Source organism: Sus scrofa, chromosome 9, assembly GCF_054392235.1.
Source record: "Sus scrofa isolate SSC_HxYL_T2T_F1_AM1 chromosome 9, Sscrofa_HxYL_maternal_Yorkshire_Landrace_v2.0, whole genome shotgun sequence".
Lineage (NCBI taxonomy): Eukaryota > Metazoa > Chordata > Mammalia > Artiodactyla > Suidae > Sus > Sus scrofa.
In genome coordinates, this window is record NC_139391.1 from 96,770,196 (window position 1) to 96,914,374 (window position 144,179).

General features: G+C 44.5%; 2 protein-coding genes across 17 annotated transcripts; both read left to right on the top strand.

Annotated features, from left to right (window-relative positions):
• The first annotated feature begins 35,894 nt into the window (after positions 1-35,894).
• On the top strand, positions 35,895-108,330 carry KLHL7 (kelch like family member 7). Of its 16 annotated transcripts, none has more exons than XM_084977230.1 (13): positions 35,895-36,281; positions 40,545-40,709; positions 55,626-55,756; positions 61,714-61,816; positions 63,245-63,338; positions 63,883-64,007; positions 68,041-68,216; positions 71,773-71,947; positions 80,829-80,971; positions 97,558-97,798; positions 101,478-101,679; positions 105,297-105,394; positions 106,937-108,330. In XM_084977230.1, the coding sequence occupies exons 4-13, from the start codon at positions 61,807-61,809 to the stop codon at positions 107,218-107,220; spliced, it is 1,548 nt and encodes a 515-aa protein (XP_084833356.1). In that variant the 5' UTR covers positions 35,895-36,281; positions 40,545-40,709; positions 55,626-55,756; positions 61,714-61,806; the 3' UTR covers positions 107,221-108,330. The 16 variants fall into 16 exon arrangements, 10 of the variants coding, with proteins under 10 accessions (XP_084833356.1, XP_084833358.1, XP_084833354.1 ...); XM_084977231.1 differs by lacking the exon at positions 35,895-36,281 and adding an exon at positions 36,791-36,935; XM_084977232.1 differs by lacking the exon at positions 55,626-55,756.
• Positions 108,331-118,372: 10,042 nt separating this feature from the next.
• NUP42 (nucleoporin 42) lies at positions 118,373-138,424 on the top strand. The gene is made up of 7 exons (XM_021063448.2): positions 118,373-118,578; positions 119,994-120,228; positions 122,894-122,988; positions 128,127-128,203; positions 128,931-129,017; positions 136,052-136,136; positions 136,766-138,424. Exons 1-7 carry the CDS (start codon positions 118,464-118,466, stop codon positions 137,323-137,325), a joined length of 1,254 nt encoding a protein of 417 aa, XP_020919107.2. The 5' UTR covers positions 118,373-118,463; the 3' UTR covers positions 137,326-138,424.
• Positions 138,425-144,179: the final 5,755 nt, after the last annotated feature.

Consider the following 144,179-nt stretch of genomic DNA (forward strand, 5'->3'; position numbering starts at 1 on the left):
CATTGGGAGCTGGGCATTTTCCAGCCCCTGAGCGTCGAGGGTTTGGCTGCCCGGATAGAGGCTGGGGCTGTGGAAGGGCTGGGGGACTTCGGGGGCCTTTGGGTGGGCGGCCGTGCTCATCCCTGTGCTTTCTTCGCTCCAGAGCCCTAGGGAAACGTCCTGCCTGCCTTTCCACATGAGCCTCTCTTTCCCGTTCCCGCACCAGGGGATGGGGGCCTGACCGAACGAAAGCAGGTCGGACCCATCATCGAGCAGGGCCGATCGGTACCACGCACGCGCTCGGGGAGTTCCCGCGTGGCTGCCTCCCTTAAGGGCCCGTCTCTGTCCCTGCCGTGGCTGGCTGTGGGAAGGGCTGCGTTGGGCGCTCCAAACCTGGCCGGACCCCTGCCCACCGTCGCACATGAACGCATACAAATGCACACTGAAGAGGTCGAGCTCGATGGAGCAAGAAGTCCCTCGAGACATACCTGCATTCCTCCACGGTCCCTGAGGGAATCGAGAGCCAAAGCCGCCGGCAGGGAACTCCTGGCCTCATACACGTGTGCTGGCAGAGGGTCTCCTGTACGAGCCTGGGCTCGGAACGGCTGGAGCGTGGCCTCGGCTCCTGGCCAGACCGTATCTGCCTGCCACACGTGGGTCCAGACTACTCAGCGAGGAAAGAAAGCAACAGACGCACACCCCGGCGATACGGACGTCTGGTCGGGCGTCACGCTGCCATGCCACCTTGGCCGGTTCCACGCGGTCCGATGGCCGGTTGACTCTCATGAGCGGCAGGACTCTGCACCCAGAGATCTTCTCTGGAGGAATCGGGGCTGCTCTTTCTGCTGGGGTTTGATGACTTGGTCCCCACCAGACCTGATGTGTAGCGGCCCTGTCCTTGTCTCTGTTCCAGCCAAGAGATCCAGCCTCCCAGGCGTGTCCCCTAGCCCTTTGCTCCCGTTCGCCTCCCTCGTGTGCCGAGCCACATGGCTAGATGCAGAGCTCCCTGTGCTCTAGAGCAGGATCTGATTGCTCCCCCGCTCCAAGTGCCAGAGTGTGCCTCCGTTATCCCCAAACTCCCCGTCCTTCCCGCACCCTCCCCAACCCCTCTGGCCCCCAGCCATCGCTCTTCCAGACCATGCGTCTCTTGTCTGTGGGAAGGTCGGTGCGTTTGTGCCCTAGCTTCGATGCCAGCCAGAAGCGATGGCCGACGGCAGGTGTCTGTCTCGGGCGTTCTTAGTTCCCTCAGGGGGCGTGTTCCTTGTTCCCTCTAGGTGGCCAGGCAGGGCCTTGCTTCGTCCTTTGCTTCTGGAACGGCCCGGGAGGAGGTCCTTGTGCGTCCGTCCCCCATCGCCCCCACGCATTCACCCGTCGATGGGCATGTGGTTGGTTTGCACGTCTTGGCGGTTGTCAAGAGTGCTGCAAGGAACAGGGGAGGGTATGGGTCTCCTTCAAAGAACGTGTGTCCGGACATACGCCCCGGGACGGGATGGCCGTGTCGCAGGGTCGTGGTTCTCTACGGAGGTCTCGGAGCGCCCTCCGCACTGGTGTCCGGAGTGGTTGTGCCAACGTACACGCCCACCCACCCTGGAGGAGGGTGCTCTTTGCGCCACCCCCACTGCCGCATCGGTCCTTGGTCGTCTGGCGACGGATGGCCATTCGCCCAGGTGTGAGGTGGTCCCTCGGCAGCAGTTTGGCTTTGCGCTTCTCGACACACGCGGGGTGGGGAGCATGGCTTGGGTCACGTGCTCCTTGGCCATCTGCACATCTTGTGGGGAGAAAGGTCTTTTCGCGTCTTTGGCCCGTTTGTCGAGTGGGCCGTGGCTTTCGTTGGCCCTTGAGTGGCGTCAGGGCTTGAGCTGGCCATTTGGAAAGCCCAGCCAGGCCCCCGGGGGTTGGGATCCGGATCATGTGCCTGCGGGGGGTGGGGTGGGGTGGGGCAATGGAAGGTGCACACACGGCGATCGTTTGGGGAGCAGCTGCGCTCTTCCCTGTGCTTTTTCTCTCAAGAGGCCTCCCGCAGCTCCGTTCTTTTCTTCCCATGGGAGCCTCTTTGTGTCTGCCCATACACGTGGCCTGAGGACCTGATCCAAAGCCAGGTCTGGGGAATTCAGGCCGGTAGATGGATCCGAGGAGAGCTCTGGCGGAGATCCCTCCCGGCGCCCTGGCTCAAGGATGTGTCTCTGTCCCTGCGGTGGCTTCGGGAACCCCTGTGGCCTTGAACACCGTCGGCCCCTTTTGGGGTGGGCGGGTGGGCTGGGCACAGCACACACACACACGTCAGCTGGGGTGGATTCAGAACGAACGAAAGGCAGAAGGACAGAACGAAGGAACGAAGGGAAGACAAAAGACAGGCAGACAGGCAGGCAGACAGAGAAGAGAGACAGAAAGAGAGAAAGGACCATGACAGACATAAAAGCAGCAAGACCCACAGGAAGGAAGGATTCCCAGTTGGGACGTCCAGAATCGTCCAGAATCGAAGTCAGCAGTTTCCCGGACACCCACCTCTCTTCATCCACGCTTCGGTGCCTGCCTGTCTGAGCAGGGGCAGAAGGCTGTCCTGACAGGATGGGTCGGGAGCTGAGGGTCTGACCGGAGGGGCCTGGGGCAGGTTGGCCTCAGGGCGCTGAAAGGCTTGGGGAGAGGAACGGCCCAGCTTGTAGGGCCCTTCTTGGTGCTTCAAGCACGGGGAGGCAGGAAATCCCACCAGCATATCGCCCGAGGCCAATGAAGCCCCGGGGGCTGCTGAGCCAGAGAGAGGAGGAGAGCCTGAGAGGTGCTGTTCGAGCAGGTGTCCACAAGACGGCGCCAGTGTACCTTCTGGACCCAGGGGCGGCTGCAAGGCTGCAAGGCCAGGCTCAGCGTTGGCCTTGAGGGGCTGTTGGGCGGAACCCACAGGCAGCACCCAGAGGGTTGGGGCTGCTTTCCGGGCACCTGGGCCTCTCTGCTCCCAGAGGCCCCCTGCCAGGCAGAGGACGCCTGGTCGGGCGGGTCCGGGGGGTGGGGAGGCAGAGGGTTGCCAAGGCTTCGAGGGTCCGACTGGCTGTGGGAGGGCCTTGTGTTCCTGCCGAGGCAAGAGCTGGGACCCACGCGGCGGCGGCTTGGCATTGGGAGCTGGGCATTTTCCAGCCCCTGAGCGTCGAGGGTTTGGCTGCCCGGATAGAGGCTGGGGCTGTGGAAGGGCTGGGGGACTTCGGGGGCCTTTGGGTGGGCGGCCGTGCTCATCCCTGTGCTTTCTTCGCTCCAGAGCCCTAGGGAAACGTCCTGCCTGCCTTTCCACATGAGCCTCTCTTTCCCGTTCCCGCGCCAGGGGATGGGGGCCTGACCGAACGAAAGCAGGTCGGACCCATCATCGAGCAGGGCCGATCGGTACCACGCACGCGCTCGGGGAGTTCCCGCGTGGCTGCCTCCCTTAAGGGCCCGTCTCTGTCCCTGCCGTGGCTGGCTGTGGGAAGCGCTGCGTTGGGCGCTCCAAACCTGGCCGGACCCCTGCCCACCGTCGCACATGAACGCATACAAATGCACACTGAAGAGGTCGAGCTCGATGGAGCGAGAAGTCCCTCGAGACATACCTGCATTCCTCCACGGTCCCTGAGGGAATCGAGAGCCAAAGCCGCCGGCAGGGAACTCCTGGCCTCATACACGTGTGCTGGCAGAGGGTCTCCTGTACGAGCCTGGGCTCGGAACGGCTGGAGCGTGGCCTCGGCTCCTGGCCAGACCGTATCTGCCTGCCACACGTGGGTCCAGACTACTCAGCGAGGAAAGAAAGCAACAGACGCACACCCCGGCGATACGGACGTCTGGTCGGGCGTCACGCTGCCATGCCACCTTGGCCGGTTCCACGCGGTCCGATGGCCGGTTGACTCTCATGAGCGGCAGGACTCTGCACCCAGAGATCTTCTCTGGAGGAATCGGGGCTGCTCTTTCTGCTGGGGTTTGATGACTTGGTCCCCACCAGACCTGATGTGTAGCGGCCCTGTCCTTGTCTCTGTTCCAGCCAAGAGATCCAGCCTCCCAGGCGTGTCCCCTAGCCCTTTGCTCCCGTTCGCCTCCCTCGTGTGCCGAGCCACATGGCTAGATGCAGAGCTCCCTGTGCTCTAGAGCAGGATCTGATTGCTCCCCCGCTCCAAGTGCCAGAGTGTGCCTCCGTTATCCCCAAACTCCCCGTCCTTCCCGCACCCTCCCCAACCCCTCTGGCCCCCAGCCATCGCTCTTCCAGACCATGCGTCTCTTGTCTGTGGGAAGGTCGGTGCGTTTGTGCCCTAGCTTCGATGCCAGCCAGAAGCGATGGCCGACGGCAGGTGTCTGTCTCGGGCGTTCTTAGTTCCCTCAGGGGGCGTGTTCCTTGTTCCCTCTAGGTGGCCAGGCAGGGCCTTGCTTCGTCCTTTGCTTCTGGAACGGCCCGGGAGGAGGTCCTTGTGCGTCCGTCCCCCATCGCCCCCACGCATTCACCCGTCGATGGGCATGTGGTTGGTTTGCACGTCTTGGCGGTTGTCAAGAGTGCTGCAAGGAACAGGGGAGGGTATGGGTCTCCTTCAAAGAACGTGTGTCCGGACATACGCCCCGGGACGGGATGGCCGTGTCGCAGGGTCGTGGTTCTCTACGGAGGTCTCGGAGCACCCTCCGCACTGGTGTCCGGAGTGGTTGTGCCAACGTACACGCCCACCCACCCTGGAGGAAGGTGCTCTTTGCGCCACCCCCACTGCCGCATCGGTCCTTGGTCGTCTGGCGACGGATGGCCATTCGCCCAGGTGTGAGGTGGTCCCTCGGCAGCAGTTTGGCTTTGCGCTTCTCGACACACGCGGGGTGGGGAGCATGGCTTGGGTCACGTGCTCCTTGGCCATCTGCACATCTTGTGGGGAGAAAGGTCTTTTCGCGTCTTTGGCCCGTTTGTCGAGTGGGCCGTGGCTTTCGTTGGCCCTTGAGTGGCGTCAGGGCTTGAGCTGGCCATTTGGAAAGCCCAGCCAGGCCCCCGGGGGTTGGGATCCGGATCATGTGCCTGCGGGGGTGGGGTGGGGTGGGGCAATGGAAGGTGCACACACGGCGATCGTTTGGGGAGCAGCTGCGCTCTTCCCTGTGCTTTTTCTCTCAAGAGGCCTCCCGCAGCTCCGTTCTTTTCTTCCCATGGGAGCCTCTTTGTGTCTGCCCATACACGTGGCCTGAGGACCTGATCCAAAGCCAGGTCTGGGGAATTCAGGCCGGTAGATGGATCCGAGGAGAGCTCTGGCGGAGATCCCTCCCGGCGCCCTGGCTCAAGGATGTGTCTCTGTCCCTGCGGTGGCTTCGGGAACCCCTGTGGCCTTGAACACCGTCGGCCCCTTTTGGGGTGGGCGGGTGGGCTGGGCACAGCACACACACACACGTCAGCTGGGGTGGATTCAGAACGAACGAAAGGCAGAAGGACAGAACGAAGGAACGAAGGGAAGACAAAAGACAGGCAGACAGGCAGGCAGACAGAGAAGAGAGACAGAAAGAGAGAAAGGACCATGACAGACATAAAAGCAGCAAGACCCACAGGAAGGAAGGATTCCCAGTTGGGACGTCCAGAATCGTCCAGAATCGAAGTCAGCAGTTTCCCGGACACCCACCTCTCTTCATCCACGCTTCGGTGCCTGCCTGTCTGAGCAGGGGCAGAAGGCTGTCCTGACAGGATGGGTCGGGAGCTGAGGGTCTGACCGGAGGGGCCTGGGGCAGGTTGGCCTCAGGGCGCTGAAAGGCTTGGGGAGAGGAACGGCCCAGCTTGTAGGGCCCTTCTTGGTGCTTCAAGCACGGGGAGGCAGGAAATCCCACCAGCATATCGCCCGAGGCCAATGAAGCCCCGGGGGCTGCTGAGCCAGAGAGAGGAGGAGAGCCTGAGAGGTGCTGTTCGAGCAGGTGTCCACAAGACGGCGCCAGTGTACCTTCTGGACCCAGGGGCGGCTGCAAGGCTGCAAGGCCAGGCTCAGCGTTGGCCTTGAGGGGCTGTTGGGCGGAACCCACAGGCAGCACCCAGAGGGTTGGGGCTGCTTTCCGGGCACCTGGGCCTCTCTGCTCCCAGAGGCCCCCTGCCAGGCAGAGGACGCCTGGTCGGGCGGGTCCGGGGGGTGGGGAGGCAGAGGGTTGCCAAGGCTTCGAGGGTCCGACTGGCTGTGGGAGGGCCTTGTGTTCCTGCCGAGGCAAGAGCTGGGACCCACGCGGCGGCGGCTTGGCATTGGGAGCTGGGCATTTTCCAGCCCCTGAGCGTCGAGGGTTTGGCTGCCCGGATAGAGGCTGGGGCTGTGGAAGGGCTGGGGGACTTCGGGGGCCTTTGGGTGGGCGGCCGTGCTCATCCCTGTGCTTTCTTCGCTCCAGAGCCCTAGGGAAACGTCCTGCCTGCCTTTCCACATGAGCCTCTCTTTCCCGTTCCCGCACCAGGGGATGGGGGCCTGACCGAACGAAAGCAGGTCGGACCCATCATCGAGCAGGGCCGATCGGTACCACGCACGCGCTCGGGGAGTTCCCGCGTGGCTGCCTCCCTTAAGGGCCCGTCTCTGTCCCTGCCGTGGCTGGCTGTGGGAAGGGCTGCGTTGGGCGCTCCAAACCTGGCCGGACCCCTGCCCACCGTCGCACATGAACGCATACAAATGCACACTGAAGAGGTCGAGCTCGATGGAGCAAGAAGTCCCTCGAGACATACCTGCATTCCTCCACGGTCCCTGAGGGAATCGAGAGCCAAAGCCGCCGGCAGGGAACTCCTGGCCTCATACACGTGTGCTGGCAGAGGGTCTCCTGTACGAGCCTGGGCTCGGAACGGCTGGAGCGTGGCCTCGGCTCCTGGCCAGACCGTATCTGCCTGCCACACGTGGGTCCAGACTACTCAGCGAGGAAAGAAAGCAACAGACGCACACCCCGGCGATACGGACGTCTGGTCGGGCGTCACGCTGCCATGCCACCTTGGCCGGTTCCACGCGGTCCGATGGCCGGTTGACTCTCATGAGCGGCAGGACTCTGCACCCAGAGATCTTCTCTGGAGGAATCGGGGCTGCTCTTTCTGCTGGGGTTTGATGACTTGGTCCCCACCAGACCTGATGTGTAGCGGCCCTGTCCTTGTCTCTGTTCCAGCCAAGAGATCCAGCCTCCCAGGCGTGTCCCCTAGCCCTTTGCTCCCGTTCGCCTCCCTCGTGTGCCGAGCCACATGGCTAGATGCAGAGCTCCCTGTGCTCTAGAGCAGGATCTGATTGCTCCCCCGCTCCAAGTGCCAGAGTGTGCCTCCGTTATCCCCAAACTCCCCGTCCTTCCCGCACCCTCCCCAACCCCTCTGGCCCCCAGCCATCGCTCTTCCAGACCATGCGTCTCTTGTCTGTGGGAAGGTCGGTGCGTTTGTGCCCTAGCTTCGATGCCAGCCAGAAGCGATGGCCGACGGCAGGTGTCTGTCTCGGGCGTTCTTAGTTCCCTCAGGGGGCGTGTTCCTTGTTCCCTCTAGGTGGCCAGGCAGGGCCTTGCTTCGTCCTTTGCTTCTGGAACGGCCCGGGAGGAGGTCCTTGTGCGTCCGTCCCCCATCGCCCCCACGCATTCACCCGTCGATGGGCATGTGGTTGGTTTGCACGTCTTGGCGGTTGTCAAGAGTGCTGCAAGGAACAGGGGAGGGTATGGGTCTCCTTCAAAGAACGTGTGTCCGGACATACGCCCCGGGACGGGATGGCCGTGTCGCAGGGTCGTGGTTCTCTACGGAGGTCTCGGAGCGCCCTCCGCACTGGTGTCCGGAGTGGTTGTGCCAACGTACACGCCCACCCACCCTGGAGGAGGGTGCTCTTTGCGCCACCCCCACTGCCGCATCGGTCCTTGGTCGTCTGGCGACGGATGGCCATTCGCCCAGGTGTGAGGTGGTCCCTCGGCAGCAGTTTGGCTTTGCGCTTCTCGACACACGCGGGGTGGGGAGCATGGCTTGGGTCACGTGCTCCTTGGCCATCTGCACATCTTGTGGGGAGAAAGGTCTTTTCGCGTCTTTGGCCCGTTTGTCGAGTGGGCCGTGGCTTTCGTTGGCCCTTGAGTGGCGTCAGGGCTTGAGCTGGCCATTTGGAAAGCCCAGCCAGGCCCCCGGGGGTTGGGATCCGGATCATGTGCCTGCGGGGGGTGGGGTGGGGGGGGGCAACGGAAGGTGCACACACGGCGATCGTTTGGGGAGCAGCTGCGCTCTTCCCTGTGCTTTTTCTCTCAAGAGGCCTCCCGCAGCTCCGTTCTTTTCTTCCCATGGGAGCCTCTTTGTGTCTGCCCATACACGTGGCCTGAGGACCTGATCCAAAGCCAGGTCTGGGGAATTCAGGCCGGTAGATGGATCCGAGGAGAGCTCTGGCGGAGATCCCTCCCGGCGCCCTGGCTCAAGGATGTGTCTCTGTCCCTGCGGTGGCTTCGGGAACCCCTGTGGCCTTGAACACCGTCGGCCCCTTTTGGGGTGGGCGGGTGGGCTGGGCACAGCACACACACACACGTCAGCTGGGGTGGATTCAGAACGAACGAAAGGCAGAAGGACAGAACGAAGGAACGAAGGGAAGACAAAAGACAGGCAGACAGGCAGGCAGACAGAGAAGAGAGACAGAAAGAGAGAAAGGACCATGACAGACATAAAAGCAGCAAGACCCACAGGAAGGAAGGATTCCCAGTTGGGACGTCCAGAATCGTCCAGAATCGAAGTCAGCAGTTTCCCGGACACCCACCTCTCTTCATCCACGCTTCGGTGCCTGCCTGTCTGAGCAGGGGCAGAAGGCTGTCCTGACAGGATGGGTCGGGAGCTGAGGGTCTGACCGGAGGGGCCTGGGGCAGGTTGGCCTCAGGGCGCTGAAAGGCTTGGGGAGAGGAACGGCCCAGCTTGTAGGGCCCTTCTTGGTGCTTCAAGCACGGGGAGGCAGGAAATCCCACCAGCATATCGCCCGAGGCCAATGAAGCCCCGGGGGCTGCTGAGCCAGAGAGAGGAGGAGAGCCTGAGAGGTGCTGTTCGAGCAGGTGTCCACAAGACGGCGCCAGTGTACCTTCTGGACCCAGGGGCGGCTGCAAGGCTGCAAGGCCAGGCTCAGCGTTGGCCTTGAGGGGCTGTTGGGCGGAACCCACAGGCAGCACCCAGAGGGTTGGGGCTGCTTTCCGGGCACCTGGGCCTCTCTGCTCCCAGAGGCCCCCTGCCAGGCAGAGGACGCCTGGTCGGGCGGGTCCGGGGGGTGGGGAGGCAGAGGGTTGCCAAGGCTTCGAGGGTCCGACTGGCTGTGGGAGGGCCTTGTGTTCCTGCCGAGGCAAGAGCTGGGACCCACGCGGCGGCGGCTTGGCATTGGGAGCTGGGCATTTTCCAGCCCCTGAGCGTCGAGGGTTTGGCTGCCCGGATAGAGGCTGGGGCTGTGGAAGGGCTGGGGGACTTCGGGGGCCTTTGGGTGGGCGGCCGTGCTCATCCCTGTGCTTTCTTCGCTCCAGAGCCCTAGGGAAACGTCCTGCCTGCCTTTCCACATGAGCCTCTCTTTCCCGTTCCCGCGCCAGGGGATGGGGGCCTGACCGAACGAAAGCAGGTCGGACCCATCATCGAGCAGGGCCGATCGGTACCACGCACGCGCTCGGGGAGTTCCCGCGTGGCTGCCTCCCTTAAGGGCCCGTCTCTGTCCCTGCCGTGGCTGGCTGTGGGAAGCGCTGCGTTGGGCGCTCCAAACCTGGCCGGACCCCTGCCCACCGTCGCACATGAACGCATACAAATGCACACTGAAGAGGTCGAGCTCGATGGAGCGAGAAGTCCCTCGAGACATACCTGCATTCCTCCACGGTCCCTGAGGGAATCGAGAGCCAAAGCCGCCGGCAGGGAACTCCTGGCCTCATACACGTGTGCTGGCAGAGGGTCTCCTGTACGAGCCTGGGCTCGGAACGGCTGGAGCGTGGCCTCGGCTCCTGGCCAGACCGTATCTGCCTGCCACACGTGGGTCCAGACTACTCAGCGAGGAAAGAAAGCAACAGACGCACACCCCGGCGATACGGACGTCTGGTCGGGCGTCACGCTGCCATGCCACCTTGGCCGGTTCCACGCGGTCCGATGGCCGGTTGACTCTCATGAGCGGCAGGACTCTGCACCCAGAGATCTTCTCTGGAGGAATCGGGGCTGCTCTTTCTGCTGGGGTTTGATGACTTGGTCCCCACCAGACCTGATGTGTAGCGGCCCTGTCCTTGTCTCTGTTCCAGCCAAGAGATCCAGCCTCCCAGGCGTGTCCCCTAGCCCTTTGCTCCCGTTCGCCTCCCTCGTGTGCCGAGCCACATGGCTAGATGCAGAGCTCCCTGTGCTCTAGAGCAGGATCTGATTGCTCCCCCGCTCCAAGTGCCAGAGTGTGCCTCCGTTATCCCCAAACTCCCCGTCCTTCCCGCACCCTCCCCAACCCCTCTGGCCCCCAGCCATCGCTCTTCCAGACCATGCGTCTCTTGTCTGTGGGAAGGTCGGTGCGTTTGTGCCCTAGCTTCGATGCCAGCCAGAAGCGATGGCCGACGGCAGGTGTCTGTCTCGGGCGTTCTTAGTTCCCTCAGGGGGCGTGTTCCTTGTTCCCTCTAGGTGGCCAGGCAGGGCCTTGCTTCGTCCTTTGCTTCTGGAACGGCCCGGGAGGAGGTCCTTGTGCGTCCGTCCCCCATCGCCCCCACGCATTCACCCGTCGATGGGCATGTGGTTGGTTTGCACGTCTTGGCGGTTGTCAAGAGTGCTGCAAGGAACAGGGGAGGGTATGGGTCTCCTTCAAAGAACGTGTGTCCGGACATACGCCCCGGGACGGGATGGCCGTGTCGCAGGGTCGTGGTTCTCTACGGAGGTCTCGGAGCACCCTCCGCACTGGTGTCCGGAGTGGTTGTGCCAACGTACACGCCCACCCACCCTGGAGGAAGGTGCTCTTTGCGCCACCCCCACTGCCGCATCGGTCCTTGGTCGTCTGGCGACGGATGGCCATTCGCCCAGGTGTGAGGTGGTCCCTCGGCAGCAGTTTGGCTTTGCGCTTCTCGACACACGCGGGGTGGGGAGCATGGCTTGGGTCACGTGCTCCTTGGCCATCTGCACATCTTGTGGGGAGAAAGGTCTTTTCGCGTCTTTGGCCCGTTTGTCGAGTGGGCCGTGGCTTTCGTTGGCCCTTGAGTGGCGTCAGGGCTTGAGCTGGCCATTTGGAAAGCCCAGCCAGGCCCCCGGGGGTTGGGATCCGGATCATGTGCCTGCGGGGGTGGGGTGGGGTGGGGCAATGGAAGGTGCACACACGGCGATCGTTTGGGGAGCAGCTGAGCTCTTCCCTGTGCTTTTTCTCTCAAGAGGCCTCCCGCAGCTCCGTTCTTTTCTTCCCATGGGAGCCTCTTTGTGTCTGCCCATACACGTGGCCTGAGGACCTGATCCAAAGCCAGGTCTGGGGAATTCAGGCCGGTAGATGGATCCGAGGAGAGCTCTGGCGGAGATCCCTCCCGGCGCCCTGGCTCAAGGATGTGTCTCTGTCCCTGCGGTGGCTTCGGGAACCCCTGTGGCCTTGAACACCGTCGGCCCCTTTTGGGGTGGGCGGGTGGGCTGGGCACAGCACACACACACACGTCAGCTGGGGTGGATTCAGAACGAACGAAAGGCAGAAGGACAGAACGAAGGAACGAAGGGAAGACAAAAGACAGGCAGACAGGCAGGCAGACAGAGAAGAGAGACAGAAAGAGAGAAAGGACCATGACAGACATAAAAGCAGCAAGACCCACAGGAAGGAAGGATTCCCAGTTGGGACGTTCAGAATCGAAGTCAGCAGTTTCCCGGACACCCACCTCTCTTCATCCACGCTTCGGTGCCTGCCTGTCTGAGCAGGGGCAGAAGGCTGTCCTGACAGGATGGGTCGGGAGCTGAGGGTCTGACCGGAGGGGCCTGGGGCAGGTTGGCCTCAGGGCGCTGAAAGGCTTGGGGAGAGGAACGGCCCAGCTTGTAGGGCCCTTCTTGGTGCTTCAAGCACGGGGAGGCAGGAAATCCCACCAGCATATCGCCCGAGGCCAATGAAGCCCCGGGGGCTGCTGAGCCAGAGAGAGGAGGAGAGCCTGAGAGGTGCTGTTCGAGCAGGTGTCCACAAGACGGCGCCAGTGTACCTTCTGGACCCAGGGGCGGCTGCAAGGCTGCAAGGCCAGGCTCAGCGTTGGCCTTGAGGGGCTGTTGGGCGGAACCCACAGGCAGCACCCAGAGGGTTGGGGCTGCTTTCCGGGCACCTGGGCCTCTCTGCTCCCAGAGGCCCCCTGCCAGGCAGAGGACGCCTGGTCGGGCGGGTCCGGGGGGTGGGGAGGCAGAGGGTTGCCAAGGCTTCGAGGGTCCGACTGGCTGTGGGAGGGCCTTGTGTTCCTGCCGAGGCAAGAGCTGGGACCCACGCGGCGGCGGCTTGGCATTGGGAGCTGGGCATTTTCCAGCCCCTGAGCGTCGAGGGTTTGGCTGCCCGGATAGAGGCTGGGGCTGTGGAAGGGCTGGGGGACTTCGGGGGCCTTTGGGTGGGCGGCCGTGCTCATCCCTGTGCTTTCTTCGCTCCAGAGCCCTAGGGAAACGTCCTGCCTGCCTTTCCACATGAGCCTCTCTTTCCCGTTCCCGCGCCAGGGGATGGGGGCCTGACCGAACGAAAGCAGGTCGGACCCATCATCGAGCAGGGCCGATCGGTACCACGCACGCGCTCGGGGAGTTCCCGCGTGGCTGCCTCCCTTAAGGGCCCGTCTCTGTCCCTGCCGTGGCTGGCTGTGGGAAGCGCTGCGTTGGGCGCTCCAAACCTGGCCGGACCCCTGCCCACCGTCGCACATGAACGCATACAAATGCACACTGAAGAGGTCGAGCTCGATGGAGCGAGAAGTCCCTCGAGACATACCTGCATTCCTCCACGGTCCCTGAGGGAATCGAGAGCCAAAGCCGCCGGCAGGGAACTCCTGGCCTCATACACGTGTGCTGGCAGAGGGTCTCCTGTACGAGCCTGGGCTCGGAACGGCTGGAGCGTGGCCTCGGCTCCTGGCCAGACCGTATCTGCCTGCCACACGTGGGTCCAGACTACTCAGCGAGGAAAGAAAGCAACAGACGCACACCCCGGCGATACGGACGTCTGGTCGGGCGTCACGCTGCCATGCCACCTTGGCCGGTTCCACGCGGTCCGATGGCCGGTTGACTCTCATGAGCGGCAGGACTCTGCACCCAGAGATCTTCTCTGGAGGAATCGGGGCTGCTCTTTCTGCTGGGGTTTGATGACTTGGTCCCCACCAGACCTGATGTGTAGCGGCCCTGTCCTTGTCTCTGTTCCAGCCAAGAGATCCAGCCTCCCAGGCGTGTCCCCTAGCCCTTTGCTCCCGTTCGCCTCCCTCGTGTGCCGAGCCACATGGCTAGATGCAGAGCTCCCTGTGCTCTAGAGCAGGATCTGATTGCTCCCCCGCTCCAAGTGCCAGAGTGTGCCTCCGTTATCCCCAAACTCCCCGTCCTTCCCGCACCCTCCCCAACCCCTCTGGCCCCCAGCCATCGCTCTTCCAGACCATGCGTCTCTTGTCTGTGGGAAGGTCGGTGCGTTTGTGCCCTAGCTTCGATGCCAGCCAGAAGCGATGGCCGACGGCAGGTGTCTGTCTCGGGCGTTCTTAGTTCCCTCAGGGGGCGTGTTCCTTGTTCCCTCTAGGTGGCCAGGCAGGGCCTTGCTTCGTCCTTTGCTTCTGGAACGGCCCGGGAGGAGGTCCTTGTGCGTCCGTCCCCCATCGCCCCCACGCATTCACCCGTCGATGGGCATGTGGTTGGTTTGCACGTCTTGGCGGTTGTCAAGAGTGCTGCAAGGAACAGGGGAGGGTATGGGTCTCCTTCAAAGAACGTGTGTCCGGACATACGCCCCGGGACGGGATGGCCGTGTCGCAGGGTCGTGGTTCTCTACGGAGGTCTCGGAGCACCCTCCGCACTGGTGTCCGGAGTGGTTGTGCCAACGTACACGCCCACCCACCCTGGAGGAAGGTGCTCTTTGCGCCACCCCCACTGCCGCATCGGTCCTTGGTCGTCTGGCGACGGATGGCCATTCGCCCAGGTGTGAGGTGGTCCCTCGGCAGCAGTTTGGCTTTGCGCTTCTCGACACACGCGGGGTGGGGAGCATGGCTTGGGTCACGTGCTCCTTGGCCATCTGCACATCTTGTGGGGAGAAAGGTCTTTTCGCGTCTTTGGCCCGTTTGTCGAGTGGGCCGTGGCTTTCGTTGGCCCTTGAGTGGCGTCAGGGCTTGAGCTGGCCATTTGGAAAGCCCAGCCAGGCCCCCGGGGGTTGGGATCCGGATCATGTGCCTTCGGGGGTGGGGTGGGGTGGGGCAATGGAAGGTGCACACACGGCGATCGTTTGGGGAGCAGCTGCGCTCTTCCCTGTGCTTTTTCTCTCAAGAGGCCTCCCGCAGCTCCGTTCTTTTCTTCCCATGGGAGCCTCTTTGTGTCTGCCCATACACGTGGCCTGAGGACCTGATCCAAAGCCAGGTCTGGGGAATTCAGGCCGGTAGATGGATCCGAGGAGAGCTCTGGCGGAGATCCCTCCCGGCGCCCTGGCTCAAGGATGTGTCTCTGTCCCTGCGGTGGCTTCGGGAACCCCTGTGGCCTTGAACACCGTCGGCCCCTTTTGGGGTGGGCGGGTGGGCTGGGCACAGCACACACACACACGTCAGCTGGGGTGGATTCAGAACGAACGAAAGGCAGAAGGACAGAACGAAGGAACGAAGGGAAGACAAAAGACAGGCAGACAGGCAGGCAGACAGAGAAGAGAGACAGAAAGAGAGAAAGAACGACGACAGACATAAAAGCAGCAAGACCCACAGGAAGGAAGGATTCCCAGTTGGGACGTTCAGAATCGAAGTCAGCAGTTTCCCGGACACCCACCTCTCTTCATCCACGCTTCGGTGCCTGCCTGTCTGAGCAGGGGCAGAAGGCTGTCCTGACAGGATGGGTCGGGAGCTGAGGGTCTGACCGGAGGGGCCTGGGGCAGGTTGGCCTCAGGGCGCTGAAAGGCTTGGGGAGAGGAACGGCCCAGCTTGTAGGGCCCTTCTTGGTGCTTCAAGCACGGGGAGGCAGGAAATCCCACCAGCATATCGCCCAAGGCCAATGAAGCCCCGGGGGCTGCTGAGCCAGAGAGAGGAGGAGAGCCTGAGAGGTGCTGTTCGAGCAGGTGTCCACAAGACGGCGCCAGTGTACCTTCTGGACCCAGGGGCGGCTGCAAGGCTGCAAGGCCAGGCTCAGCGTTGGCCTTGAGGGGCTGTTGGGCGGAACCCACAGGCAGCACCCAGAGGGTTGGGGCTGCTTTCCGGGCACCTGGGCCTCTCTGCTCCCAGAGGCCCCCTGCCAGGCAGAGGACGCCTGGTCGGGCGGGTCCGGGGGGTGGGGAGGCAGAGGGTTGCCAAGGCTTCGAGGGTCCGACTGGCTGTGGGAGGGCCTTGTGTTCCTGCCGAGGCAAGAGCTGGGACCCACGCGGCGGCGGCTTGGCATTGGGAGCTGGCCATTTTCCAGCCCCTGAGCGTCGAGGGTTTGGCTGCCCGGATAGAGGCTGGGGCTGTGGAAGGGCTGGGGGACTTCGGGGGCCTTTGGGTGGGCGGCCGTGCTCATCCCTGTGCTTTCTTCGCTCCAGAGCCCTAGGGAAACGTCCTGCCTGCCTTTCCACATGAGCCTCTCTTTCCCGTTCCCGCGCCAGGGGATGGGGGCCTGACCGAACGAAAGCAGGTCCGACCCATCATCGAGCAGGGCCGATCGGTACCACGCACGCGCTCGGGGAGTTCCCGCGTGGCTGCCTCCCTTAAGGGCCCGTCTCTGTCCCTGCCGTGGCTGGCTGTGGGAAGGGCTGCGTTGGGCGCTCCAAACCTGGCCGGACCCCTGCCCACCGTCGCACATGAACGCATACAAATGCACACTGAAGAGGTCGAGCTCGATGGAGCGAGAAGTCCCTCGAGACATACCTGCATTCCTCCACGGTCCCTGAGGGAATCGAGAGCCAAAGCCGCCGGCAGGGAACTCCTGGCCTCATACACGTGTGCTGGCAGAGGGTCTCCTGTACGAGCCTGGGCTCGGAACGGCTGGAGCGTGGCCTCGGCTCCTGGCCAGACCGTATCTGCCTGCCACACGTGGGTCCAGACTACTCAGCGAGGAAAGAAAGCAACAGACGCACACCCCGGCCATACGGACGTCTGGTCGGGCGTCACGCTGCCATGCCACCTTGGCCGGTTCCACGCGGTCCGATGGCCGGTTGACTCTCATGAGCGGCAGGACTCTGCACCCAGAGATCTTCTCTGGAGGAATCGGGGCTGCTCTTTCTGCTGGGGTTTGATGACTTGGTCCCCACCAGACCTGATGTGTAGCGGCCCTGTCCTTGTCTCTGTTCCAGCCAAGAGATCCAGCCTCCCAGGCGTGTCCCCTAGCCCTTTGCTCCCGTTCGCCTCCCTCGTGTGCCGAGCCACATGGCTAGATGCAGAGCTCCCTGTGCTCTAGAGCAGGATCTGATTGCTCCCCCGCTCCAAGTGCCAGAGTGTGCCTCCGTTATCCCCAAACTCCCCGTCCTTCCCGCACCCTCCCCAACCCCTCTGGCCCCCAGCCATCGCTCTTCCAGACCATGCGTCTCTTGTCTGTGGGAAGGTCGGTGCGTTTGTGCCCTAGCTTCGATGCCAGCCAGAAGCGATGGCTGACGGCAGGTGTCTGTCTCGGGCGTTCTTAGTTCCCTCAGGGGGCGTGTTCCTTGTTCCCTCTAGGTGGCCAGGCAGGGCCTTGCTTCGTCCTTTGCTTCTGGAACGGCCCGGGAGGAGGTCCTTGTGCGTCCGTCCCCCATCGCCCCCACGCATTCACCCGTCGATGGGCATGTGGTTGGTTTGCACGTCTTGGCGGTTGTCAAGAGTGCTGCAAGGAACAGGGGAGGGTATGGGTCTCCTTCAAAGAACGTGTGTCCGGACATACGCCCCGGGACGGGATGGCCGTGTCGCAGGGTCGTGGTTCTCTACGGAGGTCTCGGAGCGCCCTCCGCACTGGTGTCCGGAGTGGTTGTGCCAACGTACACGCCCACCCACCCTGGAGGAAGGTGCTCTTTGCGCCACCCCCACTGCCGCATCGGTCCTTGGTCGTCTGGCGACGGATGGCCATTCGCCCAGGTGTGAGGTGGTCCCTCGGCAGCAGTTTGGCTTTGCGCTTCTCGACACACGCGGGGTGGGGAGCATGGCTTGGGTCACGTGCTCCTTGGCCATCTGCACATCTTGTGGGGAGAAAGGTCTTTTCGCGTCTTTGGCCCGTTTGTCGAGTGGGCCGTGGCTTTCGTTGGCCCTTGAGTGGCGTCAGGGCTTGAGCTGGCCATTTGGAAAGCCCAGCCAGGCCCCCGGGGGTTGGGATCCGGATCATGTGCCTGCGGGGGGTGGGGTGGGGGGGGGCAATGGAAGGTGCACACACGGCGATCGTTTGGGGAGCAGCTGCGCTCTTCCCTGTGCTTTTTCTCTCAAGAGGCCTCCCGCAGCTCCGTTCTTTTCTTCCCATGGGAGCCTCTTTGTGTCTGCCCATACACGTGGCCTGAGGACCTGATCCAAAGCCAGGTCTGGGGAATTCAGGCCGGTAGATGGATCCGAGGAGAGCTCTGGCGGAGATCCCTCCCGGCGCCCTGGCTCAAGGATGTGTCTCTGTCCCTGCGGTGGCTTCGGGAACCCCTGTGGCCTTGAACACCGTCGGCCCCTTTTGGGGTGGGCGGGTGGGCTGGGCACAGCACACACACACACGTCAGCTGGGGTGGATTCAGAACGAACGAAAGGCAGAAGGACAGAACGAAGGAACGAAGGGAAGACAAAAGACAGGCAGACAGGCAGGCAGACAGAGAAGAGAGACAGAAAGAGAGAAAGAACGACGACAGACATAAAAGCAGCAAGACCCACAGGAAGGAAGGATTCCCAGTTGGGACGTTCAGAATCGAAGTCAGCAGTTTCCCGGACACCCACCTCTCTTCATCCACGCTTCGGTGCCTGCCTGTCTGAGCAGGGGCAGAAGGCTGTCCTGACAGGATGGGTCGGGAGCTGAGGGTCTGACCGGAGGGGCCTGGGGCAGGTTGGCCTCAGGGCGCTGAAAGGCTTGGGGAGAGGAACGGCCCAGCTTGTAGGGCCCTTCTTGGTGCTTCAAGCACGGGGAGGCAGGAAATCCCACCAGCATATCGCCCAAGGCCAATGAAGCCCCGGGGGCTGCTGAGCCAGAGAGAGGAGGAGAGCCTGAGAGGTGCTGTTCGAGCAGGTGTCCACAAGACGGCGCCAGTGTACCTTCTGGACCCAGGGGCGGCTGCAAGGCTGCAAGGCCAGGCTCAGCGTTGGCCTTGAGGGGCTGTTGGGCGGAACCCACAGGCAGCACCCAGAGGGTTGGGGCTGCTTTCCGGGCACCTGGGCCTCTCTGCTCCCAGAGGCCCCCTGCCAGGCAGAGGACGCCTGGTCGGGCGGGTCCGGGGGGTGGGGAGGCAGAGGGTTGCCAAGGCTTCGAGGGTCCGACTGGCTGTGGGAGGGCCTTGTGTTCCTGCCGAGGCAAGAGCTGGGACCCACGCGGCGGCGGCTTGGCATTGGGAGCTGGCCATTTTCCAGCCCCTGAGCGTCGAGGGTTTGGCTGCCCGGATAGAGGCTGGGGCTGTGGAAGGGCTGGGGGACTTCGGGGGCCTTTGGGTGGGCGGCCGTGCTCATCCCTGTGCTTTCTTCGCTCCAGAGCCCTAGGGAAACGTCCTGCCTGCCTTTCCACATGAGCCTCTCTTTCCCGTTCCCGCGCCAGGGGATGGGGGCCTGACCGAACGAAAGCAGGTCCGACCCATCATCGAGCAGGGCCGATCGGTACCACGCACGCGCTCGGGGAGTTCCCGCGTGGCTGCCTCCCTTAAGGGCCCGTCTCTGTCCCTGCCGTGGCTGGCTGTGGGAAGGGCTGCGTTGGGCGCTCCAAACCTGGCCGGACCCCTGCCCACCGTCGCACATGAACGCATACAAATGCACACTGAAGAGGTCGAGCTCGATGGAGCGAGAAGTCCCTCGAGACATACCTGCATTCCTCCACGGTCCCTGAGGGAATCGAGAGCCAAAGCCGCCGGCAGGGAACTCCTGGCCTCATACACGTGTGCTGGCAGAGGGTCTCCTGTACGAGCCTGGGCTCGGAACGGCTGGAGCGTGGCCTCGGCTCCTGGCCAGACCGTATCTGCCTGCCACACGTGGGTCCAGACTACTCAGCGAGGAAAGAAAGCAACAGACGCACACCCCGGCCATACGGACGTCTGGTCGGGCGTCACGCTGCCATGCCACCTTGGCCGGTTCCACGCGGTCCGATGGCCGGTTGACTCTCATGAGCGGCAGGACTCTGCACCCAGAGATCTTCTCTGGAGGAATCGGGGCTGCTCTTTCTGCTGGGGTTTGATGACTTGGTCCCCACCAGACCTGATGTGTAGCGGCCCTGTCCTTGTCTCTGTTCCAGCCAAGAGATCCAGCCTCCCAGGCGTGTCCCCTAGCCCTTTGCTCCCGTTCGCCTCCCTCGTGTGCCGAGCCACATGGCTAGATGCAGAGCTCCCTGTGCTCTAGAGCAGGATCTGATTGCTCCCCCGCTCCAAGTGCCAGAGTGTGCCTCCGTTATCCCCAAACTCCCCGTCCTTCCCGCACCCTCCCCAGCCCCTCTGGCCCCCAGCCATCGCTCTTCCAGACCATGCGTCTCTTGTCTGTGGGAAGGTCGGTGCGTTTGTGCCCTAGCTTCGATGCCAGCCAGAAGCGATGGCTGACGGCAGGTGTCTGTCTCGGGCGTTCTTAGTTCCCTCAGGGGGCGTGTTCCTTGTTCCCTCTAGGTGGCCAGGCAGGGCCTTGCTTCGTCCTTTGCTTCTGGAACGGCCCGGGAGGAGGTCCTTGTGCGTCCGTCCCCCATCGCCCCCACGCATTCACCCGTCGATGGGCATGTGGTTGGTTTGCACGTCTTGGCGGTTGTCAAGAGTGCTGCAAGGAACAGGGGAGGGTATGGGTCTCCTTCAAAGAACGTGTGTCCGGACATACGCCCCGGGACGGGATGGCCGTGTCGCAGGGTCGTGGTTCTCTACGGAGGTCTCGGAGCGCCCTCCGCACTGGTGTCCGGAGTGGTTGTGCCAACGTACACGCCCACCCACCCTGGAGGAAGGTGCTCTTTGCGCCACCCCCACTGCCGCATCGGTCCTTGGTCGTCTGGCGACGGATGGCCATTCGCCCAGGTGTGAGGTGGTCCCTCGGCAGCAGTTTGGCTTTGCGCTTCTCGACACACGCGGGGTGGGGAGCATGGCTTGGGTCACGTGCTCCTTGGCCATCTGCACATCTTGTGGGGAGAAAGGTCTTTTCGCGTCTTTGGCCCGTTTGTCGAGTGGGCCGTGGCTTTCGTTGGCCCTTGAGTGGCGTCAGGGCTTGAGCTGGCCATTTGGAAAGCCCAGCCAGGCCCCCGGGGGTTGGGATCCGGATCATGTGCCTGCGGGGGGTGGGGTGGGGGGGGGCAATGGAAGGTGCACACACGGCGATCGTTTGGGGAGCAGCTGCGCTCTTCCCTGTGCTTTTTCTCTCAAGAGGCCTCCCGCAGCTCCGTTCTTTTCTTCCCATGGGAGCCTCTTTGTGTCTGCCCATACACGTGGCCTGAGGACCTGATCCAAAGCCAGGTCTGGGGAATTCAGGCCGGTAGATGGATCCGAGGAGAGCTCTGGCGGAGATCCCTCCCGGCGCCCTGGCTCAAGGATGTGTCTCTGTCCCTGCGGTGGCTTCGGGAACCCCTGTGGCCTTGAACACCGTCGGCCCCTTTTGGGGTGGGCGGGTGGGCTGGGCACAGCACACACACACACGTCAGCTGGGGTGGATTCAGAACGAACGAAAGGCAGAAGGACAGAACGAAGGAACGAAGGGAAGACAAAAGACAGGCAGACAGGCAGGCAGACAGAGAAGAGAGACAGAAAGAGAGAAAGAACGACGACAGACATAAAAGCAGCAAGACCCACAGGAAGGAAGGATTCCCAGTTGGGACGTTCAGAATCGAAGTCAGCAGTTTCCCGGACACCCACCTCTCTTCATCCACGCTTCGGTGCCTGCCTGTCTGAGCAGGGGCAGAAGGCTGTCCTGACAGGATGGGTCGGGAGCTGAGGGTCTGACCGGAGGGGCCTGGGGCAGGTTGGCCTCAGGGCGCTGAAAGGCTTGGGGAGAGGAACGGCCCAGCTTGTAGGGCCCTTCTTGGTGCTTCAAGCACGGGGAGGCAGGAAATCCCACCAGCATATCGCCCAAGGCCAATGAAGCCCCGGGGGCTGCTGAGCCAGAGAGAGGAGGAGAGCCTGAGAGGTGCTGTTCGAGCAGGTGTCCACAAGACGGCGCCAGTGTACCTTCTGGACCCAGGGGCGGCTGCAAGGCTGCAAGGCCAGGCTCAGCGTTGGCCTTGAGGGGCTGTTGGGCGGAACCCACAGGCAGCACCCAGAGGGTTGGGGCTGCTTTCCGGGCACCTGGGCCTCTCTGCTCCCAGAGGCCCCCTGCCAGGCAGAGGACGCCTGGTCGGGCGGGTCCGGGGGGTGGGGAGGCAGAGGGTTGCCAAGGCTTCGAGGGTCCGACTGGCTGTGGGAGGGCCTTGTGTTCCTGCCGAGGCAAGAGCTGGGACCCACGCGGCGGCGGCTTGGCATTGGGAGCTGGCCATTTTCCAGCCCCTGAGCGTCGAGGGTTTGGCTGCCCGGATAGAGGCTGGGGCTGTGGAAGGGCTGGGGGACTTCGGGGGCCTTTGGGTGGGCGGCCGTGCTCATCCCTGTGCTTTCTTCGCTCCAGAGCCCTAGGGAAACGTCCTGCCTGCCTTTCCACATGAGCCTCTCTTTCCCGTTCCCGCGCCAGGGGATGGGGGCCTGACCGAACGAAAGCAGGTCCGACCCATCATCGAGCAGGGCCGATCGGTACCACGCACGCGCTCGGGGAGTTCCCGCGTGGCTGCCTCCCTTAAGGGCCCGTCTCTGTCCCTGCCGTGGCTGGCTGTGGGAAGGGCTGCGTTGGGCGCTCCAAACCTGGCCGGACCCCTGCCCACCGTCGCACATGAACGCATACAAATGCACACTGAAGAGGTCGAGCTCGATGGAGCGAGAAGTCCCTCGAGACATACCTGCATTCCTCCACGGTCCCTGAGGGAATCGAGAGCCAAAGCCGCCGGCAGGGAACTCCTGGCCTCATACACGTGTGCTGGCAGAGGGTCTCCTGTACGAGCCTGGGCTCGGAACGGCTGGAGCGTGGCCTCGGCTCCTGGCCAGACCGTATCTGCCTGCCACACGTGGGTCCAGACTACTCAGCGAGGAAAGAAAGCAACAGACGCACACCCCGGCCATACGGACGTCTGGTCGGGCGTCACGCTGCCATGCCACCTTGGCCGGTTCCACGCGGTCCGATGGCCGGTTGACTCTCATGAGCGGCAGGACTCTGCACCCAGAGATCTTCTCTGGAGGAATCGGGGCTGCTCTTTCTGCTGGGGTTTGATGACTTGGTCCCCACCAGACCTGATGTGTAGCGGCCCTGTCCTTGTCTCTGTTCCAGCCAAGAGATCCAGCCTCCCAGGCGTGTCCCCTAGCCCTTTGCTCCCGTTCGCCTCCCTCGTGTGCCGAGCCACATGGCTAGATGCAGAGCTCCCTGTGCTCTAGAGCAGGATCTGATTGCTCCCCCGCTCCAAGTGCCAGAGTGTGCCTCCGTTATCCCCAAACTCCCCGTCCTTCCCGCACCCTCCCCAGCCCCTCTGGCCCCCAGCCATCGCTCTTCCAGACCATGCGTCTCTTGTCTGTGGGAAGGTCGGTGCGTTTGTGCCCTAGCTTCGATGCCAGCCAGAAGCGATGGCTGACGGCAGGTGTCTGTCTCGGGCGTTCTTAGTTCCCTCAGGGGGCGTGTTCCTTGTTCCCTCTAGGTGGCCAGGCAGGGCCTTGCTTCGTCCTTTGCTTCTGGAACGGCCCGGGAGGAGGTCCTTGTGCGTCCGTCCCCCATCGCCCCCACGCATTCACCCGTCGATGGGCATGTGGTTGGTTTGCACGTCTTGGCGGTTGTCAAGAGTGCTGCAAGGAACAGGGGAGGGTATGGGTCTCCTTCAAAGAACGTGTGTCCGGACATACGCCCCGGGACGGGATGGCCGTGTCGCAGGGTCGTGGTTCTCTACGGAGGTCTCGGAGCGCCCTCCGCACTGGTGTCCGGAGTGGTTGTGCCAACGTACACGCCCACCCACCCTGGAGGAAGGTGCTCTTTGCGCCACCCCCACTGCCGCATCGGTCCTTGGTCGTCTGGCGACGGATGGCCATTCGCCCAGGTGTGAGGTGGTCCCTCGGCAGCAGTTTGGCTTTGCGCTTCTCGACACACGCGGGGTGGGGAGCATGGCTTGGGTCACGTGCTCCTTGGCCATCTGCACATCTTGTGGGGAGAAAGGTCTTTTCGCGTCTTTGGCCCGTTTGTCGAGTGGGCCGTGGCTTTCGTTGGCCCTTGAGTGGCGTCAGGGCTTGAGCTGGCCATTTGGAAAGCCCAGCCAGGCCCCCGGGGGTTGGGATCCGGATCATGTGCCTGCGGGGGGTGGGGTGGGGGGGGGCAATGGAAGGTGCACACACGGCGATCGTTTGGGGAGCAGCTGCGCTCTTCCCTGTGCTTTTTCTCTCAAGAGGCCTCCCGCAGCTCCGTTCTTTTCTTCCCATGGGAGCCTCTTTGTGTCTGCCCATACACGTGGCCTGAGGACCTGATCCAAAGCCAGGTCTGGGGAATTCAGGCCGGTAGATGGATCCGAGGAGAGCTCTGGCGGAGATCCCTCCCAGCGCCCTGGCTCAAGGATGTGTCTCTGTCCCTGCGGTGGCTTCGGGAACCCCTGTGGCCTTGAACACCGTCGGCCCCTTTTGGGGTGGGCGGGTGGGCTGGGCACAGCACACACACACACGTCAGCTGGGGTGGATTCAGAACGAACGAAAGGCAGAAGGACAGAACGAAGGAACGAAGGGAAGACAAAAGACAGGCAGACAGGCAGGCAGACAGAGAAGAGAGACAGAAAGAGAGAAAGAACGACGACAGACATAAAAGCAGCAAGACCCACAGGAAGGAAGGATTCCCAGTTGGGACGTTCAGAATCGAAGTCAGCAGTTTCCCGGACACCCACCTCTCTTCATCCACGCTTCGGTGCCTGCCTGTCTGAGCAGGGGCAGAAGGCTGTCCTGACAGGATGGGTCGGGAGCTGAGGGTCTGACCGGAGGGGCCTGGGGCAGGTTGGCCTCAGGGCGCTGAAAGGCTTGGGGAGAGGAACGGCCCAGCTTGTAGGGCCCTTCTTGGTGCTTCAAGCACGGGGAGGCAGGAAATCCCACCAGCATATCGCCCAAGGCCAATGAAGCCCCGGGGGCTGCTGAGCCAGAGAGAGGAGGAGAGCCTGAGAGGTGCTGTTCGAGCAGGTGTCCACAAGACGGCGCCAGTGTACCTTCTGGACCCAGGGGCGGCTGCAAGGCTGCAAGGCCAGGCTCAGCGTTGGCCTTGAGGGGCTGTTGGGCGGAACCCACAGGCAGCACCCAGAGGGTTGGGGCTGCTTTCCGGGCACCTGGGCCTCTCTGCTCCCAGAGGCCCCCTGCCAGGCAGAGGACGCCTGGTCGGGCGGGTCCGGGGGGTGGGGAGGCAGAGGGTTGCCAAGGCTTCGAGGGTCCGACTGGCTGTGGGAGGGCCTTGTGTTCCTGCCGAGGCAAGAGCTGGGACCCACGCGGCGGCGGCTTGGCATTGGGAGCTGGCCATTTTCCAGCCCCTGAGCGTCGAGGGTTTGGCTGCCCGGATAGAGGCTGGGGCTGTGGAAGGGCTGGGGGACTTCGGGGGCCTTTGGGTGGGCGGCCGTGCTCATCCCTGTGCTTTCTTCGCTCCAGAGCCCTAGGGAAACGTCCTGCCTGCCTTTCCACATGAGCCTCTCTTTCCCGTTCCCGCGCCAGGGGATGGGGGCCTGACCGAACGAAAGCAGGTCGGACCCATCATCGAGCAGGGCCGATCGGTACCACGCACGCGCTCGGGGAGTTCCCGCGTGGCTGCCTCCCTTAAGGGCCCGTCTCTGTCCCTGCCGTGGCTGGCTGTGGGAAGGGCTGCGTTGGGCGCTCCAAACCTGGCCGGACCCCTGCCCACCGTCGCACATGAACGCATACAAATGCACACTGAAGAGGTCGAGCTCGATGGAGCGAGAAGTCCCTCGAGACATACCTGCATTCCTCCACGGTCCCTGAGGGAATCGAGAGCCAAAGCCGCCGGCAGGGAACTCCTGGCCTCATACACGTGTGCTGGCAGAGGGTCTCCTGTACGAGCCTGGGCTCGGAACGGCTGGAGCGTGGCCTCGGCTCCTGGCCAGACCGTATCTGCCTGCCACACGTGGGTCCAGACTACTCAGCGAGGAAAGAAAGCAACAGACGCACACCCCGGCGATACGGACGTCTGGTCGGGCGTCACGCTGCCATGCCACCTTGGCCGGTTCCACGCGGTCCGATGGCCGGTTGACTCTCATGAGCGGCAGGACTCTGCACCCAGAGATCTTCTCTGGAGGAATCGGGGCTGCTCTTTCTGCTGGGGTTTGATGACTTGGTCCCCACCAGACCTGATGTGTAGCGGCCCTGTCCTTGTCTCTGTTCCAGCCAAGAGATCCAGCCTCCCAGGCGTGTCCCCTAGCCCTTTGCTCCCGTTCGCCTCCCTCGTGTGCCGAGCCACATGGCTAGATGCAGAGCTCCCTGTGCTCTAGAGCAGGATCTGATTGCTCCCCCGCTCCAAGTGCCAGAGTGTGCCTCCGTTATCCCCAAACTCCCCGTCCTTCCCGCACCCTCCCCAGCCCCTCTGGCCCCCAGCCATCGCTCTTCCAGACCATGCGTCTCTTGTCTGTGGGAAGGTCGGTGCGTTTGTGCCCTAGCTTCGATGCCAGCCAGAAGCGATGGCCGACGGCAGGTGTCTGTCTCGGGCGTTCTTAGTTCCCTCAGGGAGCGTGTTCCTTGTTCCCTCTAGGTGGCCAGGCAGGGCCTTGCTTCGTCCTTTGCTTCTGGAACGGCCCGGGAGGAGGTCCTTGTGCGTCCGTCCCCCATCGCCCCCACGCATTCACCCGTCGATGGGCATGTGGTTGGTTTGCACGTCTTGGCGGTTGTCAAGAGTGCTGCAAGGAACAGGGGAGGGTATGGGTCTCCTTCAAAGAACGTGTGTCCGGACATACGCCCCGGGACGGGATGGCCGTGTCGCAGGGTCGTGGTTCTCTACGGAGGTCTCGGAGCGCCCTCCGCACTGGTGTCCGGAGTGGTTGTGCCAACATACACGCCCACCCACCCTGGAGGAAGGTGCTCTTTGCGCCACCCCCACTGCCGCATCGGTCCTTGGTCGTCTGGCGACGGATGGCCATTCACCGTAGCTCACAGCCACGCTGGATCCCCGGCGCACTGAGCAAGGCTATGGATTTAACCCACAACCTCCTGGTTCCTAGTCGGATTCATTAACCACTGCACCACGACAGGAATTCCAGGGCACAACTTTTAAAAGAATAAAATAGCTGTTGGAGAAAACAACAGTTTGAGAAATACATGCACTCCAATGTTCATTGCAACACAATTTTCCATATCTAAGACATGAAAACAACTTAAATGTCTATCAAAAGAAGATAAGGTACATATCAATGGAATGTACAATGGCATGCTATTCAAACATAAGAAAGAACAAAATAATGCCATTTGAAGCAACATGGATGGAACTTGAGATTATTATACTAAGTCAAGTAAGCAAAGACAAATATCACATGATATCACTTACATGTCAAATACAATAAAAAATGATACAAAAGAACTTGTTATCGTTCCCGTTGTGGTTCAGTGGATAACGAATCTGACTAGGAACCATGAGGTTGCACGTACAATAACTGGCCTTGCTCAGTGGGTTGAGGATCCAGCATTGCAGTGAGCTGCAGCCTAGGTCGCAGATGTGGCTTGGATCCCCAGTTGCTGTGGCTCTGGTGTAGGCCAGTGGCTACAGCTCCAATTTGACCCCTAGCCTGGGAACCTCCATATGCCGAGGGTGTGGCCCTAAAAAGACAAAAAGACAAAAAAGAAAAAGAGAGAGAGAGTGGAATGACATAGCTATTGAGGATTTGACAAAAACTGGTTAGAATCTACAAGGCCCATGCTGACGGAAGAGTTGACTTCCACTGAACATTGAGCTCACTGAAATACATTAGCTAAATGACACGTCCACAGGTGCCATGACAGTTCCCAGGCAACTGTAAAAGGTCAAAATTGAGCAGTGGCCCAATTCCTGGAAATCCCTGTCCCTTTGTCCAAATAGTTGGTATAATCCTTCCACTTCTTAGCCAATGAAATTACCCAACCAATAAACACTAACCATCATGCCCAGGTCTCGATTTCTGAGATGGCCCACACTCTGTCTTTGGAGTCTGTATCTCTCTCAATAAATCAACTTCTCACCTATCACTTTGTCCTTCACTGAATTCTTTTTTTCCTTCTTCTTCTTGCTTTTTAGGGCTGTACTCTTAGTATATGGAGGTTCCCAGGCTAGTGGTCTAATCGGAGCTATAGCTGCCAGCCTACACCACAGGCACAGCAATGCAGGATCTGAGCTATGTCTGCAACCTACACCAGAGCTCACGGCAACGCCGGATCCTTAACCCATTGAGCAAGGCCAGGGATCGAACCTACAACCTCGCAGTTCCTAGTCAGATTCATTTCCGCTGCACCACCACGGGAACTCCCTCTCACTGCATTCTTTATGTGCTGAAACGTAAAGAACCTGAAACTGAGCTTCAGAGTTCCTACTGCAGCACAGTGGTTAAGGATCTGGCATTGCTGCTGCCGAGGTGGCATAAGTTGCATCTTCGCCTTAGATTCAATCCCTGGCCTGGCAAATTGGGAAAATCCATATGCTGCGAGTGTGGAAAGGAAGGAAGGGAGGAAGCGTGGAAGGAAGGAAGGAAGGAAGGAAGGAAGGAAGGGAGGAAGGGTGGAAGGAAGGAAGGAAGGAAGAAAGGAAGGAAGGAAGGAAGGACGGAAGAAAAAAGGAACATGTGCTTCATTAAGTCCTGGGGCCAGGACCAGGTGCCTGGTTTCAGCTGGGAGATTGTGAGCTTGAGTCCCCTCCTAAGCCAGAGATTGTGGGTTTGAGTCCCATCTGAGGTGTGACTGTATCTGGGTCCCAATCTGTGTATGTAATTTCCAAAGGATGGTCTCGGGTGTGGGGAAATATGATTGGAGGCAGGGAAAAGCTGAGGTAATTGGTACTTTGCAGAGGCATATCCAGGTTAGTTTTCTTCTTGAGATACATGTTCAAAAACTGTGGAGTTTTTACTTCCGATGCCAAAAAGCCATTCACTGGACTCCTGGGTGGGCCCAGTTTTGGGGTCAGTGGTCCCAACCAGTCTTGGCTAGTTTGAACTGGGCAGGAGCCAACCCCACATAGAAAACAACTTTAGCCCCTCTGTTACTATAGTGACCCATACGTCAGAGGCACTACCTATAGGGGTAGTTAAGGAGTTTGTAGGATATTACCTACGCTACTTGAAGCGAGGATGGTAGGCAACTGAAGGAAAATAACTAAAGCATGTGAATTAGTAAAGGGAGGTCACAAGCAGAGGAGGTTTTAACAGGCTATTCCTTTATGTGCTGTTCTGTTAAGACCTACTTAAAAATTTCTGTTAAGGAGTTCCCGTTGTGGCTCAGCAGTTAATGACCCTGACTAGCATCCATGAAGATGCAGGTTCGATCCCTGGCCTTGCTCAGTGTGCTAAGGCTCTGGCATTGCCATGAGCTGTGGTGTAGGTCACAGACTTGTCTTGGATCTGTTGGAAATTACAGTAACTCTGGCTTGGGTCATCAGTGTCAGAAAGTGAGACACATGGACAAGGAGAAATCTCGACAAGGCTCTTTACTTCTGCAGATGGGCGGGGGCAGTCCAAAAAGTGTGTGCACCGAACAAAGGACCCTCCCCTATTTATCCCTAATGCAGGTGATTTATTTGTCCCCTTCCCATTGGCCAGGTCAGGGCGCACACTCTTCCCCGTTGGCTAATTTGAAACACATTGTTAATGGGAGAAGAGGGAAGGGGGTGGGTCACAGGAAGGCCAAACTGGAGCAAAATGGAGTAACCAAGATTTCCTTTGATAGAAAAGACATTACGTTACTTTCCACAGATCCCACGTTGCTGTGGCTGTGCTGTATGTAGGCCAGCGGCTTCAGCTTCCTGGGAACCTCCGTATGCCATGGGTGCAGCCTGAAAAAGACAAAAAAATAAAATAAAAATAAATTTCAAAAGCCAGCTTCTGGGAGTTCCTGTCATGGCTCAGTGGTTAATGCATCCGACTAGGAACCATGAGGTTGCGGGTTTGATCCCTGGCCTTACTCAGTGGGTTAAGGATCTGGCATTGCGGTGAGCTGTGGTGTAGGTTGCAGGCACAGCTCAGATGTCCGCGTTGCTGTGGCTCTGGCGTAGGCCAGTGGCTACAGCTCTGATTCAACCCCTAGCCTTGGAACCTCCATATGCCATGGGAGCAGCCCAGGAAATGGCAAAAAGACAAAAACAAACAAACAGAAACAAACAAACAAACAAAAAACAGCCAGCTTCTGTTAACCCTACAGGGTACAGTTTCAATCTCATGTGCTAACAAATTGTGCATTTCTCCTTCGTACAGTAAGGAACACCCATAGATTATGTGGGCTAGGACCTGCAATATCCCTGGTGGCATAATCAGAGCCACAACTTGAGCTGCAGTTGTTGGGCTGGCCTGGGTCAGCAGACAGTGATCCTGAGGTTCAGGGTCAGCAAGGGGTAAGGGACTGAGCAGCAGGAGCATGGCCTAATCAGGGTATGTCTTCAGACGGCTCATGTTTCAGAAGGCAGTGGCAGCCTAACAGGCATCTAGTCAGCACTGCCTAGGCAGCACATTCTGGAGTTTACAACATCAGGGCTGCTCTGTGGAATCTTCTGGCCTCAAGGGGGCACTCTGAGTTTTGGGTTTGCAGAGAAAAAATAATACATGGATAAACATTTGGATATGAATCAGCACCCCTGGAGCTTCTTGGGAAAGAAAACTCAAAAATGACTGGACTACCTGCAGTCATGAATGTTGCACTAAACTGTACAATAAAAAGTGGTGTGGGACTTCCCACCATGGCTCAATTCATTAAGAGTCCAACTGAAACAGCTTGGGTTGCTTTGGAGGTGTGGGTTTGATCCCTGGCCCCACACAGTAGGTTAAAGGATTTGACATTACTGCAGCTGTAGTGTAGGAGACAGCTGTAGCTCACATTCAGTCCCTGGCCCAGGAACTTCCATATACCTTGTGTGGGACCATAAAAAAAAAAAATAAAAGAAGTATGACTGATAAGAATCATGTGAGGATATTTTTTTCCAGATTATTCTGAATACTACCCTTTTTGCCTCTACTTGATCCTTTCCCTCCTTGAGCTCTGAATCAGTAATACACTTTCTTTCATTTTCATTCTTTTTTCTTCCTTTCTTTCTTTCTTTCTTTCTTTCTTTTTTTTCCCCACACCTGCAGCATGTAGACATTCCCAGGCCAGAGATAGAACCTACACCACATCAGGGACCTGAACCACTGCAGTGACAATGCTGGATCCTTAGTCCACTGTGCCACAAGGAAACTCCTCACGTGTGTTATTTTCTTGGTGACCTCATCCTGAGCCTTCAATAAGCCAAAAGAAAAATGAACAAAGAACATAGACAATATAGACAATGTATGAAAGAAAAAACATAAACGGTCAATAAACATGGGGAAATGTTCAACCACAATTGGAATTTTTAAAAATAACACCAAATAAGCATTTTTTGCCTGTTAAATTGAAAATGTTTCCACTGTCATAATCCAGATCTAAATTTTTTTTTTTTTTAAGGCTGCACCCCCAGCATGGGGAAGTTCCCAGGCTAGGGGCAGAATTGAGCTGTAGATGCCAGCCTACACCACAGCCACAGCAACGTTGTATCCTAGCCATGTCTTTGACATACACTGAAGCTCACAGGCAACTCCAGATCCTTAACCAGAGCAAGTTCAGCAAACGAGCCTGAGTAGTCACGGATACTAGTCAGGTTCGTTACCACTGAGCCACAGCAGGAATACCCAGAACTGTTTTTAGTGATCTTGGAGTTCCCCTTGTGGCTCAGTGGGTTAAGAATCTGACTGATATCCACGTGGACGCGGGTTTGATCTCTGGCTTCTCTCAGTGGGTTAAGGATCCAGCATTGCCATGAGCTGTGGTATAGGTCACAGACACGGCTCAAATCTGCATTGCTGTGGCTACTGTACCTGAGCTAATGCCCTGTGGGGTTCCTAGGCACAGAAGACTTTCTATGTCCTCCATGGCTTAGTTTTTAGGGAATAAGCCTCAGCCTGCATGACCACGCCTGAGTTCCAAAGGGCAGTTTCTAATGAGGGAAGGGAAAGGGAGGGGAATCAGAGACCAGGGAGGAGCAGTGCAGCCTTGGGGCAGGATCCTGGTTCCTGCTCAAGAAATATACATAACAACATCTTTGAGCCTTTCTGTAGAACTAAAACCCCCAACAAATGGAAGATCTACTTGATGAAGCATTTTTCATTCTTGTAAGGAAGACCTCCAAAATCAGTCCTGGGGCCACGAAACACCATCCCTGAAAGACAATACAAGGTTGCCTCTACCCTGATCCTTATCTACAGCCCTGATCTTTATTCCACTCCCCAAACTATAAAACCACCTCCTAACCCCTTCCAAGGGGTGCACAGTCTTGAAGGCATTAGCTGCTGTAGTCCCCTTTGTGTAGCCAAACAAGCTATCTTTTTATCTACCTAAAACTCTGTCTCTGCATTTCAGTTTGGCACTGGCAGACAGAGGCTGAATTTCGGCAACACTGTGGCCAGCAGCTGCAGCTCCAACTGGACCCCTAACCCAGGAACTTCCATGTGCCATTGAGTGTGGCCCTAAAAAGATGGAAACAACAACAAAACTCCCAAAAACCAAAAACCAAAACCAATCAAACAAAAAGCCCAGTGATCTCAATATCTCCAAGCTTATAGCCAGTTTCCTTGTCCACTTGGGACCCCCTCCTCTAGGGCAATGATCCCTTCATTCATTATTTATTTTTATAAAAGAAACAAAGAAGATCTTTTGACATTTAGAAAAGCTGACAAAACTCAAAATACAGTATACTACAACAAAGTATACTTAATCAAAGTTCAAGCAATGGGTATAGCCAGTCTTCTCCAAACACTTAATGTGAATATATATTTAGGATTTTGTCCAAAAAAAAAAAATGACATGTTACCTATTTGAATTTCCAGGGATCCTATTGCAGGGGAAGGGAGAGCAGTGGGGGATGGTTCACAGCACTAGTATTCTTTTGTTTGGTTTGGTTTGGTTTGGTTTTGTCTTTTCTGTGCTGCACCCATAGCATATGGAAGTTCCCAGGCTAGGGGTTGAGTCGGACCTGCAGCTGCCAGCCTACACTACAGCCACAGCATTGCCAGATCCGAGTCAGGTCCATGACCTACACCACAGCTCACAGTGACACCAGATCTTTAATCCACTGAGTAGGGCCAGGGATCAAACCCTCATCCTCATGGTTACTACAGTTTGTTACCACTGCCACAGCAGGATCTCCAATAGCCCTAGTATTCTTGAAGAGACAGCAGTGAGTGATGACTTGAAGTGTGATCTTAAGTCTCTGTTCAGGAATTGAACCTGGGCAGCCCGAGTGAAAACCAGGACTCCTAGCCACTAGACAAACTAAAAGCTAGAAGCAGAGTTGCCCTGATTCTTGTCCCCTGTTGAAAGCAAGAGTGTTTCAAGGAAGCAAAGAATGTAAAAACAGGTACAAAGTTTATTGTTACAGTCACAGCACAACATGTGGGAGAGCACACAGAGAAGTAGCTTAAGTCAGAAGCAAAGCAGTATTACACACCCTGCAGGTGTGCAGGTGTGGGGATCCCCTTGATTGAAGAGCACACAAGAGAGGTAATTTACATAACTTATATAGGACAGTTCTTCCAGGTCTTTGTTTTCCATTGGCCAAATATTTTATTTCTCACACCTGACCGGACACAGGACCCTCCCCAATATACGTGCACATCTTTTGGCAAAGGTGGATTCCAGAGCAAGGGGTTCTGGGACAGTATCAAGACTTATTATGGCTTGGCACCTCCTCCCTTTTGGACCCCTAGGAGTCTTACTGTGCATGTGTTATTGGGGAGATTTCCTTGACCCCAGGAGTGACTGAAGTGGTCATCTTATCTTTCTATGTCAGCAGAGCTCAGCTCTTGCAATTAGCTTTTTCTTTGAGGTGTCAAAGAGAAGCAAGGCCCAATTTACTCAGCCTAAGTCCCAGCTATTTGCAGCCCATGGGTCCATTTACCTGCTACCTCATTCTGAACACATTTTGGGAAATGCTGGATTAAATACTAATAATTAATATTATTAACTCAATAAGGTAATAGCATTTGTCTTGTGATGGCACCAATCTAAGCATTTTTGTAAACTTTATAACAGTTCTGTGGTAGGTTCTATTTTTACAGATAAGGAAATTGAAACACAGAAGTTAAGCAATTTGCCCAAAGTTGAACAACTAGAGAGTGGCCTGCTTGACCTTGCAATTCAGGTGAGGCCTCATGCATAACTTCTGTGCTATATAACCTCCATGGTCTCTTTCAGTTCTGAACCCTAAAGCTCTTCCAAAACATTTGGTGTTCTGGATTCTTCAATATGTGAAAGGACTGTTCCAACATCAAGGAGGAAGAATACTGTTTCTTGTTTCCTCTGCCTTGTTACAGATCAGCACTCATCTCATCACCTACATTTCTGCCTTTGAATCCTGGATACTTATTGTCTCCTGAGGTATTAGAGTAAGAAGACAGGTTTCCACTGGCTTTAAATTTATGAATGTTTAGGAATTCCCTTGCGACTCAGTAGGTTAAGGATCCAGTGTTGTCACTGCTGTGACTCTGGTTACAGCCGTGGCTTGGGTTTGATCCCTGGCCTGGGAACTTTTGCATGCCATGGGTGTTGCCAAAAAAGTGTTTAAATACACTCACTCACTCTTCAGTGTCCTAGGTCATTTAAGAAACACATTTTTCCTCATTTCTATGTCCATTAGGAATAAATGGTTCCTATTGCCAGGGTCCATTCTAAAACCTCAAATTACAATTGACTCTTGAACAGCATGGGGTTGAGTGGCCCAGGTCCACTTATACATGAAATTTTTTTTCAATAAACAGATGCAGTACTATATGACCCATGGTTGGTTGAATCACCTGATGTAGAGTCATGGATATAGAGGGCTCATTATGGGACTTTGAGCATCCGTGGGTTTTGGTATCCCTGGAAAGGCCTGGAACCAAGTCCCCGCAAATACCCAGGGACACAGTAAACTATTTACTGTTTAAAATAGAAGATCTGAGACCTTTTAGTGTTTTTGTTTTTGTTTTTGTCTTTTTAGGACCTCACCCTTGGCATATGGAAGTTCCCAGGCTAGGGATCTAATGGGAGCTGTTGCTACCAGCCTAGTTCAGAGCCACAGCAACGCAGGATCCGAGCCGTGTCTGCGACCTACACCACAGCTCATGGCAACGCGAGATCCTTAACCCACTGAGCGAGGCCAGGGATCGAACCCACAACCTCATGGTTCCTAGTGGGATTTGTTTCTGCTCCGACACGGTGGGAACTCCTGAGTCTGTTTAGAGTCAAAGAAAAAAGATAAAGCACATAGAGGCATAAATGTCTTATTCTTTTGTTAAAAATGGAGGCTTATAGGCCACTTGCTTTCTCATTTCAGTTATACAATATTGTTTTGCCCTTATCAAGAGAGAGCATGGAGTTACCACTTCCCTTGGCATATGGAGGTTCCTAGGCTAGGGGTCTAATCAGAGCAGTAGCCGCTGGCCTACGCCAGAGCCACAGCAACACAGGATCCAAGCCGCATCTGGGACCTACACCTCAGCTCACCGCAACACCAGATCCCCAACCCACTGAGCGAGGCCAGGGATTGAACCTGCAACCTCATGGTTCCTAGTTGGATTCGTTAACCACTGCACCATGGCGGGAACTCCAGGATGTGGGTTTGATCCCTGGCCCTGTTCAGTGGGTTCAGGATCTGGTGTTGCCATGAGCTGTGGTGTAGATCAGCAGCTACAGCTCTGATTTGACCCCTAGCCTGGGAACTTCCATATGCCATGGGTGCAGTCTTAAAAAAAGACAAAAAAAAAAAAAAAAAAAAAAAAGAGAGAGAGCGCATAATATTTTGGTAGTGTAAATTATTTTACTTAAAACATGTCTCTATATATTCCTATATAGATATAGGTAGAAAATTAAAGGGATATGTAGAAGTTTTCATAATGTAAAATACACAATTTCAAATAATTTTGTATACTATCATATGCTAGAAAGGATAAGTTATTTCAGTTACAAAAAGCACGATCATGTCTTCTATGACCAAGTTTCGTGTTCCTGTAGAACATTTGAGGAAGCTTAATTGAAGATTTCTGGAGCTGACACCTGAGCTTATTTTCAAACATTGAGGACCGAACTAGCCTACGCTGGGCATGCATTCCACATCGAGACACCAATGGGGACTGTGTGTTCTTGCTTTGTGAAGCTCAGGTAAACAAATCTTTATCTGGAAGCCTTTATCTTAGGGTATGTGATAGTCTTTCATCTTTCTACTGGGTGCCTACAATATGCCAGTTCTGATAGAGGAGTAAAAACACCAACTCTGTTTCTACAGAGCTTACCCTGATGGAAAACACTTTAATGTGTTCTATCACCCAATTTTCCAAAAAAGATAACCTCGCCATGTAATCTAAATTTTAAAATCTCTCTTGGGCAAAGCGCAGCGCAAACTCGGACCAGCTGGACGCCGAAACCCTCCCTTGCTAAGGAACTATGTGCAACGCCAAAGCCCAGCGCTGCGCCCTCGCCCTGCGTCTCTGTGCGGCGCGCAGCCGCGGCGTGGAGGCCCCGCCCCACTCCTGCCTTCATAGTGCCCCCGCCCCCTTGGGCGAAGTGCGCAGGCTCCACCTCCGGGCTCTGCTTCTGCGGGAGACGCAGCCGAGCCCGCGACGTCGCCTCCCCGGGAGCTTCTGAGGGGGCCGCTGGGCCTTGTCCTACCGCGGGGGCCGCACTGCCGCCGGCCGCCTGTCCTGGAGCACGGCGTGGCAGCCGCAGTCCCGGCCTCAGTGTGTGGTAAACAGAAGCCCTAGCGTGCCAGGAGCGTGCAACCTCTTGCCCGACCCGGTGAGCCCCGGGCGTGAACCGTGCTGACGGAGGATGGCAGCCTCCGGGGTGGAGAAAAGCAGCAAGAAGAAGACCGAGAAGAAACTTGCCGCTCGAGAGGAAGCTAAATTGTTGGCAGGCTTCATGGGCGTCATGAATAACATGCGAAAACAGGTACCGCCTCTGTGGGAGTGACCGGCGGCAGGCAGGGGAGGTAGTCCGGGACTCGGGTCCCTGGCTGTTGCGACCGAAACCCGCGCCCTGTGGATCGCGCCCCTCTTCTTCCTCTGTCCTCGTTCTCCCTTTCTTTCTTTGCACGCCGGCGAAGCCGCTGTTTGTGGAGGGTCGCGTTAAACAGTTCTGGAGCAGAAGTGCTTCGTCCGGCGATGCTGTGGCTCAAGTCAGACTCCTGGGGGACCCCTTGGGCTGGCATTCGGCGTCGGGTATCATCGGTTGTGTAACAGCTGTGCCCTAGTTATCTCTTTGTGAGGCGAGGATCCCTCCATTGGCCAGCCGTTTTAAGGTGTCGTGAGATCTTGGGCGAAGAAGCCCATTGGCACAGCACAGCCCCAGGCCCCCAAGGAAGGGAGAGGTATTGCTGGCTTGAAATCAGCTGCTCTTAAGTAGAATTCCCCGCCTCCCTTCTGTTCCCAGGGTGGAGCTAGTTGAAGACAAATCCTCCCGTACGTGTTAATTTAGAGCAGAAACAGTCATGGATAAATACCGTGCCGTCTTTTAAGGGCACCGTGCTCCTGCTATTAAGAGGAGTTCTTTGTTCTGGCTTTGATGTGTGGCGCATTAGTGGAAGTCTTCAGCGCGTCGCGAGAGGTGGGTTATGAAAAGAACGGATTTTAACGCCAGAGAATGTAGACTAGAGAATGGCTTTGTTTTCAAATTCCATAACATCTTATACCAGTAAACATGGAAAAGTCACTTGGTTCTTTTCTGATTCTGGAAACCTTATTTCTAGAAATATGCATCTAGGGAGATGTGTGGGAATGTTTCAGTTTGGGGACTGTGGTCCTGTTTTTCATGACAAAGCAGAACATGAGTATACAGTACTTGGCAAAACCTCGTTTGCACATCTGGTGGTCCTGGTGGGACTATGGACGACAGTAGAGGAATTTAAGGTTTTTATGAAGATACTAACCTCCTGTTTCTTTAAGCAGAGTCTGCTGGGATCTTTGTTCATCAGCTCTTATCTTTGTCAGTGAATGCAGTAGATATTCCTGGGAGTGCCTTTAAATCTTGACTGGCCTTTGGGCTGAAGTAGCTGTGAATGTCTGAATTCAGTATTTTACGTAACTTACATTCATACATCTATTTTCATGTATAAATTGATGCTCCTTTCATGTGAACCTTTTCTATACTTAGGACACCACTGACTTCACCTTACTGGTACATTTAGTTAGTGTCTGCCTCTAAAAGGTAATTGATCCACAGTTCGCCACAGTTGCCCAAATTTGTTTCCAGCAACTCCCCCCCTCCTTTAAATATGTGTTTTCATATGCAGACTATAGCATGGGAATGTTGTGTCACAGTCCTTACATAGATAGGATAGGGTGCAACTGTGTTGCAGCATCAAATGTTTACTTGAAGAGGAGGGGATAGTCTGAGACTGTTTTAGCTTTTGAAGTTTAAAAATTGATTTATATCCATTTCTTAGACTTAGCTTTAAACAATGTTAGCATCTGTTTTTTATTGTTAAAATAGAAATAGTTATGAGATACCAAGATTATATTATTGAGTAGGAAGGGGAAAATGGATTGGGTGAGCCATCAGGGATCTCTTCTGCAATGGTTAACCGACCTTAACCTGCCAGATTCTCCTTTTGTCAGTGGCTTTGCTTATTATTCAAACAATTCTCCAGCAGTTCTTTTACCAACTTCATGGAATCCTGCATCTTTTGTAAGATGTGCTTTTTCACTTTGCAGTTGATTTACCTTATACACATACTATGCTGTTTAACATTGTAACACAGAAGAGACTGAGAAGGGCAGTTAATGGGAAGTGGCAGAAGTTGAAGCTGATCTGAGCCAGGGAAGGAATATTTGAGTGAGGACCCATTTTAAAAGTGTTCTAATTCCATGGTGAATATTCTTGTGTTATTACTGTTTTTTCTTTGCCTTATGACGTTATTACCTTGGGGATCAGAATAATGAGTGCCTGGATGGCAAGGGCCACTCTCTACACACCCAGAAATAGCTGTACAAGAATTTAAGAACACTGTGAAATTAGAATTCCTGAATCCCAATTCTTGCTCTACCATTAATTAGTTTGTGATCTTTGTGATTTAGGTCATTTCATCTCTAACATTGTAGCCAATTTATGCATAGTTGCAAAAGGAGCTGGCTCCTGTGGATCCTTTTCCTCCATCATCCTTTTTTTTTTTTCCCAAAATAGTATTTTTAATAGGCTCAGAAAACATGAATATGAGAAGAAAAATTCAAGATATAAAGAATAACCTCATGTAACTTGCAGATATTGAAAAGCATGTTATATTCATGAGAAGTTCCACGTACTCAAAAAATAATCCCCCACTTTGAGTGTTGGGAAAATTTCACTGTAGATCCTCCATCATCCTTTAAGTCATTTCTAGCCTTTTTTTTTTTAAGTTTTATTGAACTTATTGAATAATTTCTGCTGTACAATGGAGTGATTCAGTTATATTTATATACATACCCATTTTTGGCCTTCTGTTTTTAAGTAAACTTTCCAATGAAATGTAGGATTCACATAAAAGACTACAAATCATAAATGCACAGCTCATTGAACTATTATAAAATGAACACACCACCACCAGGGAAAACATGAGTAATACACCAGAAGTCCCTACCTTATATACCCTTCTTAGTTGCTGCTCTCTCAAAGGTAAACCTAATTTCTATTCTAACTTCTATTACCATAGATTTGTTTTTCCTGTTTTTGAATACATACATGGAATCATTGAATATATACTCCTGCATCTTGGTTTGTTTTTTTGTATGTTTCCTTCCTTCCTTCTTTCAAATGGCCATGCCCAGGGCATATGGAGGTTCCTGAGCCAGGATTGAATCCAAGCCACAGCTGCAGTCTACACCAGATTCTTTAACCCACTGCGCCAGGCCAGTGATAGAACCCACACCTCTGCAGTGAACTGAGCCAATGCAGTCAGATTCTTAAACTACTGTGCCACAGCAGGAATTCTCATCTTGGTTTCTTAAAGCTGGCATCTTGTGGAGTACTTTTGTGGTGCAGTAGGTTAAGTATCTGGAGTTGTCGCTACATCAGCTCAGATTTGGTCCCTGGCCAGGGAATTTCCACATGCCAGGTTTATCTATATTGCTGTGTGTGCTCTAATCCATCTTCATTGTATAGTATCCCATTTTATAAATACACCACAGTTTATCCATTCTGTCATTTTAGGCATTTGGCGTTTGGTGACTATTAAAATGGGTATTACTTTGAACATTTTTGTACATATTGTACATACCTTTTTTTTGCTGCGCCCTTGGCATATGGAAGTTCTTGGGCTAGGGATCGAACCTACATCACAGCAGTGACATTGCTGGATCCTTAACCACTGGACCACTAGGGAACTGCTCATGTATGTCTTTTGATGTGCACATGTATGCATTTCTGTTGGGAAATACACAAGTATGGAGTATTCAGTTTTAATAGATAGTCTGGTATAATTTCCAAAGTTGTGCCAGTTTACATTTCGGCCAGCCCTGCTTGAGAGAGACTTTTTGCTCTACATCCTTGCCAACACCTGATATTGTCAGTCTTTACAGTGTTAGCTGTTCTGGTTTAATTAGGTTGAGCACTTTTTCATTCATTTTTCTAACTTTTCATTTAGATGTTATTACCTGTTAAACTAGAAAGGGACTCTGCAAAGCAGGGCAGGGTCATAGTCACTATTGTGCATATCCAGTGCTGTTGCTGTTGTGTTGAGGAAGTCTAGAAGACCCTTAGTAATTGAGAAGTATGTTTTGAGAACTTCCTGAGTACCACTGTAGTTCACAGCTTCCTCTGGTTAAATGAATTAATTTAATTCGTTCTAATTAAATGAGTAATTAGAATGTAAAAGCTTGTTAAAGCCCCATTGAGAGTAAGTTAAGTGAGAGAACCACAAAGCTGATTTGAGGATTGAGTGCTGGACTCACTAAATCACCTGACTCACTTACTAGCTCACCTGGGCTCACTTAGTAAAATGACTCAGCTTCTGTACACTCACCTCTCCAAGACTATAAATTACTATGTCATTAATCTTATGGTCTCTTGTGAGTAATCTAAACCTCGTGCATTAAATCTTGAGTAATACTTCTCTAGCACTTATTTTCTACCAGCCATCCTTCACAGTGTTTTACATGGATTGTCTCATTTTAGTTTCATAACTCCCATTATCCAGACCTTTCTATCCTAACTCTCTTCTGTGTTCTCTTTTTGTCTGTCCAGCTAAGGAGATAGCGTCTCTCTCTTCTCAATATCCCAAGCTTTCTTGGCCCTCTGTCCTTTATTCACATCCTTTGGGCAACAAGCATTGATGACTATTCACCTCCTTTGTGCAAGGCTACCAAGCACACCTGGAGAATATCCCATTACTGGGCAATCCTCTGTCAGGTGAGTCTTAACTTCAACTAGGCCAGCAGTACTACTGGTTGAGCAGCCCTGACTATTGTCTACTACTTTCCCCTAATCTAAGTTCTTTCTCTGTATCCTCATTTTCAGTAGAACATCCTTCTTCTTCTTCTTTTTTTTTTTTTTCTTTGCCGTATCCAAAGCATGTAGAAGTTCCCGGGCCAGGGATCGAATCCAAGATGCTGCAGTGACAACACAGATCCTTAACCCACTGTGCCACAAGAAAACTCCTTAGATAATGCCTCTTTTGACATCACAAACAAATAGAAGTCATTAATCTGGAAATGTCTAACTTTTAACTTCCCACCATCAGATCTATAAACCTTTTGACGCTTAGTCTTTTTATTCTGATACAATGGAGAAGCTGACTCTTTTCCATCTAAAGGCAGTACTTTCACCTGGGCTCTGACTCCCTCAGTACTAGTCAGAAAAGTTACACAGTTGGTTATTCCAGTTTTCTTTTCTTTTCTTTCTTTCTTTTTTTTTTTTTTCTTTTCTTTATTGACCATGTCTAGAGCATATGGAAGTTCCTGGGTCAAGGATGAAACCTGTACCATAGCAGTGATTTGAGTCCCAGAAGTGACAGTGCCAGACCCCTAACTGCAAGGCCACCAGGGAACTGCAATTATTCCATCTTTGTTGAGCATTTTTAACTTGTTCACAAGATTTTAACCAGCATCATTTAGTCATGTTTTAACCTTTCTAGCTTGTAAACCAACCAACAAACCAGTCAGCTCATTCTTAGTCTTAACATTTCCCTATAAGGAAAACATTTCCCCTCCTTGTGAAAACCAGAAGGTGGATAGAGTCACCGCCTTTTTTGGTTCACTGTTTATGTATTTCTGTGTATCAGTTTGGCTCTCTGACTCATCCATTCAGATGAGTACTTGTTAAGAACCCACTGTGTGTTAATAGGCATTTTGCTAGGTTCTAGAGTTTGGTGAGCAAAACCGAGTGGTCCTTGTTCTTACGAATGTTGTAGACTAGCAGGAGAGTGAGACATTAGTCAAGCAGTCTCTCTCTCTCTCTCTCTCTCACTCTCACACACACACACAATGCAAAATTGCCAACATTAAGAAGAACATGGTACAGTGAGGATATATGGATGGATGATTTGATCATCAGGAAGGTTTCCTTAAGGGATAATTGAATGGAGAGCTGAGAGAGTTTCTCTTGTGTCTCAGTGGGTTAAGAACCTGACTAATATCCATGAGGATGCAGGATCTATCCCTGACCTCATTCAGTGGGTTAAGGATCTGGCATTACCACAAGCTGCAGCATAGGCCACAGATGTAACCCAGATCTGGCATAGCTGTGGTTGTGGCTATGGCTGACAGCTGCAGTTCCTATTTGACCCCTAGCCTGGGAACCTACATGTGCCGCAGTTATGGCCCTAAAAAGGAAAACACAACCAAACAACAACAAACCCCCACCCCACCCCACCCCCACCCCCAAGAGCTGAAAGAAGAGTAGAGGTTAATGTTAACCAGACACCTTAAGGAAGAGCCTCTCAGGTAGAAGGAACAGCACTGACAGAGGCTCTGAGTTGGAGACCTACTTACTATAAAATGGCAATTACAGGAGTTCCCATTGTGGCGCAGTGGTTAACAAATCCGACTAGGAACTATGAGGTTGTGGGTTTGGTCCCTGGCCTTGCTCAGTGGGTTAAGGATCCGGCGTTGCCATGAGCTGTGGTGTAGGTTGCAGACGCGGCTCAGATCCCGTGTTGCTGTGGCTCTGGTGAAGGCTGGCAGCTACAGCTCCGATTGGACCCCTAGCCTGGGAATCTCCATATGCCGCGGGAGCGGCCCAAGAAATGGCAAAAAGACAAAAAAAAAAAAAAAGGCAATTAAAAGTGACTGCTAAAAGGCCAGTGTGACTGGAGCACAACTTGGAGAATAGCGAAGGATAAAACTAGAGAAGTAGCCAGAGATCTGCCCATGTATAGCCTCATAAGTCAAGTTAGGGAGTTTTGCCTTTATTTTAAAACCCTTTCAAATATATGTGCGTGAAAGATGAAGAATAGATGGTACCTGTTTTTCTTTTGAAAAAGATGATTGACAGCTCTGTGGTGAATGAATTAGCTCTCAGAATGGTTGCTGGCAGAGCAAACTGGAAGTTGTTACAGTAGCCCAGTGAGATGGTCCTTTGAACTAAGGTGATAGCAGAAATGACAATATCAGTGAAGAAAAGACAAGATATATTCAAAAGATTTAGGAGGTAAGATCAACAGGAATTAGTGATGATAATGATCTCATGTGGTTGTGGTGACTAAACTAGATCACCAAATTAAGATAACTTAAAAGCAGGACCTGATAATGAGTAGGTTCTCAATAAATATTGGCTATTTTTATTGCTGTTGTAGTGGTAGTAGTTGATTAGATGCTAAGGGGTTCTGCATAGGATGTCATTTGTGACCTCTAGAGTTCTAGAATGTGTAGCTCGATAGATGGATGATGACACTATTCACCAAGAGAGGAGATACTAGAAATGGATCAAGTCTTTGAGGAAAGAATTTTATTTTGTGTTTTAGATATGTTTAGTTCTTGGTGCCCCTGAGATATTGAGATATCTGATGAGTCGAGGTCTGGAAAATTGTGGGTTGGAAGTATAAATTCACAGAGTTCCCTGATGGCATAGCAGGTTAAGGATACGATGTTATCACTACTGTGGTGAGAGTTCAGTCCCTGACCCGGGAACTTCTGCATGCCTGGGCATGGCCAAAAAAAGAAAAAAAAATTTTAATTTATATTTTTTAGTGTTTTTAATTTTTTAGTGTTTGAATTTATGAGTTGTGTGCAGATAAAAGAAGAGTCTCGTAGTTCCCATTGTGGCTCAGCAGGTTAAGAGCCCAACATAGTGTCCATGAGGATGCAGATCCATCCTTGGCCGTGCTCAGTGAGTTAAGGGTGCCGTGTAGATCGAAGATTCAGCTCAGATCTGGTGAAGCTGTGGCGTAGGCCTCAGCTGCTGCTCCCATTCAACCCCTGGCCCTGAACTTGTATATGCCCAGGTGTGCCCCCCCCCAAAAAAAAGAATCTAGGGTAAAGATTAAGTAGGGAATGAGCCTGTGAAGAAAGGAGACAGAAAAGGAATGCCCAGAAGAGTGGATGGAAAAGGAGAGTTTTGAGATCAAAGAAATTATTTCAAAAGGAGGATGGCAAATTTTAAGCCAATGAGAAGACAGAGTAAGATTAGAACTAACAATGCTCATAGGATGTAGCTACAAAGAGGGTTTTGTTTTTGTTTTTGTCTTTTGTCTTTATAGGGCCGCGCCCGCAGCATATGGAGGTTCCCAGGCTAGGGGTCTAATTGAAGCTACAGCTGCTGGTCTACACCAGAGCCACAGCAACACCAGATCCAAGCTGCGTCTGCAACCTACAGTGCAGCTCACGGCAACGCCAGATCCTTAACCCACTGAACAGAGGCCAGGGATCGAACCCGTGACCTCATGATTCCTAGTCAGATTCATTTCTTCTGCGCCACAACAGGGAACTCCAAAAGAGGGGTTTTTGACTATAGTGAGAGTTGGTTTGATGGGGAGGAGACAGAGATGGAAGTCAGACAGAAATGGATGTGAGTCAGATATGAGAAAATTGGAGATAGTCATTTGGCCCTGAAGGAAGTGACGAAATCAAATGAAGGCTTTTGGTCTTATTTGTTTAAATAGGAGGTGTATCTGTGTTTAAAAATGAGTGGGCCTGCTGTATAGCACAGGGAACTATATCTGGTGACTTGTAACAAAACATGATGGAGGATAATGTGAGAAAAAGAATATATATATATATATATATGAATGACTGGGTCACTTTGCTATACAGCGGAAATTGACAGAACATCAAATCAACCAAAATGGAAAAAATAAAAACCATTAAAAAAATAAAAACTAGTGGGAAGAATTCATTTGAGACAAAGAGGTTGGCTATATTAGACAAAATGGTTGATTAATAGATGATTCCTGAGATGAGATCCAAAATAAAGGTGAATAAGCTCAAATGGGAGGACAGTTCCTCTTGCATAGGTGTGGGAAGGAGGAGAGGGTTGGTAGGTACATAGATGGGTGTGTTCGGAATCTAGAGAATAAAGGAGTTTCTGTCTAGGGTCTTTTGTTTTCTCTGAAAAGTAGATAAGATAATCTGCTAAAATGAAGGTTGGGGATGAAGCTGGAGGTTGAGGAAGGGTTTTGTTTGTTTTTGTGTCTTTTTAGGGCCAAACCCACAGCATGTGGAGGTTCCCAGGCTAGGAGTCAAATCTGAGTTGTAGTCACCAGCTTACATCACAGCCACAGCTATGAGGGATCCGAACTACATCACAGCTCATGGCAACACCGGATCCTTAACCCACTAAGTGAGGCCACGGATTGAACCTGTATCCTCATGGATCTTAGATTCATTTCCACTGAGCCATGACGGGAACTCTGAAGAAAGTTGTTTTTGTGAAGAATAGAAATGGTGATGGTTGGTAGTGCTTTTGAGATTAATTATCATGAACTTAAAATGAAGATTTATCCATAACGAGGCCTTCCCAGCCCTGTGTGATCTGATCCCAGCCTGCTTCTCTAGTCGGATCTCAAACTGCTTTTCTCTTAGCCATTTCACTCTATGCATTTGTCTTTCTTTCAGAGAGTAAAATGTTGTACCAGGGCTTATGCTACTCTTCTCTTCCTACTCATGCTTCAGTTTTACCTTAAAAGGCATTTCCTCCCTGAATGCCCTGGATTATGTCAAGGCCTTCTATAACATCTACTCTTAAAGCACTCTGTTCCTTTCCTTCATGCATTTAATCAACTCTATAAAAGCAATAAACACTTTTTAGTTTAATACATATCTTTGTTACCATAGGCTCTATATTCCATGAGGCCAGGAACTGTGTTTAGCTTACTCAACTATATTGCTAATATTTACCACGTAGATGCTCAGTTATTTGGGGACTTGGGGGTTTGTTTGTTTTTGTTTCTTTTTTTTTTTTTTTTTTTAGGGCTGCACGTGGCATATGGAGGTTCTCCGGCTAGGGGTCGATTCAGAGCTGTAGCTGCCAGTCTACTCCACAGCCACAGCACTGCAGAATCCGAGCTGTGTCTGCAACCTATACCACAGCTCACAGCAACGCAGGATCCTTAACCTACTGAGCAAGGCCAGGGATCAAACCTGTATCCTCATTACACTAGTTGGGTTCTTAACCTGCTGAGCCATGGCAGGAACTCCTCCTCAAATGGTTTTTTTCCTTTTGGGGGGTTGTACTTGTGGCATATAGAAGTTCCCAGGCTAGGGGTCCATTCAGAGCTAGAGCTGCTGACTTGCACCACAGCTATAGCAACACAGGCTCAGAGCCTCATCTGCAGCCTATACCACAACTCACGGCAACACTGGATCCATAACCCACTGAGCAAGGCCGGGAATTGAACCTGTATCCTCATGGATAGTAAAGTCAGGTTTGTTGCTACTGAGCCACGTTGGGAACTCCCTCCTCAAATACTTTTTAATAGTTGATGTCATAGATGTGGTTGATAACACCTAGAGGATATGTGGACAGAGGATGAAACTGGGTAGCATGAACATTTTAAAGGATAGGAAGAAAAGTGCATTGGGGATTAAAGAACAGGAGAAAAGAAAGACAAGGAATAATGTCATTGAAACCAAGATTAAGTTAAAAAGAAGAAGAGGCAGTAGGGAGTATTAAATGCTATATAGGGAGGTCAAAAAACATAGTGTCCAGTAGATTTGAAAATTGGTGGTTTTAGCAAGCAGAGTTTTGTTGTTGTTGTTGTTTATCTTTTTAGGGCCACACTTGCGGCCTATGGAGGTTCCCAGGCTAGGGGTCTAACGGACCCACAGCTGCCAGCCTACACCACAGCCAGAGCAACACCAGATCCTAGCTGCATCTGCAACCTATACCACAGCTCACAGCAGTGCCGGAACCTTAACCCACTGAATGAGGCCAGAGATCTAACACACAACCCCAAGGTTCCTAATCAGATTCATTTCTGCTGCACCACAATGGGAATGCCAGCAAGCGAAGTTTTAATACAGTGGTGGAGGGAACAGAGTGGTGAGTACATGGAGAGGAAACTGTCCATGTGTAAGCCGAGTTCCCCAGGTGGAATTAATGTTTTCCTGCTAAATTCCATGGTATCTAGTGCATACAGCCATCATGATACCACATGTGTCTTGAATGAATTAGTACAGAAGCACATCTCCCCCCTTTTTTTTTTAGGGCTGTACCCGCAGCATAGGGAGGTTCCCAGGCTAGGGGTCTAGTCATGGTTACAGCTGTCAGCCTACACCAGAGCTACAGCAATGCCAGATCGGAGCTGCGCCTGCTACCCACACCACAGCTCATGGCAACACCGGATCCTTAACCCACTGTACAAGGCCTGGAATCGAACCAGCAACCTCATGGTTCCTAGTCCAGTTTGTTTCTGCTGTGCTATGATGGGAACTCCAGAAGCACATCTTAAGGGAGAGAAGATTGCATTAAAATTCCCTTCTGAGAAGAATAAAGACAATCAAGATTTGGGAGATACAGGGACCAGGCTAGCCCCAAAGGTCTCTACCCTTTTTCTAGAACACTGCCTTCATTATACCTCAGCTCTGACTACTCGAAGTCTTTTTCAGAATTTCAAATGCTGGTGAGAGAGAATCTGATAGTCATAGTTTAGGTTAAATGTTAATCCTTTGAATAAATTATCTGTGCTAAGTGGGCTAGGGCCTTGTAGCACAAACATGATCTTTCTTAGACTTTCTCCTTGAATCATAATTAAATTGAGTCACAATTTAATTTGACCCTATGAACTTTCATTGTGAAAAATCATTTTAAAATGGTTTTGTGTCTTCTTTAGAACCTCTTTTAGTAATGTCTTTAGTGACTCATTGCTTTAGGAAGCAGTGTGCTATAGTGGAATAACATGGATGTTGGATTCAAACACATTTCTGTGTTTGAATTCTGTTGTCTTATTGTGTGACATTGGGCCAGTCACTTCTTCAGCCATTTATGTTCTTTTCTTTTTTTTTTTTTTTTTCCTTTTTTGGCTACCCTGTGGCATATGGATTTCCCTGGCTAGGGATCAGATCCAAGCCACAGTTATGACCTATGGTGCAGCTGCAGCAACGCTGGATCCTTAATCCACTGCCAGGCCAGGGATCAACCTACATCCCTGCCCAGAGACATCCACTACAGCCCAACCTACATCCAGAGACAATGCCACTGATCCCGATGCCACTGATTCCGTTGTGCTGTAGCAGGACTCTGCCTTTTATGTTCTTACCTGCTTAACAATTAGCATAATATCATACTAACCTACCTTATTGATGCTAGGACTAGTGAGAGAAGAATGTGAAAACTTTTGATAAATTATTCGTTGTTAATAAATACTGTTGGTATTGTGATAATCCCACAGTGGATCTGCTGGAATTCTTGGTTGCCAGCAATAGAAACTTATTGTCTTAAGTAAATATAATTTATAGCAAGGATGTTGGAAGCTTACAGCATTTACCACAGGCTGGCAGGCAAGCAAGCATGGCAGTCAAGCAGGAACCAGGGATTCTTGTGTAGCTGTCAAGGTTCCACTGCAGCTGATGCTTCCACAAAGACATCCTGTCATTTCCCTCACACTGCCCCTTCTATCATTCAGTCACAATTCAAAATCCTGGAAGTAGGTGTCTAATTGGCAGACCTTAGATTGTTTGCCAGCTTAGAGCCCTACTAAGAAGTGGGTAGAAGAATTATCTGGTTTAGGAGTTTCATAATGAGAGGCAGAAGCTGAGAACTGCCCTCTGACCAAGATCGTTCATGATGATTTTTTTCCCCTGGAGTTCCCATTTTGGCTCAGTGGTTAACAAAACTGACTAGGAACTGTGAGGTTGTGGGTTCGATCCCTGGCCTTGCTCAGTGGGTTAAGTATCCAGTGTTGCCATGAGCTGTGGTGGAAGTCACAGACATGGCTCGGATCTGGCATTGCTGTGGCTGTGGTGTAGGCCAGCGGCTAGTGATCCAATTAGACCCCTAGCCTGGGAACCTCCAAATGCCTCTGGTGTGGCCCTAAAAGAGACCAAAAAAAAAAAAAAGATTTTTTTTCCGGAGATGACAGTTTGGGGGTTCTAATAGGCAGAGGATTTTGGATGCTAAATTGCCAGATCCCACAAATATACCTTAGGCTGTCCAGTACAGACATGTATGCTCTTATTCCTATAATTTAAAAAGTATATCTTTATCACCAATTAAATTTATTTGCCATATCTAACTCTAAGATCACATGGTGATATCCATTGTTTCTATAGTCCTTTTAAGATCCTAAGTTTTATGTAATAATAGATTCTTTATATGATTGTGGAAGGGAAGGAAACTAGTTAAAACTTATGTAAATGTAAAAGTCAAAGAGTTCCTATTGGGGCTCAGCAGTTTAAGAATCTGACTAGTATACATGAGGATACGGGATAGTTTGATTCCTAGCCTCACTTAGTGCATTAAGGATCAACTTAAGGATCTGGTGTAGCTGCAAGCTGTGGTACAGGTCTCAGATGAGGCTTGGATCCTGCATTGCTATTGCTGTGGCATAGGCAGACAGCTGCATCTCTGATTTGACCCCTAGCTTGAGAACTTCCATATGACGCATGTGTGGCCTGAGAAAGAAAAAAGAAAAAAAGAAAAGCAAAGATGAAAATAAAGGTAGAAGCCACATTCATTTTTTATTATTTGTTAATTTTTGTATTTGTGATTTCTTTCTTCACTGCTTATTCCTATTCTTTGTCTTTAGCCAACACCTTAAAGTTCTTTATTTGATGGGATGATTTGATCTTTTTTCTTTTTTTGTATTTTTTATTTTTTTTTTTTTTGCTTTTTAGAGCTGCACCTGTGGCATATGGAAGTTCCCCATGGAGGGGTCAAATAGGAGCTGGCCTACACCACAGCCACAGCAGTGAGGAATTCAATCCAAATCTGCTACCTACACCACTGCTCACAACAATGCTGGATCCCTGACCCACTGAGCAAGGGCAGGGATCTAACCGGCATCCTCACGGATACTAGTTGGATTCATTTCCACTACACCACAACAGGGTGATCTGATCTTTTATTCCTAGGTATCCTGAGCCTTTGATCTTGCTTGTTTAGGGTTACTTTAGTGTTATATTGACATTTACCACTAGATTTGGCAGTACTAGTGTTGGGCCTTGGATTTATTTTATTCTACTTAAAAGCTGATTAGTTAGCCTGTAGATGTTTAGTAGATGCTGGCAGAAGACATGAGATTCCTAGGTCAGAGACAGTAGACTTCATTGCATCAGTTTCCCTTGCCCCACAAGTAACTATGAGGATGACATGGTGGGGCCCAATGGATGTTAGACACACAGTGGGTTTGTGTTGCAGCTGAGTAATGAACACTGAATGAAAGGAATCTGTTTTTGTTTTTGTTTTTGTTTTTTTTTTGAGCTGCGGTACGGCATATGGAAGTTCCCAGGCTAGGAGCTGAATTGGAGTTGCAGCCTCTGGCCTACATCACAGCCACAGCAACACCAGATCTGAGCTGCATCTGTGATTATACCGCAGTTAATGATGACGCTGGATCCTTAACCCACTGAGCGGGAGCCAGAAATTGAACCTGCATCTTCATGGGCACTAGTCAGGTTTGTTACTACTAAGCCACAATGGGAACTCTGTCATTTTTAAAGCAAGCAATAGGCAAATCCACTTATCCTGGAGTGGAGACATTATCTCACCCTTATGGTCAGTCGCTGCTAACAAAACTCTGAGAAATGGTGACTTCATGGGTAAAAAGTGGTAGGGCCTTGCATTTTTGGCATGTCTAGGAAGATAAGCAGGAACTCAAGAGTCCCATGGACGACTGTCTCTCCCAACAACCAGAAGGTACCCAATGGGGGTCCCATGACTTCCAGTCATCTCTCACTGCATGGAGAAGAGCAAGTTTTTTTCCTGATGGCCATGATCAGACACCTATCCAAATGTGAGAACTTTTTACCTAGTGGCATGAGGAGGCCAAAATGGCCAGGTTACAGTCTTAACTTTTAGTTCTTTGGAAATGTTTGTTGTTATGTCACATGGTTAAATCACTCTTCTTTTGGGTCCCCAAATCTCTAAACCACTAGCAGAACCCACCTCCAGAAAGACTAAATGCTGAGATCAGAAACAAAATTTTTGTAAATGAATTAATCATATTAGCGAGGGGAGCCTCTTCCATATCTTGGATGCCAAGCTAGTTCTGGCTATAGAGAAACCATTCTGTCTGTATAAATTACATGAAATCACATCATTTAGAAACAGATTAAGCTGCTTTTTTTCATTTTTTATTTTAAGTGAGAATTGCAATGATTTTATATATATATATATTTTTTTTTTTTTGTGGTTTTTTTTAGGGCCGCACCTGTGGCAATGGAGTTTCTCAGGCTAGGGGTCCAGTGGTAGCTACAGCTGCCAGCCTATGCCACAGCAATGCAGCATCCAAGCCTTGTCTGCAACCTGCACCGCAGCTCCAGGCATGGCCAGATTCTTAACCCATTGAGCGAGGCCAGAAATCCAACCCACAACCTCATGGTTCCCAGTCGGATTCGTTTCCACTGCACCACGATGGGAACTCCAGATTAAGGTGCTTTTTAAAAAAGGTTTGAAAACCACTGACCTAGGCTTTTCCCTGAAAAGAGAATAATTTGTGTCTGTCTGTCTGTCTCTGTGTATATGTGGTTTGGGGAACAGAGAGGAGAGGGATTGACAGAATTGGAAGAACATTTCTGACCTTCACATCTTACAAAGGGAAGGCCGGAGAGACCTTGAGTTCACACCTCTCTTCCTGATTTTGCCCAATGAGTGAGAAGTTGCTTATAAAATTACTTTAGAACTTAAGACATTGCTATTTTATTAATGATGAGATTATTCATGTACTTCTGCTTAAGGTCTCTATCTGCTAAGCAGGACAGGTAAGATGTGTCTTAGGGTGGACTCTGTATATTGTACTTGGGCCCAATTTTTAGTTTGCAGACATATGAATATGCAGATTACAAAATTTAGATTATTGAGATTTGCAGGGGTAGGCTTCTTAAGCAAAGCCTCATCTTCTAACTTTATTTTACTGGAGAAACACTGCAAATGAGGGACTACCAAGTACTTGCCCATCTGTCGGTAGGGTGTTTCATTACCTCTCATTTGACTATTGGTGTTTATGTAAACTCCCCAAGTTGAGAATTTTAGAGGATTAAATGGTGGAATTTAAACATCAAATTACCACCACAACTCCTCACAGAAATTAGCTGGACAAAGTACTGTGAGCTCATATTCCCAAGTTTGCTTTGTCTTTTAGATGCTTTGTTTTCTTATTGGCACAGGGAGTTCTTTGTTCTATCTTGAATGCTGACGAGGCATCTCTATCAATAACTGCTCCTTTGTGTATCCTCTGAAGACTTGTTTAGGTTATTTAAATTTTTACTCCAAAAAGATTTGAAATGGGTATCTCTTAAGTTAACCCTGAACTGGAAATTCACTTCCATTTCTCAAATTTTTCTCAGCGAAAATGTCATTCATTGCACTCCAGATTGTCTGCATTGAACAGAATGACAGCTTAAAGCCCTCCCATTCCATGTTAGCAACAGAAAATCCCCCAAATTTGTTTGTTATGAACTCCTCTTATTAAATTCCCACAGCTATGATCTCCCTATGAATTAAAATTAAAGCAAATGAAATATAAAAGTCTGCTCTCTGGTTTCTTATACTGCTCAGTCTCAGCCAGAAGCCATTCTCTTAAATGTTTGGGTCAAGTCAGGATAACTTTTTTTTTTTTTTTTTTTGTCTTTTTGCCATTTCTTGGACTGCTCTTGCGGCATATGGAGGCTCCCAGGCTAGGGGTCTAATTGGAGCTGTACCCACCCGCCTACACCAGGGCCACAGCAACACGGGATCCGGGCCACATCTGATCTGCAACCTACACCACAGCTCACGGTAACACTGGATCCTTATCCCACTGAGCAAGGCCAGGGATCGAACCTGCAACCTCATGGTTCCTAGTCGGATTCATTAACCACTGCCTCACAACGGGAACTCCAAGTCAGGATAACTTCTTCAGCAACTTTAGCATAGACTGTTTTCCTTTGGAATAGATTAAGTTAGTTTAGCACCTCCAAATCTGAATTTCTCCAATTTCAAATCTGAATTTCTCCAATTTCATTGGTGTCACATGTTTTCATTATGTCAAAGGTCTCTAGGGCTTTTTTTGGTTTTGTTTTTGTTTTACTTATTTATTTTTGGCTGTGCCTGTGACATGTGGAAGTTCCCAGGCTAGGTATCCATCCTGCGCCTCAGCAATGACCCAAGTCGCTGCAGTGACAACACTGGATCCTTAACCTGCTGTGCAAGAAGAGAACTTCATCACCCCATCCCCACAAACCTGAAAAGATACAAGTACATCTCTTATCTCTACAATAAATAGTGCAGAGGCTGACATATTATTATACAGCCCTAACCCACATTGTTTCCAGCCAAAAACAGAGAAATTTCCGTTTCTGGGGGAACAGAGTTTTCAAAGAAAACAAAATCTTGGCTTTTGATGTTGACAGGTTGCCAGTCTGTGTCAGCTGTTCGTAATTGATAGACTCTAAGACTAAAGTCAGTTGGGAAGAATCACCTATCCAGAGGCCAGTAGGGACACTGTGTTTACTGGATAGGGAAGGAATTTCACCTGTGCATGATAATGCTTTGTTGGCATGAGACATTGTTTTACTTGGGTAAAATGTTAGAAATTTGTCAGGGGGATTTCTCTCTCCTAGAGGTTTCTTTTTTCCTTGTTGTCACATTTAAAGATTAATTTTCATTTTGTTTTTGAACCCTGTGGTCCTGGCTACCCAGTGCTCAAATGATTGAGTTTTGTCTAGTGACAAAGTTGTCCCTCCCTCTTGGGATGATTGAGTTTTGTCTAGTGACAAAGTTGTCCCTCCCTCTTGGGAGGAGAGTGATCCACACTTGTAATGGGCACTTGTGCAAAGCAAGTTTGTGGCTTTGCATGCTGCGCTCCAGTTTTGATCCTCCTGGTCTATCTATACCTTTGTGTCCTCATCACAATCCTGTCCTGCTATGAAATTCCTTATATAAATTAATCTTACTTCTTTGAGGAGCCTTTCTTTTTTCCTTTCCATTTGTTTCAGCTGAAGCATGACATTTAAGGGGTTCCTATAAGGCCTGTGCTCCTCTAACCTTGCCTTTCTTCATTATTTGTTTTCTAGGCTTTGGTCAGAGCAGACACATTGCTTTCTGTTACTTATTTGTGTCAAAATTGGCTGTCTGTGAATCCATTTGTTCCTTTCAGACAGTCCCCAGTTGAGTTGTTAACACATTTAAGTTGAATATTTCCCTGTCCTATAGAGCTAACATCGTTGAGATCAAACGCCTCTTTTCCTTTTTGGCCCAGATACTTTGCTACCATACTTCTACTAGTGCCTTTGAAAGTCTGTAGACTTTGCCATCGTGGCAATTAAGAAGTCTTTGTGTAGTAATTGCTGCCAACCCTTACCACTCTCAGTAAGGTAATTGCAGTTATGGGGAAGCCCAACATCTAATATAGGCCTGGACTGTGTCTGAGTTATTGGCTTCCCATAATGTGACTTAGTGCTCTTCCTTAGTCTTATCTCCACAAACTTCCCAGGTATGTTTCAGTAGAGCATGTACTATTCCTGTCTTCCCATCAGATCATCTTGCAGATTATTTAATGTTGTATGAAATACACTATTACTGATCTTCCTTTTCCCTTTTCAAATCTATCTGAATTTACTGTAATCACTGGGACTGCTATAACTGTCCCTGTCTTTTGTGGGCAGTCCTTTAATTATGTGTTTGATTTTTTACTTTTAGCTTTAAAAGAATCTTATTTAAAAATTCTTAAAGGGAGTTTCCATTGTGGCTCAGTGGAAACAAACCTGACTAGTGTCCATGAGGATGCAGGATGCAGGTTCAGTCTGTGGCCTTGATCCATAGGTTAAGGATCCAGCATTGCCATGAGCAGTGGTATAGGTTGCAGATGTGGCTTGGATCCCTCATTGCTGTGGCTGTGGTGTAGCCTGGCTGCTGTAGCTCTACTTCGACCCCCTATACTGGGAACTTCTGTATGTCCCACCTGTAGCCCTAAAAAGCAAAAAAGAAAAGGAAAAAAAAAATCCTAGATCAAACTTCTTTCTGAGAGAAGTTATTTGGTCTGCTCTTGAATTCTTTTTTCCCTAGTTACATCTCTTTGGTACATATTACCTTCCTCTAATAAATAACAACAGGAGTTCCCTGGTGGCCTAGTGGTTAAGCATTCAGCATTATCACTGCTGTGGCTTGGGTTCCATCCCTGGCCTGGGAACTTCTGTTTGCCATGGACATAGCCAAAATAAATAAACAAAATAAATAACAAAAGTTATTTTTCCCCCAATTTCATCTTTTAAAGAGCAATTAGACCCAAGTTTATCTCCTTTCCCTTTCAAAGCTGTTTAGCCTAGATTGTCATGTTTCCCTTAAGAAAGAAAATCCCCTTTTCCTTTTTTTTTTTCTTTTTCCCCCTGCTGCTCACGGAAGTTTCTGGGCCAGATTGAACTTGCACCACAGCAGCACCTGGTGCTACAACAGTGACAATGCCAAGTCCTTGACCTTTCTGAGCCACCAGGGACCTTCCTTTAATAATCTAGGTGTGTTCCTTTGTTTTTCTTTCACTTTCCTGCTTGCCTTATTGCTATTATACCTGTTGTTTAAGACCATTGTTCTTTTTCTTGGTTTTCTGAACAAACATGATTTCTAAAGAGGCCTTTTTAAGAATTTTCTCTTAACCTTGGGTTTTTTTATGACTTTTTTGAGACTTTGCTAGTATCTCTCAATCCAAGATGATGATTTATCCCTATATAATAAGGGTTCCATTTACCTTTATCTTTTCAGTGATTTAAATCCACCACCCAACTATAGTTGAATCTGCAGTCTACCCAGGGATTTATACCCAGGGTCAACTTGAAATCACACTGGGAGGGACTGATTGCAGAACCTTGTTGACAAGCTACATAAATTCAAAGGTTAGTCATTCCTCAGTCCTCTCCTTGGATACAATAAAGAATACAGTTTGGAACAGCTGCTTGCATGCTTCCTACTAATAACCAGCACATATTGTTCAAAACTAGAACCTCATACAATGCTGTAGCTGTAAGCTTGCAGAAACCTAAGCTGCCTTTTTCAGTCGTGTCTGGCAAACATAGAGCAAGAGGTCATTCCACTAACACATGCCTAAAGTGATTGCCTGTTTTCAGGTGAGTCTTCCAAACCTAAGGACTCTTCTTACCAGAGCACCTAGTACTTGCAGGCAATACAGCAGCACCACAGTTTCTGTTTCCCTGTGTCTGAGTGTCTATGCATATGGATTTGAGAGGGCCCTCTTCATCTTCTGGTGCTAAATAATTGAGAAGTAGATGTAGGAGACAGATAAATTGATGGTCATGGCAGTATAAAGAACATGGCCTTGACTTGAGCATAAAATTGTCATTTTTTCCCCCCTTAACTAAAATCTTACCCACCCCAATCTGATGCAGAGCAGCTGAGGAATGGAAACAGGCCTCTCCTGCCACAGATAGGGGCAAGCCTGTCCTAATAAATGAGATTCCACTTTAGAGGCAGATTCGTGGAAGAGGAATGAGCTAGGAGGCCTGGCTCTATGTGGTAAGGGACCTACCTCCACCATGCTCCTGCCCATCTGTAGTCACTCTTCCACAGATGGCAGATAGAGAAAAGGATGGGAACTTCCTTCCCAGTACTACCTTCCTCAGAGAAAGAGAGAGTACATTATGAGAGAGAAAGCTATTATTTCTCATAAATTGGTAACAGTTATTCTAATACCATTTTTTCATTTATTAAATCTCTTACCACATTTTTCTTTTGGCTGCACCTGTGGCACATGTAAGTTCCTAGGTTGGGTTGAACATGTGCCACAGCAGCAACCCAAGCTGCTGCAGTGCCAACGATGGATCCTTAACCTGCTGAGCCACAAGGGAACTTCAGCTCACCACATTTTAAAAATTAAACTTTAATTTTTTAAATTTTATTTATTTATTTTTGCTTTTTAGGGCCACACCCGCAGCATATGGACGTTTCCAGGCCAGGGGTTGAATCGGAGCTACAGGTGCCAGCCTACACCATAGCCACAGCAACTCTGGATCCAAGCCACATCTGCAGGCTACACCACAGCTCACGGCGATGCTGGATCCTTAACCCACTGAGCTAGGCCAGGGATCGAACCAGCAACCTCATGGTTCCTAGTCAGATTCATTTCCACTGCACCATGACAGGAACTCCAAACTATAGAGCAGTTTTAGGTTTACAGAAAAACTGAGCAGGATGTGCAGTTTCCATTAATTCCCCTTGCTCCCCTACCCCCACCTGCCCATTTCCCCTATTATTAACATCTTGCCTAAATATGGTGCATTTATTACAGCGAATGAGCCAATATTGTTACATTATTAATCTTAGTGTATGTTAGAGTTCACTGTGTTGTACCTTCTATTGGGTTTTGACAGTTGAATACTGTCATGTATCCACTGTTAGAATATCATACAAAATAGTCTCTCAGCCTTAAACGTTACCTGTGCTCCACCTTCTCACCACATATTTGCAGTGGTATCTTTATCACATACTAAATTCCCATTAATGTAGAGCCCTCAAATTTCTTAGGTTTATTTCTTCACATTTAATTATCTTGTTGCTGCCACGACTGGGATTTTTTTTCCTCATTTGTGTGTTTTTTGATGGCTTATTACTCACATCTGATTGCTTTTTCATATTTTATTTGGCCACCTTACTGACTTTTCTTGTTAATTCTATAGGTGTTAAATTGATTTATCATTAATTTCTTACAGATATGGCTAAAATTTCCAAAACGTTGTGACAGGATATGTATGTATGTTTCAAACTTGAATGAGAATGCATCTTTTATTTCACCATTAAGTATGATGCTTGCTGTTGGTTTCTGATGAATGACCTTCACTATGCAGACACATCATTTGCTTTATTAAAGAATCTCAGAAAATGAGTTTTTAATTTTTTCTTTTGTCTTTTTGTCTATTCTAGGGCCACACCCGCAGCATATGGAGGTTCCCAGACTAGGCGTTTAATCAGAGCTGTAGCTGCCAGCCTACACCACAGCTTACTGCAATGCCAGATCCTTAACCCACTCAACGAGGTCAGGGATCGAACCCACAATCTCATGGTTCCTAGTTGGATTCGTTTCTGCTGTGCCACGAAGGGAACTCCAAATTTTTATTTTATCACACACCCTTTTGTCATATATTTAAGTTTCTCAATGTGAAATTTTTCTTTTAACCTGTCAATATGATAAATTACATTAATATAATTATTCTTGAACCCTCCTTGCATCCCTAAAACAAGAGCCTGCTGGATTCAGTTTGCAAATATTTGACATCTATATATAAGTTCCTAAAAGAAGAAAAAAGTTTAAAGAAAAAATAACCGAAATAGAAAAAGATAGTTTAAAAAAAAAAATGAAGACAGCAAGGAAGCATAATAAATAGCTTTTAAAAAGATGGCATATGTAAGATGAAACATAAATTATCGGTAATAAACAGGAAAGATTCAACTAAATCCTACTAAAAATAATCTTAGATGGTGAGACATTCAGACTAAGATAAATAAAAATCTGTGCTGTTTATGAGAGACTAAAGATTAAGAAGCTGAAAATAATAAATATAAAAAATATAATTCTCTAGCAAATATGGGAGAACATAAACAGAGAAATTGCAGAGTTTTTTGGTTTGTTTAATGCAGTGAAAAATACATTATTCAAAAGGTAGTTTTGTTTGCTTTAAGTTTCTCTTCATTTCACCTGGGACTTGTTACCTCTCATGTTCTTCAAATTACCTGAGTCTCTGTCTCTTCCATTTTCCTGTCGGTGAGGATACACCTTTTCCCCAGAGGATTGATAGTAGGAGGGACCTCTCTCTTTAGGTCAGTCCTATTACTTGTTGAATAGGACCTGCTTTTCTTTCTTTTTTTTTTTTTTTTTTTTTTTTTGGTCTTTTTAGGGCTGCACTCATGGCATAATGGAAGTTTCCAGGCTAGGGGTCAAATTAGAGCTGTAGCTGCCAGCATACATAAGGTACAGCTGCAGCAATGCCAGATCCAAGGTGTGTCTGCAACCTACATGACAGCTCACGGCAATGCCAGATCCCTAACCCACTGAGACCTGGGATCGAACCCTTGTCCTCATGGATAAGGGTTCATTACCACTGAGCCACAACAGGAACTCCAGACTGTTAGCCTATTGTAGTTCAGTCAAATAAATGTACCATGTGGATATAAACAATTGTTATCATTTTACCTCCTCCCACCTGCCTCATACAACATTATTATCCAGCTAGAGATTAACCTTAGACTAAGATTAAATTGTTGAACAAAGATCTCTCTGATTTCTCTAACTTCTTTCAGTGCTTGTAAATTGACTGCACTAACATTCCTACTGCTGAGTATGCCTTTATTATATCGCAGTTTATTATTATTATTATTTTATTTTATTTTTGCTTTTTAGGGCTGAACCTGCAGCATATGGAGGTTCCCTGGCTAGGGGTCAAATCAGAGCTGCAGCTGCCGGCCTGCACCACAGCCACAGCAATGCAGGATCCGAGCCAAGTCTGCGACCTTCACCATAGCTTACAGCATCACTGGATCCTTAACCCACTGAGCCAGGCCAGGGATTGAACCTGCATCTTCATGGATCCCACTCGGGTTCATTTACTGCTGAACCACGAAGAGAACTCCATTTTAGCTTTACATTTTCTGGAACTTCCTGTCAGCAGCCATAGGTGTCTATCTAATTTTGCTTACTATTCTGTCTGTGTTCTTTTTTCTTTGCCTCCCTCCTTTCTTCCTTCCTCCCTTCCCTTCCTTTTCTTTTCTTTTCTTTTTTTTTTCCTTCTCTTAAGCAACTTGATCCAGCTTGTCTGGGTAGTAACCCAATAGTTGGCATGATTTTGCTATCTGATTTTTTAAAATGTAGTTGGCTTACAATGTTGTGCCAGTTTCTGCTATACTACTTGATATTTTTTGATGTGGCAAAATCACCTGAGAGCTATGCCTATTCTATACCCCCCCAAATAAAAGGAAATAAAAATTTTAAAATTTAAGACACTACTGGAATAACAGTAGCTTTAAGTATAATATGTGTATAACTTCTAAGCAGTAATCTATAGGCTTCATAGACAATCTTCAAATAAGCTGTAATTTTTTTTTTTTTTTGTCTTTTTGCCTTTTTCTAGAGCTGCACCTGCAGCATATGGAGGTTCCCAGGCTAGGGGTCTAATCGGAGCTGTAGCCACCAGCCACAGCCATAGCAACATGGGATCCGAGCCGCGTCTGTGACCTACACCACAGCTCACGGCAATGCTGGATCCTTAACCCACTGAGCGAGGCCAGGGATCGAACCCGCAACCTCATGGTTCTTAGTCGGATTCATTAACCACTGAGTCACGACAGGAACTCCTCGAATAAGCTGTAATTTAAGTGAAATTTTGTTCATCTCTTACTCCACTTAATTGGGCACATTTCTCATTCTAATCATTACCATCATATTTGGATTTTTATTGTAAATAGCAATGATTTATTTATCCGAAACTCTGTTTCAGTAAGATACTTAAAATTTGCAAAATTCCACGTCCTCTGAACTATTATTCCATTATTTGGATTTGTAACCGTTTTTTTTTTTTTTTTCACTCTGAAAATATTGTTTGTCTCACATTGTCAGTGCCTGAAAGAGTGTCTTAACACAATTTTTCTCTGATTCAAATCTGTCCACTATATCTTTGACATCATTAAGAAATTGAAATTTTTTTTATAAAAAGGACATTTCTTTTGCCTTGAAATTCATCTTTAAGGGTTCCAGTAAACCTTAAATTTTTTCTTTAATATTCCGCTTTCCCAACATTTTAACTATTTAATCTAGATCTGCCTTCTTTCAGCAACCTAGAGTGAAACATTTAGGCCTTGGTGAGAAATCACAATTTAAAAGCGACTGCTGGAGTTCCCATTGTGGTGTGGTGGAAATGAATCCGGCTAGGAACCATGGGGTTTCGGGTTCCATCCCTGGCCTCACTCAGTGGGTTAAGGATCCTGTGTTGCTGTGAGCTGTGGTGTAGGTTGCAGATATGGCTTGGATCAGGCATATCTGTGGCTGTGGTGTAGGCCAGCAGCTGTAGCTCTGATTCAACTCCTAGCCTGGGAACCTCCATATGCCACGGGTTTGGCCCTAAAAAGCAAAAAAAAAAAAAAAAAAAAAAAAAAGTGACTGTTATCTAGGTCCTATCAGAAGTGCATTTTAAAGAAGTGTCTAAGGAAAGAGCGCTGAGTGGACATTTGGTTCCTCTACTCTGTATATGGAGTTGTTTGTCTTTACAGTTAGATCTGTGAAGGCAGCTTTCTTGGGAAATGAAGTATGCACTCTGCATTTTATCAAGGACAGTTTTTTTTTTTTTTTTTTCTTTTGGGTGCACCTGAGGCATGCAGAAGTTTCAGGGCCAGGGATCAAACTTGCACCACAGCAGCTACCTGAGCCACTGCAGTGACAGCCTGTTGTACCACCAGGGGAACTCCTGTCAAGGACAGTTTTTAAAAAGCAGATTGTTATGTTTGAAAAACCATCAAGGACTGTGAAATTGTCATTTAATGCCCCCATAAAATCTCATCATGAGAACTACATTAGAATTTTAAATTGGCTTCCCCCAAAGATCAGTAGACTTTCTTATCTGATTATAAAGATCTCTTTTTTTTTCCTGACTATTGGTAAGCTTACTGCCAAATTTTGATACAGCGAACTCATGACAGCAACTCTGAGTTCTTCCTAAATAAGTGTTACTTTATAGACAAATTCTGTGTTGGGAAAAGGCTGGATTTAAATAGCAAATACAGATAAAGCATTTGTTTGCTGAGCAAGGCCCATTGAGCCGCTTTTAATTTTATTTATTTCTCTCTTGATTAGAAAACATTGTGTGATGTGATCCTTAAGGTCCAGGAAAGAAAGATACCTGCTCATCGTGTTGTCCTTGCTGCAGCCAGTCATTTTTTTAACTTAATGTTCACCAGTAAGTATCTTAAAGTAAAACATAATATTTTTTCTATGAGAAGTAGGTGGGGTCTAGTTGAGAATATGCCATTTTTCCTAGTTTTAAAAGCACTTACATCTATAGAACAGTGAAGAGATTGAAGAGCAGTCATGGTGATGACTGAGAAAAAGAAAACTGTCCTTTTATTGGCTCTCAAGTCCTGAGGTCTTTTTTAATGGAGATTCAGTATCTGCTTGAATCCTAAGTTTTCTTCTTTTTGGCTGCACCTGTGGCATGTGAAAGTTCTGGGACCAGGAATCGAATCTGTGCCATAGCTGCAGTCTGGTTCACAGGATTCTTTACTTGCTGAGCCACAAGGGGACCTGCCCAGGTTTTTCTTCTTAACCTCAGGTGGAAAGGCAGAGGAGCAGTTAAATCTTGTGGCATTTATTTGCCAAGTTAAAGTAAATACAAATGAAATAAAAACATATCATACTAGAAAGAACCCTAGATTGGGAATTGAGACTTGGACTCAGATCCTGGTTCATCTACTTGGTGCTGTTCATGAGCTTGATAAAGTTATATAATGTGTCCACTTCAAGTTTTCTTTCTTTTTTTTTTTGTATTTTTGTTTGTTTTTGTTTGTTTTGCTTTTTAGGGCCACAATTGTGGTATATGGAGGTTGCCAGGCTAGGGGTCAGGTTGGAGCTACAGCTGCCAGGCTATGCCACAGCCACAGCAATGCCATATCTGAGCCATGCCTACAGCCTAACTCACAGCTCACAGCAATCCAGATCCTTAACGCACTGAGCGAGGTCAGCTATTGAACCCACAACCTCATGGTTCCTAGTAGGATTCATTTCTACTGTGCCATGACGGGAACTCCTTTTTTGTTTTTTTGGTTTTTTTTTTTTTTTTTTTTTTTTTGCTTCTTAGAGCTGCACTCATGGCAAAAGGATGTTCCCAGGCTGGGTGTCAAATTGGAGCTGCAGCTGCTGGCTTACACCACAGCCACAGCAATGCCACATCCTAGCCATGCCTACAATTTACACCACAGCTCAGAGCAAGGCCAAATCCTTAGCCCACTTAGCGACGCTTGAGATCCAACCCACATCCCTCATGGATACTCGTTGGATTCATTTCCACTGAGCCGTGACAAGAACTCCTAAGTTTTCTTTTTAGTGCTCTGGCTTCCTACAAGGTTTTGGGGAAGAATAAGAGCTTTGCTAGTGAAAGCTGAATATATAAACAATTGCCATTGTTCTTGTAGGTTTGTTCTAGCTACATCAGAAGCAATTTGCATTTATGGTAGGAATGTAGGCCTTTCTGGGGTCTTTTCTTTCAGGGAGGTTTCTGTCCTGTTATTTTTCTCATGAGCATTTAGCATGGACAGCCTAGAATGATCTGGTTTCTCAGTTAAACTCACGATAGTACTCGTGTCATTTATGTTTCTTCTCTTTGTATTAGCTAACATGCTTGAATCAAAGTCATTTGAAGTAGAACTCAAAGATGCTGAACCTGACATTATTGAACAACTTGTGGAATTTGCCTATACTGCTAGGTAAGTTAAGAAGGATCATTTGTGCTATAGGAGTAAGGTCGGGATCATCCATCTTTTTTTTTTTTTTTTTTTCTTTTTAGGACCACCCCTGTGGCATATGGAAGTTCTCAGGCTAGGAGTCGAACTGAAGCTATAGCTGCTGGCCTACACCACAGCCACAACAATGCAGAATCCAAGGCACGTCTGTGACCTGCACCACAGCTCACAGCAACACCAGATCCTTAACCGGTGAGGCCAGGAATTAAAACCCTCATCCTCATGGATCCTAGTTGGGTTCATTAACCATTGAGCCACGAAAGGGACTCCTGTTATCTTCCAACTTTAACACCTTGTTAAAGCATTGTAACAAATTGGTATGCTCCAGACTCTTCAGAATAAAAATCTACAAGGGTGGTGGGGAGGGGTTTGAAGATCCATGTTATAGTAATTCAGGGACTGAAAAAAAGTCTAATTTTTTATTTAATTTCAGGGGCTAATAGGATACATTTTATAGTAGCATTTAATAAAATATAGGAAATTAATATTCATTGTAACTTATTTACAGAATTTCAGTCAATAGCAACAATGTTCAGTCTCTGTTAGATGCAGCAAACCAGTACCAGATTGAACCTGTGAAGAAAATGTGTGTTGATTTTTTGAAAGAACAAGTCGATGCTTCAAATTGTCTTGGTAAGAAGTCAGCTTCCTATTTCTTTTAAAAACCAAAACCAAAAAAAACACCTTTAATGTGTATTTTAAAACAGAAAATAAAGCATTGTTATAACTATCCTAATTTAACCATAATGATGTCTACTGCAAATGTTCTTTTCTCTCTCTCTCTCTTTTTTTTCTTTTTTTTTTTTGGCTTTTTTTGGCCGAACCCACAGCATATGGAGATTCCCAGGCTAGGGGTTGAATCAGAGCTACAGCTGCCGGTCTACACCACAGCTGTAGCAACATCAGATCTGAGCTCCATCTGCAACCTACACCACAGCTCATGGCAATGCCAGATTCTTAACCCACTGATCAAGGCCAGGGATCAAACCCACAACCTCATGGTTCCTAGTCAGATTCGTTTCCTCTGTGTGACAGGAACTCCCCAAATTTTCTAGTAATATGCTTTGAGAGGAGGGTAGGGAGTTGCATATTAACCTAGGCAGAAACAAGCCATTAAATACTGTATCAACATTTTCCAAAATGAAAAACTCAATAATGAGTTTTTGTGTATCTAGGAATAGGAGTAAGGATTTACTTCAAGAATGCCAAAAAAGGAGTTCCCGTCGTGGCACAGTGGTTAACGAATCCGACTAGGAACCATGAGGTTGCGGGTTCGATCCTTGCCCTTGCTCAGTGGGTTAATGATCTGGCGTTGCCGTGAGCTGTGGTGTAGGTCGCAGACGCGGCTCGGATCCTGCGCTGCTGTGGCTCTGGTGTAGGCCAGCGGCTATAGCTATGATTAGACCCCTAGCCTGGGAACCTCCATATGCCACAGGAGTGCCCCAAGAAATGGCAAAAAGACCAAGAAAAAAAAAAGAAGAATGCTAAAATGATTCAGTGTTAAAAAAAACTAACATACTTCACTGTATGCTATAGGAAAAAATAAATACTTAAAATCGTAACAACAGTGTTAAAAAATCTAATATACTTCACTGTATATACTAATATGCTATAGGAAAAAATAAATACTTAAAATCGTAACAACAGTGTTAAAAAATCTAATATACTTCACTGTATATACTAATATGCTATAGGAAAAAATAAATACTTAAAATCGTAACAACAGATGCTGAACCCATTTTGTGTTTTCAATATTCATTCTTTTTTTAAAAAAACCTTAAACTGGAAATAAGATAATACCTAGTTAACCTCTATGTGTCTGAACCTATTCTTTTTTTTTTTTTTTTTTTTGTCTTTTGTCTTTTGTCTTTTTTTTTTGTTGTTGTTGTTGTTGTTATTGTTGCTATTTTTTGGGCCGCTCCCGCGGCATATGGAGGTTCCCAGGCTAGGGGTTGAATCGGAGCTGTAGCCACCGGCCTACGCCAGAGCAACAGCAACGCGGGATCCGAGCCGCGTCTGCAACCTACACCACAGCTCACGGCAACGCCAGATCATTAACCCACTGAGCAAGGGCAGGGATCGAACCCGCAACCTCATGGTTCCTAGTCGGATTCGTTAACCACTGCGCCACGACGGGAACTCCTGAACCTATTCTTTACCTGGAAACATGCTGCTATTCAACTTTGTGCTGAAGATTTCCATCAGTGTGGTCAATCAAGAAAAAATAAAGTAACAAAGTTTTCCTTATCGGGCATAATCAAAACAATAGTTGGCGAATTTAAAATTTCATTAAAACAGTGAGTATCCATCGTGGCTGGCCAGAAACGAATCTAATTAGCATCCATGAGGATGCAGGTTTGACCCCTGGCCTCACTCGGTGGGTTATAGATGCAGCATTGCCAGGAGCTGTGGTGTGGGTCTCAGACTTGGCTCGGATCCCGCATTGCTGTGGCTGTGGTGTAGGCCAGCAGCTACAGCTCCAATTTGACCCTTAGCCTGGGAACCTCCATATGCCACAGGCATGGCCCTAAAAAGATCCCCCAAAACCATCCAAAAAACAAAAACAGTGAGTACTTGAATAAGATGTTATCTGCTGAAAGGGTGTTATTTTAATTTTAATGTATAAATATACTACTAATCTGCCAATAGTCCATAGGCTATAGGACCAAGTCTATGATTTGAATACCGGTCCATTGTCTGTCTGTCTTAAATCATACCAATAATCTATGATTAAAAAAATCTGATTTTTTTTTAGGTCCACCAAGGGAACTCCAGATTTTTTTTTAAACTTGTAGTTTCCTTAAGAATTGAGGGAGTTCCGGTGTGGCTCAGCGGTTAACAAGTCTAACTAGCATCCATGAGGACACTGGTTCCATCCCTGGCCTTGCTCAGTGGGTTAAGGATTTGGCGTTGCTGCGAGCTGTGGTGTAGGTTGCAGACTCGGATTGGATCCTGCGATAATAGGGCTGTGGTGTAGGCCAGCGGCTACAGCTCAGATTGGACATCTAGCCTAGGAACCTTCATGTGCCAGCAACATTGCTCATTGCCGATGAGCAAACATTTTAGGCTTTGTGGGCTACCTGTCAAATGTGGTCCTTGTTTTTCTTCCTACTTCTCCCATTTCTGCTTCTCCTATCATTTGGCTTTTTTTTTTTTTTTTTTTTTTTTCCCCCACAACCCATTAAAAGTAAAAAAAAAAACATTTTTAGCTGCTGATTCTGCAGCCAGATGCAGGGTGGATTTGGCTCATGAACAGTATTTTCCTGATGCCTGATACAGAACATTAGTATTCAGTTAGAGGAGAACTTGCCTCCTAAATGGAAAATAAAATAGCTGAATGGAAAATGTGTAGGGTCTCTATGAAGAAAAAAAAATTTTTTTTTGCCTTTCTTTAGGGCCACACCTACAGCATATGGAAATTCCTAGGCTAGGGGTCACATCAGAGCTGCAGCTGCTAGCCTACTCCATAGGTATAGCAACACTGGATCCGAGCCACATCTGCAACCTATACTGCAGCTCACGGCAACACCAGATCCTTAACTCACTGAGCAGGGTCAGGGATCGAACTGGAATAGTCATGGATACTAGTCAGGTTTATTACCTCTGAGCCACAACAGAACTCCAGAAAATTGTTAATTACATTGAAGACCATTTAAAAATTTACATAGATGGATTGAGCTAGAGACTCTCATACTAAGTGAAATAAGTCAGAAAAGAAAGACAAATACCATATGGTATCGCTTATATCTATAATCTTATATACAGTACAATATATTTGCACAGAAAAGAGAATCATGGATGTGGAGAACAAACTTGTCATTGCCAAGGGGGAAGGGGAGGGAATGGGATGGACTGGGAATTTGGGGTTAATAGATGCAAACTGTTGCCTTTGGAATGGATGAGCAATGAGATCCTGCTGTGTAGCACAGGAAACTTTATCTAGTCACTTATGATGGAACATGATAATGTGAGAAAAGAGAATGTACGTATGTATGTGTGATTGGGTCACCTTGCTGTATAGTAGAAATTGACAGAATACTGTAAACCAGCCATAATGGAAAAAAATGAAAATCATAAAAAAATTAAAAATAAAAATATAAGTAGAGATCTATGTCATGTTTTTTTTTTTTCTTTTTACTGCTGCACCTCTGGCATATGCAAGTTTCCAGGCTAGGGGTCAAATCAGAGCTGCAGCAGCAAGTCAATGCCACAGCCACAGCAATGCCAGATCTGAGTTGGATTCTTAACCCACTGAGCCACAATGGGAATTCCCCATGTCATGTTCTTAAGTGGAACTCCTCCATGTTTCGAAACAGTCAGTTGTCCCTAAAGTAATCCAAAAATTAAATCCTAATTGAAATCAGATCAAAATTTTTAACAAGTAGAATATTACCAGCTTATTTTAAAATTTATTTGCAAGAGAAAACGTTTTAAAAGTAGCCAAGAAAAGTTTGAAAAAAACATTGAAGGGGGCCTGTCCTACAAAATGTCAAAATCAGCTACACATAAGGCAGTATAGTATGGTCATAAGAATAGACAAATCAGTAGAAAAGAAAAGGATTCAGATTTATGAAATCTATTACCTCATTTTCCTGGAGTCATACTGTATCTTCAGTGTATGTTTGGGGGAGTTTTAAGTGCTTATTTATTTTCTTTCTGTTTTTAGGTATAAGTGTGCTAGCAGAGTGTCTAGACTGTCCTGAATTGAAAGCAACAGCAGATGACTTTATTCATCAACATTTTACTGAAGTTTATAAAACTGATGAATTTCTACAGCTTGATGTCAAACGAGTTACACACCTCCTCAACCAGGACACTTTGACTGTGAGAGCAGAAGACCAGGTAGCTAAATTGCCTTCCCACATTTTCCTTAGTAAAAATGTCCCTATTGATTTCTTATACATATTTGAATATATAACAAGGGAAAGGATCATATTATGAATATCTTCTTTTTATTAAACAGAGTATTCCAAAGTCTGTTTCATGGGAAAAGTAAGTCTTGGGTGCTTGTAGGGACTATTTGAGAGATAGGCCACTTGGTAGAGATGCTGTTGGGTAGGTAAAGTAGTGCCTCCCCCCAGTTTGTCCACATCCCAATCCTTGGACCTGTGAATATGTTAACCTTACATGGCAGTTAGGACTTTGCACATATGGTTAAGGATCTTGAGAGGAGGTAATTGGATGGGTCCAACATCATTACAGGGGTTCTTAAACATGGAAGAGGCACGCAGAAGAGTCAGTGTCAGAGTGCTGTACAATGTAAAATAGACATGGTCGGCCTTTGCTGGCTTTGAAGATGGAAGAAGGGCCACAAGCCAAGGAGTACAGGTGGCTACTAGATGTTGAAAGAGGCAAGGAAATGGTTTCTCCTTTAGAGCCTTCAGGTAGCCCTTGATTTTCAGTGTGTGACTCAGACCTCCAAGACTGTCAGATCAACTGTCAGTAGTATAAACTGGGTGCAGGCATTTGGGTTGCTTCAATATGCAGACATTCACTTAATCCTTGTCTTTAGTCCTGAATCCTCTGTTTTTAAAGCCAGTAAGTTTGTGATAATGTGTTACAGCAGCACTAGGAAGCTAATAGGGGTACTGTAAGACCATATGCTTTGAGCTACTTTTGTTCTAAAGATGAAAGGCTTGCAGTGAGGGAGTTTATGTTGTGGCTCAGTGGTAGCGAACCCAACTAGTATCCATGAGGATACGGATTCTTTCCCTGGCCATGCTCAGTGGGTTAACGATCCAGCACTGCTGTGGGCTGTTGGTGTAGGTCACAGATGTGGCTCAGATCATGAGTTCTGTGGCTGTGGCATAGGCCAGCAGCCACAGCTCTGATTCAACCCCTAGCCTGGAAACTTACATATGCCACACATGCAGCCCCTCCCCCCCCAAAAAAAAGAGGCTTCGATGAGCCATATTCTTACATTCAGTCTTCTTGATGACCCAAAGTATCAGTTTGGAAGTTGACAGGTTGCACCTGGAGGACCTGACTAGGTATAAAGAAAACTCAAGCTGTTCCCACGGTGGCTCAACAGATCAAGGATACAGGTTGGATCCCTGGCTTCACTCAGTGGGTTAGAGATCCAGCATTGCCACACGCTGCAACATAGGTGTGGCTCAGATCTAGTGTTGGCTGTGGCTGTGGTGTAGGCCTCAGATGCAGCTCTAATTAAACCTCTACCCTGGAAACTTCCATATGCCACAGGTGCAGCCATTAAAAACAAAAACAAAAACAAAACACCCTCAGTTATATATCAAAATTGACTGCTTATAAGCAGTATAGAAAGGGAAGAGTAGGTGATTTTATTTAGTTAGTTAGTCTTTTTAGGGCTTAATCTGCAGCATATTGAGGTTCCTAGGCTAGGCATTCCAATTGGAGCTACAGCTGCCGGCCTATACCACAGCCACAGCAGCATGGGATCTGAGGCTTGTCTGTGACCTACACTACAGTTCACAGCAATGCTGGATCCTTAATCCACTGAACGGGGTCAGAGATCGAACCCGTGTCCTCATGGATACTAGTTGAGTTCGTTAACCACTGAGCCATGATGGGAACTCCAAGAGTAGGTAATTTTAGACTGAGGAAACCTGACACATTTGATTAACACTGCCTATAGGTTAATATCATCAGTGATAACATGTTGATAGCATGTACCCTTAATATAATGTAATGGGGATGGCATCTGACCTCTGTGGTCTTCCTCCTAAAAAAACTACAACCCAAGCCTAATCACAAAACAAACCTAAATTGAGGGATAGTCTCCAAAATAACTGATCAGAACTCAGAACTGTCAAAGTCATCAAAAACAAGGAAGAGAAACTGTCACAGTTCAGAAGAGCCTAATATGACATAGAGACTAAATGTAATGGAACTTCTGTGAGATAGTGGAATAGAAAAAAAATGACAAAAAGTAAAAAAAAGTTTAGTACATTTGTATCAGTATTGATTCATTAGTTGTGAGAAGAGTTTCACACTGAGGTAATGTTTTAACAGCTGCATGCAAAGTGTATGGGAACTCTGCACTATCTTTGCAACTTTTCCGTAAACCAGACACTCCCAAAATAAAAAGTTTATTTAAAAAAGGACCAATTCCTATTTAAAACAAACTCATAGGGAGACCAGACTTAGGCCTTATTAACACCAACCCAAAATAACTAACCTAACTGGCTCAAGCATGTTATGTGGTAGATGTGTATGTATATGAAATAATGTTTGTTTTCAGCACGTTTAGTGATTTGTAAATCTAATGATGTTAATGAGCTTGGACTTGGTTAGTACAGTTAAATGAATGCTACAGTATTATTTTGGAAAACGATTCTTGCATAAATATCCTATAATTAATTTTTTTTTTTTTTTTGTCTTTTTGCTATTTCTTTGGGCCGCTCCCGTGGCATATGGAGGTTCCCAGGCTAGGGGTCGAATCGGAGCTGTAGCCACCGGTCTATGCCAGAGCCACAGCAACTCAGGATCCGAGCCACGTCTGCAACCTACACCACAGCTCACGGCAATGCCGGATTGTTAACCCACTGAGCAGGGGCAGGGACCGAACCCGCAACCTCATGGTTCCCAGTCGGATTCGTTAACCACTGCGCCACAACGGGAACTCCTAATTTTTTATATATAGAATTTTTATACAATAAAGTTTCTATAAAGCAGGTAAATCTATCAATTCATAATCCAGGATTATTAGATTGAAATAAAATCATAAATGACCTCTATATCTCTTGGGATGGAAGTCCTGTGAGGAAATTAACCTGTTTTGCATGGATATGAATATATATAGAAATTATCATTGACCAATAGATTTTTTTCCAATAGAAATGTATATCTTATCTCCTTTCAAAAAGGAAGTTAAATTTTGTTTTAAAAAATTACAGATTCAACATCCTCCCTCTCGTTACATTATGTAGTAGTAATTAATCCTAAAAAACATATTACCGGGAGCTGTTGTGGCTCAGCGGTAATGAACCCAACTAGGATTCATGCAGACGTGGGTTTGATCCTTGGCCTTGCTCAGTGGGTTAAGGATCTGGCATTGCCATGAGCTATAGTGTAGGTCACAGATGTGGCACAGATCCTAAGTTGCTGTGGCTCTGACGTAGGCCAGCAGCTGTAGCTCCGATTTGACCCCTAGCCTGGGGACTTTCATATGCCGAGGGTGCAGCCCTAGAAAGAAAAAAATAAATAAATAAATTACCTAGAAGAATCACTAGAGCATTGCGTGAATTGCTCTAAAATACAGTGAGGTATTTGGGAATTAAAACAAATATTTGAATAAAATATGGGGAATAAGTGGTTGTGCCTTCATAAAATTCTGCCCCCTCAGTGTGAGAATAAAGATAGGTAATTTGAACTGTTGTTGCCATCTAAGAACTTTACTATGCTGTTTTTCTCCCCTTAGGTTTATGATGCTGCAGTCAGGTGGTTGAAATATGATGAACCTAATCGCCAGCCATTTATGGTTGATATCCTTGCTAAAGTCAGGTTTCCTCTTATATCAAAGAATTTCTTAAGCAAAACAGTACAAGCTGAACCACTTATTCAAGACAATCCTGAATGCCTTAAGATGGTGATAAGTAAGTTGCCTTAATATCCATTTATAAGCTGATGATGTAGCCAGTTTCTCATGGACTTAAAACCCTTGAGAGAAGTTCCCAATGTGGCTCAGTGGTAACAAACCTGAGTAGTATCCATGAGGACACAGGTTCGATCCCTGGCCCTGCTCAGTGGGTTAAGGATCCAGAGTTGCTATGAGCTGCAGTGTTGGTCTAAGACACAGCTCAGATTTGAGTTGTTGTGGCTGTGGTGTAGGCTGGCAGTTGCACTCCAACTTGGCCCCTTAGTCTGGGAACTTCCATATGTTGTGTGTGCAGCCCTAAAAAGACCCAGACAAACAAAACAAAACAAAACAAAAAACCCTTGAGAATGGATCAGACTCAGTAGCCAGGGCGAAACAGCTGAAACTTTGCTCTAGGTAATTAATCTGTTCATTTTCTTAACTGTCTATCTGAAGGGAACTTAGCCTCAATCCTTATTTTATAGGGACTTGTGTGATAGAAGGTAAAAATTACTTACACTTTGTCTCCTTTTGTGTACAGTAACTTCCATGCACATTGGTATTTGTGTTTCCTTTTTAAAATAATTTAGTCAAGTATTGTACTGTGATCACATTTTCTTTCTTAGCGAAAAAGTTTGGTTTGTTTGCACCCAGAACACAACATTTTTTGCCACATTTTTTCATTTACTTAATCTCAACTTGCAGGTTATGTTCCAATCCCTCTGTAAAATACCATTTTAATAAAATTGTCTGTACAATTAAACAATCTATTGCTTTTATTTTTTGAAACACGATTCATAGAACCTTCCTTCTACCTATTCCAGATGGAGTGTTTGCCCTTTAGGCCTAAAGCACAGTTCTTATCCTGGGGCTTCCCTTCTCTGCCATCCTAGGATGTGCTTTCACTCTGTTCCTAAATTATATTCATTTCATTGAGTTAAAAAAAAAAAAAAGTGGAATTCCCATTGTGGCGTAGCGGAAATGAATCCGACTAGGAACCATGAGATTTCGGGTTTGATCCCTGGCCTCACTCAGTGGGTTGAGGATCCGGCGTTGCCATGAGCTGTGATGTAGTGTCAGTTGCACACTTGGCTCGGATCTGGCCTGTGAGGTAGACTGGCAGCTGTAGCTCCGATTCGACCCCTAGTCTGGGAACCTCCATATGCCGAAGGTGCAGCCCTAAAAAGATAAAAAAAAAAAAGTTAGATTCACTATCTTCCTCAATCCCAGGTCTTCCTGTTTATTAATTGTTTGATTGAACATATCCTTAAAAGTTTCCTAAGAAAGAGTATATGATAGGTAAATATCTAGAGACTTGACAAATCTCCTATCTTTATCATAAAATGTTGAAGGAGAGTTAAACTGGGTGTAGAATTAAGTTGGAGGAGTTCTCTCTCTGGTGGTCCAGTGAGTTAAGGATCTGGCCCTGTCACTGCTGTGTCTTGAATACTATGCCATGCCCCTGGGTGTAGCTCCTCCCCCACACCCCCCAAAAAGAACTATGTTGAAAATCATTTTCAGTTAGAATTTTAAGGGCACTGCTCCATTATTTACTAATTTACAGTGTTGTTTTTGAGAAACCTCATGCCAGTTTATTGTTCTTCCTCATAAGCTTTTAAAATCATTAATCCTTGGTGTTTTGAAAGTTCACAGTGGTGTGCATTTTTTTTCTTTTTTTAAAGTTATTGTGTTAGGCATTCTATCTTTTCAGCCATATATTTCTTAACTCCCCTCCCCCTTTTTTGGCTGAATCCACAGCATATGGACGTCCCCAGGCCAGGGATTAATTTTGCATCTCCTAAGTAACCCGCTGTAGTTGGATTCTTAATCCACTGTGCCATATCATATTCACTACTAATGAATTGTAGTTCACTTAAATTTAATGTAAATACCATTATGTCTTTAATTATTTCTAACATCTTATTTTGTGATTATTGTTCATCTCAATTTTTCACTGCTTCTTTTCTCTCTAGTCTCTTCTTGGATTGAGGTTTTTTCCATTAATTTTTTTCCCTCTACTGTTTAAGAAGCTTTATACTCTATCAGTTCTTTTAATGGTTATCCTTTATATTTTAACATATGTACCGGAGTTGCTGTTGTGGCGCAGTTGAAATGAATCCGACTAGTAACCATGAGGTTGCGGGTTCAGTCTCTGGCCAAACTCAGTGGGTTGAGGATCCAGTGTTGCCATGAGCTGGGGTGTAGGTCGCAGACTCGGCTTGGATCCCACGTTGCTCGGATCCCACATTGCTGTGACTGTGGTGTAGGCCAACTTCTGAAGCTCCGATTCAACCCCTAGCGTGGGAACTTCCATATGCCCTGGATACAGCCTTAAAAAGAGAAAAATATATATATGTACCTTAGACATTAATATTTTTACTCTCCTGAAACAAACAAGGATTTTAAGACACTTTAGTTCAATTTACATCTAAATATGTTTGTCTTTTAGGTTTTTTTTTTCTTTTAGTTTTTTTTAAAAAAACTTTTCAAATGGGACATAAAATACATTGTTTAGATTTACCCACATTTGTCAGTTTCTCTGCCCACTATTTCGTCTTGATTCTTAGGCCTTCCAAGATCTTGATGTCTTTGTGGGAGAATGTGAGCGCCGTGTCTTCCTCCTCCAGTGTCTTGATCCTTCCCCTGCTTCTTCTGAGATCTTTTCCATATTCCCAAAGAGCATTCTTTACAAAGTTCATACATTTACAGTCCATTGGTTTTTTAAAAGGTGTTTTGGCTATCTGAAAATGTCTTCTTTTTTTTAAACCTACTCTTTTTTTGGGGGCTGCTCTGAGGCGTATGGAGTTCCCAAGCCAGGGATCACATCTGAGTCACATTTGCAGCCTAAGCTGCAGCTGCAGCAACATTGGATCCTTAACCCACTGTGCTGGGCAGCAGGTTGAAACCTGTATACCAGTGTTCCCAAGATGCCACTGATCCCATTGTGCCATAGCAGACACTCTGTTTTATCTACTCTTTATTTTATTTTATTTATTTATTTATTTATTTTTTGTCTTTTTGCCATTTCTTGGGCCGCTCCCGTGGCACATGGAGGTCCCCAGGCTAGGGGTCGAATCGGAGCTGTAGCTGCCAGCCTACGCCAGAGCCACAGCAACGCAGGATCTGAGCCGCGTCTGCAACCTACACCACAGCTCACGGCAACACCGGATCGTTAACCCACTGAGCAAGGTCAGGGACCGAACCCGCAACCTCATGGTTCCTAGTCGGATTCGTTAACCACTGCGCCACGACGAGAACTCCTGTTTTATCTACTCTTAAATGAAAGGTGAACTGGGCATATAACTCTATGTTGAATACATTTGCTCTCAATACTTTGAAGATATTTCACCCTGCTTCCATCATTATCATTGATGTCTGCTGTTGGCATAGTTGTCATTCTTTGTAGACAATGTGAAATTTTTTTTTTTTCTGTGAGCTTTTTAAAAGAGCTTGCCTTTGTTTTTGGTGTTTAGTATCAATATGTCTAGGCATTTGTTTCTTTGTGTTTATCCTGTTCAATATTTGTTTAGTTTCCTGAGTCTGAGTAATCTGTGTTTTTTATCAAATTTGGAAAATTCTCAGCTATTCTCTCTTCTAGACCCCTAGCGCAGGAACTTCCTATGCCTCAGGTGCAGCCCTAAAAAGACAAAAAATACTACTAATAATAATAGATGAAGATCTAATATAAAATTTTTTCATAAGTGGTAAAAGCATGAAGCAGTGTGTGACATTTTGGTTAGTTAGTTAAGGTGTCAAGAAAAGGATATAATCAAGGACATATCTTTGTGAATGTCTACACTTAATGATAGAAGGAAAAGAACTAGGAAAGGAGAATTCACTAAGCCGCTTGAACCAAAGGCTGATTTCTTGAAAATCAAGGTGTAGGGAATTTTAAGAAGTAGAGCATAGGAGCTTTCTTGTAGCACAGTGGGTTAAGGATCTAGCGTTGTCACCACGGCAGCTTGGGTCATTGCTCTGGTGCAGTTTGATCCCTGGCCTGGGAATTTATACATGCCATGGTTATGGCCAAACAAATAACCAGTGGCGTGTAGGTTGCTACTGGTTTAAGTACAGGAATGTGAAAGAAAATCAGGACCAAGAAGATGCCTTTAGATTAGGTATTTCATTTTTTGAATTTCATGCATGTTAATATCAGATTTTTTTGTTTTGCCTCTATTTGCAAACTGTGTGTTATATTTCTGGGTAGAGAGCTGCCCTTGTTTGTTCATACATGTTATAAGCTGTTGAAGATAACCACCTAGTCTTGGTGTAGTATTTAGTTGTATGGATTCTGAATTTATGTAGAAATAAGATAATAGGATTATTCCAGAAATGCAACCAAGTATGGGGATTAGGCTGTTAAGCAGGAATCTTTTTTTTTTTTCTGTTCAGTTTTTTATTTTACTTTTCCTTTTTTTGTTTTGTTATGAAGAACAGTGAGTTCTAAAATTCCTTGATTAGGCACCAGCAACTGAGACTCTCCCAGGCTTTGGAGCCCGGGCAGAGCTCAGGGGAGGAAAGAGGGCATCCCTTCTTCAGATCATCAGTTACGTTCCTACTCTCTGACTTAGGGGCTGCCTTTTGAGAGTAAAAGAAAAACAGACAAGATGATAAGTTTATAGAATAGAACTAAAAGAATTTACAAGTAAAAGAAAATGAGACGTAAAATCAAAATGAACATAAAGCCACCATGAGGGTCCACACCAAGTTCTTATTCAAAATTTGCAGGCAGCAGTACCTGATTCCCAAGGAAATAAGCAAGGAGCAAGGTGTACCTCAGAAAAAGGTGCCAGAGTGTCCTGCCTGGCACTTGGATAGAAAAAGACCATCAGTGAAGGAGTGAAGGAGCCACTGTTCCTCCAGGGATGAACACAGTTGGCCGTAGTCAGCCGCTTTGGCGCAGTGGCCTGTGGCCTGGAGCAGTTCACTTCTGTTTTTTTCCTTCCCTGCTCCCTATCTATTCTTTTTTTTTTTTTTTTTTTTTTTTTAGGGCCGCACCAGTGGAAGAGGACTAGAGGGTGAATCAGAGCGGTAGCTGCCAGCCTATGCCACAGCCACAGCAACTCGAGATCTGAGCTGCATCTGTGACGTACATCTCAGCTCACTGCAACACTGGATCCTTAACCCACTGAGCAAGGCCAGTGATTGAACCCACAACCTTATGGTTACTAGTCAGATTTGTTTCCGCTGCGCCACAATGGGAACACCAAATTCTTGTTGGGAGTATTATGTTCATAGATTCCACAGTACCCCTCTGCCAGTACCTTCCTACACCAGTGGCTCTCAAATTGCACAAGATCTCTTCTGGGGTAGTGTTCAATAATTTGGATTTCTAACAAGCTTCCAAGTGATGCTTCTGATTAGAAAACTACACATGAAGAACTGCAGTCTCAGATCTAGAATGGGAGGGAAGGGAATGAGATCAGCAAACCACATCCCACAGGCTGAAGCCAGCTTTGGACTAAAAGTGGTTTCTTCGATTGTAAAGGATTGTAAAAAACAAATGAAGATTATGTGGCAAAAACAATATGTGGCCTGCAGAGCCTAAAATATTTGCTGTCTGACCCTTTACAGAGAAAGTTTGCTGACAGCTGTTCTAACACAGAGTGGTTCTATTTATACTCTGAAATAGAAGGAAATACTAAAAATATTGATACTGACTTTCATTCATTGACAACCTGTTCTCCAAACCTGTCTTCTCTCTCTATCCCTCTTATAAAGACCCAACATAGCCTCATGAGCAAAAGTGTTTTCTGATGTATTGAAAATTTGCTTATGTAATTTATTTTATTTTATTTACTTATTTTTTTTACATTTAGAGAGTGGGGGACCAGGAGGCACTCTATTCAGCAGAACAAAGGCCCTAGGCTTTAGCCTACATGACTTTTATTAAAGAAGGTGAGGAGATTAGTGGGCAAGACAAAGCTATCTCTTAGTGATATCAAAGGCACATACCCTTAGGACATAGTGCAGCTGTTTATACAATAGCATGGTTAATGCATAAGTCCTTTATCTTGTCTTTTAAGCAGAACTCTGCATTGGCATGCATGCTTTTCTGGCTTCGCCACGACACCAAGTTTGCTTTCTGCAGAGTTCAGCAGCTCAGTAGTCTCCAACATCTCCCCCTTTTTTATTTATTTGTTGCATTAGAAGAGTCATAGTAAATTTTGATTGCAGGGTGTTCATTTGGTTTCTGTGGATCAGTCCTATTCTGCAGACCATGTCTGTAGCAGGTCTCTAAGGTGAACAGCCACATTCACAGAGTGGGGGTCTGTCTCCATCCTCTTGGGAACCTCTCATTTCAGCCTTTTTTTATTCACTGACAACCTGTTCTCCAAACCTATCCTCTCTCTATCCTTCTTATAAAGACCCAACACAGCCTCATGAGCAGAAGTGTTTTTTGATGTATTGAGAATTGCTTACGTTATTTTAATTTTAGATCAGTAATACTGCACATCATACACAATTCAAAAAAATATAAAAGGGTATAGAGTGAAAAGTAAGTTGCACTGGAGGTAACCATTATTATCTTGTTGCAGCCTTCCAAAGGTGGTTTTGAGTCTGCATACACAGTCATTTACTGCCATATAAATTATGTATAAATAGGTATGGTAAAGATATAAATATTTAGAAGTTCCCCTTGTGGCACAGCAGAAACGAATCCGACTAGTAACCATGAGGTTGCAGGTTTGATCCCTGGCCTCACTCAGTGGGTTAAGGATCCAGCGTTGCCGTGAGCTATGGTGTAGGTTGAAGACGCAGATCGGATCTGCGGCTGTGGCATAGTCCAGCAGCTACAGCTCCGATTCAACCCCTAGTCTGGGAACCTCCATATGCTCCGGGTGTGGCCCTAAAAAGACTAAAAATAAAAAAAAATTTTTTTAAGATATTTTTAAAACACAAATGATAGCACACACTCTATGTACTCCTCTACGTCTTGCTTTTTTTTATTCTACATCCTGGAGATCATTCCATGTGTACAAATTACCCTTCCAAATTCTTCTTAACTGCCACATAGAATATTCCATTGTGTGGATGTACCATAGTTCTTTAACCACATCCTTAACACTGAACTTTAGGTTGATAATACTCCTAAAGGGGAAGTTACTAACAGGTGTATGCATTTGTTTTTGTTGTTTTTTTTTTTTTTTACGGGTCTACTGTTGTTCATTTTAAACAGAGATACAAATAATTATTAATGATATTTTTAATAAAGCCAATAATCATTTTACTTAAAGGAGCTTTAAAAGTAAGATACAGGAGTTCCCGTCGTGGCGCAGTGGTTAACGAATCCGACTAGGAACCATGAGGTTGCGGGTTCGGTCCCTGCCCTTGCTCAGTGGGTTGAGGATCCGGCGTTGCCGTGAGCTGTGGTGTGGGTTGCAGACGCGGCTCGGATCCCGCGTTGCTGTGGCTCTGGCGTACGCTGGCAGCTACAGCTCCGATTAGACCCCTAGCCTGGGAACCTCCATATGCCGCGAGAGCGGCCCAAGAAATAGCAAAAAAAAAAAGACAAAAAAAAAAAAAAAGTAAGATACAGAATGTAGTGTTCCAGTTTGAGTATGTGCACTTATAATTTTCACATAGCAAGCTCTATTACCCTCCAGATAATTGGTGCCCATTCACATCCCCACCAGCAATCTAGTAGGGTGCTGCTTCCTTTATCATACCCTGTGTTCCAGATAGTTTGATCTTGAACAGTCTGATAAGTGAGAAAGTATGATTTTAATTTGTATTTCTCTAATTAGAGTACTTGGATATCTTTTCATATGTTTAAGAGTTGTTTGTGGTTATTCTTTTTCTGTGAACTTTATTCAGCTACTTAATCTAATTTTCTGTTAGTTGCTGGTTTTAATCTTACTGAGTATCTTTTATATGTCATTTATATTATTTATAGATGTTTTTTAGTTCGTTGTTGTCTTGATTTTGTTTTTTCTTCTTGCCATGCAGATTCTGAACTTTGTTTCTCATAGCCTCTGAGGTTTTTGTCTTAGGCTTCCTCGTTCTGGGCCTTTTTTTTTTTTTTTTTTTTTTTAAACTGTCTTTTTCTTTTGTACATTTTTGAGGTTTTTTTACATTGTTAAATATTCTATTGATTTGGAATTTGTTTCAGTAAAATATGATGTAGGGGTATAAATATTTTTTCCATATCGTTGTCTAACATCCTTTATTGAACAATCCACCTTTCCCACATTGATTTTAAATAACATCCTAAAAGTTTTTGGTTTTTTTTTTCTTCTCTCTTTTTTTTTTTTTTTCTTGGTTGCCCTTAGGCATATAGAGTTCCTGAGCAAGGGATCAGATAAGGCCCAGCTGCAGCAATGCTGGATCCTTAACCCACTGTACCAGGCCAGGGATTGAACTTGCATCCCAGCACTCCCAGGCACCACTGATTCCTTTGTGCCACAGTGGGAACTCTTGAAAAGTTTTTAAATTATTGGATGGGCCCTGAATTGACCAAATTAAGAAATTTCTGGAATTCCTGTTGTGGCGCAGTAGAAATGAACCCAGCTAGGAACCGTGAGGTTGTGGGTTTGATCCCCAGCCTTTCTCAGTGGGTTAAGGATCTGGCAATGCCATAAGCTGTAGTGTAGGTCGAAGATGCGGCTCCAATCTGGTGTTGCAGTGGCTGTGGTGTAGGCCGGCAACTGTAGCTCAGATTAGATCCTTAATCCACCGAGCGAAGCCAGGGTTCAAACCCGCAACCTCACGATTCCTAGTCGGATTCCTTTCCACTGCGCCACTATGGTAACTCCTCCCCTCGCTTTATCCTTAAATGCTATAGAGAGATGATAGAAAAAAAATTACAGAAATAAAAACACTATTTTATTTGGATATTTCCATTTCAAAGCATTAAAGTGCCTGAAGTTCTTGAAGAGTTGCCATGTATTTTTCTATAGGTGGAATGAGGTATCATCTCCTGTCTCCTGAGGATCGAGAAGAACTGGTGGAAGGCACAAGGCCCAGAAGAAAGAAACATGACTACCGCATAGCCCTGTTCGGAGGCTCCCAACCACAATCTTGTAGATATTTTAACCCAAAGGTAACTAATATTCAGTCTTGTTTTTGTTTTTAAAACCACCAACGAGTTCGCCTTGTGGCTTGGCAGTTTAAGAACCCCACATAGGTATCCATGAGGATTTGGATTCGATCCCTGGCCTCGATCAGTGAGTTAAGGATCTGGTATTGCCATGAGCTGTGGTGTAGGTCACAGATGCAGCTAGGATCTGATGTTGCTGTGGCTGTGGCATAGGCCAACTATAGCTCTGACTAGACCCCTAGCCTGGGAACTTCCACGTGCCACAGGTATAGCAGTAATTTAAAAAAAAAAAAAAAAAAAAAAAAAAGGCACTGAGCATGTAGACACACATCTAACACAAGTAGTAGTAATCCACATTAGAGATGTTACAGTTTATAGTGTTCTTTCATAGACCTCATAAGATACAAAAAACCTTCATTTTACAAATAAGGAAACGGAGGGTTAGTCAGATGTTTCCAAGATTGCTCTGGAATGCTGCATAGTAACCACTATCAAAGAAAATGGGAAACAGCTCTTCTCCATTTTGTTAGGAATTCCTTGCATTCGTTACAACTCCTTGCTTTCCTTATGTGCCATTTTCAGTGAAAATCTGCTTCTGGAGCTCTCTCTGTGTGTTTCCTTTAGTAATTATGTTTTAATAGAAAATGTTGCATAGCCATTCTAGAAAATTTGGGAAATCTAAACCATCACAAAGAAAGAAGAAATAGATAACTAGATTATGAGAAAAACCACTCATATTTCTGCTTCTTGTTTCTTAGACTTGTGTTTGGCTATGGGAGAAATAATACCATACTTTGCTGTTACTTCATGTATTTCAAAGCAGAGCACGTACCATAATCCTGAAAGATAAGCATCCCAAGCTTGTGAGGTGGTGCCCATAACTGGTGTTGAATCTCAGCCCATAATGGTCATAATGGTCTCTTTCATCATTTTGTAGGCCTTCTCCCCCCCTGTTTTTTTTTTTTTTTTTTTTGGATGATATATGCCTGATGAGTCCAGAGCATCCTGTTTACATCAGGATACTTCTTTGGTTTTCTCTGAGGAGTGGGTCCTTGGAGGCTTTCTGTTTCTCTTTGTAATACTGTAGTGTTAGGTACAAGACATTTGTAAAAACACATATGGTAGTATTGGCAAAAATGCAAAAGACAGAGTTTCTGTCATGGCACAGTGGAAACTAATCTGACTAGGAATCATGAAGTTGCTGGTTTGAACCCGGGCCTCGCTCAGTGGGTTAAGGATCTGGCATTGCTGTGAGCTGTGGTGTAGGTTGCAGACACAGCTTGGAACTGATGTTGCTGTGTCTGTGGCGTAGGCTGGCAGCCTGTACCTCTGATTAGACTCCTAGCCTGGGAACCTCCATATGCCACAGGTTGTGCCCCTAAAAAGCAAAGAAAAAAAAAAAAGGGCGCAAAAGACAGCAAAAGCCCATCCAAATCCAAAATAAGTATCAGTTCCAGTGAGGATAGAGCTTTGTTCCTTTAAAGGTGGAAGGGTTCCAGTGTAATTAGCTTGTTACTAGGCAACTAACTGATTCCCCCGAGGTATGACAACCAATCAAGGTCTTAGGATTGGTCAGCCTTGCCAATAAAGTGAGTGCTGGCCAGTGGTGGATAGCCACATTGGCCTCAGGGAGGGGGAATGTCTATTAGCATCTGTAGCCACTGGCTTATGCAGTAACTACATAGATATCTGTAGCTGCCACTGTAGTCGCTCACAACAAGCCCATTCAGCAAGCGTCAGACTGGGGAGTGAAGACAGAGATGCAATCCTGTCCACATGATTATTAAAAGAGACGTTGCTACAGTTGTGGGTACTTCAGTAAGGATTCATGTGGGGCAAAAATTTGTCTCCTTTCTGGAGGGCCACATATATTATCCTTCCTCAAATCTCTGTCTTTGTGTTTTTTTGTTTGTTTTTGTTTTGGTCTTTTTGCCTTTTCCAGGGCCACTCATGCGGCATATGGAGGTTCCCAGGCTAGGGGTCGAATCGGAGCTGTAGCCGCTGGCCTACGCCAGAGCCACAGTAATGCAGGATCTGAGCTGTGTCTGCGACCTACGCCACAGCTCACGGCAACGCCGGATCCTTAACCCACTGAGCAAGGCCAGAGATCGAACCTGCGTCCTCATGGATGCTAGTCAGATTCGTTTCTGCTGAGCCACTATGGGACCTCCTAAATCTCTGTATTAGCAGTCTACTATTTTTGCTCATTTCAAGTCTAGATCCATCTGATTAGTCATTATTCACCATCTAAGAATTGATAAAAATTGACCTGAAAGTTAAAATGAACAATAAAAGGAATTGCGTAAAATTCTGCCAAATCAGGTCATGTTTCTTCTGTGTATTATTCTTCATTCCTGAAGGGACTGTGATGCTTAGGCAGTCCAGTTTTGGCTAGTACTATCACAAAAGAACTAACTCAGGTCTCTTAAATGTGTCAGCTGCTCTGTAGGGACTGCCTTTATGGAGATATAATCCTGAGTGAGGAAGAAAGCCGACCAAGTAAGGGTTGTGATTATCCCATTTGGGTCTTCTGTGCTTTTGGGACATCCATAAGCACAGACTTATTTAAACACTAGATCCTGCATTGAAAGCATGCTATTTGTGATTTGGTAGGTAAGGTAAAACTGCTCAAAATGGGTTAATGATATCATCACTTGGTTTCCCTTGGGATCAGACATTGGCTGTCTGTCAGACCCTAGTGGCTAGCCAGGAACTATTTGCTGAAAAAATGGTATTTGTTTAAAGTAGGTTGGCCTTGCTCCAGAGTCCCAGGGTGTTCTCTGGTTGTACTGGGACATTCTTCAAATTTTATGCAGCATCTCGGTCAGTGTTCTGATGCCCGAGGATTACAGGATAGCCTGGGTAGCTGAAGCCATACTACTGCAGCCTGTCCCACTTAGAAAGCTTTTTACTTGCCGCTGGCAGCTTTTTTGTTTACCCAGTGAAAATATAAATGCAGGACACCCAAATAGAGGGTATGTGTCATCTGTAGAAAGTTAGAAGATACTTGGGGCAGGAGGCTATCCTTCATTTCCAAAGGGTTATACCAACATGCCATAGACCAGGGCTTGGTGAACTTTTTCTATAGAAGACCAAATAATAAATATTTTCAACTTTGTAGGCTATAGTCTCTGCCGTAACTTCTCAGCTAACGCTGTAACAGGAAAGCAGCCATAAATAGTATATAAACAGGAGTTCCCATTGTGGCTCAGTGTATTATGAACCCAGCTAATATCCATGAGGATGCAGGTTTGATCCCTGGCCTCACTCAGTGGGTTAAGGATCCAGTGTTGCTGTGGTTGTGACATAGGTCAGCAGCTGCAGCTCCAATTCAACCCCTAGACTGGAAATTTCCATATGCCACAGGTGCATCCCTGAAAAAAAAAAAATACATAAACAAATGGGGATGGCTGTATTCCAGTCTCATTTTATTTTCAGAAACAGTCAATGTGGTGGATTTAACCTGCAGAACATAGTTTGCCAACCCCTGCTGCAAACCTGTGGATGTCTAAGAACTCTGAAGTGACCAACTGATCTAGGATACTCTAGGATAACTTCTTCTCTGTCCTGTCAAGCACTCTCTTAGCAAGCAAGATGTGTGGGATCCTTTCCATTTCCTCTTCAATTCTGTTTCCAGAGGAGACTTTTGGGAAGGTGAGATAGACCAGGGCTCCTGAAGCTGAGATTATGGCATAGAATTAGCCAAGAGATCTTGAGGTTTAGGCTACGAGATTATTTTATTTTCTTTGCCACATCTGGCACTGCTCAGCAGTTAGAGTCACCAGTGTGAGTTATATAACTCACAGAGCACATATGCTGCCAGAGATCAATAAGACCTCCAAGGAAGGAGTATTAGATTAAACACCATTATATTTGGACTGCCCTTCTGGGCTGCTCTTAGGTCATACATCTATTTCTGGTCCATTCCTCTATCTCAAAAATATAGGCTGATTTTTCACTAATGACATCTGGCTTTCTTTCTCAGTAGAAGATTAGGTGATTGCTAGGTACCATGAGGTTTCATGGTCTGTGCAGTGCAATCCAATAAGCATGACGTCATTGTGCTTAAAAGGTTGATATGCCTGCATGACTGTTTCACATTAGGTAAGGTTAAGTTTATTGGCATTTCAGTGGCTATTTAACTTCAATGTTTTTAAATTTTTCAGGAGTCTTTTGAGTCAAGAGCAAGAAATTTATACATAAACTTTTTTCCCAAGAAAAATATGAAATTATGGAAGTTTAAATTATAATTCTATTAACCACAGCTTTCAGATGTTGATAATAGTTACATACCCCTCTTGTTTCCCAAAGCCTACTTTGGTGTTGATTTTGACAGTTAAAAAGCAATTAAACAATGTTTTTGTAGAAAATACTTTATCTTAAAGTAGATGTCTATTTTGATGTACAGAGGGGCAAAGAGAATCCTGATTTCATTTGGGAGACAGCATTGTTTTTAGAATAAGGCAAATGTGGAATGACCACTAGCACTTTGTTTTTTGTCTGTAGTTCTAACACTTGATTTTTTTTTTAATTGGACAGTTGAAAAAAGATGTACATTCTGCACGACCTTGGAAGTGAGACTGTAACTTCAGAATTCTTATTAGATGTCTGACTTTGCTCTTAAAAATGGCACATGCTTAATGTTCTTTTGTATACTCAACCACAAATTTTTAGACTTCCAGTGGAAAAATTTAAATAACTGAGGCAGTAACTACCAATAAAACATCCTCATTCCATCAATTATTACTCATTCCATAATGCTAACACCATTAGAATCCAGTTATAATATTTACTAAGGTTTCTATTAGAAGTATTAGCCTCTCCTTTCCTTTTGCTTAAAAACTTCATCTTGAAAAATTTTCACCATTTGCTGTTATTTGAATATAATATTTTAATGTACATTGTTTCTTTACTATTCCTAATATTAAAACAATTGGGAAGGCTGATTTCATTATAAATTATTATTTTTTACCTTGAGTATCCTAGGGTGAACATTATTTCCCTTATTCAATACAAGTAAACCACTTAATAATAATTATTTATTAAGGAATTATATTAAAATCCTTGAGCTTAGTATTTTCAGAGATGTTAAAATTGTTTTAACTGTCATTAAATGGGACCCATTTATGTGTATCCTATACCAGCTCCAAAGGATTATTTTCACTCAATTGATCTTTTTCAGAGAGGACAATTTAGGTAGTACTCCTTAGCTGAATTATATAGAATTAAGCCAGTATCCCTATAAACTATTATCTTTAGATATTCTTTGGGTATCTCTTGTGAGATGCAGCCAATATTTGTATTAATTGCTGGTAGGAAAATGGTAAAAAAGAAAATCTTTAACATTTTTCCTAGTAGATAAGCAGATAAAGAAATCTTGGGTTGCTGTATTGAATTGAAATGATATTGTTCTTGTCATGGTCCTTTCATGAAGCCTGCTAAGTCTCCACTTCCCAACCTGTATCTGTTTTTTAAAATTCTCAAGTGCTTAATGATTAATAAAAGTTATCTGAATCCAATGCAATTTTCTCTTAGTATTGGTATCCTCAAATTGTAGCATGGGAATATCTTTTGCTATTGATGCCAAAATAAAAATTAACTTAATTGACCACTTTGTTTGGATTCTTGGAGTCAGTGAAATGGTGAGCTTTGAAGGCTTAAAACTTTAGAGTTGTGGCTCACCACTATCTTATGGTAGAGAAATTGGAGACATTACCCAAGAGGAACTCGCATATTCCTTGCCAAAGCCAAACAAGGAGGAAGACTGGCAGGATGAGGACTAGACCCTGGAAATTGCAAAGGCAGAAAACCAAGGGAAAGATTTACCCTGAGTGCCTTTTCTTTTGCTTTTTAGGGACGCACCTGTGGCATATGGAAGTTCCCAGGCCATGGGTCTAGTCGAAGCTATAGCTGCCAGCCTATGGCAGAGCCACAGCAACGCCAGATCCGAGCCACATCTGTGACCTACACCACAGCTCACAGCAACACCGGATCCTTAACCCACTGAGCAAGGCCGGGGATTGAATCTGCAACCTCATGGTTTCTAGTCAGATTTGTTTCCACTGCGCAATGACGGGAAGTCCCCTGAGTACCTTTTCTTACTTTCTGAAGTAGTTTCATCATTGAGCTTAGTGCCTGGCCTAGAGAGAGTACTCAAGTTTGTGTGAGAGTGAATGAACCAGTATAACATTATACAATATTTCACAGGCAGTCACAGGACTGGATTTAAATATGGATGAGCCCTAAGTCAAAAGAAATGAAGTTATCTTCAACACAGAGCACATTTTCCTGTTGGAAATATTATTAAAGGTATCACAGCTACCTTCCTTCTTAAACAGGCCCGCACAAGGGGAGGCGCCTACTCTCTCATCAAGGTGGAAGTTGTTAGTTAAACATTGCATATGATTTTAAAAGACCTTGTGTGTAAAAGAAGAGTAATTGTTAATGAAAAATGCTGTTGGATTGAAAAATTAATGAAGCTTCTATGAGAATGCATAAGTAGTATTTGTCACCAGCAAAAGAGGGTTGTAGAAGCAGTGTATTGAAGTGGAAGAGTGAGTGATGCTAAAATGATCAGCAACTGTAAGAACACAATATCCAAAATGGACAGCAGTCATCTCAGGTGGATCTATAGCTGTGTTCCCCTGGGACTGACATTGCGGGAATGAAAGTGTGGGTGTCCCTTAAGGGTGTTCCTTAAGCCTGAGTTGTCAGTATACTAGTCACCAGGTTGTAAAAATCTGCATTCTTCGCAGCTTGTATACAGTACATATTTCTTAGGCCATACTGTTTTTAGGCAGTTTAGTCAGACAGGTGGTCCTCATGTTCAGATAGAGAGATGAGAACGCATTATGAGGTACATTCTAAATAGAGTACCTTCCTAGAATGTCTTCCAAAATAGTATTGGGAGCCCCCCCCCCTTTTTATTCTTACTCATCTCCATAACATACTTTGAAATTTTGTTCTAAAGTCAACCTCTCAGCTCTTGTACCCCATGTAGGTGCAGTGCCTGAAGCTCCCACCTTCAGGGATCTGTTTCCTTTGTTCTATACCTGCAAGAAATCCCAGTGAAAATACACTTCACTGTGGGAGGGATGACATCAGACTCTCTTGAAGCCACAGCAGCCATAATTATTATAAATTAACAGATGAGTCCCCTGAAAAGACAGATCAGAAACAAAGCTGTAGGTATTTGCTTGAGGGCTGTAGTTAGGAAGGGATAAGGAGACTAGGAAAGGTAAATCTGTGTGGTGGTGTTTTAAAGAATTGTAGTCATCCTGGAATTAGATGGAGGGCAGTGGGTGTATAAATGCAGGGCTTGAGGGGTTAGAGTCAGTCTGAGGGAAACCAATAGGGAATGGAATGATTATTATTTATTAAACCAATAGGGAATGGAATGATTATTATTTATTATACCATGTCACTTGAAAATTACTGTCAGCTACCTTTAGTAATTGTTCATATGATGACCCAGAGGTACAGTATGATGTGTTATCCTAAAAGTATTAAATCATGTTCACAAAGGTTTGTTGTGATGATTTCCTTTGAAAATTGATCAGTAGAAGAGATAATTAACCTCAGCTATTAAAAACAGTAGATTGTACAACAGCCCATTGTACAGTTACTTGGTTGTAAAGTGCAGTTGAAACAAATACTATTTTGTTATATTACCAGTATCACAGTTCATCTAGAATTTGAAATTTTTGGGTTGGGCAGCAGCAGGGATTATGAATGGGACATAGATCAAAGTCCTGTCCCTCAAACTCAAAGTGTATGAGATGTGCAGAAGCTGGAAGCAATTAGCACAGAGATAGAGGTCAGTGAAGCAGATACTGAATGTAGCCAGTTAAAAGTCCCGAGATAGGATATATAATGACAGCCTTGGTGGGCTGAAAAGAATCCAATCCCCTGGGTTGGATTTGTCCATGGACGCTTCACAGACATTTTCTTGAGGGACTTAAACTGATAGAGTTTAGAAGGAAAAAAAAGAAGGAATATATTGAATTCTAAGTATGAATATTACAATTTTTCCAAAAAGGCATATAAAATATTATTTAACTGAATGGAATCTAACTTTGTACTTTAAAAAAAGAAATTAGATATAGGTGGAAAAATTGGAGGAATCACCATTGGTCTTGTTTCATGTGTGAGGCCTTTTTCTGTCCTTGGTGTTGCCTTCCCTCCCTCCCTCCCTCCTTCCTCTCTAAAGGAATACAGCTGTATCATAGAGCATTTCAAGTCTAGGTATAGGAGCTTAGGCAAGTCAGCCTTGCTAAACTTCAGTTTTCCTGTCTAGTAACTAAAAGTTTAAATCTTCTTAGGATTAGTGTGAATATCAGTAATGTTCCTTTGACTCTTTCTTTGATCCTCATTCACTCAGTCACTTTCTCCCTGCCATCGTTAAGTTTTTCTTTTAAGGTCCACACCCACAGCATATGGAAGATCCCAGGCTAAGGCTCAAATTGGAGCAGCAGCTGCCAGCCTATGCCACAGCAGTGCAGGATCCAAGCCAAATCTGCAACCTACACCGCATCTCATGGAAATGCTGAATCCTTAAACCACTGAGTAAGGCCAGGGATTGAACTCACATCCTCATGGATACTAGTCAGATTGTTAACACGCTGAGCCATGATGGAAACTTCCCATCCTTAAGTTTTTCTAGTTTTCCCATGTTAAATGTAAAAGGAAAAGACTTAACCATCTTCATTTTGCTTTTTTCTTTACCTTCCCTAACTCTTCCATACCTCTTGGCCATCTGTATTATCTCCTGTACTCTGCGTATCTGAGACAAAAGTAGATGTTTGTCTCATTGGTGAAAACATTTTATTAAATGAGTATGATACTGCATTTTTTTTGTCTTTTTCTTTTTTTAGGGCTGCACCCATGGCATGTGGAGGTTCTCAGACTAGGGGTTGAATCAGAGCTGTAGCCTCTGACCTACACCGCAGCCACAACATGGGGTCCGAGACATGTCTGCGATCTACACCACAGCTCATGGCAACGCCAGATCCTTAACCCACTGATGGAGGCCAGGGACTGAACCCTCATCCTCATGGATGCTAGTCAGGTTTGTTAACTGCTGAGCCAGGACGGGAACTCCTCAAGTTTCACTTTTGAACTCAGTTTCCTCTCACTTAAATTTCTGAGTAAGTTTGAGTTGTGTGTTTTGGTGGTATGGTTTTAGTTTGGGAGTGGAAGGGAAAGAACATTTTGTGACTTTATGAAAACAGCAGTGATTCTTAATTAGTAATTCCCTTTGAGCTGGTCTTTGGCCTCACTTGAGACTCCTTGCTAATTTTAACTAATCAACAGCTGAGAAGTTCCAATTTGTATGTTCATTGTCCCTAATTTTACCTAGCATCTTACAGTAGTAGTACAGTCTGCCCAACCCACCCACCCTCCAACTGTAGAATCTTTTTTTTTCTAGTTATGATGTTGTATTTTATTTTTATTTTTTATTTATCTGCCTTTTAGGGCTGCACTCATGGCATATATCGAAGTTCAAGTCTAGGGGTCGAATCAGAACTACAGGTGATAGCCTACACCACAGCCGCAGCAATGCAGGATCGGAGTCTGCCACCTACACCACAGCTCAGGGCAAAGCCAGATCCCCAACCCATTGAGCAAGGCCAGGGATGGAACCAGACTCCTCATGGATACTAGTCAGATTTGTTTCTGCTAAGCCATGATGGGAACTGCCTGCAATGTTGTATTTTACGAAGAACTTTAAGTTAAAGAGTATTTTCTCCTGTTGGCTGATTAGTAAATCCCTTTCTGGACTTTGGGAGGTTAATATGTTTACAGAAATGTCTGTGTGACCCTGTTGAAAATAAGTACATTCAAAATGGGTACAGCCTGTGAAATTACTTGGCACATTAAGTGTTCGCTTGTGAAAAAGTAGAGCGCCCTAATAGTGTGCTATTTGGAAGGAAGGCAAAGACCGTCTCTGATCCATCTTATAGTTGAAATTCAGCCTCATAGTATAATAACTATTTAAGTTTTTAAATTCCTGAAGCCTTGTGGTATAGGCCAGCAGCTCAGCAGTTAATGAATCTGAGTAGGAACCATGAGGTTGCGGGTTCAATCCTTGGCCTTGCTCAGTGGGTTAAGGATCTGGCATTGCCGTGAGCTGTGATGTGGGTCACAGACGAAGCTTGGATCCCGAGTTGCTGTGGCTCTGGCATAGGCTGGTGGCTACAGCTCTGATTACACCCCTAGCCTGGGAACCTCCTTATGCCATGGGAGTGGCCCAAGAAACGGCAAAAAGACAAACAACAACAACAAAAAATTCCTGAAGCCTTGAGCCTTAATGTTATGTATTTCTTTTCTTTTCTTTCTTTTCTTTCTTTTTTTTTTTTTTTTTTTTTTTTTTTTTTTGGCTGCCCTGTGGCATATGGAGTTCCCAGGCCAGGGATCAGATCTGAGCCACAGTTGACTATGTTGCAATTGCAGCAAGGCCAGATCCTTAACCAGCTTTGTCAGGCCAGAGACCAAACTTACGTCCCAGTGCTCCAGAGATGTCACCAATCCCCTTGCACCACAGCAGGAACTCCATGTTTTACATTGTTGTTAAGACATTTAGCATTATTATAAACATCTGATGTGAGAAGTTGTTTTCTTTGTACTGTAATTTTTGGTACTACTTGTTGTATTTACTTTTTCTGTTTAAAAATATAATATATGCTCATTGTAGAAATTCAAATATAGCAAAAAAAAAAAAGGGAAAGCCAAAGTGCTCCCAACATAAAAGAGAGTCATCAATAGTTAGTGAACATCATTTCAGCCCTCTCATTTTATATATATGAGATCAGGCTATTTTGCAAAGATTTTTTTATTCTCTCAGAATTTGTATTATGGAGGTTATTTTCATATCAATTTAAGTACCATCTTTTGGAGGGCTGCAGAGTATTCCATCATAAGAATATACTATCATTTAATGCTTAAGAATATACTATAATTTGTTTAATTATCTGTCTTCATGCACATTTGGCCTATTTCCTGTTTTCTCTGTTAAAATACTGCTGCAGTGAAACATCCTTGTATATGCCAACTTTGTACTCTGTCCAGTTTTTTCTTTAGGGTAAATTCTTAGGAGAAGAATTATTCTAGCAAGGGATAAAATTGGAAACTGTGTAAATATACCAAAAAGGCAGATGAAAGCCTCATCCCTAACTGTGGAGACTGTTTGCTGGTTGGTCACAGGTCTCCCAATTCCTCCATGGTACAGCCACCACAAGACCAGGAGCCATAGTGACCAGAAGCACACCAGAGTCAGTGTAATTTAAGGATAGCACTGTAGTGAATAACTGATCCAAACTAGGAGCCAAATGCAGCACCTCAGTCTTTGGCCTTTGAAAGGTCAAAAATGAAGGTGGCTCAGCTGGATGGGATATACTTTTCTGTAAATGTGGTTCCTTTCAACATACTAAGCCCCAGGCCTAATACCACATGAAGACATGAAGGAAATGCTTGTTTTCAGAGAAGCTGTGGTTTTAGTGCTTGAGCATTGTGGTTATAAGTGGTAAAATGAAGAGGCTTTGCAGAGTGGCCATCTTGCCAACGTCCTGATTTTATAGATGAGGCTGTTGAAGTCCTTCAGTGTCAGGTCAGATGCTCAGAGTTACTTAGGTAGAAACACAGTAGGAATAAAATACTTCACTCCCAACCTAGTCTTCTTTCTAGGAGGCCGTGTATGAAAATTTTTAGAGAAGTGGGACAGTGTAGAACTTTAAGCTTTTGGAGTCTGACAGATTTTAAATTTAAATATTGGATTCACTGTAACCTTTGATGAGGTACTTAACATCTCTAAGGTTTAGTTTTCTTATTTGTTCAGTGAGAACATTACCTTATAGGGTTACTGAGGAAATTTAAATGTTTTAAGATATTTCAGCATAGTTCCCATAGAAAGGACATGCTCAACAATGAAAAAATAATAGCATAGTAGTTTTTTAGTGATATATTCCAAGTCATTTGGACTCTTAAGGTAATTGGACTTTAGGACTGAAGGGGAGAAGCCCTAAGATCATCTACTTCAGTCTTACTGTTTTACAGGAAGGAAACTCATATCCTTGGGAGGTTCAGTGACGTACATGAGACTCACAGCTCCTCCATAAAGAGCCTAGCTCAGTGCTCAAGTTTCCCAGCTCCTTAGGCTATTCTTTGTGACCTTGTGAAATGAATGAAGCCAAAAGTTTTGATGTATTTTTCATGAAACTGCTTCTAGGAATGTTGTAGCATCTGGCATAAACCTGCTTTCTAAATAGATTATTGCTATAGTTCTCTGATTTTTGTTTGTTTTGTCTTTTTAGGGCTGCCCCCGTGGTATATGGAGGTTCCCAGGCTAGGAGTCAAATCGGAGCTGTAGCCACTGGTCTACGCCACAGCCACAGCAGTGTGGGATTCAAGGGATTCAAGCCATGTCCGAGACCTACACCACAGCTCACAGCAATTCTGGATCCTTAACCCACTGAGCAAGGCCTGTGATTGAACCTGCGTCTTCATGGATGCTAGTCAGATTCGTTTCTGCTGAGCCATGACAGGAGCTCTTCTCTGATTTTTTTTTTTTTTTTTGACAGCCCCAAGAAGCAAAGATAAGTCAGATAATGGCTTAAGAGGAAGTGCCTGTAATGTGATCATCTTAAACTCAGATTAGATTGACTCCTTGAGTTAGGAAATCTCAAGATTTACCATTTTGTTAATGGTGCTTTTATTTTTTTTCTAAGACCTATCATATCTTACCTAGTTTTGCTTGATTTCCTCTCAAAATGATACAAAATAAAGTCCTCAAGTCTTAAAAATAAAAAGTCTTTCATTTTGCATTTTGGCTATCTTTATTACTAAAATCTGTATCTGTAGTGTTTCTACTATTTGAAAATTCATGTGTTTTCAAAACACATTATAGAAAATCCATCCTTACTCAAGGAAAATATCAGGCTAATGTTTTTGCCTTAAGGCATTTGGAGAAAATATTACAGCATTCAAATCAAGAAATCTTTCACTTCCTGTAGTAGTGCCCTACAAGTGGAAAATCACACAAGATAAGATGTAATAGAGTATACAGTCATCAGGTCCAACTTCAGTAAGGTGGGGAGTCAGAAAAAGAAAACCAGGGAAGTTTACAAAAAAAAAAAAAAAAAAGAGGAGTCTTGAGCTTGAAAAAAGTCTAGAATGTGGTATATCACACAAGAGGCAAGAAAGGCTGACAGGAAGGACAGGACTTTATACATGGGTGTGTCTACATATATATGTATATATGTGGATGCTTATGTGGGTGATGTGTCAGAGTTTAAGAAATCCTTCTACCTGTGTCTTTTCCAGGCCTTTCCAGTCTTCTCACTTTCCTATCTTCTCAGCAGCTAAGCATAGAACCTTGCCTGGAATAGATATTCAATAAAACTTAACTGAATTAAATTTTATTGTAGGGTAACAATTTCCTGCCCACACACATGTGCTTGACTCAAGTGCTCTTCATTTGTATGTTACTAACATGAAAGCTTCATTTCCCTCAAGCTTGCCCTGTAGCCTGGAGTTCAGGGAGCCTTAAGTAATTCTTCCTTTACTCATGGGCCCCAGGTTGGGAGTGGTCCCATCACTAGAATGAGACCTGGCACTCTACCCGCCAAGTTGACAAGCTTGACTTCGCATCTATTTTTTTACCCTCTCTGCCTGCTTCTTCAGTTACACATCTCCTAAGCAGTATAACAGGTTATTTAACCAGGCATTAAATCATTTTCTCAGTCTTCTATTTAGATTTCCAAGGGAGGCTGGCCCATATATATAGAGGGGAAAAAAAAAAATAGCAGCATAAGCTCCCCTACATACAACCAAAGCCAGATACGTTCAAACACATGTGCATTCAACACCTGATAGGTATATTTGATAAGCCCACATGTAAAACATTACATTTTATCTGAAATGAAGTCTGTTTTGCATTCTAGGTAGAAATTCTTCAATCATTTGGTCACTTCTCTACCTCGAAGATGAACTATTAGGCAGAATATTATATATAGCTAGTATTTATCAAGCATAGTGTTTAACATGTGGAGTGACCAATGACAGTTTTGAAAGAGTTGGAAAAGATTTTACAGCTTGAGACTTTGTAGAGAAATCAGAACACGAATTGCAAGTTGATAGAAGCATGAGCCTATTACTGTATCTCAAACACATGCACACACTTACTGCATACGCATAGGGTAATCAGTTTCTCCTTGGGTTTATAGTTCCAAGAGAGAAATTTATATTAATTCTTAAGTATGAAACTGTACATGACATGATCACCCATTACCTACTCAAACCCTTGAGCAGTATTGAAAAGTTGGAATTATTCTGTTAGCAAACTCTGAAATGATTTCATTCTTTGGAACCTCATATCCTAGTGTCTTAAGTGTTTAAGTTCATCTAGCTAAAAGAAATAGTATTGGTTTGTTTTTTAAATCCCAGTTTCTACATGGGCAGTTTGTTTTTTTTTTTTTTTCTTTCTTTCTTTGCTTTTTTAAAAATTTTTTTACAGCTGCTTCTGCAGCACATGGAAGTTCCCAGGCCAAGAGTTGAATTGGAGCTGCACCTGCAGGCCTATACCACAGCCACAGCAATAACAGATATAAGCTGCATCTGTGACCCACTCCACAGCTTGTGGCAATGCTAGATCCTTAACCCACCATATCAAGACCAGGGATCCAACTCACATCCTCACAGAGACTACATCAGGTCCTTAACCTGCTGAACTACAGTGGGAACTCCTACATGGGCAGTTCTTTTATAATTTGTAGAGTAGCAGGTCTTGGACATCATTTCAAAGAATATTTGACTAATTCTCTCATTCTGAAATTAAAGAGCTTGAAAAGAATGTTTTTAAAGATATCTAGATAGCATAGAAAAGTTTTCATATTACTTTATAGTAGAATCATATAAATCAGGTGTAAGAGTGGCAAGACTTTTGAGAGTCATTGAGTTAATGTATCGTATTAATGAAATTGTATTTCTTTGCTTATGAACCTGGTCAGTTAGGAATTGTGAGTAGATTTGCATAATATATGAGATTAGTTTACTTTTGAGAAATCATTACTTGTATTTTATTGGGTTTTTTTTTCATTCTGTGATACAGTTTCCCTAAGAAAACTTTTTTTTTCTTTTTTATTACTCAAATGAATTTATCACATCTGTAGTTGTATAATGATCATCACAATCCAATTTCACAGGATTTCCATCCCACAACCCAAGCACATCTCCCCACCCCCCAAACTGTCTCCTCTGGAGACCGTAAGTTTTTCAATGTCTGTGAGTCAGCCTCTGTTCTGCAAAGAAGTTGAGTCTGTCCTTTTTTCACATTCCACATGTCAGTGAAAGCATTTGATATTGGTGTCTCATTGTATGGCTGACTTCACTTAGCATGATAATTTCTAGGTCCATTCATGTTGCTAACCTAAGGAAAATTTTTTTCCCACAACATGCAACACTTGATGTGGGATCTCAGTTCCCAGACCAGGGATTGAATCTGGGCCACAGTGGTGAAAACAGATGTTAAAATATTCTCCCTCAGTTTTGCAGATCCACTGAGTAAAACTGAAGCTTTGGGAAAACTGTAGGTTATCCTACAGTTTTGTGTGCCTACCAGTAAAAATACCATTGAGTAACCTAGTGGTACTCATAGATCCTAATTTGAGAATAAAAAAGGTATTAAGGCTCTTTTTTCTGATAACTTAAAAAGCAGAATGTGGGGGTTTGGGATTTTTTTGTTTTGTTTTGTTTTGTTTTTGTTGTTGTTTTTACTGCGTCAGTGGCATGTGGAAGTTCCTGGGCCAGAGATCAAACCCACACTGCAGCTGTAACCAAAGCCACAGCAGTGATAACACTGGATCCTTAACCCCTTGAGCCACAAGGGAACTGCAAAAGCAGAATGTTTATCATCACTAGAAGTCAAGGTATTCTACATCAGGGCCTCTTATTTTTCCTGAGAGACCACTTCTTATGTTCTGTATACTTTGATCTAATTTAGTGAATGCCTAAAATGACGCTAGCATGGTAGATATCAGTCAGATTTTCCTAAAGGGAACTCAGCATTAATCACAGTGCTTTGCTTGGTGAGATTGGGAATTGTTTGGATTTCTGTCTGACACTAATTATTTTTCAGCCATTTTCAGAAAGCAGCAGAAACACTGTAGCTTCTTTGCCTTAAAAAGGTGAGGATGCAGGGAGTTCCCTGGTTGCCTAGTGGTTAGAGCTTGGTGCAGTGCTCTTACCTTTTTAGCACCCTACCCACCGCATATGGAGATTCCCAGGCTCGGGGTTGAATCAGAGCTACAACTGGTGGCCTGCGCCACAGCTATAGCAATGCCAGATATGAGCCGCATCTGCGGCCCACACCACAGCTCATGGCAACGCTGGATCCTTAATCCACTGAGGGAGGCCAGGGATCAAACCCACAACCTCATGGTTCCTAGTCGGATTCATTTCCATTGGAAACCAAACATTCTTTTATGTACTCTGATAAATTAACATACTCTTAGGTTTTGTTATGTTCTCAACTATATCTTTGCTTCATCCTTTTCAAGTTTTCCATTACTGAAAGCTTTCATCCTTTCCTATTACAGGATTATAGCTGGACAGACATCCGCTGCCCCTTTGAAAAACGAAGAGATGCAGCTTGCGTGTTTTGGGACAATGTAGTGTACATTTTGGGTGGCTCTCAGCTTTTCCCCATAAAACGAATGGACTGTTATAATGTCGTTAAGGATAGCTGGTATTCCAAACTGGGCCCTCCAACACCTCGAGACAGCCTTGCTGCCTGTGCTGCAGAAGGCAAAATTTATACCTCTGGAGGTTCCGAAGTTGGTAAGGACTTACTCTATATTTGTGTTTAGGGGAAGTGCCTTAAAGCTGAGTATGCTGGCTGTTTAAATAAACAGTTGGTGTTATTTCTCCAATTACTTTTGAACATATATGAATACATAACTCATATTTCAGAGCACATTTCTCTGATAAATTCATAAGGTAAACCTTTATAAATTTTATAAATCATTAACTTGCAAGGACTTCAACTTCCTTGGTTATGTTAATTGTCCATTTTGTTATGACAAAACTTTCATTGACATCATCTGGATTTTAGTTTCACTGATGACATCAGAATTAGTTTTATTGTATGTAATATTACTTGCTTTAAAGATTTCAGAGTTTGGCTTACTCATAGACCCTTTAAGATCTCTTTACTACATTTAAGCTTTTAAAATTTGTGTTTTCGGGAGTTCCAGTTGTAGCTCAGTGGTAACTTACCTGACTAGGATCCATGGGGACTCAGGTTCAATCCCTGGCCTTGCTCAGTGGGTTAAGGATCTGCTGTTGCCATGAGCTGCGGTATAGGTTGCAGACGTGGCTCAGATCTGACATTGCCGTGGCCTAGGCCAGCAGCTGTAGCTCCAATTCGACCCCTAGCCTAGGAACTTCCATATGCCATGGGTGTGGCCCTAAAAAAGCAAAAAAATACAAAATAAAAAATCTGTGGTTTTGCTTTCTTTGTACCAGAAAAAAAGTAAGTATTTTTCGTTTTCTTTATTCTTTAACTTTTTAATAAAATGACTGATAATGGTATCTCACACTTACTGATCAGAACAGGGTGTGGGTATAGAAGCAAAAAACTTTCTCACTGATAATTTGTTAGTGTCCACTAATGGTCTTTTTCTAAATGAATAATTTTTCTAAGAAAATATTCTAGGTGCAAACTAGACACATAATAGCTTTTATGTGCTTTCATGTTTTCAAGTGCTTTCTTTAGCAAAATAATGGGCTTATAAAGAAAACTAGGAAACAAGGGGGGGAAAAAAGAAAACTAGGAAGACCAAGTAAACCTAAGGTATGGAATTTAAATATTGTCTTTTTATTTGATGATTTTTATATTAAGCCAAAGAATGTTTTACTTTTGGTCAGCAGATTTATTAAAGTTTTTACCCCAGAATATGTAAAATGAATACAAGAAAGATTATGATTTTGTATGATTTTCTAGATGTGATTTAAGAAGTTTTCTTTTGGAGTTCCCGTCGTAGCGAAGTGAGTAACGAATCCGACTAGGAACCATGAGGTTGTGGGTTCAGTCCCTGGCCTTGCTCAGTGGGTTAAGGATCCGGTGTTGCCATGAGCTGTGGTGTAGGTTGCAGATTCGGCTTGGATCCCACGTTGCTGTGGCTTTGGCGTAGGCCGGTGGCTACAGCTACGATTCGATCCCTAGCCTGGGAACCTCCACATGCTGCGAGAACGGCCCTAGAAAAGGCAAAAAAGACCAAAAAAAAAAAAAAAAAAGTCTTTTCTCCTTTTTTTTTTTCTTTCTTTCTTTTTATGGCCACCCCACAGCATGTGGAGTTCCCAGGCCAGGGATCAGATCAAAGCAGCAGTGTTGACCTAAGCCACAGCTGTGGCAATGCCGGATCCTTACCCACTGTGACGGGCCCAGAATCAAACCAGTGTCCCAGTGCTCCCAAGATGCCACCAAGCCCGTTGCACCACAGTGGGGACTCCTTTTCCTCTGTTTAAAAGCATTCTTCATAGAATGCCTAATAGATCATATTTCAAATACAGTAAATCCTAAAGATAGGAAGGTTTTTATAGATACCATTTTATAGAAACAATAGTTGATAACTTCATTTCAGCAGCATTTACTTAAGTTAGTTTTTTTTTACTTAAATAGTTAACTTTTGAAATCTGCTATGTGTTTCCTATTAGTGTGAACTGACTGAATATACCAAGTTGAAAATGTTAAAAAGCTAAAAAGAGGAGTTCCCGTCATGGCTCAGTGGTTAACAAATCTGACTAAGAACCATGAGGTTGCAGGTTCGATTCCTGGCCTTACTCAGTGGGTTAAGGATCCGGTGTTGCCGTGAGCTGTGGTGTAGGTCCAGATACGGCTTGGATCCTGCTTTGCTGTGGTTGTGGCATAGGCCAGCGGCTACAGCTCCGATTAGACCCCTAGCCTAGGAACCTCCATATGCCTTGGGTGCAGCCCTAGAAAAAGAAAAAAAAAAAAAGATAAAAAATTAAAAAAAAAAAACCTATAAAGAAGTTATTCGAGCTCTCTTGTTTTAAAGTGGGTTAAGGATCCTGTGTTGTCACTACAAAAAAAAAAAAGTTATTGTTAGTCATGACTACTGCTTCTTTATTTTGTTACTGTTTGATCTTCATACACTTTGGTTTTGATAGAAAATTATGAAGATATTGTTGTTGTTAGCATTAGAAGAATCCAGAAATGTGGGAGATGAACAATAATTTGGTAAAGTCCTAACTTCTTTTTTCTTGGGAAAGGAAAAAAGCACTTGATCTTTAATACTATCACTTTCTAAAACTTTTTTTTTCAACTTTTTTTTTCCTTTAGGGCCATATATGAAAGTTGCCAGGCTAGGGGTCAAGTCAAAGCTGCAACTGCCAGCCAACACCACAGCCACACCAACGCCAGATCCAAACCATGTCTGCAACCTACACCATAGCTCACAGCAATGCCAGATTTTTTAACCCACTAAGCAAGGCCAGGGATCAAACTCACATCCTCATGGAAAACTAGTCAGATTCTTAACCCTTCGAGCCACAATGAAAACTCCTCTAAAACTCTTTATTGAGCTCCTATAATGTGCAAAAGTAGCAAAACAGGGAGAGTGTGTTTGCCATTAAACTGTATAATCAAAGTATACCAGAGTGTATACTCAAGAATGGACCAGCGTGACTTCAGGGCCTACCCACACAACCACTGAGAGTAGTCAGGAAGAATAGTTTTGTTAATGATGTTTTGGCTCTTATAGAAAATTAAATGACAAGACTATACTGTGAGCTAGTAGTTTTCATATTTCAGCATGTGGATTTACCCTCTGTAAATGGCTATGCTTTTCCCATCTATATAAACATTTGAAGTTCAGTTATTAATCCTCATCATGGATAACCGGGCCGGAAGTCATGCATAATGTCTTACTTGATTTTCCTTTTGAAATAAAAAGTTTATACAAAATTTTTAAGTTTAATTACCAATAAATAACTCTCTCCAGCCGATCCTTTTTTCAATATTTTCCAAAGTCTCTGCAAACAGGAGTATCTTTTTTTGTTTGTTTGTTTTGTTTTTTTTTTTTTTTTGCCTTTTCTTGGGCTGCTCCTGAGGCAGTGTGGAGAGTCCCAGGCTAGGGATCGAATCGGAGCTGTAGCCACCGGCCTATGCCAGAGCCACAGCAACACGGGATCCGAGCCATGTCTTCGACCTACACCATAGCTCACAGCAACGCCGGATCCTTGACCCACTGAGCGAGGCCTGCAACCTCATGGTTCCTAGTTGAATTCGTTAACCACTGCGCCCACAACAGGAACTCCAGGAGTATCTTTTTCTTAAACTATTTCTATGTTTTGCTGTTGTTGATTCAGTATAAAAAAGACTTTATAACCCTAAATTCTTTCCTCCAGTAATTAACAATGCAGTTCTACAGTCAGCTCACTCCAAGCTCACACACACACACGACGTTAAGCTTGATGGGGTCCTTTTCTTTTATAGGAAACTCAGCTCTGTATTTATTTGAGTGCTACGATACGAGAACTGAAAGTTGGCACACAAAGCCCAGCATGCTGACTCAGCGCTGCAGCCACGGGATGGTGGAAGCCAATGGCCTGATCTATGTTTGTGGTGGAAGTTTAGGAAACAATGTTTCTGGGCGAGTATTGAATTCCTGTGAAGTCTATGATCCTGCCACAGAAACGTATGTATCAATTTAAAACTCTTATTTCACAATTAATTGTATTCTGTAAGCTCAATGGAAGATGTCAAAAGCCAGAAGGAACCCAAAGGAAGGATTTTTATTCTCACATTAAGAATGTACATACAGGGGGAGTTCCCGTCGTGGCGCAGTGGTTAACGAATCCGACTAGGAACCATGAGGTTGCGGGTTCGATCCCTGCCCTTGCTCAGTGGGTTAACGATCCGGCATTGCCGTGAGCTGTGGTGTAGGTTGCAGACGCGGCTCGGATCCCGCGTTGCTGTGGCCCTGGTGTAGGCCAGCGGCTTCAGCTCCGATTAGACCCCTAGCCTGGGAACTTCCATATGCCGCAGGAGCGGCCCAAGAAATGGCAAAAAGACAAAAAAAAAAAAAAAGAATGTACATACAGGGATTTCCCGTCATGGCTCAGTGGTAATGAACCCAGCTAGTATCGATGAGGGTACAGGTTTGATCCCTGGCCCCACTCAGTGGGTTAAGGATATAGCGTCACCATGAGCTGTGGTGTAGGTTGCAGACACAGCTTGGATCCTGCATTGCTGTGGCGTATGGTGGCAGCTGCAGCTCTGATTCGACCCCCTAGGCTGGGAATCTCCATATGCTGTGGATGCAGCCCTAAAAAGACAAAAAAAAGGGGGGGGGGAATGTACATACAGTTTTGAATGTGCTGGGGGCGGGGGGCATGTTTACAGCCTGGACTCTTCTCTACACCTTAAGAGATGGTTTTACCTTATACCCTGTAGGATTCCCTCTCTTTCTGTTCCTGCTTGTGCAATAAATGCCTGTGAATGAGACAAATATGACTGATTCATCAAATTCATAAAGTATTTTTCTTTGAGAGATTGGCAGGTGTGTGTTGGGGGGGAGACAGTTTATGATCAATAGTAAATTTGCCTTTCATTAGACGTATTTACATATTGGTCCACTGCATTAATGAATCACACCCCTAGATATACTGCCCTTTTTTGAGTTTCTGCTTTGCTAAAGTATGTTTGGATTCATATTTATTAAATAAAATTATTCTTAAATCAACTGGGAAGCAAATAACTTGCTTTTAAAAAAGGTAGAATACTAACAAAAAATCGAATGGTTAGCCAGTTTTTCTGATCGTGGTGGAAGCCATTCAATATAGCTAAAGGAAATGTGCTAGCTATTGAATAGTGGGGTGGTGGTATAGTGTAATTAACTAACAAGGAATTGAACAATGCTCTTACATTTTCCTAAGTGAAAAGCTGGTGTGAATATAATTATCCATATCTCAAAATGAAAGATGTTATATACTACTATGATTTCCTTTCTAATATGTGATGTTCCCCCAGCTTATTTTTGGTAAGACTATTTCTTCCCAATTTGGACAGTTATTTTAGTGAGGGTTTTTTGTTTTTTTTGTTTTTTTGTTTTTTGTATTTTTGTCTTTTCAGGGCTGTACCTGCAGCATATGGAGGTTCCCAGGCGCTAGGGGTCAAATCGGAGCTGTAGCTGCTGGCGTACACCACAGCCACAGCAACACTGGATCTGAGCCGCGTCTGTGACCTACACCAGAGCTCAGGGCAACGCCGGATCCTTAACCCACTAAGCGAGGCCAGCAACCGAACCTTTGTCCTCATGGATGCTAGTCAGGTTCATTAACCACTGAGCCACGCAGGAATGCCAATAAATGCAATAAATGTTTTTTTAACTAGAATATGTTTAATTGGAAGCTAAGAAATGAAACATATGGAAACACCATGCAAACAGAATTTTAAGAAAAGCTGCTGAACACTAAACTCAGGTTGGGAAGAGTGATGACCTAGTACATACTCTGCATGTGAATTACAAGAGGAAGGAACTGTGTTTTGTGGGACTTCCTTAATTTGAAATTTCAGCAGACTCAGAGATACGTAAAAACATTCTTACTTTATATCAAAGACATATTTAGAGAAGAAAGGTATATGTATATGGAATTCTTTCTACAGCAGACACTGTTTAATGCACTTTGACAGCTCACTGTGGCAAGGCCTTGGGGGCAGGGAACAGGCTCTCCCATTTTGGAGCTGTCTGCTGGTCTTTTTACCTGGAGGATTATGTGCATTTATCCTGAAAAACAGGAGGGCCTGCCCAACTCACCTTAACTAAATGCTCAGAAAGTGGGAGTGGGGACTGTCAAACCATTTTAAAGACAGACCAAAAATATATAAACATAAGGCAACAAAAGTGTTGTTAGTTTTTCAGAATTCATCATTATGCTGTGTATTTTGAAAAGTTAAATTATTAAATTTTTTAAAAGAGAGTTATAAATAATCAGAGACTTATACTTGTGCCACATTTCCCTTTTGTTGTTGTTTGGAGTCTTTTGGCTTATATCAGTTGTTAAGAGCACAAGCCTGTGTGCCATCTTCACAGTCACAAATGTCAGTTGTACATATGGGGGTGTATGCAGAAGAGGTGGTTGGATCTCATAACCAAAAAAAACAAAATAACTGAATAAAGTTGACTGTGTTTAATGCTGCTACCTGTGAATTAGTCTCCTTCAATACTTGTATCCACATTTACACTCTCAGTCTCATTCTTCTTAGTAGTGCCTGAAACACAGCAACATACTAATGTTACTAAGTGTGACAGAATAATAGTGCTGTAGTTTCTAGAGCTGGCTAAAGTTCTGTGTGTATTTAAACATGAACAAGTAAATAGTAAAGAGATATGCTCATTTGCCATTTGCTAGAGGCCCGTGATAAATTTGTTTTACTTTTTTTACTTACTCTTACATTATTGCCTTATATTTTCTTACGTATCTTCCCCTTCTTTTTTTGTTACTATTGCCAACCAAAAATTAACACTTGGCATTTACCTCTACAAGGATTAAATCATGAGCCAGTGCAGCTGCTGACCTTCAGCACCTGCTAAAAGAAGTTCAGGGTGGAGATGAGGAATGAGACACTCTGTTCTCTGGGAGAACTGGCAGAAACAGGCCTTCAGATAGTTAGAAATTTTCAGAGGAAGATTTTTTGAGCCCAGTTTTTGCATCTCCTTATAACTAGAAAAGCACTAGAATTATTCATGGTGACATCCGCTCCTCGTGACTAGCAGTAACCTTCTGCAAAATGTGTGCTCACGTTTATGTATCCGCCTTTAGTGAAGTCATATATATACTGACCTTTCCCCTACCTCTTTGGAGCACTTTCTTAGAGCTATCTGAAATGCTGTCTGCTGGACTATAGTCCCCATTTTACTCCAAATAAAACTTAACTCATAGCTCTCACATTGTGGGTTGTTTTTTTTTTTTTTTTTTTTCCTGTTGACACTATTTTACCAGTTATTATGAACTACAGGAAATGGATTTTTTCCCAAAGACATGTTAATAGTCTCCACATATCATCTCTTTCTTCCTGTTGGAGTTGAAAAGGATAAAGTCCCCTTTTACCCCACCTATAAATAAATAGGTGTTAAACTTTTGTTTTCTATCTTTCCAAATGTGTGTGTGCATGCACGCATGTGTGTGTGTGTGTACGTACACATAAGTGAGTGGTAAATGCATGCTTGGTTGGGATAACAGACTTCTTATAAATTAGTCTGAGTCCTTTTACTTCTTGTGAACAAGTACACTGAAAACTTTATTTTTTCAGATGGACTGAACTGTGTCCAATGATTGAGGCCAGGAAGAATCATGGACTGGTATTTGTAAAGGACAAGATATTTGCTGTGGGTGGTCAGAATGGCTTAGGTATGTGATATAATTCACTGTTCAACTTTCCCAATGAACTTGCTGCTATCTCCTTATCTTAAATTTATAGGAATGTTTCTTAAGTCTACATACATGCATTGATTACATACATTGTCATACTTATTTTTAGTTTCTGGGAACTAACATTTTATGATACATTATATGTACATTTAACATTCCTGAAGTTCTTGGCTCAGCAGGTTAGGAACCCGACATAGTATCCATGAGGATGTGGGTTCATTCCCTGGCTTGCTCAGTGGGTTAGGGATCAGGTGTTGCTGAAGCTGCTGTGTAGTTCACAGATGTGGCTCAGATCCTGCATTGCTGTGGCTGTGGTGTAGGCTAGCAGCTTAAGCTCTCATTCAACCCCTAGCCCAGGAACTTCCACATGTTGTAGGTGTGGCCTTAAAAAAAAAAGTAATTCCTGTTCATGAAATGTGGGTAATGGCCACCACCAGTCATTGTGACAGTTGGAGACAGCTTTCACACATTTCCAAATACTCTTAGGTAATGGTATCACACTAGCTTAAGAGCTGTCGAGTTATAGAAACATTCGAACTTTAATACAACTTTTAAAACTGTTAAGTTTAACTTTTAGGGTTGTATCCAGGATTTGAATGGCAAAGTTTCTTAAACGTTTTTAAACCTTGCATGAAAACATCAATATTCTCCTTTTCAATGAGTAAATTTGATCTTTTTATTTTCTTTTTCTTTGAATATTATTATTATTATTTTTTGTCTTTTGTCCTTTTAGGGCCACACCCGTAGCATGTGGAGGTTCCCAGGCTAAGGGTTTAATCAGAGCTGTAGCCACCGGCCTATGCCAGAGCCACAGCAATGTGGGATCCAAGCCTCGTCTTTGACCTACACCACAGCTCACAGCAACGCAGGATCCTTAACCCACTGAGTGAGGCCAGGGATTGAACTCAAAGCCTCATGGTTCCTAGTCGGATTCGTTTCCATTGCACCACGACAGGAACTCCGATCTTTTTATTTTCTTAAGTAATACTGTACTAAATAATCTTAAATAACTGCTTTTAATAATGTATAGTGTGGACTGAATCTATAGATAATTCACAATGCTCATTTTAGTCAGTACCTTTAATTATCACTTAAGTATAACAAAGAAATAACTTCTTTTCTTCTGTTTTTCTCCATTGCTGTTTTTCCATAAACTTCTGAAAGATGGTAGAAGGAAAAAGGACATTTGAATGATTATAATCAAACTTAATCAGAAGAAAACTTCACTAACTGGTCTACTTTTTAATCTTTCCATAACAGGTTATTTTTAATTTTATAGAATAAATGTAAATATTCATGAGTCTAAAATGACAAAAATCAAGTTACATTTCTGTTATGTTAAAATGAGAACAAGAATTTAGATGGTAGATGTGTGGGCATTCACTGTAAAATTTTTACATCTTTTCTGCATGTTTGAAGTTTTTCATAATAAAATGTTTGGAAAAATGCAAAGAATTTTTTAATTCTTTAAGAGATCTTAGGATTTTCATTAGTTGTTCATGCTGTTTTATTCCTTTGAAGGTGGTCTGGACAATGTGGAATACTATGATATTAAATTAAATGAATGGAAGATGGTCTCACCAATGCCATGGAAGGGTGTCACAGTGAAGTGTGCAGCAGTTGGTTCTGTAGTTTATGTCTTGGCTGGTTTTCAAGGTGTGGGTCGGTTAGGACACATCCTTGAGTACAATACTGAAACAGATAAGTGGGTCGCCAACTCCAAAGTCCGTGCTTTTCCAGTAACAAGTTGTTTAATTTGTGTTGTCGATACTTGTGGAGCAAATGAAGAAACCCTTGAAACATGAAAAAGGAGTGAACATCAAGACTCACTGGGGACAGAAAAATATGGCCACCAGTGCTTTGTTCCAAGAGTTTGGCTACAAAGTTTTAGTTTGGTGTTTTGATTTTTTTTCAAGAAAGTTTCTGGTAAAATAACAGCTCTATAAAATAGATTTTCTTTTATATGGATTTCCTTACTTAATTCAAAGATCATATTTCTGTTGGCCACATAACCAAGAACATACCGAGCAAGAAAACTTGAAAAATTACAAGCACTTGGTGAAAATATGAATTCTCAAATGAATTTCACATTTGTAATTATAATTATGGCAGAATGGGATACTGACTCACCATTGAAGCAGTTTCATCTTAGCTCTAGATTCTATTTTCGTACATTATAGAAGTGCTATGTAGTTAGGTCTATTTGTTTCTCTTCAGTCAAGAATTAAGAAATGGTATGAATTGTAAGTCAAAGTTAGGCAATTCTGGTGGAACAGCTTAGTCTCACATAATTTTGCTTGTCTTCATTTGTTCCCTTGAGTGCCAAATGTATTCCATTTTAAGAGCAAGCCAGAGTGAGTCAAGGCATACACGTATCGCTCAAAAAACTTCATAAACACATTAAAGTGGGACTTAAAAAATGTACCCAACTCCTCAAGAAATACATTCAGTCCATTTAAATAATTCCATATTTTTAATGCAAAATGTCAAGCTTGGCACCCATCACTAATTCATTTCACTTGTTTTATCCAGGGGTTAAAAAAAGATTATGCCTCTTCAGTGCTCACTCTGTTCAATAAAATCCAATCATTACATGAATTATAACCTAGCAAAAGAAAGCTATCTATTGCAAGTTTCTAGATCACTCAAATAACCCTGATAGTTATACACTGTCATTGCTGACTTTGAATTTCTTATGGGTTAGAAAAGTACATGATTTTTCTTTAGCAGGACATAATCAATTTGTCATATTAATTGCTTATATGTGGTCAGTAAATTGTGTATAAATCCAACTACTTATTTCTTTCCTAGTAGTATTTTACCCTCTTACATTATGAAATGTATGGAATGAGCCATGTAAAGCTATCACCATCAATGTTTTTACTTGATAATATTAAATATTTTTAAACTTAAAATAGACTGCTAAGTTCATTCATTATTTTAAATGTTTTAGGTCATGGTTGGTTTTAAAACTTGTGAAGCAGTGTTTCTTTTAAAATTTTCATTGTTTTCTTTATATGGGGGTTGTAATTGTAAACCCTAAAAATGTTTAAATAAAAAAGGAACTATAAAAAGCAAAATGGGGAGTTCCCATTGTGGCGCAGTGGTTAACAAATCCGACTAGGAACCATGAGGTTGCGGGTTCAATCCCTGCCCTTGCTCTGTGGGTTAACGATCTGGCGTTGCTGTGCGCTATGGTGTAGGTCGAAGATGCGGCTTGGATCCCACGTTGCTGTGGCTCTGGCGTTCTTTTTTCTTTTTTTTTCCTGGCTGCAGCTACAGCTCCAATTAGACCCCTAGCCTGGGAACCTCCATTATGCCATGGGAGCGGCCCAAGAAATGACAAAAAAGACAAAAAAAAAAAAAAAAAAAAGCAAAATGGTAAAGGAGTTCCCTCATAGCACAGCAGGTGTTGTCACTGCAGAGACTCAGGTTGCTGCCTTGCCTGCTGTGGCTCAGGTTTGATCCCTGGCCTGGGAACTTGCACATGCTGCAGCTGCAGCCAGGAAAAAAAAAAGAAAAAAAAAAAAGAAAAATGACAGATATATTTCTGTTTATGTGAGGTTTTTATGAACATAAAGCTTTATTGAGATATAATTTATGTCATACAGTTCACCCATTTCAAGTGTACCATTCAGTAGTCTTTTAATATATTTCACAGAGTGAAACAACCATCACCATAAGTTTGGAACACTTTACCACAAAAATAAACCCTATATTCATTAGCACTCCTTCCTCATTTTCCCTGTATTACTTTCCTATGGCTCCTGTAACAAATTACCATAAACTTGGTGGCTTAAAACAACAAATTTTTTGGTGTTCAGGTCCTGGCTCAGCGGAAACAAATCTGACTAGAATCCATGAGGACGCAGGTTCCATCCCTGGCCCAGCTCAGTGGTTTAAGGATCCAGCGTTGCTGTGAGCTGTGGTTTAGGTTGAAGTCACAGCTTGGATCTGGCGTTGCTATGGTGGTGGTGTAGACCAGTGTCTACAGATCTGATTCGACCCCTGACAGCCCCCCTCCAAAAAAATTTGCAAATAATAAATGCTGGAGAGGGTGCAGTTTGTGCAGCCGTTAGGAAAAATAATATGGAGTTTCCTTAAAAAACTAAAAATAGAATTATCATATCCACTTTCTTTTTCTTTCTTTTTTTTTTTTTTTTTTTGGTCTTTTTGCCTTTTCTAGGGCCACTCTTGCAGCATATGGAGGTTCCCAGGCTAGGGGTTGAATCAGAGCTGTAGCCACCGGCCTACACCAGAGCCACAGCAACTCCGGATCCGAGCCATGTCTGCAACCTACAACACAGCTCATGGCAACATTGGATCCTTAACCCACTGAACAAGGCCAGGGATCGAACCCTGCAACCTCATGGTTCCTAGTTGGATTCATTAACCACTGCACCACGACGGGAATTCCCCGATCCACTTTCTTTTTATGATTGTCTTTTTATATAGCACATTGGTCTTGTTTCGTATTTTCCTGAGAATATTTTAGTTTCCCTAACATTAGTTATACTCTTGGTGTGTTTCTGTTTCCTCTGACTTCTTCTGATTGCTTTTCTTTCCTGTTGGAATCTTTCCTCAAATATCTTGTTCCTCACTGTGCAGTTATATTTAAAATGAAACATTAAAAAGTTGTGAACTTTTGTGTACAAATGTGGACTTGTCAGTGCACCTCATCATATGATGAAAGAATGGCTGCCTGCTTTTGTTGGAGATCCATAGATATTTTTCTGGGATGTCTGATTTTCCAGAAAATAAACTTTCAAACTCCTGACCCTTGGGAAGGGGGAGGGCAAGCTGGGGAAAGACTGGCTATAAACCTGGCTGCAGGATTTTGGAGCTCAAACAGTGTACCATTCAGCAAACATAGTTGGGTTCCTCTTTTGTCAGTACCATAACTTGCCTCTCCATATTTATGTCCTGAATTCTGAAGCCTCTCTTGTTCCCCTTTTTCCCAAGGGGAAAAACCTATCTCCCATCAGAATAGGGATGGTCACCTCACTGGATGGGTTTATGAATCTCAGTTCTAACAGAACCCTGTACAGATTTTCAAACAGTTCATCATTCTGTGATACCTGGTGGCTCTTCATTCCTGAGGCTCTTGAGCCCTCTCTGGGGACATCAGTTGTCTACCTTACAAGAATATGATTTTCTTCCTCTAAGTAATTTACTGTGTACTCTTTTATGCATTCAGCCTTCACTAATTGTGGTTTGAAATTATAGTTATCTCCTAGTATAAACAAAGATTATGTTTTTGCTTGTTTCCCCTCTTATTTTGAGATGATTTTCAGGAGAAAAGAAAAGCAGAGATATTTTTACTTTGCTGCCTTGAGAGTAGAAGTTTCTTTTCTGTGGCTCCACTCTCCTGATTTCCACCTGACCCTCCCCTATCGCTACTGAGTAGTGCATGCCTCAAGCCCTGCTATCATCATCTCACAACAGCATTCCATCCAAAAGATCTCAGTCAGGACTCTGGCCTTGCCTACCTCTCCACTTTCACTGAGCACCATACTCGCCTTCATTTAAGCTTCAGCCACCACTGATATTTTAGGGGTTTGATTCCAGCAAACCCCTTACACATGCTGGCATTTGCAACTGATGAAAAGTCACTGGTCGAGGAGACGGGATTAAGATGGCGGAATAGAAGGACTGGAGCTCAACTTCTCTCCTAAAAAAAACAAAATTCACAACTAAAGACTGAGCAATCTCCACCCAAATGGACTGGAAACCCATACCCTACTCCAGAAGAAAAAGAGGAGGCCACATCCACAGGTAGGAGGGGTGATTTCGTGATATAAACAACCCCATACCTCCCGGGTGGGAAGCTCCACAGACTGAAAACCAACTGGCTCACAGAGACTCACCTACAGGAGTGAGAGTTCTGAGCCCCACATCAAACCCTCACATGCTGGGATCTGTCACTGGGAGAAAGAGCCCCTGGAGCATCTGGCATTGAAGGCCAGCGGGGCTTGTGCACAGGAGCTCCACAGGACTGGGGGAAATGGAGACCCCATTCTTAAGAGGCGCACACAGACTTTCACGTGCACTAGGTCCCAGGGCAGAGCAAGGTCTCCACAGAAACCTAGGTCAAACCTGACTGCAGTTCTTGGAGGACATCATGGGAAAACAGGGTGAATGTGACTTGTTGTGATGGAAGGTCATTGAAGGCAAAGTTCTCGGGAATATTCAGCAGTTGCCTTTCTCTGGAAGTGGCCATTTTGGGAAAATCTGGCCCCACACGTCAGTCAGTGCTGAGAAGCCCCAGGACAAACAACAATCCAGGTGGGATCACAGCCCCACCCCTCAGTAAACAGGCTACCTAAAGAGCCTCAGCACACAGCAGCCCCTAATCCCATCCAGAGACTAAGCCCCACCCACCAGAGGGATTAGAATCGGCTCCACCTACCAGTGGGCAGGCATCAGCCCCTCCCATCAGGAAACCTACAGCAAGCCCCCATACCGACTTCAGCCACAAGGGGTGCAGACACCAGAAGTAAGAGAGGCTACGGCTCTATTATCTATAAAAAGGTCACCACACCAAAAACCTATAAAAATGGAAAGACAGAGAACTATAATTCAGATGAGGGAGAAAGGAAAAACCCCAGAAAATCAGCTAAGCAATGAGGAGATTCTCAGCCTCCAGGAAAAAGACTTTAGACTGTTGATGCTGAAGATGATGCAAGGCATTGGAAATAAACTGGAGGCAAAGATGGGTAACTTACAGGAAACACTGAGCAAAGAGATACAAGATATAAAACTTAAACAAGAAGAGATGCAAAATACAATAACTGAAATAAAAAACTCACTAGAAGCAGCTAACAGCAGAATACAGGAGGCAAGCCAGGACATGGAAACAACCCAAATGTCCATCGGACAGATGATTGGATTCGGAAGATGTGGTGTATATACACAATGGAATACTAGTCAGCCATAAAAAAGGATGACATAATGCCATTTGCAGCAACATGGATGGAACTAGAGACTCTCATACTGAGTGAAATGAATCAGAAAGACAAAGACAAATACCATATGATACCACTTATAACTGGAATCTAATATCCAGCATAAATGAACATCTCCACAGAAAAGCAAATCATGGACTTGGAAAATAGACTTGTGGCTGCCCGATGACGGGAGAAGGAGGGAGTGGGAGGGATCAGGAGCTTGGGGTTATCAGATACAACTTAGAATAGATTTACAATGAGATCCTGCTGAGTAGCATTGAGAACTATGTGTAGATACTCATGTTGCAACAGAACAAAGGGTGGGGGAAAAATGTATACATGTAAGAATAACTTGATCCCCATGCTGTACGGCGGGAAAAAAATAAAAAAAAATAAAATAAAATTGATAAAAAAAAAAAAAGAATACAGGAGGCAGAAGAACAAATAAGCGAGGTGGAGGATAGATTAGAAGAAATTACAGGAGTTCCCGTCGTGGCGCAGTGGTTACTGAATCCGACTAGGAACCATGAGGTTGCGGGTTCAGTCCCTGCCCTTGCTCAGTGGGTTAACAATCTGGCGTTGCCGTGAGCTGTGGTGTAGGTTGCAGACGCGGCTCGGATCCCCCGTTGCTTTGGCTCTGGCGTAGGCTGGTGGCTACAGCTCCAATTCGACCCCTAGCCTGGGAACCTCCATATGCTGCAGGAGCGGCCCAAGAAATAGCAACAACAACAACAACAAAAAAAGACAAAAGACAAAAGACAAAAAAAAAAAAAAAAAAAGAAGAAGAAATTACGGATGCAGAACAGAGAAAAAAGATTGAAAAAAAAAAATGAGAGTCTCAGGGAACTCTGGGACAATGTTAAACACACCAATATCCGTATTATAGGGGTGCCAGAAGGAGAAGAGAGAGAGAAGGGGACAGACAAAATATTCCAAGAGATAATAGCTGAAAACTTCCCTAACATGGGAAAGGAACCACTCACTCAAATCCAGGAGGCACAACGAGTACCATATAAAATAAACCCAAGGAGGAACACACTGAGACACATATTAATCAAAATGACCAAAATTAAAGACAAAGAGAAAATCTTGAAAGCAGCTAGGGAAAAGAAACAAGTAACATACAAGGGAACACCAATAAGGTTATCGGCAGATTTTTCAGCAGAAACTCTTCAGTCCAGAAGGGAGTGGCATGATATACTTAACGTGATGAAAGGGAAAAAACCTCCAACCAAGATTACTCTACCCAGCAAGACTCTCATTCAGACTTGAAGGAGAAATAAAAACCTCAGATAAGCAAAAGCTGAGAGAATTCAGCAACACTAAACCAGCCTTACAACAAATACTAAAGGAACTTCTCTAGGTAGGAAAGAAAAATTCCACAAATAACAAGGCTCACCAATAAAGGTATATATACAGTAAAGATACGAAATCATCCATGCACAATTATACCATCAAAATCAGAAATCATGAGAAGAGGTGGGTACAAATGCGGAACACCGGAGATGATCTTGCAATTAAGAGAACAACAACTTAAAAGAATCTCATATACATATAGACTCTTACATCAAAACTTCAGAATAACTGCAAACCAAAAATCTACAATTGATACACAAACAAGGAATCTCTGGAGAAGAAATATATCTCATAGTAAATAAGTGCATAATCCACCATGAAGGGGGTCATTTGACATCATTCTTGGAATGCTGAAGTCTTCTTAGATCTGATTCTGATTTCCTCTCCATTAAAGAACTTATAATTAAATAATGCCACTGTACAATTAAATAATACAGTTCTACAATTGTATTATTAATAACCATTTCTCTCCATGGTACAATGTAAAGTCTATAATGTCTTGTTTATCACATCACCTAGAATGGTGTAATGCCTTTATTGAAGAATCAATGAGATGGAACAAATTGTGAGGACATATTTATATAGTTACACTGTTTTTTAACCACCTTATGCATTTTATATTTTACTTATTTTCAGAGGGTGTATTATTTTTGTTATGCTTACCAGTTGTTATTCTTTTTACTATGCTATATAAAATATTTAATGGTATATAAGGCTTTCTTTATAAATTTTAGTTGCATAATATAACAATTTAATATAATGGTAATTTTTAAAGAAAAATTGAAATGTAATAGATAAAACTAAGTAGTAAAGATGAAAGCCATAAAATTGGGATAAAGTATAGAATAAATTTCCTATTTGTCTCAGCATATTTTTCCATTCCACTTCTCCAGTGGGAGTCACTTAATCTGTTTCTTAAGATCCATGTTATAATAATCTGTGTGAATGTAATTGTGTGTAAATGTATGTATTTTATCCTGTAAAAAAATTAAAAAAAAGAAAAGTCAGTAGTCATAGTGAGATTGGTTACTACAAGGGGTCTGGTTACTAGTGCTCAAAATAGATATGTTGAGAATAATAGGGAGTTCCCATCATGGTGCAGAACTGAATCTGACTAGGAACCATGAGGTTGTGGGTTCAATCCTTGGCCTCGCTCAGTGGGTTAAGGATCTGGCATTGCTGTTAGCTGTGGTGTAGGTCACAGATGGAGCTCGGGTCTGATGTGGCTGTGGCCAGCAGCTGTAGCTCTGATTGGACCCCTAGCCTCCACCATGTGCTGCAGGTGTGGCCCTAAAAAGCAAAAAAAAAAAAAAAAAAAAAAAAAAAAAAGGAATAATAGGAGTCAAGTTTCTCACTATGAAATAAAAACACTTAGAAATGCAGATGCAAAATAAAATGAATTCTGTGATCTTGGGTTGAAATTGCTGGTTATCAGTATGAACTCAATAGTTTTTAATATATAGATACAGAAATATGTATTGATGTAAACATTTCTGTCTGTAGTTTTATATTCTCTAGTAATACCCAGGGTTTTGGGATTGGGTTGGGAAATCAAGTCATTACAATGGCAATGAGCAAACTTAAGAGCTTAGGTCTTGGCTTCTAAGTACCAGCAGAAAGGTGGGCTCCATTGGAAAAAAGGCTGATTGCAGGACTGGAGTAAGGTAAGTGTCAGATGAGCCTGGAGCATCTTTGGGCCAGGAAATGAAGAAGTGCTCAAAGAATCATGGAATGTGTCAACTGGGAATGATTTGAGCATCAGAATCAATGAAAGATTATAATCCAATGAATAAAGTTGGAATCCATAAAGTCTGTAATGATAGGAATAAGTAAATGAGTGAACTAAAAGTCTGGTGAGGAATGAGGTTTTTATATACTTTCAAAATCCTTATAAAATTCCTATTAATAACAAAGACGAAAAGAGTACTTGTACAGTGGAGCAATTTGGCAGACAACACCTGAAATGATCAAAGTGAATATTATAATTAATGAGACAAATTGTGCACTACCTGATAGGTGCATTGTGAAGACCATGGCAAAGATCCGTAATCTAAATCTAATAACTAGAAAACATCAGATAAGTGTGCATTTAGGAAATTCTACAAAATAACTAGCTGTAATCTAATAGTGACAAGGAAAGACTGAGAAGATGTTCTATAATGAAGACTAAAGAAATATGAATAAGGCAATGATAATTTCAAACTGCATTTTTGTCCTTTAAAGGGTATTATTGGAACATTTAGCGAAATGTGAATAGAATCCAATGATTAGATAGTAGGATGCAGCAATATTAATGTCCTAATTCTGGTGATTATATTGTGGTTAAGTAGAAGAATGTCCTTGTTTGTAGGAAATACATTTTACTGTTGGGTGAAGAGGTATCAGGTCTGCAATATAGTTTCAAATGGTTCAGGAAAAAGTTCTTTGTACTATATGTAGTTGTAACTCTTCCATAAGTTTGTTTCAAAATAAACTGATTTTAAAAAAGTAAAAAGTTGCATCAGTTATTCCCAGTGCTCCTGGAGATTCCACAGTTCTCAAAATCCAAACTAAGTATATAAGCAAGAACAATGGCTGGCCATCCTAAACCACTAGGGATGAACCTGTAATCCAACAATGTCAGATTTATTGACTCATTGCAACCAAGGAGACTGCACACTAGAGGAACTGCAGGGTGTCTCACACACAAAAGAAAATGTAGTTGTAGGATTTGTGGGAAAGGTGGAGTTTAAGTAAAATCTAAATGAAACAGTTTTGATAGAGCAGTGTAAAAAGGCATCAACATCACATCTGGAGTGAGAAATGGAGGTACGGTCATGTTTCCTTGGTAACCACAGATTTAAGAGAACATGAAATGTTCTTTTCAGGAACCCCTTATCTGCAGCTCTGCACCTGGTTAGAAATCAAAGCTGCTTCTCCGTGTCAAAGTGCCTTGGGTCCTCCAGGCAAGAGTGGGTATTTCATTCCTACTGATAAAATTTCAAATAGCTACATTTATGTGGACTTTGTTTTATTTTATTGGCGTTGACTTACAATGCTGTATTAGTTTCAGGTGTACAGCAAAGTGAATCCGTTATACATATACCTATACCTATTCTTTTTCCCATATAGGTTGTTATAAACTATTGAGATTTCCCTGTACTATACAGTAGGTTCCTGTTAATCATGTTTTATTCAGTAGTGTGAATATGTTATTCACACCTTCCCAATTCCTCCCTCCCCTCAATGGTTTCACCTATGATAATTATAAGACTGATTTTGAAATCTGTGAGTTTGTTTCTGTTTCATAAATAATTGTTTTAAATGGCCACACCCACAGCATGTGGAAGTTTCCAGGCCAGGGATCAAACCCAAGCCATAGCAGAGACCTACACTACTGCAGTGACAACACCAGATCCTTAACCTGCTGTGCCACAAGGGAACTCATATAATTTCCTTTGTATCATTCTTATTAGATTCCACATGTAAGTGATATCATATTGGGAGTGCCTGTTGTGGCTCAGTGGTAACAAACCAACTAATATACATGAGAACCTGAGTTCGATCCCTGACCCCACTCAGTGGGCGAAGGATCCAGCATTGGTGTAAGCCATGGTGTGGGTCGCAGACATGGCTTGGATCCTGCGTTGCTGTGGCTGTGGCACAGGCCAGTGGCTATAGCTCCAATTCAACCCCTGGGAAGTTCCATATGCTGAGGTTGTGGCCCTAAAAATAATAATAATAATAATAATAATAAAATATCATTATATTTGCCTTTGATGCACTTCCCTGTGAATTTTAGCTCCATCCATGATGCTGCAAACGGCATTATTTCATTCTTTTTTATGGCTGAGTAGCATCCCATTGTGTAAATACGCCACATCTATACCCAATCATCTGTCCATGGACACTTGGGTTGCTTCCACGTCTTCGCTATTGTAAATAGTGCTGTGATGGACACTGGGGTGCATGTATGTTTTTGAATTATGGTTTTCTCCAGATATATGCCCAGGAGTAGAATTATGTGGATTTTTTTATTTATATGTGGACTTTAAAGAACAAGGTTTCTCTGTATGTAGTAAGATAAGAATGTAGTACTTATCTGAAGATGGGGGTTATTATGATACTTTTTATTTACAGTTTGTCCTTAAAATCTTCCCTGGGAATTCCCTGGTGGTCTAGTGTGGTTAGGGCTCAGCGCTTTCACCATTTTCACCCATGTGGTCCAGGTTCAAGCCCTGGCCTGGGAACTGGCTCTAAAAAACCCAAAACTATTTCCTGTTAACCCTCACAACTGGCTTTATCTAACACTGTTGTCCATCCTGATGAATGACTGGGCAGATCTTTGCTCTCACCGGTTACAAATGAAAATTACGACTAGGTCTCTCAAACCACAGCCACAGCTAATCCTTCTCTCAGGGCCGTGCTGGAGTTCTGGGTTTGCCTGACTAGCTTTCCTCTCATTTTGGACCTCAAGCTTCCCTTGAAGGCCGAGGTCCTTTGCCAGGGTCTCTTACCCGCTTTTCCTCCACAGCTGATTCAAACATCCCGCCCTCCCAGGCCATCCTTGTTGCATAGGGGCGGACCCTCTCTTCTCAAACCCTATTGGGTATAATCCGCTCCTCTCACCGCACAAGCGAGCCAGGGCCTTTCCCAGGCGCGAAAAAATTACGTCACAGTAGCGGTTCCGGGTCCTCCCGTAGCTTTAGGTTCTCTGCTGGCAGAGGGTAAGGAAGGAAGGCCTCTCCGTCTGAGACGCCCTTGCCATGACCATTTGTCAGTTTTTCCTTCAAGGCCGGTGCCGCTTTGGAGACCGGTGCTGGAACGAACACCCCCGCGCCGGGGGTGCGGGCGGAGGACGGCAGCAGCAGCAGCCCCCAGGTGACGTTCTCATCAAGCCTTCGCCGCTAGTTGATCTGGGCAGAGCTTGGCGTGAGTCCGGCTAGAGAGGTGCGAGCGGCCGCCGTGGGGCCCTCCGCCGGGCACAGCGCCACGGCGTACCAGTAGGGTGACGCGGACGTGCCTGCGTCGTCCCCTCGCCCGCCCCGCCCACCGACATTTTTAGCCATTTATGAGTATCTCGGTAGACTTGTTGGGCAGGTGAAGGCAGGTGCTTGCTTCGTCGTGGGTACTAATGCAAAACAATGAATTTTTTAAGTCGGAATTACGTGTCAAAACTACCTTGTCTTTTGGTGGCAGTGGTTCGGAGAATTGGCGTAGTTGGAGGCAGACTCTTCCTTGCTTTACTGTACTCCTGGGTACTTGTTTTTTTTCCCGTTGACGCCTTGAGCATAACTTTCTCTAAACTTTTTTTTTTTTTTAATAGGGAGGGGCTAGCAACTGGGGTCATAGTCAGGACTCTCAATTTGGGGAAAGTCGTAAACTCCTTTGAAAAATCTAATAAAAACTACAGAGCCATAAGCCTCAGATAAATGCAAATGATGATAAAATTGGGGGTAAAATTGGGAGAATGGGATGCCCAATTAAGAACTCCGGGCTAGGAGTTCCTGCTGTGGCTCAGCGGGTTAAGAATCTGACTAGTATCGGTGAGGATGCGGGTTGGATTTTTGACCCGGATCAGTGGGTTAGGGATCCCTCATTGATGCAGGTTGCGCCATAGGTGGCGGGATGTGGCTGGGATCTGGCGTTGCTGTCTTTGTGGAGTAGGCCCGCAGCTGCAGGTCTGATTCAGCCCCTACCCTGGGAACTTCTATATGCCAAAGGTGAAACTGTGGGGGAAAAGAAAGAAAGGAAAAAAAAAAAAAACTAAAAGGAAAAAAAAATTGTTTGTTTATGTCAGGAGTGCCCTTGTGGTGCAGCGGGTCAGAGATACGATATTGTTACTAGTGTGGTGCAGGGTCAATCCCTGGCCCTGGAACTCCCACATGCCTCGCTCTGCAGTCAAAAAAATAATAATAATAAACAAAATAAACAAACAAACAAAACCACAAAGCTGTTCATTTTCAATTTATATAATTAAGTGTAATATCAACAAATTACGTAATGGTCCAGTCAACAATATTGAGAAGACTAAATCCATAGAAAAATAATGATGTATTTCTAAATTCAGCTGAGATAAGTTTGTTTGTTCTTGACCATGCCTCAGCATGTGGAAGTTCTTGTGCTAGGAATTGAACCTGCTGCACCATAGGAAACTTTTTATAATTTAGAGTGGAAATGTAGTGCCTGTTAAATCTTTGCATAATGTCTGCACATAATAAGACAAAATATAATAGAGTTTTGAGATTTAAAAGAGGAGTTGCTAGTAAAATTTTTGATTTTGTTGTTTATTTCAGGTAGTAACAGACGTGGATGGAATACCACTAACCAGAGATACTCCAATGTTATCCAGCCATCCAGTTTCTCCAAATCCACACCATGGGGGGGCAGCAGAGATCAAGAAAAGCCATCTTTTGGTTCTTTTGATTCTGGAGCATCAACTAGCAGGAATAGGGGTTTTGGATTGTCTCAGAACCCATTTGCTTCATCTAGCTCTGATGGTGATGGGCAAAAAGATGAAAAGAAACTTCTGTAAGTGAAAGCCTCTAGAAAAATTATTGACCACTTGCTTTTTTTTTAGGGCTACACCGTCGACATATGGGGAGGTTCCTAGGCCAGGGCAGGGGTCCAGTCAGAGCTACACTGCCATCTTATGCCACAGCCACAGCAACAGCAACAGCAACATCAGATCCAAGTTGCATCTGTGACCTACACCACAGTTCACAGCAATCCCAGATCCTTAACCCACTGAGCAAGGTCAGGGATCAAACCTGCAACCTCTTGGTTCCTAGTCAGATTCGTTTCTGCTGTGCTATTATGGGAACTCCTACCACTTGCTTATTTTTTTCAAAAGTACCTACGATATTTTAAAAGAAGTAATTTTATTACTTTATTAAATTAGTATGGGGGCACAATCTTTAAGGCATTAGCCTGCTGTGACCCTCCTTTGCCTGGCGAAGCAATAAAGCTATTTTTTTCTCCACCCAAAAAATAAAATAAAAATAAATAAATTACTAACAAATCAGAATAAGCGAAAGGAAGAAGAAGCGTCCTTGATCAGGGATAACCACTCTCTTGCATGTATGAGGCTAGACTTTATTTCACTTAAAAATGTCATTCTTCTGTATCAGAAAAATGTCTTCTTGAGGCTAATTATGCTTTTTCCACTTTTCTTCTTCTTCTTCTTTTTTTTTTTTTTTTTTTTAAGTTTTTAGGCATATGGAAGTTCCCAGACTAGGGTCAAATCAGAGCCATAGCCACTGGCCTACACCACAGCCACAGCAATGTGGGATCCAAGCCGCATCTACCACCTATAGCGCAGCTCACGGCAACACCACATCCTTGACCACTGAGGAAGGCCACAGATGAACCCATGTCCTCATGGATGCTAGTCAGTTCACTAACTGCTGATCCACGACCAGAACTCTCCACTTTTCTATTGATAACATTGTATTGTGAATATCTTTCTAAAGTAGTCCTGCTTAAGTATGGTGTAAGTTATTGGTTCCTTACAAAGTTTGAAGTGATTTAAAGCAGTTTGTGATCTGGGAGGTCACTAATAGCATCTTGTATTTTTCTAAAATTTTTACTTCAGTTACCCCATGGAAACTGATTTAATTTAATTTCCTTCATTATTGTGGAGTGTATTTCTTATCATTTATTGAGAACATTTATAGTAGACTTTATGACTGGTGCCAAGACTGTGCCTGGCTGTAACTTTTTCTTCAGCTCCCAGCTCCTAGAACAGAACTTAAATATATTCATTAGCCTTTTACATCCCATAACTAAATTAGAACTAGTTGTAAACATTTTGAGCCATGTACGATATCCAACTGATTGAAATAAATAAAGTAAAAAAAAAGAAACCCTCTTTCCCATATTTGATGTTGTTGTAAAAATCCTAAATTTTATTATCATTTTATTTATTTAAATTACTTAGTTTTTGCTTTTTAGGGCCATACCTGTGACATATGGAGGTTCCCAGGCTAGGGGTCAAATCGGAGGTACAGCTGCTAGCCTACACCACAGCCACGGCAGTGCAGTATCTGAGTCATATCTGCGAACTGCACCACAGATCATGGCAACACCGGATGCTTAACTCAGCGAGGCCAGGGATCAAACCAGCAACCTCATGGTTACTAATCAGCTTCATTTCCACTGCACCACAACAGGAGTTCCATTATTATGTTATTATCAGTTATTATTCTTATCATTTTATTAATTGCACCATTCTGGATGGGGGAAAATGTTTAATTTAGAGCTGACTCTGTCCATAACTTTGTCAACAAATTAACTGTATGGACATGAGTCTATTCCCTTTTTACAAAATGTGAGAATTAGATGAAATGATCTCTGAAGTCCTACCCACTTTAAATATTTTATGGTTCTTTATTACTTACTGGTTCTTTCTTTCCCAGTTAAGTGATCATTGATGTTTATGATAATGAACAAAGATTAAAGTTAGTATTGTATATTTTATTATATTTTAGTTCTTAATGATATGTATGCTATGATAGTACTCACTTAGTAAATATATTGGTTAATGGTTCAGTGTACTAGAAAGCCAAAATTCTGAACTTCTTTGATGTAATATTTATGATCATGAAATGTAGCTCATATTTCTATAAGCTTCTGCTTGCTTTTTTTTTTTTTTTTTTTCTCTCTTTTTTAGGGCTACACCTGCAGCATTTGGAAGTTCCTGGGCTAGGGTCAAATTGGAGCTACAGCTGCCAGCCAGTGCCACAGCCATTGGGCATTCAAGCCGTGCCTGCAATCTATACCATAGCTCATGCCAGATCCTTAACCCACTGAGTGAGGCCAGGTATCAAACCTGCATCATCATGGATCCCAGTCAGGTTTGTTAACTGCTGAACCACGAAGGGAATTCCCCATAAGCTTCTGCTTTAAAGAAAACTCTTCAGGAGTTCCATGGTGGCCTAGCAGTTAAGGATTTGGCATTGTTACTGCTCTGGCTCTGTTTGATTCCTGGCCTAAGAACTTCTTCGTGCTATGGGTGCAGCCAGAAATAAATAAGTGAAAAGAACACTCTTCAGAAAATATAATGGAAAAAAATCTAAAATTAGATATATATACTACAACTTAAAATTTCAGTCATTAAAAAAGACTGAATGATTTATTATGAATGATAAATTTTAACAAGAAGAAAAAGATCTTTTGTTCTTTCTGTTTTTTTCAGGGAAGAAATTGTGAAAGACATGGAGGTTTGGGAATCATCAGGGCAGTGGATGTTTTCTGTATATTCACCAATGAAAAAGAAACTGAATATTTCAGGTAACTGTGAAATTTTGTGTTTTTAAAATGTTTTACAACTATTATTTTCTAAAACCAAGACCATGTCAAATAAAGAAATTAGCCATGAACTTAGCTACAGTTAGAAGAGTTTGGACATTGTTTAAAGTATCCGAGTATTCTAGCAGAACTTCATAACTCAGAGATTGAAGTTGGAAGATACAGTTCTTTCAAGATATATAGACTCCTTGAGAAAATAGTAAAGTCAGGACCCATCACATTTCCAACTCAGTAACCCCAAGAAGAGGCTCTGCTTTCTGGGTCCCTGTAGATAACACTTCAGAACCTTTAGCTGCTTGCAGCAAAGGCTAGTGTTCTATCTGCCTAAGTTAAGACCTTTGCTGCCTGATTCTGTTCTTTCTTTCCTGTGTTTTTTTTTTTTTCCCCCAAAGATGGTTATCTTTCATAAAGCATGTTGAGACCCACCCTGGAGATAATGTTTGAAGGTAAGAAGCCTTAGCTGAACTGTAGAAATAGCATTTCTTTAGACTACTCCTTTCCTTCCCATTTTCTTTTATCTATAGTCTTTTGGGGTCTGAAAACGAGACCGCCACCATTTTCTAAGCCCACTCTGGGTGGTCCTCTGCCCTATTTAGTGATCAGCAGGTACCTACAAGATGAGAGCCCTTTCAGTTCCTCAGAACTCTGGGATTTCTCTACCTCACCTCCTTCTACCTGCTCATTCTCTGTGGCCATTTGTGTCATATACTCCTTAGATTAAGTTTATTCACTTAATCTTTCAACAAATACTTACTGAATTTCTTTTGTGACAGGCCCTATCTAAGTGCTAGGGATATAGCAGTGGCTAAGTAGACAGGATCCCTCCCTTATGAAGTTTATATTCTTGAGGGATAGAGGCAATAAGTAATACAAATAAATAAGATATATTTTTTTCTTTTTTGGCTGCTACTGCGGCATACACAAGTTTCTGGGCCAGGAATCAAACCTGAGCCATAGCAACCTGGGCTGCTACAGTGACAACACCAGATTCTTAACTCACTACACCGCAAGAGAACTCCAATAAGATAATTTTTAGAAAATAATTTGTCTCTAAAGAAAATAAGTATTAAGCCTTTTTTAGTCAGTTCAGAATTGAACATAATGCCTAGTGCCCTAAAGCAATGGTTCTCAATGTGGAATGTGGATCCCTAAGCAGGGTTGCCAGATAAATATGGGACATTTAATTAAATTTAAATTTCAGATAAAGAATAATATTTTTCGTTTTGTTTTTGTCCTTTTAGGGCCACACCTGTGGCAATGGAAGTTCCCGGTCTAGGGGCTGAATCAGAGCTGCAGCTGCTGGCCTACACCACAGCCACAGCAATGCAGGATCCTTAACCCACTAACCAAGGCCAGGGATTGAACCTACATCCTAATGAGTATTAGTCAGGTTCATTTCTGCTGAACCACAGCAGGAACTCCAGAATAATATTTTTGGTATATGAATATCTCACATGGTATTTAGGACATACTTATACTAGAAAGGTATTTATTGTTTGTCAGAAATTCAGATTTAACTGGGCATCCATTATTATTTGCTAAATCTGGTAACTCTGTTCCTGAGATCATTATAGGGGCTGTGGAAGTTCAGAAATATTTTCTTAATTACAGTAAGATATTAACTGCCATTTTCACTGCATTGACATTTACACTGTTGGTGCAAAAGCATTGATGAAGCAGAAGCAATAAACTACTGGCAGACTCTAGTAGTCAACAAAAAAAATGTAACGCCATTTTCACTTAAGAATGTCCTTGATGAAGAGGTAAAAATTGTTAATTTTATTAAATATTAACCCTTAAGTGTACACCTTTTAAATATTTTCTGTGGCAAAATGGGAAGCACACATAAAGTGACACAAGAATCAATTTTTTGGTATTGTAAGATTACACATGCCAACATTTGGAGGCTCTGGATAACTCAGTAAACCAATATTTTGCAAATGACCATTGTATGATTTTACAAAATTATGCATGGTTCAACAATCCATTCTAAGTTCAAGGTAAATGATTGGATTTAATATAAGAGCACAGAGGTTCATTAGTATGATTTGAGTCCATGTTATAGCTAACCTTTAAGAAACTACCATCTGTCAAGTTTTGGTGTGTATCAAAGAAGAATATCCACAATTATCTGAAAAGACCGTTAAAGTCATCCTTTATTAGCTACACATCTATGTGAGAACAGGTTTCTTCATATACTTGAACCTGGAAGGTATTACAACAGATTGAAGCAGATTGAACAGCAGAAACATATATAATAACCCAGTAGTCTTCTATTAAGCCAAACATTTAAAAGATGAATCTAAAATAGCACCACATAAATCACTAAATTTTTATATTTTGTTTTGGAAATTCTTTTTCATTTATGTTGATATGCAATTGGTTTCTTATTTTTAAGTGAATTAATATTTTCTACATTTTTCATTTTTTGTTTCAAATGTGGTAAATGTTGATTTATGTAACCTATGTAAGTGAAAGCCTGGGAATCGTTAATTATTTTTAAGAATGTAAATGGGTCCTGAAATCAGAATGTTGGAGAATGGTTGTCCTTAGGTATCCATTATAGTGAATTGATTTCTCCTATGCAGCTAGAATGATACTTACTTTTGCACCACCCCTGAGAGAAGTGAGGAAGTAGTCACTGAAATGATTTTCTGTCTTCAGGGTTCAGATGAGTAACAGCTGAAAGGAGGAGAAAGTAACCAGAGGGACAGTATTTGTTTATATAGAGTGGTTATCTGTTCTTAGGAAGCAGTATTGTAGCCGGACCTTGAATGAAGAGACAATATCTCTTATGGGAAGATTTGGAGAACAGTGTTGTTGGCAATTCCATAGCTAGTGCAAAGGCTGTGGTAGACACAAGGTTGGCATGTTTGAGGACTAAGGAGGCCTAAATTGCTGTAGGAGAGTAAATGAGAGAAAGAGTAAAATGACATAGGGTCCAGGGAGGCAACCAGGGGTCAGATCAAGTTGGACCTAATTGCACTAGGAAGCCACAAAAAGCTTTGAGCAGGAGAGGTATGTGATCTGAAAAACCTCTCTCAGACTGTTGTGTGAAAAGAAATGGTCAATTGGAAGCAGGGATAAGGGGGCAAAGAAGAAGCATGAAGATGAGATGAGAGTTAACTTAGCTGATGACTGAATTAGAGTTACTGTCAGTGGAGACAGAATTAATCCAATTTGTGTTCTGCTTTGGAGCTAGACCTGTCACAATGCTTATTAATTAGGTGTGAGGACACAAAGAAATGCAAGGTGATTCTAGGTTTTGTGGCATGAGCAGTTAATAAATAAAGATAGTAAAGACAAGTTGTTAGAAAGAATCCAGGGTTCTGACTTGAATGTTTGATCATTTCTTTATTCTGAGGTATGGATTTTTGGAGTTAATGTTATCTGGGTTACAAGTAATTCTCTGTAGAAAATATCCTGAACCTCTTTTCCCCTTTCTTAAAAAGTTTTCCTGGGAGTTCCGTTGTGGTTTAGGGGTAACGAACCTGACTAGTGTCCATGAGGACTCAGGTTCGATCCTTGACCTTGTTCTGTGGGTTAAGGATCTGGCATTGCTGTGAGCTGTGGTCTATGTCATGGATGAGGCTCGAATCTGGCTTTGTGGTGGCTGTGGTGTAGACCGGCAGCTGCAGCTCCACTTCAACCCCTAGCCTGGGAACTTCCATATGCTGTGGGTGCAGCCCTAAATATATATGTTTATGCCCTAAATATATATATATATATATATTTATGTGTGTATATGTGTGTGTGTATGTGTGTATGTATATAAGTTGAACTTTTTTTTTTTTTTCTTTTTAGGGCCGCACCCGCGGCATATGGAGATTCCCAGGGTACGGGTTGAATCGGAGCTGTAGCTGCTGGCCTACACCATAGCCACAGCAATGCAGGATCCAAGCTGCGTCTGTGACGTACACTACAGCTCACAGCAACGCTGGATCCTTAACCCACTGAGCGAGGCCAGGGATTGAACCTGTTACCTCATGGTTCTTAGTCAGATTTGTTTCCACTGTACCACAATGGGAACTCCTAAGTGGAACTTTTAAATTTCTTTTATTTACTGGCTGCTTGAATTGTTTTGTGAATTGCCCATTCATTATCTTTTCTCATATTATTTTTCTTACTGATTTGTAAGAGCTATATGTTGACATTAGCTTTTCTTTTGTCATATATGTTGCAGTTATGGTATCTCCCAATTAACCTTTTTTTTCCCTTTCTATGGCCCAATCTGTGGCATGTGGAAGTTCCCAGGCTAGGAGTCAAATTGGAGCTGCAGCCGCCAGCCTACACCACAGCCCCAGCAATGCCAGATCTGAGTCACGTCTGTGACTACACACACCACAGCTTACTGTACCACCAGATCCTTGACCCACTAAGCGAGGCCAGGGATTGAATCTATGTCCTCACAGACACTATGTTGAGTTCTTTTTTTTTTTTTTTTTTTTTTTTTTTTGTCTTTTGTCTTTTGTCTTTTTGTTGTTGTTGTTGTTGCTATCTCTTGGGCCGCTTCCGCGGCATATGGAGGTTCCCAGGCTAGGGGTTGAATCAGAGCTGTAGCCCCCGGCCTACGCCAGAGCCACAGCAACTCGGGATCCGAGCCGCGTCTGCAACCTACACCACAGCTCACAGCAACGCCGGATCGTTAACCCACTGAGCAAGGGCAGGGACCGAACCCACGACTTCATGGTACCTAGTCGGATTCGTTAACCACTGCACCACGACGGGAACTCCTGTGTTGGGTTCTTAATCTGCTGAACCACTATGGGAACTTCCTAGTTAACCTTTCAGTTTTGTTTATTGTAGTTTCTGATGTGCAGAATACATTTTTTAGAAGTTTGAATTAATATGCAGTCAACGCTTTCTTTTTCTTTTCTTTATTATTCCTTCCACTCCATTTATCTTTGGAAAATTGTCCACGGTCAAAGATCAAATAACCAACTATATTTTTTTCTAATTTTATGCTTTATTAAGTAGAGTGCAGGCTTTGATTTTTTTCTCTGTGATTATGAAATTTTTCTAATGATTAGCATTAGCGTATTTTCCTGTCTAGCATCTCTCATTTTACTATACATCAAAAGTATTGGTATTTAAAGATTCCACTTGATTCCTCACTTCAGGTTTTACAGACATTTCACCAGAGGAGTTGAGACTTGAATACCATAACTTCTTAACCAGCAATAACTTACAGAGTTATGTAAGTTTGTTTCCTATTCATCTATTTAACAGATTAGCTATCTTCTCTGTAGTGGCTTGCTTGTGTATCGTCAAAGTGGATGAAGTTTAAAAATTTTTTCAGAACAAAGCTATTTTTATTTTATAAGTTATTTTCTTTGCAGTTGGTTGGCTATCTGAAATGGTGATAATATGCTTTGGCTGTAGCAACTAGGACTATCATTCTTTTTATTACCAGTTATCTAGCAATCAGTCCCAGAAATCAAACCCTTTCATCATTTGACAAACATTTGTGGAACATCTCTTCGGTACAGACACCAGGATGCAGTGTGTTATACAGATTAACATCCTCACATATTAAATATCCAAAAATTGAAAAGCTGGGCTTAAGTAACTTTGGTGCCTAAAGGAAATAACACAAACTCCGTATTTTTTCATCGTCTACAGTCAAATATCATGTATTTCATCTACTACACGTGTTCGTCTCCCTTCCACGTATAACTAAATCTGTGGTGCCAGGTACTTATAATCTAAACTAGGTGATACAAGGAGTTGGGGAACAGGGAAAGGGGACTACAGCTGGAATATCTTTGGCAAGTAGGATTAGATCAGTGCAAATTTTACAAGTTATGGGGTGTAAAAATGTTTTATAAACTTGCTGTGACTTTGGAAATAAAGACATGAAGTTATTGTTGAAAAGATCACCTTAAACACTCAATATTGACTCATTATTTTTCTTCTCTCTTCAGCTAAATTCCATACAACACTTAATAAATCAGTGGAGGAACAGGGTAAATGAACTGAAAAATCTAAATTTGTCAACTAAAATAGCTTTGGTGAGTACTGGAGAATTTTCTGCAGAGATTTGTCTTATCTGTTGCTTTTTTTTTGCAGAATGTTACTTTGGATTTGGAAAGCAAAGATAAAATTCTCTGTAAAGAATTATGATACACATTTTTTTTGTCTTTTTTTTTTTTTTTTTTTCCCTCAGGCCATACCCCCGGCATATGAAAGTTCCCAGGCTAGGGGTCAAATTGGAGTTGTAGCTGCTGGCCTACACCACACTACAGCAATGCAGGATCCAAGCTGCGTCTGTGCCCTACGCTACAGCTTGCGGCAATGTTGGATCCTTAACCCACTGAGCAAGGCCAGGGATGGAACCCACAACCTCATGGTTACTAGTCAGGTTCCTTAACCACTGAGTCCATGACAGGAACTCCTATGATACACATATTCTTAAAAACTACATTATGGGGAGTACCCGTCGTGGCGCAGTAGTTAACTAATCCGACTAGGAACCATGAGGTTGCGGGTTCGGTCCCTGCCCTTGCTCAGTGGGTTAACGATCCGGCGTTGCCGTGAGCTGTGGTGTAGGTTGCAGACGTGGCTCGGATCCCGCGTTGCTGTGGCTCTGGCGTAGGCTGGTGGCTACAGCTCCGATTCAGCCCCTAGCCTGGGAACCTCCATATGCCGCGGGAGTGGCCCAAGAAATAGCAACAACAACAAAAGACAAAAAAAAAAAAAAAAAACTACATTATCACTTGAAGTCAAGGTCCTTGAATTGAGTTCTCTCTGTTCATTAGTCAGGAAATCACAGATAATTATGCTTATCTAAAACTATTTTTAGGATAAGGTTTTTAATTTTGGTGGTACTAGTTTTGAAAATTAGAAACTATTATATAAATTTAAGTGTTCTAGGTTATCAGCATTAAAAAGAAATTGCTTTTGGAGTTCCCATCATGGCTCAGCAGTAAAAACCTGACTAGGATCCATAAGGATCCATGTTCCATCCTGGCCTCGCTCAGTAGGTAAGGATCTGGCATCACCGTGAGCAGTCACAGATGTGGCTCGGATCCAGCATTGCTGTGGCTGTGGTGTAGGCCAGCAGCTCCAGCTCCGATTCAACCCATAGCCTGGAAATTTTCATAGGCCACAAGCGTGGCCCTAGAAAGACAAAAAAAAAAAAAAAAAAAAAATTGTTTTGAATTGATATGAATGAATGATATGAATGCATATTTAGAATACTGTATGCTTTTGTGACTAAAGGACATTTACGCATATGTTCCTTATCTTATACAGAAATGCCTTTAGGAGATATATACTTATGTGCCTCCAAAGATAACATGATCCTGCTACAGCATATTCATTATTTTTGTCAATAAAGTTTATTTTTTTACCCCCATATAACGTTTTTAGGGGGAGCTCTTTTTCAGCCACACCCTTGGTATTTGGAAGTTCCTAGGCCAGGGATCGAATCTGAGCTGGAGCTGTACCTATGCCACAGCTGCAGCAACACCAAATCCTTAACCCACTGCATTGGGGCTGGGGATCAAACCTGTGCCTCTACAGAGACAAGCTGGATTATTAACCCACTGTGCCACAGTGGGAACTCCAGGAATACTATTTTTATTTGTTTTGGGGGTTTTTTTTGCAGTGTTTTGTTGTTGCTTTTTAGGGCCGCACCTGCAGCGTATGGAGGTTCTCAGGCTAGGGGTCTATTCGGAGCTACAGCTGCCAGCCTACACCACAGCCACAGCAACGCCAGATCTGAGCCACATCTGCGACCTACACCACAGCTCACGGCAACACCAGATCCTTAACCCACTGAGCAAGGCCAGGGATGGAACCCACAACCTCATGGTTCCTAGCCAGATTCCTTAACCACTGAGCCATGACGGGAACTCCCAGAAACATTATTTTTAAATAAGATATTGACATTCAGAATTTAATATTTCCAGTTCCCTGGTGGTTTTTCTTTCTGTGTGTGTGTGTGTGTGTGTGTGCTTGTTTTTTTTTTTTTCTTTTGGCTGCCCCTTAGCACGTGCAGTTCCCAGGCCAGGGATCAGATCCAAGCCATAGTTACAACCTATGCCACATCTGTGGCAATGCCGGATCCTTTAACACTGTGTTGGACCAGGAATCAAACCTGTATCCCAGTGTTCCAGGGACACCACCGATCCCATTGCACCACAGTAGGAACTCATCTTTCTACTTTCTGAAAAAGGCTATGAGAGTAGTAGCTTCCTAAACTTATTGAATGACTGCTTGAAAGTCCTAACACCCAACTCCTTTCTTAAATACGTGCTTCTAAATAACTAGCTTCTTGTGCAAGCTCATTTCTTTCATCTTTCAGTTGCTGTAATGCTGTTTGAATTCTATAGGACATCTTGGAAGTATTTGTCTCTAGATGAGAAATGACCCGTCATCACCATTGCTGAGCTGGTGTAGAAGGGATAACTGGAGCCAAAGAACTTCAGAACTTCCTTCAGGGTTGGAAGTTCCATGTTCTTTGCCAGCTTCCTAGGTTCCCTTCCATAGGTGAGGATCTTGGATGGCCTACCTACAACTGGTTTAGCATGTATCAGTTCTTTATGCTGATTGGTTTATTATTTATTCTTTTTATCCATTATATGGATAAAATGTAATTTGGTTATCCACATACCTGTTCATGAATACTAGACTGAGGGAGAGAAGATAGACTCCCCCAACCCCAAAAAAGTACTTACTATATGATTCCATTTATGTGGAAAGATAAACTTCATCTGTAGTGATAGAAAGTAGACGAATAGTTCCCCTGCGGGCAGCGGTTGGAGAGGGTTGACTAGAAAGGGATAAAAGGGAACTTTTATGGATGATAGAAATATTCTAAATCATGATTATAGTGGTAGTTAAAAGTTTTTCAAAACTCACTGAAATATAGATTTAAAAATTTTTTATTATAGTTGATTTACAGTGTTCTGTCAATTTCTGCTGTACAGCAAAGTGGCCCAGTCATAAATATATATATACACACATATATATATGTATACACATTCTTTTTCTCACACCATACACAAAAGTAAACTCGAAATGGCTTAAAGACTTAAATATAAGACGAGACACCATAAAACTTCTAGAAGAGAACATAGGCAAAACATTCTCTGACATCAACTGTACAAGAGTTTTCTTAGGTCAGTCTCCCAAGGCAACAGAAATAAAAACAAAAATAAACCAATGGGACCTAATCAAACTTACAAAGGAAACTATAAAAAAAACAAAAAGACAACCTACAGAATGGGAGAAAATAGTTTCAAATGATGAAACTGAAAGGGCTTAATCTCTAAAATATACAAACAACTTACACAACTCAACAGCAAAAAAGCCAACAACCCAACTGAAAAATGGGCAAAGGACCTGAATAGACATTTCACCAAAGAAGACATACAGATGGCCAATAAGCACATGAAAAAATGCTCAGCATCACTGATTATTAGAGAAATGCAAATCAAAATTACAATGAGCTACCACCTCACACCAGTCAGAATGGCCATGTTTAATAAGTCAACAAATAACAAATGCTGGAGAGAGTGTGGAGAAAAGGGTGCCCTCCTGCACTGTTGGTGGGAATGTAAATTGGTACAACCACTATGGAAAACAGCATGGGGGTGCCTCAGAAAACTAAACATAGAACTACCATATGACCCAGCAATCCCACACTTGGGCATATATGTGGACAAAACTTTCCCTGAAAAAGGCACATGCACCCGTATGTTCATTGCAGCACTATTCACAATAGCCAAGACATGGAAATAACCTAAATGTCCAACAACAGACAAATGGATTAAGAAGATGTAGTATATATACACAATGGAATACTACTCAGCCATAAAAAAGAACAAAATAATACCATTTGCAAGAACATGGATGGAACTAGAGACTCATATTAAGTGAAGTGAGAAAGAGAAAGACAAATACCATATGATATTACTTATATCTGGAATCTAATATATGGCACAAATGACCCTATCTACAGTAAAGAAACAAACTCATGGACATAGAGAACAGACTTGTGGTTGCCAAGGGGGAAGGAGTGGGATGGACTGGAGGTTTGGGGTTAGTAGATGCAAACTATTGCATTTGGAGTGGATAAGCAGATCCTGCTGTATAGCACAGAAAACTATATCTAGTCACTTGTGATGGAACATGATGGAAGATAATGTGAGAAAAAGAATGTGTATATATATGGTTGGGTCACTTTGTCACTTTGTTGTACAACAGAAATTAATAGATCATTGTAAATCAACTATTTAAAAAACAAAAAAAAAGGCTGGGTCTAAGTTCTTCGTATGTTGGGTAGGATTTGCCTGTGAAGCCATCTGGTCCTGGACTTTTCTTTATAGGGAGTGTTTTTATTGCATATTCAATTTCATTTCTAGTGATCAGTCTATTCAACTGATCTGTTCTTTCTTGATTCAGTTTTGGTGGGCTCTATGTCTCTAGAAAGTTGTGCATTTCTTCTAGGTTGTCAAATTTATTGGCACATAATTGTTCATAGTATTCTCTTACGGTTTTTTGTATTTCTGCAGTATCTGTTAAGATTTATCCTTTTTCATATTTTGTTTATTTGAGTTCTTTCCCTCCTCTTTTTGGTGAGTCTGGCCAGAGTTTTATCACTTCTGTTTACCCTTTCAAAGAACCAGTGCTTGGTTTTATTGATTTTTTTCTATTGTATTGTATTGTAAAAATCTCTATTTTATTGATTTCCTCACTGTTCTTTATGATTTCCTTCCTTCTGCTGACTTGCGGTTTGTTTGTTCTTCTTTTTCTGATTCTTTTAGGTGGTATGTTAAGTTGTTGATTTGAGATTTTTCTTCTTTTCTGAGGAAGTCCTGTATTGCTATGAATTTCCCTCTAAGCACTGCTTTTTTTGCATCCCGTAGGTTTTGAATGGTTGTGTTTTAGATTTTTTTTAATGGATGCATTTTATTATATGTTAACTACCTCAATAAAGTGATTTTTTTTTAAAATGCCAATAGCAGAGTTCCTGTTGTGGCTCAGCAGATAAGAATCTGACTGGTATCCATGAGGATGTGGGTTTATCCCTGGCTTCACTCAGTGGGTTAAAGGATCTGGCATTGCTGTGAGCTGTGGTGTAGGTCACAGATACAGCTCAGATCTGGTGTTGCTATGGCTGTGGCATAGCTCTGATTCATCCCCTAGCCTGGGAACTTTCATATGCCACAGGTGTGGCCCTAAAAAGACAAAAAAAAAAAAAAAAAGTGCCAATAGGACTTCCAAATGAGAGGAATATCTGCTTAGGTTGATTAGGAAAGGCCTGTTACAAGTGAGGATTAAGTGAAAATTTCCTTTAAAGGGAGATTAAGATTTCAGTAAGCAAAGATGAAAGACATTTCTAGAGAAAAAAAAAGCAAGAGCCTAAAATTTTTTCAGGGACTAGAAAATAGATTTTAGCAGAAAGGTTTTTTTGTTGTTGTTGTTGTTGTTGTTGTTTCTGTTTGCCTTTTCTAGGGCCGCTCCCGCAGCATATGGAGGTTCCCAGGCTAGGGGTCTAATCAGAGCTATAGCCGCCGGCCTACACCATAGCCACAGCAATGCCAGATCTGAGCGGCATCTGCAACCTACACCACAGCTCACGGCAATGCTGGATCCTTAACCCACTGAGCGAGGCCAGGGATCCAACCCGCAACCTCACGGTTCCCAGTTGGATTTGTTAACCACTGAGCCACGATGGAAACTCCCAGCAGAAAGTTTTTAATAATATAATTTCTTTTTTTTTTTTTTTTCTTTTCAGGGCCGCACCTGCAGCATGTGGTGGGTCCTGGGCTAGGGGCTGAATTGAAGCTGCAGCTGCTGGTCTACGCCACAGCCACAGCAACAGAGGGATCTGAGTCATGTCTGCAACCTACACAGCTCACAGCAGTGCCAGATCCTTAACCCACTGAGTGGGGCCAGAGGTGGAACTCGCATCCTCATGGATACTAGTCAGGTTTGTTACCACTGAGCCACAATGGGAACTCCTTAGTAATGTAAGTGTGCATTAACTTTAGGGAAGCATTTGAGTAAGTAGACTGGGTAGCCTCTAAGGTCCATTCCCTCGTATTTACTTTTCTTGATAAGTGCAGATCAACCCATAGACATCAAAGTCTATCATTGAAAAGTATTTTTCTGGAGTTCCCATCGTGGCTCAGTGGTTAACGAATCCAACTAGGAACCACGAGGTTGAGGGCTCGATCCCTGGCCTTGCTCAGTGGGTTAAGGATCCGGTGTTGTTGCCGTGAGCTGTGGTGTAGATCGCAGATGCGGCTCGGATCCCACGTTGCAGTGGTTGTGGTGTAGGCTGGCGGCTACAACTCCGATTCAACCCCTAGCCTGGGAACCTCCATATGCCATGGGAGCAGCCAAAAAAAATGGCAAAAAGACAAAAAATTATATATTTTTTTTTCCTGGGAGCTCCCTTGTGGTTCAGTGGGTTAAGGACCCGATGTTGTCTCTGTGAGGATGCGGGTTCAATGCCTGACCTCACTCAGTGGGTTAAGTTGCTGCCAGCTATAGTGTAGGTCACAGATGTGGCTCAGATCTGGTGTTGCTGTGGCCATGGCATAGGCCTGTAGCTGCAGCTACAATTCAACCCCTAGCCTGGGAATTTCCAGGGCATAAGTGTAGCTGTTTAAAAAAAAAAAAAAAGAATAATTATTTTTTTGGAGTTCTCTTGTGGTACAGCAAATTAAGGATCTAGTGTTGTTGCTGCAGTTACCTGGGTCACTGATATGGCGTGGATTCCATCCCTGACCCAGGAACTACCATATGCCACAGGTGCAGCCAAAAAATTAAATAAAATAAAAGGTATCTTTATGTTTTAATATGTATTCATCAAAGAAATTCAGAAAATGTTTTAAAAGCATAAATAAAAACCATCCATAATTTATCAGCTAGATAATCACTCTGAATTCATTGAAGCTGGTCCATATTTTATCTGAGTATTCATTTGTGGGCATTTTTCTATGTTAAGCATTTACCATCACATTTTTAAGTGCACATTGTAAAAATTTAATTTGGCTATATAAAGTGTATATTCTTTCTTTTTTAATAGCTCTCTGATGTAAAAGATGGAGTAAAGCAAGCAGCACCTGCATTTGGATTTGGCAGTAGTCAGGCAGTAACATTTGGGTCACCAGGTAAGTGATGGAGTAATGCAGGACTTCACTGATTTCTAAAAATAGGATTTTATAGGTTTCAAATCATAAAGCCTGAAGGTTGATTAAGTGCCATTTCAAGTCACTCTTGTAAATTCTACCACCTTCTATAAGAGAGCTTCAAAGAATTTGACTCATCAAGCATTTGTGAAATGGGGGCCGGAATGGGCATGTTCTCTGAAAGACCCTCTAGCTTAGAAGTATATTTTAGGAATGGTTTTTCAAGAGTTTTATAGTAATACGTTACTATGATAGTATCACCTTTGAGGACTTTCTTGTCCCTATACGTAACAGCAGAATTTTGACCTCAAGTGACAGACCCAGTGACATGAGGGACAAGCTGAAATGAAGAGTCACTCCCTCATCCCTGAGTTTTCTCAAGAGCAGTCTCTGTGAGTAAAGGTAAATTACAGTACAGATGAGATCAGTGTAGCAGAAAGACAGACCACAGGGTTTCGTGGGTTTGTCCTGGCTTCTCCTTTTCATGTTTTTCTTCTTCCTTCCAGGAAGTTTCTCATCATTTAAACATGGCAGAAATAAGAAAAAAAAAGGAGGCATGGGATAGACATATAGCTACCTTTTCTAATATTTTTTTTTCTTTTTTTTTGTAGGTTTTCCAGTGAATAGCAACAGCAGTTGTAGTGCTCAGAATTTTAGTTTTAAACCAAGGTCTTCATTTGCTGCTGCCCCCTCTGGAAGTCCTTCTGTGTTTGGGAGTACTCCGGCATTTGGAGCCACACCCTCTGCCAGTTCTGCCATCAGCGCTTCTGCCCCAACTTTTGGACTTGGGAAGCCCGAAATCACATCTGCTGCTTCATTTTCATTTAAAACCCCTGCAGCTTCTGGTTTTGGATCATCCGGATTTTCAGGATTTCCAGCTCCAATGGCAGCAGACCCTGTTGCCCCAGCCTTTGGAAGTGGCAGTTCTGTGGCTGGTTTTGGTAGTCCTGGCTCACATTCTCATGCTGCTTTTTCCAAGTCATCCAGTGACACCTTTGGAAATAGCAGCCTATCCACCTCTCTCCCAGTCTCACATGGCACAACAGATAATGTATTATTCACACCCAAGGATCAACTAACAGTGGAAGAACTAGAACAATTTCAATCTAAGAAATTCACTTTGGGAAAAATTCCCTTAAAGCCACCGCCTGTGGAACTCATAAATATTTAAAAGGGCAATTTTAAATATAGAAAAGAACAGTTTTTAAAATTGTTTTGAGTGGTTCATATGAAAGAGCAAATATATATACACATTTAAATTTATAAGAAATGTAAACTTTTAATAACATTAGTTTTTAAATTTAACATTTTTCCCTTGAACCTAACTATTTAAATGGAACATAAAAAATACTCAAGAACAGATTTTTTTTAACTATTATTATGAATGAAACTGAAAAAATGATCAATCCACACTGAATAAAGTACTTTTCTTATTCTACATCACTTTACTGTCTTACCATTTAAAATTTTAGCTTTAAACTTTTTTAAAGAAATGAGACAGTTTTTAGAACCAGTAGGGAAAAATGCTTGAATGTTTAACCTACTTACCAAATAAATATCAGAAGCCTGACTTTCATGTTCAAGAAGATTCTCTTAACGAAATAGCAATTTTTAAAGGGCGGAAACTTTTATTTTCAGGACCTAAGGGGCGTTTTCCCCTCACAGTTTTTTTTTAATGGGCCACTCCCAGAGCATGCGGAAGTTCCCAGACCAGGAAATGAACCCGAGTCACAGCAGTGACCCAAAGTGCCACAGTGACAATGCAGGATCCCTAACCTGCTGCACCCAAGGGAACTCCACCTCTCAGAATTGTTCCCACTCAATATTGACTGTCTCATGGACCATCTGAGTTTTCTTTGGCAATTTTAGGCTAATTTTATCTTGGCCTAATTTTTCTGTAATACTGTTTTTTCCTCACATTCTTCCATCAGGTGGCTGGATTCTAAGAGGAATGGAAATTATGATCTCATGTGAATAAATAGTGTATGTAGAGGAGTCGAATTCACCAGCTGTTTCTATTAGAATTTTCAGACACGTTTGTGTCTCTCTGTGTCCTCAGATTGGGGCAATATATTGTATATCTTATATGTAGTTGATCCAAGTAGCCAAAGACCTGTCATGAGCTGAAGCATATATGTCAGAATTCAATGTTTCTTTCTCAAGCCTCCAAAATGACATAGCTGGCACTTTGAGAATAGTTACCTAAACTAGGTCTGATATTGAACTGATTTTTTTAGGTGTAAATAAAATAAAAACTTATAAAAGATGTACTCCACATGACTTTAGTATATATGCAAAGGATTCAATCCTCAGAGGATCCAGATTTTCCGTTACACCTTTTGAAGAACTGTATGATTCAAACAGTTTTGGAACCCCAGCATATGGAATAGAATTTCCCTCCCTCCTTTCTCCTATAAGAACAATCACATTTCTGCAGTCTATTATTTGACTGCTTCATTTATTTTTTCTTTTTGTGGTAGCTTCTGCAGCATATGGAAGTTCCCAGGCCAGGGGCTGGATCAGAGCTGCAGCTACAGGCCTAACCACAGCCATGGCAACATCAGGTCCAAGCCACATCTGTGACCTATGCTGCAGCTTGTGGCAACACTGGATTCTTAAGCCACTGAGCCAGGCCAAGGATTGAACCCACATCCTTACAGGGACAACTTCAGGTCCTTAATCTGCTGAGCCACAACAGGAACTCCTGATTTGACTCCTTTAGATACCTCATGAGTAATTGTCCTTTTATGACTGGTTTATTTCATTTAGTGTAATGGCCTCAAGGCTTATCCATGTTGTAGAATATGATAGAATTTCCTGTCCTTAAGGTTGTGTAATAGTAGTGTATGAACCACATTTTTGTTATCCATTCATCTGTTACTGACATTTGGGTTGCTTCTATCTCTTCATTATTGTAAATAATGTTGTAATGAACATTTCTTTGAGATTCTGCTTTGAATTATTTTGGCTATATAGCCAGAAATAGGTTTGCGGGATCATGCGGCAACTCTTTGTTTAGTTTTTTGAGAAATCTTTACACTGTCCTTCATAGCAGCTACATCATCTTACAGTCCCACCAGCAGGATTTCAGTTTCTCCACATCTTCCTCAAACTTATTTTCTTATTTAAATAGTGGCCTTCCTGATAGATGTAAGGTGGTATCTCATTGTGATTTTGATTTGCATGTCTCTTACGATTAGTGATGTTGAGCATCTTTCTATATGCTTGTTGACAATTTATATATCTTCTTTGGAAGGCTATCTGTTCAACTCCTTTGCCAATTTTAAAATAGTGTTATTTGTTTTCTTGTGAGTTTTAATTCCCTACGAATTCTGAATATTAACCATTTATCATGTGTATGATTTGCAAATATTTTCTCTGATTGCATAGATTGCTTTTTCACTCTGTGGATTATTTCCTTTGACAGAGAAGTTTTGTTTTGTTTTTTTGTTTTTGTTTTTTGTCTTTTTTTTATGGTGGCACTCATGGCATATGGAGGTGCCCAGGCTTGGTGTCGAATCAGAGCTGTAGCCACTGGTCTACACCATAGCCACTGCAACACCAGATCCTTAACCCACTGAGCAAAACCAGGGATCAAACCTGCATCTCCATGGATGCTAGTCCAATTTGTTTCCACAAGCCGCAACAGGAATGCCTGACAGAGAAGTGTTTTAGTTTAGTTTAGTCCCATTTGTCTTATTTTTGCTTTTGTCGTGTATGTTTTTGGTATCACACTCAAGAAATTATTGCCAAATCCATTGTCCTGAAGTCTTTTTCCTATGTTTTCTTTTAGTAGTTTTTATACTTTTAGGTCTTACATTTAGGCTTTTAATCCATTTTAAGTTTGGTGTTCATGGAGTAAAGTAGGGGGTTGAGTTTCATTCTTTTGCATGTAGATGTCCAGGTTTTCCAATATCATTTGCTAAATAGATGATTTTCCCCCATTTTGTAGTTTTGGCACCTTTGTCAAAGTTTATTTGGCTGTATATGCAAGGGTTTACTTCTGGGCTCTAGTCTATTTCATTGGTCTATATGCCTGTTTTTCTACCGGTACCACACTTAGTGTTGTGCTGTAGTAGGTTTTTTTGTTTGTTTTTTCTTTTTACAGCCACATCTGCAGCAGTTCCTGGGCTAGAGGTAGAATTAGAGCTATAGCTGCTAGCCTAAACCACACCTGTAGCAGTGCCAGCTCTGAGGTGCATCTGACCTATGCTTCAGCTTGTGGCGATGCTCAATTCTTTTTTTTTTTTTTTTTAATGATTTTTGTTTTTTCCGTTATAGCTGGTTTACAGTGTTCTGTCAATTTTCTACTGTACAGCAAGGTGACCCAGTCACACATACATATATACATTCTTTTTTCTCACATTGTCATGCTCCATCCTAAGTGACTGAATATAGTTCCCAGTGCTATACAGCAGGATCTCATTTCTTATTCATTCCAAAGGCAATAGTCTGCATATATTAACCCCAAATTCTCACTTCATCCCACTCCCTCCCCCTCCTTCTTGGCAACCACAAGACTGTTCTCCATGTCCATGATTTTCTTTTCTGTGAAAAAGTTCTTTTGTGCCATATATTTGATTGCAGATAGAAGTGATATCATATGGCATTTGTCCTTCTGACTTCACTTAATATGAGAGTCTCCAGTTCGTCCATGTTCTTGCAGATGGCATTGTTTTGTTCTTTTTTATGGCTGAGTAGTACTCCATTGTGTATATTTACAACACCTTTTTTTTTTTTTTTTTTGTCTTTTTAGGGCTGCTCCCACAGCATATGGAGGTTCCCAGCCTAGGGGTCTAATGGGAGCTGTAGCCGTCGGCCTACCCCACAACCACAGATATGTGGGATCTGAGCCAAGTCTGCAACCTACACCACAGCTCATGGCAACACTGGATCCTTAACCCACTGAGCGAGACCAGGGATCATACCCACAACTTCATGGTTCCTAGTTGGATTCGTTAACCACTGAGCCACAATGGGAACTCCTATCACACTTTCTTATCCATCTGTTGATGGACATTTAGGTTATTTCCATGTCTTGGCTATTGTGAATAGTGCTGCAATGAACATACGGGTGCATGTGCCTTTTTCAGGGAAAGTTTTGTCCACATATATGCCCAAGCGTGGGATTGCTGGGTCATATGGTAGTTCTATGTTTAGTTTTCTGAGGCACCCCCATGCTGTTTTCCATAGTGGTTGTACCAATTTACATTCCCACCAACAGTGCAGGAGGGCACCCTTTTCTCCACACTCTCTCCAGCATTTGTTATTTGTTGACTTATTAAACATGGCCATTCTGACTGGTGTGAGGTGGTAGCTCATTGTAATTTTGATTTGCATTTCTCTAATAATCAGTGATGCTGAGCATTTTTTCATGTGCTTATTGGCCATCTGTATGTCTTCTTTGGTGAAATGTCTATTCAGGTCCTTTGCCCATTTTTCAGTTGGGTTGTTGGCTTTTTTGCTGTTGAGTTGTGTAAGTTGTTTGTATATTTTAGAGATTAAGCCCTTTCAGTTTCATCATTTGAAACTATTTTCTCCCATTCTCTAGGTTGTCTTTTTGGTGTTTGTTTTGTTTATTTATTTGTTTTTTATGGTTGCCTTCGCTGTGCAAAAGTTGTCAGTTTGATTAGGTCCCATTGGTTTATTTTTGCTTTTATTTCTGTTGCCTTGGGAAACTGACCTGAGAAAACATGTGTAAGGTTGATGTCAGAGAATGTTTTGCCTATGTTCTCTTCTAGGAGTCTGACAGAGTCTTGTCTTACGTTTAAGTCTTTAAGCCATTTTGTGAGTTTATTTTTTGCATGGTATGAGGATGTATTCCAGTTTCATTGATTTATATGTGGCTGTCTAGTTTTCCCAGCACCACTTGCTGAAGAGACTATTTTTCCCATTTTATATTCTTGCCTCCTTTGTCAAAGATTAATTGACTATGGGTGTCTGGGTTTATTTTTTGATTCCCTATTCTGTTCCATTGGTCTGTATGTCTGTTTTGGTACCAGTACCATACTGTCTTGATGACTGTGGTTTTGTAATATTGCCTGAAGTCTGGGAGAGTTATGCCTCCTGCTTGGTATTTGTTCCTCAGGATTGCTTTGGCAATTCAGGGTCTTTTGTGGTTCCATATAAATTTTTGGATTGTTTGTTCTAGTTCTGTGAAAAATGTCATGGGTAATTTGATAGGGATTGCATTGATTCTGTAGATTGCTTTGGGTAGTACGGCCATTTTTACAATATTAATTTTTCCAACCCAGGAGCATGGAATAGCTTTCCATTTCCTTGAATCCTCTTTAATTTCCTTGATAAAGTTTTTATAGTTCTCAGCATATAAGTCTTTCACCTCCTTGGTCAGGTCTATTCCCAGGTATTTGATTTTTTTGTGTGCAATTTTAAAAAGCATTGTATTCTTGTATTCCTTTTCTAATATTTCATTGTTAGTATACAGAAATGCAACTGATTTCTGAATGTTAATCTTTTTTTTGTCTTTTTGCTATTTCTTAGGCCACTCCCATGGCATAATGGAGGTTCCCAGGCTAGGGGTCGAATCGGAGCTGTAGCCGCCGGCCTACGCCAGAGCCACAGCAACGCGGGATCCGAGCCGCGTCTGCAACCTACACCACAACTCACGGCAACGCCGGATCGGTAACCCACTAAGCAAGGGCAGGGACCAAACCCGCAACCTCATGGTTCCTAGTCGGATTCGTTAACTACTGCGCCATGACGGGAACTTCTGAATGTTAATCTTATATCCTGCTACTTTGTTGAATTTGTTGATCAGTTTGAGTAGTTTTTGGGTTGAGTCCTTAGGGTTTTATATATATAGTATCATGTCATCTGTGTAGTTTTATATATATAGTATCATGTCATTTTACCTCTTCTCTTCTGATTTGGATACCTTGTATTTCTTTTGTTTGATTGCTGTGAATGCCAGAATCTTTTTTTTTTTTTTTCCCCACTGTACAGCAAGGGGGTCAGGTTATCCTTACATGTATACATTACAATTACAGTTTTTCCCCCACCCTTTCTTCTGTTGCAACATGAGTATCTAGACAAAGTTCTCAATGCTACTCAGCAGGATCTCCTTGTAAATCTATTCTAAGTTGTGTCTGATAAGCCCAAGCTCCCGATCCCTCCCACTCCCTCCCCCTCCCATCAGGCAACCACAAGTCTTTTCTCCAAGTCCATGATTTTCTTTTCTGAGGAGATGTTCATTTGTGCTGGATATTAGATTCCAGTTATAAGTGATATCATATGGTATTTGTCTTTGTCTTTCTGGCTCATTTCACTCAGTATGAGATTCTCTAGTTCCACCCATGTTGCTGCAAATGGCATTATGTCATCCTTTTTATGGCTGAGTAGTATTCCATTGTGTATATATACCACATCTTCCGAATCCAATCCTCTGTCGATGGACATTTGGATTGTTTCCATGTCCTGGCTATTGTGCATGTGTCTCTTTTAAGTAGAGTTTTGTCTGGATAGATGCCCAAGAGTGGGATTGCAGGGTCATATGGAAGTTCTATGTATAGATTTCTAAGGTATCTCCAAACTGTTCTCCATAGTGGCTGTACCAGTTTACATTCCCACCAGCAGTGCGAGAGGGTTCCCTTTTCTCCACAGCCCCTCCAGCACTTGTTATTTGTGGATTTATTAATGATGGCCATTCTGACTGGTATGAGGTGGTATCTCATGGTAGTTTTGATTTGCATTTCTCTTATAATCAGCGATGTTGAGCATTTTTTCATGTGTTTGTTGGCCATCTGTATATCTTCTTTGGAGAAATGTCTATTCAGGTCTTTTTCCCATTTTTCCATTGATTGATTGGTTTTTTTGCTGTTGGGTTGTATAAGTTGCTTATATATTCTAGAGATTAAGCCCTTGTCGGTTGCATCATTTGAAACTATTTTCTCTCATTCTGTAAGTTGTCTTTTTGTTTTCTTTTTGGTTTCCTTTGCTGTGCAAAAGCTTTTCAGTTTGATGAGGTCCCATGGGTTTATTTTTGCTCTAATTTCTATTGCTTTGGGA

Coding starts and splice junctions, on each gene's coding strand:
- NUP42 (XM_021063448.2), top strand. CDS start 118,464: ATGACCATTTGTCAGTTTTTCCTTCAAGGCCGGTGCCGCTTTGGAGAC. Junction 129,018..136,051: donor TGTCAACTAAAATAGCTTTG/GTGAGTACTGGA, acceptor CTTTTTTAATAG/CTCTCTGATGTAAAAGATGG. Junction 136,137..136,765: donor AGTAACATTTGGGTCACCAG/GTAAGTGATGGA, acceptor TTTTTTTTGTAG/GTTTTCCAGTGAATAGCAAC.
- KLHL7 (XM_084977226.1), top strand. CDS start 36,162: ATGGCAGCCTCCGGGGTGGAGAAAAGCAGCAAGAAGAAGACCGAGAAG. Junction 36,282..61,713: donor TGAATAACATGCGAAAACAG/GTACCGCCTCTG, acceptor TCTCTTGATTAG/AAAACATTGTGTGATGTGAT. Junction 101,680..105,296: donor TATGATCCTGCCACAGAAAC/GTATGTATCAAT, acceptor TTATTTTTTCAG/ATGGACTGAACTGTGTCCAA.